General features: G+C 44.1%; 3 protein-coding genes and 2 long non-coding RNA genes across 14 annotated transcripts; 2 read left to right on the top strand and 3 right to left on the bottom strand.

Moving 5' to 3' along the window:
- Positions 1-45,357: 45,357 nt before the first annotated feature.
- On the top strand, positions 45,358-60,991 carry UBE2L3 (ubiquitin conjugating enzyme E2 L3). 3 transcript variants are annotated; one of them, XM_055704406.1, is made up of 5 exons: positions 51,367-51,414; positions 53,255-53,372; positions 53,942-54,037; positions 56,624-56,810; positions 60,181-60,991. In XM_055704406.1, exons 2-5 carry the CDS (start codon positions 53,256-53,258, stop codon positions 60,333-60,335), a joined length of 555 nt encoding a protein of 184 aa, XP_055560381.1. In that variant the 5' UTR covers positions 51,367-51,414; position 53,255; the 3' UTR covers positions 60,336-60,991. The 3 variants fall into 3 exon arrangements, with proteins under 3 accessions (XP_055560374.1, XP_055560368.1, XP_055560381.1); XM_055704399.1 differs by lacking the exons at positions 51,367-51,414; positions 53,255-53,372 and adding an exon at positions 45,358-45,510; XM_055704393.1 differs by lacking the exons at positions 51,367-51,414; positions 53,255-53,372 and adding an exon at positions 46,193-46,255.
- LOC114017565 (uncharacterized) lies at positions 51,361-56,617 on the bottom strand. The gene is made up of 3 exons (XR_003562699.2): positions 54,495-56,617; positions 51,682-51,768; positions 51,361-51,467 (listed from the first exon to the last, which is right to left on the bottom strand). It is a non-coding gene; the product is annotated as an uncharacterized LOC114017565 (long non-coding RNA).
- A 3,049-nt stretch (positions 60,992-64,040) lies between the features above and the next one.
- On the bottom strand, positions 64,041-90,189 carry YDJC (YdjC chitooligosaccharide deacetylase homolog). 8 transcript variants are annotated; one of them, XM_027814090.2, is made up of 8 exons: positions 89,850-90,185; positions 86,588-86,809; positions 82,977-83,810; positions 78,541-78,713; positions 69,697-69,856; positions 68,894-68,993; positions 67,751-67,928; positions 64,041-65,581 (listed from the first exon to the last, which is right to left on the bottom strand). In XM_027814090.2, exons 4-8 carry the CDS (start codon positions 78,696-78,698, stop codon positions 65,251-65,253), a joined length of 927 nt encoding a protein of 308 aa, XP_027669891.1. In that variant the 5' UTR covers positions 78,699-78,713; positions 82,977-83,810; positions 86,588-86,809; positions 89,850-90,185; the 3' UTR covers positions 64,041-65,250. The 8 variants fall into 8 exon arrangements, with proteins under 8 accessions (XP_027669891.1, XP_027669890.1, XP_055560327.1 ...); XM_027814089.2 differs by lacking the exon at positions 82,977-83,810; XM_055704352.1 differs by lacking the exons at positions 82,977-83,810; positions 89,850-90,185 and adding an exon at positions 88,862-88,882.
- A 184-nt stretch (positions 90,190-90,373) lies between these two features.
- On the top strand, positions 90,374-96,039 carry SDF2L1 (stromal cell derived factor 2 like 1). The gene is made up of 3 exons (XM_055704385.1): positions 90,374-90,601; positions 91,324-91,520; positions 93,513-96,039. Exons 1-3 carry the CDS (start codon positions 90,433-90,435, stop codon positions 93,789-93,791), a joined length of 645 nt encoding a protein of 214 aa, XP_055560360.1. The 5' UTR covers positions 90,374-90,432; the 3' UTR covers positions 93,792-96,039.
- A 13,448-nt stretch (positions 96,040-109,487) lies between these two features.
- On the bottom strand, positions 109,488-120,214 carry LOC129735226 (uncharacterized). Its single transcript, XR_008730631.1, has 2 exons — positions 120,171-120,214; positions 109,488-109,787 (listed from the first exon to the last, which is right to left on the bottom strand). It is a non-coding gene; the product is annotated as an uncharacterized LOC129735226 (long non-coding RNA).
- Between the last annotated feature and the right edge of the window lie 22,218 nt (positions 120,215-142,432).

Raw genomic sequence — 142,432 nt, 5'->3', positions numbered from 1 at the left:
AAATGTAGTAGATCTAATCTGTATGGATTTTAGTCAAGCATTTGATATGATGCCACATGGGAAGTTATTAATTAAGATGGAGGAGATGGGAATTAGTATAAGAGCAGTAAAATGCGTAAGGCATTGTCTGAAGGAGGGTGCCAATAGATTACTATTGGGATAGAGATTACTAGTGATTCAAAACTGAACTTGTTTAATATTCACTATAATAATCTATTGTCATTTAAGCTGGAATATGCTAAAGAAATTTTCTGATGAAACAGTCAAGAGGCACTGTCATTAACAGGATCAGAGTATAACGGCTGGTGAGCCAGAAGACAGTGAAAGGAATGAGCAATGGAAATGGGATGCAATTCTATCAAAACCAAACACATTTGGGGTGCACTTTCACTATTAGCCACTGACGATTAAGCGTCTTCTTCAAGCTGATCATCAGGGCTTGTTTTTCAGCCAATAAAAACAGGAAGGTATCTCGAGACAGGGGATCTATCCTGCCTCTTTTGGATTCTTAATTTTGGATAAGAGGAACTGTTCTGTAGATCTGTTTGTCTTTTTATTAACTATATAGAACTCTGTGCAGAAGAGTGAAGAAAAATAAATTCTCTTGAAGGAAGAAAACTGACTTACAACAACAAAAAACAAACAAAAAAATGCACACACTAGTTTGTCAGTGGATGACTGTGAACCATCAGCACATGAGGCAGTAATAGAAATTGCAAATGAGATCCTAGACAAGGTTCTTCCAGTAGCCATAGGAAGGCACTGCTGACATTACACAAGGCACTGCTGGACCGTCATGTCTGTTGTTGTGTAGGATCTCCTCACAGGTATTTGGACAGGTGTTGGTCTATGTCTGTGCCCAGTGTGATCATAAGAGATGCTAGCTTTCCAACGACAGCAGAGAGCTGAAAACTACAACTACTTTACAGACAAACACTGATCCATGGGCATAAGAGATGTACAATATGTTGCTGGTAGTGGCTGGGAATTTCTGAGGTGCCAGGATCTCTTCCAGTCTTATGTTTCTAATGTTACTGATAGGAAAGTGTTCGTCATCAAAAGCATGTGTATATTTTGACCACCTCTTTTTTGTCCTGTTTTTATTTTTTTTTGTTTACATGTAAGTACATATATGTGTGCATACACATACATACATCTATAAATACGTACTTAAGTGAGGTTTTGCTTCTGTTGCATATTGGGTAGCATGGAGATACTGGGTGATCTTTTGTATTGTCTGTAATAACCCACAGAGCCAGCCAGTATCTGTTAGTATGCTACATTCCTGAGTATTTCTGGTGTTGACTTCCAGGTTACAGTTAACCTAAACATCTTTTCTCATTCTCACACTATATAAAAATAATAGGAAAAACCCCACCAAATTCAGCTGTACGTAAAATCTTTCTGCTTTCTTTGTGTGTATGTACTTTGAGTGGCAGTGTGTGTAGTATGCATAAGTAATTAATGTTGCACACTGGAAGAATGAATTATTGTCAGATGGAGGTAAAGCATACAATATAGTCAAGTAAGCAGTTCCAATAATAGCTGTGCTTATAGAAGCAAAATGTAATAGAGGGCAAACTCTACAGGTTGCCAGATCGGTGTCGATGTGGAGCTTTGTTGCCAGTTGGTGACTAGGGGACAGCAGAAGGATTGGTTTTAGCTGAATGCTTTTAAGTTTACGTGTTTACCACACATAATGAGATTGCTTCTCAAGCAGTGCCACTTAAGCAAAGGGCATAGGTAATTTTAGCTTGATATGGTCGGTGGAGATCTAACGAGAAGACATCTTTACCCCCTCCCTAAATGAGAATTTTCTCCGTGAGTTACATCTAGGTGAACGCGCTCTGTCACTGCTGGGACAGCTAGCTTAGGGCAACACGTGCCTCTCCAGCTGGCAACTTAAATGAAAAAGATGGAACTGTTGTAGAGCAACTGGGCTATGCAAACTCCCCAAAGCTGTCACTGCCCAGGGTAAAGTACAAACCCAGGGAGTACTCCAGGTTTGGTCAGGTCACAGCAGTGTTTTTAATTAATGTCATAGAGAAGATAGACACAAAGATACAAGGACAAGAAAAAGGCTCATTTCAATACAAAGTGGACACCAGAATATTAGGTATGCTGTAGCCCAGCTGAAGACTGCTCTTTAAAGCCAATGGCCTTGCAAATGTCACCTTTTTATATTATATAAGAGAAAGAAACTACGGTGCCTTTGATTATGTGTACACATACATAGGTGTGTATGAACTGAGTATCAGTGCCCTCAGAATCAGTGTCACACAGACAGAACATACAGAACATAGACGCACATACTCACACGCCTGGGGCACAGTCCCTACAGGGTTTCCTACCTATCCTACCTACCTTTTCACAAACAAGCAGAGTTCATTTTCGAACTGCCCAGTATACAAAACAGATAAAGACTGGCATAGAAGAGCCCATGGGCAGCCTGGCAGCCCTCTGTACTTACTGGTATCAAAGGTCACTGAACGCTAAAAAATAAATATGTTCCAGTGCCAGCAGAGCACTGGTGATCCAAGATAAAAGTTTCTCTACCACCAGAGAGACATTTTTGTCAGGTACCAATATGGACTGCATTTACCATGATTTTTCAAGTGCTAGTGAAAATATTTGGGTGTGAAACATGTTTTGCTTTATGCTGGCAAGGGATCTGCTCAGAGGCCAGCCTCTCTTACTCTAGCATATGCCATGCTGTTTGCATGGAAAGTAGCTTTTGTGTGCACCTGAGCTGCAAAGCAAAGAAATGCACTAGGTTCTGATACTTTTCATTTTTTTTGTTTTTCAAAAGTGGTGTTGTTTTTTTCCATCCTAAAAGTGCCTTTCCATTTGAGTTTTACTTCACTGGTGCTGGTGTAAACCTGAAATAACTATACTGGAGCCACTGGAATGATATGGGTGAAAGGGAGAGGAGACTCCAGCCCAGTGCCTGGCATTGTTAAACAAGGTTATAAACACCATTGGTCAGTTCATATTCATCTTCTGTGATTTAACGCCAGCGACAATGGGAAGCCTGGCTAGTCATTTCATACCGTGTAATGCAAGGTGACTATAGTTCAGAGGACAAAGAACAAGAGATTGGTGTTTTTTTTTCAGGAGCTGACAGAAGCCTGGTTATGAATGTTTGGGGCGATTTAGTTCCATTGTTTCTCTATCAGCACCGAGGGCTGAGGGGGCTTTCTTGCAGGTTTCTAGATGTAGTACCAGTTTAGGGGTTATGCATGGGAATGTGGACACTCTGCTTCTCCCTCCTCTTTTTAATACTTGTGTTGTTTTTTTCCTTCTCTTTCTCTGGAAGCACAGAATCTCTGGCAATGTTCTCACACTGCCTTAGCTTAAGGACAGTGCATGTAAAAAATAACATACTATAAACCCAGATAAAGACATTGCCCCTGGGCCAGAGTGTCATTTGCAGCAGCAGCTTTTAGCCTGCTCTAACCAATGATGGGTAACAGGCTGGTGCAGCGACAGGAACAGCAGATAACATTGACTGGGAACACCAAAGACACACAGTGTCCGCCTAGTACCGCCCAAGTAGTAGTCACAGGCTAAGGAGGCCCCTAGCAGGACTCTGGGCTGAATCAGAGCAAAGTATTTTCAATTTTTGCTTAACTCCTGGTGACAAATTTGATGTTCCAAATTGTGATGCTGGCCCCACTCCTTGGTGTAACATTTGCAAACTGTGACATGTTGCCAGGTAGTAGTCTACTTGTCCAAAATGTGCACCAAAGATTGAACTTGATGCAGAGAGCAAAACAATATATATCATCAGTGATATTTACTGAAAGATTTCTTTAGCTTGTCAGTAAAAATGAAGCATACATTTTCCAGTGGCTTTAAAAACACTAGAGAAGGGTACAGAGCAATAAATTTTACACTCATAATTTTACAAGTAGGGAAATGAAGGGGCAAATCTTTCTTCCAAGTGCTCAGGCAGACAAGGGCCAAAGGAAAATTCTGGAGTAGTGAAGGACCAGAAGTATGTGGTTATGAAACAGATGAACAGCACTGCCCTTGCTATCCAGCACAACAGATGTGCTGCCTTTGCTCCCCTAGAGGCATCACTGCACCTTCTTGCATATCAAGCAACTCAGCAGTACTTGCTCTTGGGGACTGAATGAGAGGAGAGCTGGATACACAGAAGGAAGGGGGCTGGAGTGAAACAGACGGGCACTCCTGCAAGCTCTCCCCATTCTCCTGGAGCCTTTAACAGCACATCAAAAAAGGGTCAGGATTTACTTTAAGAATTGAGAACTTGCCCAGAGGCTGAGAAACAACATGACGTGCCTTGGGCCACTGGAGTCCGTGTCAGAAACTGGTTAGAGCACAAGCATTTCTGCATCCCACTCCTCTGCTTAGATGAGCAACCCACGCCTCTGTAAATCATACAAGAGGCATTCACGTTACTCAGGCTTTATGTGCATGCAGTAAATCACAGAGGCTGTAGTGACAGAAGACCCATCTGCCTGCTGGCTGCCAGGGCCATTGAGGCACTGCTGACTCTGGTGGTGGTGCTTGAGTTGCCACCATGCTCTTACTTTTCTTTAATAGGGCATGGAGTCTTCTGGTGCAATGAATAGTTGCTTCTTCCTTGTCTGTTTTTAAATGTGCATTCTAGCTATCATTCAATCTGTTATGAAACACTTGTCTTGGGATAAGATCACTGAGAAAGCTGTGGCAAGACAGCCCTGACAATTTCTGGGTGCTGCAGATCTTCTTGGCACTTATCTCTTTGATTACAGACCTGAATATGCAATAGAAACTACATTTTCTCACTCTTCTATAGTTACTGTAGGTTCCTTGGTGAGTGTTCCCGAAACTCCTGTCATCTTCATTATCAAACTTACCCCAAAGGTGCTGCTGACTGTTCTGTTCTTTATCCTCTCTGTACCGGTCTCTTTGCAGGGCCACAGTAGACTGTATCAAGAAGCAGCTTATTGTTGCTATGCAAAGGCAATGCAAAACTTTTTGATCCCCTTGGTTCTCTACAGGGCAGTCAGGTGAGACTTGTGGTGGCTTCTGTAAGGGGTAAAACCCTGTTTCTGACAGTAATGCTGGGTGTGCAAATCACGTCAATCTATTTTTTGAGTGAAGCCTCTCACAAGAATTTGATCCCCATGTCTTCCACTTGCATTGGAACCGAGAATATTGGTTTTGTTCTCTGTAACCACAAATGCTTTGAGACTTGCCTAATTGAGATGCTGTATCCTCTTTTTTCTGCAGGGATTTCAGCAACACAAATCAACAGAGGCAATCTTGACTTAAAGTGGGCATATTGTTTTCTCTCCACTTTGGAAACTACTTTGTCCAAAAGGCCGAGATTTGTTGGCTCTCAGAAGGTGAAACGGTGAGCAGTGAGAGGGGTCTTGGTGACAGAGCGAGGAATCTGCTTGTTTTGTTACTGTGATTGTGTGGCTGGATTTTTATTAGTTATAATGGCATTCCTGGCTCTGCATAGAACAAGGTATGAGTAGTATGGGACAAAAATGCTTCCAGGGGCACTGGAGAGCCACTTTTATGTCCATCTTAAAATTATAATAAACGTAAATAGTTAATGTATTACTTTTATTTTTCTGCTAAAAAAGCAAGAACAGGATAAAATATTAAAGCGGGAAAAGTATTTTTTTTAAGACGGGCCGATTACCTGTTAAAAATGCATGTATGTATTTGCCACTTTAAACAAGTGGCTATATTTTGTTCTTAATTAAGAATTAAAGGGTCTGTATGTACATGTCTACAGTGGAGACCCCCAAGCGGTTCTGAGATGAGAATAAACTGTGGGGTTTTTTCAGCTAGTTGGATTGAAATTACTTACCACTTGAATAGCATCTGCAACAGTGTAAGGTACGGAAGCAATTTTTCTTTTGTAAGAAGATGAAAAAGAAATAAAAAAGGAGTCAAAGAGTAAGCGGGCTGAATGGGCCATTAGCACCAAACTCTAAAGATGTAGAAGTCAAATAGGATAGAAAGGCCCCATAAATTTTTACAACTCCTCAGAGAAAAACACTGTGATTATTAAAACATGAAACCTTGCTTTTCTAAAATGCTTAAAAGATTAATATAGAAATGTCATACTGTGGCTGCTGGAGGGATTATCCTTAATGGGAATGTTAGAAGTTATTTTAATGTAAAGCAAACATAGCCACTGAAGAAAGATCAAAAGTGGACCAAATTCAAGGCTCTTAGTTTTAGGAAAATGAAGTTTGTCAAGAAACTGTTTCTACTCTGTTAATTAGAATGAGCAAATTCTCCATAAATACTGTATATATATGACATAGAAAGTGATGACCTCATCTAATTAGTCATTACCTAATCCAATCACTAGCACAAGGCTTAGGACTCTTTCATGAAAAATTTTGTTCCCATTCTGGCTTGAGAAAGAGTATATTTTTGCTGGTGCACATTTTTGTGAGGTCATGTGTGCGTGTCCAAATAGTTTTGATGATAATCCACCATCCACAGGCAAGGGAAGGTCAGTCACATGGCACGGTGGCAAATGCTCCCAGAGTTTGTGGTCTTTTCTGTGCAAGAGCAAATTCTGTGAGTTTTTGTTTTCTTTTCAATCTAGCATTGTTACTTTTTTTAATGTAAACTGACCACAGAGCAACGTACTGCTTTGGTCTTTATGTAAGCCATTGAAGTCTGAATCAAAACTTCAGTGTTGCTAATTTAGAGCAAGAAATGTAATATTTTCTTTGCTGTTTAGGACAGCACTTAATTTGCTGTCTGTCCTTGTTTAGCCAGTGCTGCAGTCAAGCACCTGATTCCGTTAGCCCCCCAGTTAGCAGCGCGAGACTATCAATTCCAGGAGCAGTAATTGGTTTACAAATTGTGCTGCTGTCGACTTGTTTTTTCCGGCACCATGAGACACAAAACCACACTACACCATGCAGCAGTCCTCACACATTGCTGGCCTTGTTTCCCTGTGAAAGGGTTGGACTTGCGGAACACAGGTTCTTTTAACATTTATTTCTAAAAAGATCCATCATGCCAGTACTCAGCCTGAGTCTGCTGGTTTTGCTAAAAAACTTTCTCAGAAAGTAAGAAAGTGCTAAATCATTTTACCCAGTGCAAAAATTCAATTATTCAAACATTTAGTGTCATATATTTGACAGCAAGATATTACTGGGTGATAAGAATACTTTTCTTGAAAATAATTGCAAATATTTATAGGGAAGTTGTGTTCAGCTGCCCAAATCTGCTGTCTCTTCCCCTTGTCTTATCCTGGACATAGAAATAAACTTAACTGACATTTATGTCATCTTTTACATGCTTGCATCCCTGCAAGTAGTCAGCCCTCAGTTTTCAGTTCAAACAAGATACCATCACCATGTAGTTACTAGTCACCAGAAATTTTGCTTCAAGCTGGAATCCATTTTTTAAGAGCACCGCAAGCGAAAGACAGTTCTGACAACAACGTGCTGCAGTGCCCAAGATGTGCAGTGCAGTGTGCTGAGGACTTGGCTCAGTGGAAGTTCTTAGTTGAAATACATTAATTTAGTTAATTGTCAGGATTATGAAGACCTAATCTTTGTTCCTTGACTCTGTAAAAACCTGTAAATTCACCAAACTCCAAGCAGGTCTTCTTGGAAGAAGCTAAAGTGTATCCCAGAATATAAACAGTACACCTGGTGAAACAGGGGTCAGTATTTACAGAATCAAATATTTCATTTATAACAGAAAATAAATTTGTATTAGATTATGCTCCAGAATTGTACCTAGCAGCTCTTCTTAGCATTATTTTTACTTTCTTACAATTCTCTTTTTAAAATTCAAGGGAGCGTCAGGTGGTATCTAGCAGCTTTTCTCTGTATAGTTCTGGGAAGTGCACCGGTAAGATAAAATTGAAGTGGCCTAATTTCCTAATGTACACTCACTTTAAAATGGCAAATACATTAGTATCTTCCTCACCAGTCTGGTGTCAGAATGATGAAACCAATGCTATCTGTTTTTTTGTCATGAGCCGTGGGCTACAAAGCAAATCATACAAATGAAGCGGCTATGACAAAACAGTCAAGCTGTGTATTAAGCAAGTGTGCACCATCCCTAAAACAGAGGGCTGTAATTCTTGCTTCCCTGGTGTTCCTTTAATTTGCAGCAGTATAGAATAGCACAAGAAAAAGAATCTGCAGCCTTGTCCTGCAGAACTTGTGTTCATCCTTACACATCAGTGCTCAACCCAGAACTCACAGTTACTGCAGCAAGATGAATGGCAAAGTTGATTTACAGGGTTGTAGGATCATACCTGTGAACATCTCCTTCCCCACTTGCATTCAGTGCTCATCACTCATTAATTTCCTGTCTTCTCTCATCCCCACACCGTGTTTCCAAAAGAACTCATTTTCATCACTGACTTGCTAGCTGGTCACTAGGTTGACAGAGCTGAAAAAAAGAAATTTTCTAGTTACAAGGTGCCAAATGCAGAGTGACAATACAAGTGCATCCTGTGCTGCTCCACTAATGAGCTTCAGGCCTGACAGAGAGGAGAGGGTGGGCATGTAGGGGACAGGACCGGGACTGTTTCTTGTTTGGAAAGAATCATAATTCTGTTGAAATCAATTCTATCAGGGGAGCTCTACATGGAGCCTGTGTTTCACCCTTCTTACCTGCTTAATCCTTGTTCAGCCTGCTGACACTGCCAGAAAGACAAGGTACCATCTGTGCTTGTATTTTTTTTTATGTGAACATGAACTTGGTGGTTTTCGTGTCATTTCACATAGCGACTCAGAATCTGTGGAACGAAAATTTCCCGTCACTTGAATGTTCAATGTGTAAAAATATCCTGTATGCCAGTACCTGTGCTTTGCATTTGAGGTATCTAACATCCCTTTCGGCATACCACCTTGACATCCATGGCAATGGCTCTTCTTGGAATGGGAGCAAGATGTGCTGGTGTGTGTTGCATTTCTTGATGTTGCCCTGGCAAATGAACTATCACCCTAACAATGTTGATACTCTTCATTTTTCTCTAGTGTCTTCTGATTTTCTTAGATTTTAGCATGACACCCAAGATCTGGGTGTGCAGATGCCACTTAACGTCAAAAGAGAGTCTTCATGGCATCCATTTAGTATCCAGAAGCTCACGAACTTGGATACAGGAGCAAGATAAGACTGTGAAGAGGATGGGTTACCTACTGGACTAGAGCTGATCATAGCAGCCAGGAGACTCCAAACTATTTTTCATGTTTTAATAACAGTAGCAGACAATTGCAGTGTTGTCTAAATGCTCTTTTCACAACACCTTGAAAAAGTAACCCAAGAAGAAGTAGTTGTATGGCAGAGGTGATGCAGTGCTGAAGAAGCAGTAAATCTCTTGCTGCACAGGCTCCTGAGCAGAGCACGGGGCTTTGGAGAAGATGGCAATGCACAGCCACGCTGGCTTCACAGCGCCATTTCCAGGCACTCAGTGGCCCTGATTCCTGCTTTGGTGGCCCCAGCAGTGCTGTCATGTGATGTAGGTTAGCAGGTCTCACCAAAGTCACTGGATATACACTGGTGTGAAGTGATGTAACCATTTGGGAAATCAGACGTAACATATACTAGAAAGTATCTTAAGATGGAATTGAGCTTTTGCAGCACTTTCCATGTAGGGAGATGCAGTTTTCAGTGGGGCAAAATAAAGGACTGACCCTTCCCTGCAGGGAAGCGCCTTGTATTTCTATTTATACCTGCGCACAGAGAGGGATCAGAGTTACCAGTTCAGATGAGCAATAGCTTACAGCCAAAGCAAGGGTATGAAAATAACAATAAAGAGCTGGGCCCTGAAACTCCTAGTTTAGTTTGCGCACTGTGCCCATCTTGGCCACACATATCCTCTGCTTACGCCAGCTTCGCACTTGGAAAAAATTGCTTCTCCACAAAAGAGTTTCATTCTGCAAGTATAGGCAAGCAAGTGGCAGTGTGTCGGTGTGAGAGGGAAAGGGATGCCGCAGGACACCATTTTGGGTTTGATCTGACGGCAGCAACAAAATGGGAGTCACTTGAATAGTGTGCCATCAATCCATCAGATAGATATTGGCTACGGACCAGACTGGATCTGAAAGAATATTTTAAAGAATTGCAATTAGGTGCAATTTCCCAGCGATTGTGCACGCCCCAAATACCACCTGCTGGAAGTGAACGACGTGTAATGGCCATTACTGCTTTAGAAACATGCACAGCTGTGCTCTGGCTGCTTGACATGCAAAAACTAGCACAGGGGTGTACTTTAAGTGTGGAAAGAGGATTTATTCCACCCGCAGGTTCCTGCAGGATTTGTGCATAGCACCTGGTTAGCATCTGGTGATTAGAGCATTCACTAGCAGAGTGCATGCAGCGAGAATGAAATGCATCTTGCAAACAACCGTTTATATTACAGATACAACACTGTGTTTGGATGCAAGCCTGGGCACCGTTCTGTGTAAGGTCTTGTTTACCCTTTCATCGTGAGCATTCTTGCAAACTGCTGTTTTCTCACATACGACTGGTTTTCAGTTTTACATGGGGGGACTGTAAGGCGGGTTTTTGAAAACATGGAGGTGAATCAGTGACCTCGTAGTATGCTGTAACTGCCAGGAACCCTGTGGAGAATACAAACACAATTAACTGTATAAAGTGAGATATAACAGAGGAAGCTGCATGTAGTTATATGGCAAGGGAGTTTGCAAGCTGTAAAACAGGGACTTGTGAAAAGCCATCGAAAGGGAGAGAATTCTTCATTTTCTTGCTTGCACCTTTCCATTAAGAAACGGAGTGGCACGGGAAGGAGGCAGGGTAGCACAGGGGAGAAGCAAGCTGGCCTGAAAAATGGTGGCTGGAGCTTCCAAGCTGCTTCCTGGCCACAGTGCCGGGTGCCCCACCAGCGCACCAGTGCAGCAGCCGCAGCAGCAGCAGCAGCCGCAGCAGCAGCAGCAGAGCAGCAGTCTCCTGACATCTTGTGGCTTCGCTGCAGAGTACAGCGATCCCTTCCCCCACAGCCTCAGGCGCGGGTGTCAGCTGGAGCTGACCTTGGCATTAACCGCAGGCACTGGAGATTCTTATATATAGCTACATTCCTCTCACAAATGCAGGGCCACTTCGTTTTCCCTCCTGTGCAAGAACGAACGTGCTCGGTGAGCCTGTGTTTCCCCAAGTGCTTGTGTATGAGGTTTCCCCTGATGTACACCAAAGAGGCACCTACATTTACATTGAATACAGGTGAAGTTTACCTAAACTGGATCCCAGATCTGCATCTGCCATCATTCTTTCAACTGGTGGAACAAAATCCAGATCCGAACATCGCAAGTTTGCGATGATCCCACCCAGCCCCACCAGCTCACTGATGCTCAGATTGGGTCTACTGATCAGAATCCGTCATTTCTTTTGGTTGCACCCAGCTTCAATGCTAGTCACGCATGATTTCTAGGGGAAAGGACAGCAATTTTAAGTATTTAATAAGGTGGTTTTATTTTTAAACACTGATTTAATTTTTAAAAAAACATGGCTATTAAGAATGTTAGATTTACACACATACAGAAATCTATGCAATGCAGTCCCAACCTCTATCATCTAAAAGTTTTGCCTGGTTCTTGAAATATTTGTGAAATAGTCTTTTGTCTCCTCTAAGTAGCTGTGACTGGTATCTGCCTCAGTTACTCAGTTTCAGAACTGGGAACATGATGAACTACGTGGAATTTTGTAAGTAGAGAAATCAAGTTGCTTTCCTGGCCTTGAGTCCCGTTGAATCTCCACTGGGTTACTCATTACACTGGGCTCTTGCTCTGGGCTGGATTTCCAGTGGGAGGGCAGAGGACAGTCAGAGCTGGAACTGGAGCTGGAGCTTTTGACCACTGTGGCCAGGACCAGTGAGAGCTCAGGCTGGAGTTTTAGAGGTGCTGAGTGATGAGGAAGGAAGAGGAAATGAGCTTCTTCTGGGATACTTTTTGTAAGTGTATTTCACACATTGTGTTCTGCAGATTGGCAAAATGTGGTGCCAAGGGAGAAAGATGGACAGCCAGTATTGACCATTCCTGCTCTGGCAGCCCTGTGTGGAGGAGTAATTTCCATACCCTGCTCCCTTCTTCAGGAAGCATGGTTCAAAGGGGGAAGAAAATGAGACTGAAAAGAGGGATAGAGGCTTCACTTACTGATGTGGAGCAGTTCCCCGAGGGGAAAGCTGTGGCCAGCATTAGGGCTAGAGAAAGATTATCACTGTTTACCAAGAAGCTTAGCAGGAAATACGTGGAGAAAGTTTGTAAGAATTCATCCACGTTCCCATTCTCCTCCCATGCTTTCATAGCCTGGAAGCTAACCTGTGAGGAGACTCTGCTGCAGGGACGGCAGTGGAAGGAGACACAGCAGAGTGGCTGGGAAGCCCTTTGGGAAGCTAAAATGTCATTATTTTTTGTGTGTCTATGGGAATCCCAGCAGATCTGCATCGTAGGGAGGTAGGCGTAGTGCTTGGGTTACGGCTGTGCCCTTCTGCTTTACCATTCGGGTACACACATCTCCAACAAGGACTGTTGTGGGAAATTCAAGGTATTAAAAAAATCCAGCTGGCCAGTTTCAGTTTGAAAAACCATGGAATGGATGAAGTGGCACTAACATGACAAGCTTCTCCCAAGCCTCACTGTTTTTCAGTGCACTTAAAGCTTGTAATTTAAGAAACATGCAAAGGAGCAAACTTTCATGCACTTCATACAATGTCTTTGAATTTGTCATGGTCTTGGCTGAAAATAGAAATGGAGCTAATGGACAGATGCTATATTCTGTGATGAAACTGGCGCTAAGGTTTTATAAAACAAATTGCCCCTGACTTTGTGTTACCAAAATTACAGTTGTGGTTACTGTAGCAGCGACTGCAGTATAGACATACCATTTCCAGTTCAGCTCTATCAGTCCCTTTGTTAAAGTCTGCTGCAAGTAGACAATTGACTATTTGTGGCTTGTGGCTACTCTCTCAAGAGAAGTTATAAACTGAAAGTGATACCAAGTGTTATACAAGAGGGAAACAAGGCACAAAATGGAAGGCATTAAAAACCTAAAAAATCCCCTTTTAAATATATGTAATTATATATAAATGTGTGTGTATACACACACTGACGTGCTGAACCACATATATATGCAAACATGTTTCATTTAACAAAAGAAATTACACTTTTGAATATATATATTAATATTTTGTTGCTGCAAACCAAAGTCATCTGTTTATCTTGAATGCTAAAGAGGGTGAAGGCAGCTGCAATTTGAGCTTCTCTGCACTGGCCAGCTGGTAGCTTAAAGCCAGCAAACAGGGAGGGGGAGGTGAATTATCCCCACTGGTTGATCTTAGAAGTGGTCACTGTACAGGATAGCTTTGAAATTACCAGGGTTATGGTTCACATAGGAACTTCTGGGCTAATATTGTTATGTATTTTCTTAAAACCGAATGATGGCTGGAATCGCGGCATCAGGCAACTTCCAGTGCCACACACTGATTCGGGGCCACCTGTGCAGGAACAAATGCATCACTTACTTTTTCCATACTTCCCATTTGTTTCTCTCACTTGTCTTTGAATCCCTGTAACTGTCAAGATGCTGTTAAGTGGTATTCAGTTACAGACACCAGGAGTATAGGATCACCATTAAAAATGGAAACGTCAACCAGGTCACGTCCAACTCCTTGTAGCTCCAGCATGTCTTTAGAGGATGCCCTACACTCGATGTGTGTACGGGAGGGAGAAATGTTACCTTGCTTCAGCAGCTGAAAATGTGGAGAACTGGCACAATGGCATGTATAGGGGGCTCATTTGAATGGGTAACAAGAAGAAAGAGAAGGGAGGGGGGAATGTGATTTATGTCCATTTCATTATTTTCGGTGAAAAAATGCTGCATATGAGCTGGCTACAGCTGGATTCCTTGAGTGAACCCCAAGCCCGGGGTGTGTGCAGCTCCCGGACCACCGTGGGCGAATACCTGGGGGTGCGAGCCCTGACATAGCAATAGCAGTGTACTTTAACAGCAACTGGCAACCTGTTTGTCACCGCTCGGAACTGGCCGTAGTGATTTCTATAGCCATCCTTTTTCTGCACCCAGATTTTATCATTTCCAAACCACAATGTAAAAGCTGTACAGCTCTTACCCAACCATGTGGAAAGGCAATGTTAAATATATACGCATGCAGCATGTCTGGAAGCATTGCCATATTTTTCTCTGAAGAATTTGTTTAGGTTACATAAAAGAAACAGGCAGGAACCCGTGGGTTTTCATTTGGTGGTTCTCCCTCTGTTCTGCTTGGCTTCTCAGCTTTCAATAGATCCCAAGGTCAGGCTGTTATTTGTTGCTAGGCCAAAGTGGCAACCTCCCACCCTAACAATGCTACTATCTTCATATCATCTAAGCTATAGGGGCCACATTGTGATGCTTTGGCAGTGTTGCTAGGGAGGTTGCTAGGTTAGATTGATGTCACTATGTGGGTTATAAATTGCCTTTACCCTGCTGGCCCTAACTTGGCCCCTAACACAATGATGTAGTAGATGGCATCGAAGTGTTCAAATGATACATTGGAGCAACATCTTCGGACCCTGAACTTGGCAGCAAACGCATGTTGTAGATATTCAGCAAAGGAACCCACTTGTAATCTGGAGAAGAGAAAAAACACAGTTGCATAAAATGCATTCGCCCATGTCCAGAAATCAACAAGACTGATGAAAAATGCCTAGTTTCTGACCCACATACATGCACTAAAAACAAGGCTCTCCCTTAACACAGACTGTGTGCTCTCTTACATGCCCCACTGTTGAGAAAAGGAAGTTTTATAATGACAAAAATGAGAGCTGAGGAAACGAGGCAGGTGAACTGAGAATTTCCCAGCTTTGAGCACTGCATGTCGCAATCTCCACTCTACTAAAATATACCACCAGTGCCTTTGTTATCGCACCTGTTTATTCTAGTACAAAAGTGCCATTCCACATAGTCAAATTATTTGCATGTTTCTGGTTTGCAACTCAAGGGGCATTTTAATCTTGCCTGTTGCAAAAAATAATAATAGCTGAAGGATCATTTTAATTGTTTTTTTCAATATACTAATATATCAACATTTAGAAATTCTATGTTCTACATAATGTAGATGCATGTGTGCATGTGTGCCTGTGTGCATTCCATTTCTTTTGAAAAGGAATAAATAAAAATAGTTAAACATGCATGCCCTTCAGAGCTGTTCCGGTTTAATAAGTAAATACATCATTAGACAGGCTTTTCTTTATGCATGATGTCTTGATACGCAGGGCTTTAGCTGCACACCTCTCATTAGCGCTAATGAAATTTATGTGGCTAAATCCACATGCATTGTGTTGAATATACACCTTAGTATATTTATAATTATTTTTTAAAGACTGCCTTCATTTCAAGGCAGACCAGGACACAACTCCTACAGTGCTGTGTGAATCTATAGGGTGTATACATATTTATAAATGTTTTAAAAATGCATATTATATTTCGCCCACAGAGCATAACATCTCTGCTGGCTGGAAACGTGTATTAAAGAAGGTAACAAAAATCCAGAGGAAATGTCTTTGAAAAACTAGTTAATACACATGGGCTACAGCTGCCTTTTAAAGATTAATTTCTTGGCCATTTACAATGTGGTTTTTATTATCAAAAGCCAATGGACCATATTACAGAAAATCTTGCTTTGTAAATTCCTTTTGCGCTTCTTGGGACTGATTCTGTTATACAGAATTCAGCGCTTTTGTTTGCGGACTTACACTATCATTTGCTCAAAACTGGACCTGGATTGTCACAGGGTTAGTACTTGTCCTCCTTGGCTGTCACTAGAGTAAGCAGCATTCCTTCTGCATGTACTAGTACAGTTAAAGGAAGGCAAAAGGTAGACATCTGAGTCTTTGTTTAAAATGTGGCTTGCAATGCTGCAAACATGAGCCTTTGCAAAGGCATACACATGGGTGTAGATATTTGCATGCATTAAATATGTGGAAGAGTTTAGAGAGCTGGAATCATACTTTTAAAAATGTGGTCTTATTGAAGCTGCACTAGTTCTGACTGGATTATTTATAATTTCTTTCAGTTGTTGATTTCCTGTAGCATTCAAAAATGAACTAAAGACTGTCTCGACAACACTTACGCCTGTTCTGTATCTTCTTTTTCCTTCTCCTGGCCTTCCCCCTTTTTTCCCTCAAGACATACAGGGTTTAGCTGTGTGCCATGTGCTCCTCAGTTTCAATATGGGACTGGACAAAATGCAAAACCACACATCACTGTATACACAACAAATCCTGTCCTGTCTCTGTTTCAGCCTGTAAGCAGCAACATTTCCGATGCACAGAGGATTTGGGGAGCCCATACACGGGCTCTCTAGACTTCCCCAGAGCCAAACCCAGACCTTTTCAGGCTCCGTCTTAAACCTGTAAAAAGCAAGGGTGGAAGTGGAAGGCAAGGATGAAGCTAGTAACTGTTAAATCCTGCCAGGTAGTAGCCCAGGGAACACAGAAGAAACTGTACGCTTAAAGCCGTATGAAGGACGATAAATCGCTGTTACTCCTTAGCAAGCCACGAGAGGATGGAGAATCGGCTGGGATGGGTCCCAGGCGTGGGCACGAATGCCCTTCCCAGAGCAGAGGCTTGTCCTCTGCGACCTTGGGCAAATCGTTTCACCTCTCTCCTACCACCGTTCTGTTTCTGAAATGAAAATAAACGGCAGTAATGCACCAGAAAAGCTAAATGTGCTGGTGATTATGAGGAGCTCAGAGGAGGATGAAGGTGAGATAAATATTTTAGACAGATAAAAATAATCTTTCCTCAACTCCTGTGAAACCTTCATACATTAAACTCAGCTTCTTGGTACGAGAGACAGGATGTATCCCTCAATAAACAGGACGGCTTGCGTTTTAATTATTGCAGTATAAGTAGATGAGTTTTTTTCAGGGGACTTTTGTTCTTAGTCTTGTGGTAGCACTTAGAGTGACGTTTCCGTATTTGCAGCGCTGGAGTGCAGGGCGCTCCAAGGTGACTTATTTCAGTAGAGGATTCACGCACGCAATGGAGCCATTGGTTTAGGCCTTTGTCTGGTGATACAGTGTCTGCATTAACATTGAAATTTTCATTTCTTGGAAAGTGTTAAAATCTAATATGTAAATGTTGATATTATTTTTTTTTAATGTGCTCCTGGGGCTTTTTCATCTATGCCAGAATTAAGTGCAAAGGGAATTTTTACAGCCAACTTGTAAATTCCTGACAAGGGGAGTTTATAATAGAAGTGTTGACATAACCTTAACTACAGTGACAACTGAAGCTGGTTTGTTAGAAAAGCAGCAAATAATTTTCTTGCAGGAAGGCAGCAGTTGGGCATAGAAGGTAAGGCAGCTATATTTTTTTTCCCTGAGAATCCCTGGAGGCTATTGTGTGAGACAGCACGTGAAATGAAGCTGAAGCAAATCGCATAGCAGGCAGAAGAAGAAACACTCTGGAATTTGCTCATTTTCATGAAGGAGAAGGTGCAGGTATCCCTTTATAATTTTTTTTACAAGCTGCATTTCTCCCCTCAGAGGTAATCACGAGGGTCTGACAGCAAGTCAGTGCTCGCTTTTGGGCTTACAGCTGGCTCTTACTTTGTTCTTTGTCCCTGAAAACCCAAAGTGGTCAGGAATGAACTCTGGTGCCTCAACTTCATGCCTTCAGCAGGAGCAGGAACCAGCCCTTTGTTTGCAATCTGTCTGTGTCTCTTCCAAGCAATAATTTTTAAAAAGTCCCTAAATCAGCCTTATTTCCTTTAGTCACCTGCAAGAATTCAAAGCCTGAGAACTTAAACACCCAGCAAAAGTTAATTAAGCCTTTGTGCAGCGAGGCTGAGCCACAGTCTGAGCTACCAGCCCAATCACCATTGCTGCCACTTAAATGAGTACTAAACCTATTGATAGAAAGAGGTGATTTTAACTGAAGTCTGAAGCCAAAGGAGAGTACGTACAGCTGATTTTAGTGCCTTTACTTTCCCAAAATCAGCTAGGGTTTGTTTCATACCTGTCACTTCTCTCCTGTGGGCAAGGGAAAGGGAAGGTTTTCAGCTCTTCTTGCAGGCGTAAAATCGTCAAGGCAGAATGGAGATTGTACACGCATCCCCATCCCACAGCAGCATCTGCGTATGGGGCCAGGCCCCCGTGTGACTCGGTCTATGTTCACAGGTACGTGTGTGTCTCCCACCCACTTTCCCACACCCTTCTGCCAGCTCTGACCCTGCCCAAATCTTTGGGATTGACTTCTAAATGGCATCAAATTTCCCAAATTGTTTAACAAAGTCTTTCTTACATCTTTGTTGTGACGTTTGCCTGTGAAGAGGCCGTTGGCTCATTGGCAAGCAGCAGGAAGATTTATTGTGAGCTGGCACAGTGCAGAGCCACGGGTGCTGGGAAGAAGGTGCAATGCCTCATCTCCTCCCTGCCCAGCCTCTGCCCTGCCCTGGGAAGTTTGGCAAAACCCTAAAGTAACTTTCCTGGAAAGGTGGAAGGTCCAGGGACAGAGCATTCAGCACAGAGTAAATGCAATGTTGAAAGTAGAGAAAAAGACAACTCTGAAACGGGAAAGCCAGAACTAAATCGCCTCAGTACTTGCTAATTGTTTAGGGCAGCTATGGTCCGTGGAGCTTGCAGAGTGCACCAGCTATTGATGAGGGGCAGCGCAGTCCAGGCAGAGGGTGCCAGCAGCACTGCTGAATGCTTTCTGTGAGTGCTGATGGATTTGTAAACCTCCTTTGTGCTGCAGTATGGTTGGAAGGGCAACATGAGCTGGTCTGGCAGGATGGCAGAGAGAGGGGAAGATCAACCAGCAAGCAACCAGTTTGCACTGAAATGTAGAGGGAAGCAAAGACTGCAGATTCCTCATTTGCCTTCTCCCTTCCCATTAAACCAAGATTTTTTTACACCTCCCTATATTCTTTCTTTTTAATAAATATTGAAATACAATCCCTAGCTTTTAGGCACTGCCAGCAAACCTGGCGGAAATACTGCAGCTGGAGCCGCAGCCATGAGCTGGAGGACATGGAAAACTATCACTTTTTCCCCTGGCAAACCAAGCACACATTGTGGGAGCAACATGCCAGTGAACGTCTGCTTTATCCCCAGAAAGCTCATTTTGCATCAGGATGTCCTCACTCACTGAATGCCCCTGCCTGAGTGGAGGGCGAGCAGGACAGGCTTTGAACCACAAACCAAGAGCAAGGTCCCGACACAGCTTAGCCCTGGCTGCCCAGGACATCATCTCCTGGCACTTGCTTGGGAGTGCCCTCTGCATGGCTCCCAAAGAGGCCCCGGGGCTGGACGGGGGCTGGGGGCCTGGGGCAGGGTCGCAGCACACTGAGCTGCTGCAGGGCTTCCCTCTTCTGCACTGCAAGTGCGCAGGGCTTGCTGCACTGCAGGCTCGAGTGCCTTTGTGCTCTGTGCACCATTAGGCTGTTTGCAGGGCTGCTAATGGAGGTGGCATTTGGCTGTGTGCTCTATCTCACTGCACTTCAAAATGGAGTAATACTTCCTCATGGATTCAAGGCTAAGGGATGCGTCTCACTGGTATTTATATACATTTAGCCCCAGGTCCCTGCCTCTCACAAAAGGATGTGGCATATAGAGTAGATTTATACCAAAAATGAAATGACACAAGGAGCAGAGGCTACTGGAGATAAGTAGGTATTAGGACTGTGTTTTCCATCTCGTGTTCCTAAATGAGGGTTAGTGACACAAAGCACCATCAGCCACAAATTGGCAACATCCAGCACTGCCGTGTTTTGATCTGTGCTTATGGGACTATTGGGACTGATTTCTACAAATAGTCTTTTAAATTTTGAAAGGGCCTGCCTCTGCAGACAGCTGTTGTGTTTTTAAGCAGTTCTCTCAGGATATGGAGCTGATCTCTGGCATTGTTACTCAAGGAGTATTTTCCTTTTTCTGTTTCCTTTTAAACTTATTAATTTACATTTCTCTAAAATTGTTTTCTGTAGCAGGGCGATGCAGCAGCAGGGTGTGGAGGAAGGCAAGGGCTTAGGTGGCAGCTCTGGAGTTGCCAGGGGGTGCTGAGGCATCCCCTTGCTAGAGGTTTTCAAGAACAGATTCAGACTCAAAAATCATTCACCAAGCAAAATGTAGATACAATTTGAGTCTATAACTCAGAGCAGGATGGGCAACCACACGTCCTCTTCCAGATCTTTGTTATGAGGCGTAGGAACTTTTTATGGCAAAAGCTTTCATGTTCTGTCCAGACACTAACTTTCATGAAACATGTGGGAACTTAATAGCTTTGGAACAGTTTTCCTTGAAACTGGCCATCCAGTTCAAACATTACTGTGACAAGGAACAGACAAATAACATGACTGCATAATCCTCATTTTCTTTGGAAGCCAAATACTGAGGGTTCATTGCCAGTTTGATTTAAATAAGGACGGGAACTCTGCAGTCTTGTGTCTGTGAGCGTGTCTTATGCACTGGCATGTTATACCTGCTGCTGGCAGGGAGGAGGGAGTCTGAAACGTTCTTGGCATTTCCTGGTAATTCTGTGTTAAATTCTGCCATGAGAGTTTTCCCAAACTTCAGTTTATGCTCTGGTTTATGGCAAGGCCAGCACAGCCTGGCTCCCCTTCCTCAGTCTGTTCTCCCTTCCCACACCTTCCCACAAGTCAAACCTGTCTCCAGTTCTTCTCCCCATCTCTGCACATGTGTTCGCACCTTCTGTGACCCCAAGAGCCGTTGGGAAGGAAGCGACGGGAATGCTCACCTAGAGAGACAAGCAGCAATGGGGGCCTGGGAAGGTGTGCGGGTGATGTGTGGGTATGTGGAAAGGTAGAAATAAGGAAGAGATGAGGAGAAAGGAGGGTGAAGGAATGTTAAAGAAACTCATTAAAACAATTGTTTCTGGATTTTATATTTGTCTGGAAGTATCAAGCACCAAGGTCTGTAGAGAATGTAGCTCTGTGGGGCAGCTCGGGCAGCTGAGCAGTTCTGCCAGAGGCTGTGCTTTTTGGTTGTACAGTGGAAAACAAGAAGTCTGATTTCTGCACAGGCTTGATCACTGATCCCTTTTTTGATTCTTGGCAAGCTACTCCAGCTTCTCTACAGCACCGTTCCTTTGTGTAAAATGAAGATGGTGCAACTACATGCATAGGAATGAGAGCAGAGACTTTTCCAGACCAGTGACAAACCGTAGAACCATAAGGCTGGCAGAGAGCTTGAGAGATTGTCTAGTCTGGCAGTCATCTTTTTTTCTTTAATCAAAGGACTGCCCTGGAATTTTTTTAAAAAAAGACTGTTACAGTGCCAGCACAATGGTTTGAATCTAAAAGTAACCAAAAATTGCATTTTATTCTTTAAATTGGAGAATGGCCCATGTTGAGCAAAAGTTTTCAAAAGAATTGAAGCCAGATCTACTTATATTTTAAAATAGGCATAAGTCCCTTTGTTCTGATTAATTTTATCTTGATATCGCTTATTTTCATAGATGCTTGTAAACATTTTCTTTGCTAGTTCATCCAGCTTTGTTGGAATGTAGTGGAATCAATGCATGAACTGGAAGTGTCACACGCAGTGTAGCTGTCAGGCTGCAGGAACCATACTTCAGCGGGTTTACTTAGAGATCTCCCAGCAACGCTACCAACACCATCCTGATTCCAAACATTGCTTCCCTTATTAATCACCCAAAATATCATGATGTTAGCATCATTTTTTTCTCCACTTACTTGGAAGGTCATACAAAGTTCCTCCATCTGACAAAACCTGCGGTGCAAATAACGTAGCCGTTACCGCTCCGTACTTAAAAGCATACTGTTATTGGGAGGGACAGTCAGAAAGAAGCCCTGTGAAGTGAGGGATGTAATTACAGAAGAAAATACCAATCAAAGATCACACCTTTTCGTAATTAACTCCTATGTGCCTGAGCAGAAGACTGCAATCACTTACCTCTCTTTGGCTCAGTCTGCTGAAATGTGCAGAGTAACACACCACCACAGCTGCTCCACAGGCAGCACAGCGCTAATACAGTTTTGTAATGATGATGCTATGTGGTCATCTTCTTCACATTAACTGATTCATATCCTGTACATCCAGGAAGCGCTGAGCATTTTATTAGAGCTGATGAATGTACGTTGACCACTCAAACACAGTATATTCACGAGTGCATGCGTTACTGTGGTTCCGCTCTGCTTAAGAGAGCTGAGGAAGGTAAAGTGGTAAATGGGCAGGATCAGTTGCGCATAGGCAGTTGGTGCCATCCTAGATTCTGGTAAAAGATCTGTCTCTAAAGCAAGAAGTAGCAGCAGCTTTCTTTTGAATAGAAAAAGACTGGATCCTCCTGGGGGAAAAAACAGTTCTATGCATATCAGTTTCTCAAGTAAGCAAGTAGTTGATAATGTTCAGGGTTCTAATCTACCTTTTAGTCCCACTGAAACTTTTAACTTTGTAGTCTGGGAATGACCCAAGAGAAGACTGGAAAAAGTGTTGGATAGTTTCTGAGTTATAGAGCATAAAAATAAACCTGAATTGTTACTTTGTTTTTATCCTGAGCTTCCCTGATGTACCTCTGCTTTTCATAGCCGAAAGAGCCATACTTCTTCCACAATGTGACTTCTGAGTATGTTTGATTTATTTTGCAGAGGGAAAGTATTCTGTATAGCTGTTTATAAGTTAAATGTTATAAGATATTCCATCTCAGGGAAAAAAATAGAAAGAAGTCCTTGTGCTTTCAGCTTTGCAGGACTGAATCTTATTGACAAGTAGATAACTGCAATACCTGGAATAACTCCAGGGATTTAAGTTTGCTATTGCAAAAGGGGACAACAAGTCTTAAGTGGCAGATGAAGTTCCTATAATTCAGAAAATGTTGTTTCATCATGGAGTAATAGAAGCTCTATTGGGTTGTGAATTGTCTCCCATTTTGATGCTGTACATGAACACTGGGGTGAGTTTTCTTCTCCACAAGCCAGCTGCCAGGAGGGAGAGCTGGCTGGATGGGGCAATCCTGAGTTGCTGGGAAGATGAGTGATCCTGATGTCCCACATGCCAAAATTCTGAACCTCATCAAGTTCCACCAAAGAATCAGTTTCTGACTATACTTTTGTGATTAGTATTTTGTTCTCCTTGAAATGTACACTTGATCCACCCCACTCTCCCTTCTAATTATATAACACGGAGAGGGGAAAGCAGTAATGTCTTGTCCGTACAGAGCAGCAACCAATTCCTTCTTGAAAGCTTCAATTAAGGATGAAGTAGCCTGAGTGCTTCTTAAATCCACTGCCCTGGATCAAAAAAGATTTACACTGAGATTCATGGATACAATTTATCTGGAAAAAAAGATTGAAAACCTAAACACATCAAACCTGCATGTAAGCAAAGCCTTCCTTTGTGTGCTGACGAAGGGTTTATCCCCACAACACGTGCACACATGCACACACACCACCACCACCACTCCCCCCCCCGCCGTAAGACATCCATTTTATAGATTCAAGGACAGCTCTCTCCAAGAGAAGAAGAGTCGTTGCCAAGATACGAGATGCGGTTCCATTCAAGACCACTCATAGGAGCAATTCAAGATGAAATCAAATTAGATGTGTTGGTTATACATAGCGCAGCCTGCTCGGGATACTAAATGACAGAGTTTGCCAATAATTAAGTGAAATCTCAGAGATGATGAGTCCCCAGAGCTCTCTAGGTTATGTCGGTCTAATTCTAAGTGTCATCATTATAGCAGCAGAGCAAAATACTCTGCATAGGCCACAGAGCTGGAATTTTTACTGTGGATGTTAGCTTTTCATAGCCAGTGCTACAGGGCAGTACTGAGCTTCATTACATGTCTTCTGCTATTACACTTGCTTAACCTTTCCGTTATAAAGCTCCTGAAACCTGACTCCCACTTAATAATTGATAGTTAGTACTTACTATCCATACCAGTATTCATATTCAAAGCACTTTACAAAAAGCTCATTAATCCCTCTGAACCCCCTCCCCCTTGAGGTGTCCAGCACAATCACCCTAATTTTGCAGAAAGGGAAACTGAGGCAGGAGGGTTGTGACTTAGCCTGGGGCTAGAGGACAGTGTTGCAGCTGGCACTAATGCTCAGGCGCTTCTTTGTGGGAGAGCTGGCTGAGCTTCTGGTGGTAGGAAGCAGATTGTCCTCAAATTCAGTGTGGGGACAGAGGTGCAAGGAGCCTTCCTCCAGCCCTGGAGAACCTCCTCGGGGAGCTGGGGAGCGTTCCTATTGCCTGCAGGCAGTAAGGAGCCAAAGCAGCCCGCTGCTGAGTGCTGCAACCTGCGTGACCCCTCTGCAGGACTGCCCGGGTGGACACTGCACTCGGAGGAGGCTGGAAGCACTCTGAACAGGTGACAAAATTGTCACCTCCTGGTATATTGTCCTGCAACTTTGAGCTTCCTTGGCAGCCTAACTGGAGAGCATCAGGATGGACCCACCTAACACTGCTTACATCTTTGCCTAACTCCAGCCTTACAATTCGAGGTGAGCTGATCTGCTTGGAGAGCACAGTGGACCCACTTTGCACAAGGATTCAGAGCACGAGACAGGCCAGGATCAGACCCAAATGTTTCCAAAACCCACTCCAAAGGAGGCCGTCCTCTACAGCCCGCTCACAGCAGGGCTGAGCCCTGACAGAACCAGGTTACCATGAGCTTTAGTGTTTTAATTGTGCCCATTTCATTATAACCCTTTGCTCTTCTCCCAGATAACTGAGCACCACAGCCATGTTCAGAGGGGTAACGACTGTTCCCAGCTTTGCAAGCATTTACCTCGGATCACACTGAATTTGACATCCTGGGAGATCAGAAACCCTCCTGAAAAACAGGCACTGATTTAAAAAGAAATAACCTAAATATAAAAAAAAAAAAAAAAATAACTTTAAAGGAGGGCAGATATAAAAAAAGTCAGTCTGAAGCTAAGACTTCCAGGAAGGGCTTGCTCAAAACTTAACACTCCTTACGTACAAAGAGAGGGCAGAGTCTTGGGGGCTGTGGTGCTGAGGTCGCTATAACTGCTAGCAGCACACAGGCAGGCAAAATCTGCGCTCAGTTAGCCCCAAGCTGTAATATTAAAGATGGCAGCAGAAGGACCAAATCCTGATTCAGGAGTGCTGCAGTCCCTCCGTTGGCCCCATTTGGCCCTGGTTGCAGACACTTCTTCGATCTCCCAGCTGAGTGACGCCTGCAGCCCTGGCCACCCTCCTGCTGGCACTGCGCTGGTGCTCGAGAAGGTCTGCAGAGCTCCGCTCGCCATCAGCTCCACGCCGGGCTCCTGACAGATTGACAGTGCAAAGGGAGCTGGCTTCATGCACAGTGGAAAATGGCATCTTCAAGATGACTAGGAGGAAGTTATAAAATTTATAGAAGATTTGATAAAGATCTTGGATAGATATGTTCATATTGCTAAAAGATTCAAACCTAAGAGGCTTTTAATTAAAGACTGGGGCATTGAGAGCTATCTTACCAAAGAGGTAATAAAATTATTGACTAAATCACTAACAAAGGCAACTGAAGCAAGGAGTTTAAATGATTTCCAGAGACTGTTCTCCAAGTGAAGGTTATAGTGAGAGAGCCAGCAGTGCAATTAAACCAAATGAGGTCAAGCATGTTGGGCCTTAAGGCCTCTGCCTGCTCCTCAGATTTCTTTTGTTCTTATAATTCAATTATAAAGACCGCCCCTCAAGAACCATTTAACTGTCTCGTAAACCAGTTTGTAAACTTTTTTATTTTTCTGTAAATTGTCTCCTAAAAGTGGCTTTCAGCATTTCGGGCAGCATGGACCATGTACAGGCTTCACAGTGCCTTTTGTTCTCATTTGTGCATCGCATGCTTGTTGGTACTCACAGAGGGCAGAGCCCTCCCAGAGCATCCTCAGCCTGTGCAAAACATCCGTGGCTGGAGGTGGCAGCTGGTAAAAACTGCGTGATGGAGAGCTGGAACAACTGTGACCGTTCTGTCTCCCATTCTCTCTTGCTCCATCCCCTTCCCCCCCAAGTTTTCTTTATCCTGTTTCTATGTGAGGCAGAAAGAGGGAAACTTTTGTGCATGTCCCTAATTTCCTGCCCACTAGGTCATGTATCCCAACCCTTAACATCATAAATGAGCGGGAAGGTCTGCTGGCCAGCAGATGCCTATGTAGATCCAGTCACATATAATTAAACATTTTTAAGGTATAGGGATTTTTTTTCTTTTTAGCCTTTTTTTCTCTTTTTTTTCCTTCTTTTGTTTTTGTAGATTTATTTTTTTTTTAGAAATGCAAAACTTTTGCAGACTGCGGTCCTGCTGTTCACAGTGTCCACTGACTGTAAGGGAAGCTCCCATAATTTGGAGAGCTTGTAGAACTGGGTCTCATAGTGCAATTTTTCCTGTGTGAAGAGGCAAAACCCAGTTATTTACTCCTTTCAAGAAAGAGAGCAGTCAAAGAATTAAGCCATTCCTGATTCTCAATGGCATTTAAGTACCTATGGGAAGAGGAGAGCAGTCCAGAAGTGATTAACAAAATTTTTAAGTGGTTTAAGCACAAAACTCCTGTTGAGATCATGGCTTTATGGGCTTACGTGACTCAGGGGTCTTGGATTCCTGTCTGCATCATGAGGGGCCTTGATACCCTTGTAAATCAGGCCCAGGGTGGCTTTCTTCAAATGAGCCAGAAGTGAGCGTCTCAACCTCATACCTAGAAGTGTTCCCTTTTAAAAATGCAGACCCACAAGTAACAGCATCCTCTCTGTCCCGTGAAGTTCCAAGTGACAGATCTCTGCTTGGAGATGAATTGAATGCTAGAAGCAACTGCTGTAGCAGGAAGAGAAATATGTATTCTTCCCTGCCTATTTCTATTCAATTACAGCTAAGACAATTTGGTTGAGGCATCGGAAGCAGGACTGACAGCTCTACTTTCTCAGGACAAAACGAGAAAGCAAATGTCTGCGAGGTCCTGCAGAGCTGGTGCGAGCTGTTCCCTCATTGCATCTCAACAGGAGCTGGGCAGCTCAGGAGTCTGAAATCCTTCAGCCGCTGCTCTGCAGGTCCCCACGGATTTGCCAGCCTGTTCCCCTCACTGTACAAGAGCGGGGTTTAATGGGGTGACTCCTTGTTTTCTGGAGGGAGGAATACTTACTCTGTTAGCAGCAATACTGAAATGACCACAGGTGTTAAGAGATCAGAACTCACGCTGCGACTGATCCCTCTTACAAGGTTAACATGTTCTTCCTGAGTTCATTAAAATCTTGTGCCTCCTTCCCCAAAGGAAAGAACTGTCAATACATGAAAGAGGAAGATAAGTTAATGCAACATTCAGGTTGCAGAGCTAGAGATTTTGGAAATGCTGAGGTAAGATGCCTGTATCGGTGCTAACTCAGCCACTTTGCACCCAGACAGTCCAGCAGCCTTGTTTCACTGGTCACATGCACTGATTAATGTAATTACCTTTATTAAAATATATCCCAAAGTATGGCTTCTTGCTAATTTGTCAGATTCTACCTGTGGCTGGTGATTGTACTGTGGTGGCATCTACAAGCGGTCATGTAGCACAATACCCAGGACTACTGTTCTCTCCAGTCACGGGACCTATAGATCTACTCGTATGCGTCTAAACTAGCTGCCAGCCCAGTGGCAATTGCTGGATGGCGAAGGAGATTTTAGCTGAGAAAGTGCTTTTATTACTGTAAAAAATTAATGCAAAATGTCAAATATTTCACACCCAAGCCGATACTGGCAAAAAGCCAGAAATATTCTGGTTTCGCTTGGGGTGTGAATATATTTGATCATCTGTAATTCAAAAGCTTTTATTTCAAAGGGAAGAGACAGTGTGTTGCAATAGACTTTGTAGTGATAAATATCAACTGTGCCACTTCTCTCCCAAAAGGGGTTTCCCACAGTTCTATAGTAATATACAGTTCAAAAGGCCATACTGAGATTTATAGAGCTATATATTCAAAAAACGGCATACAAGTCGCTTGGCTCAGCTAAAGTGGATTTGACTTGCAGCCTTCACAGTTCTGCACGGCTGAGAAAGCAACCACAGGTCCAGGGTGCCAGCAGCCCGAGTGATTAGTGAACATGTGGCAGTTGGGTCACTCAAATTTGTACAAGGCAGTTAATCCAGTGAGTCCTCTGTTGTGTGACTAGATGTTCTGGAAGCTTTCAAAAGTATTTGGCCAGGAGATCTGGTCAGCTTGGAGTAAAAGGACAGAAATTCATTTAAATCAAGAGAGTCAGAGCAGCTGATGACAGCAGTGAATTTGAACTTCTCCATGCATTTATTACTATAAACTGCTCTTACATTGTCCAAAGAGCATCCCTGTTTCTTTGATTCTATTCCATTTGTGTTGATTCTATTCCATTCTATTCTTAGTCCATTTAAAGCCTCACCCAACCTCTAACCCACTTATATAGCAATAGCTTTTGCTTGTGAGTGTCTGGTGAAATGCCCCAAAATGCTTTCTCTAAAGACAGTAGAAAAATTTCCACTGATTTTATTACAAACACTGTTGGGCTCTTAATTAAGGGAATTCATACCAAAAGACTCATTCTATAATAACCTTGACAAGAAGCCTCTGGATGAAGCACCATCTGTAAGCCATGTCCTGAACTCATTGCCCAGTTTACACTCACTCAGAGATCAATGGAAGCTTTGGCCGGGTAAGAACTGAGCAAGGACTGCTGGAGCTGGCCCTGTGTTGTGCTGTTGTAACCTAATGTACCTGCTCTGCATTTGAAAATGCAAACCTCTCATTTTCTTGGGAAAATGAAAAATAAAAAAAATAATTTAAAAATCACAACTCTAAAAGCATATGGATATTTAAAAAATATTTCATTGAAATCCATTACTGACCTGAAAGTTATTCTTGCTCCTGCACAGTTTAAATCTTTGGTAATGGGGTTTTCTCCTATCACCAACCACTATTTACGACATTGGTTTTTAGAGGGTTCTGCAAAAATGGAGAAAATTAGAAAGAAAAACAACTTTGTAGAACTGCCTGCATTCTCAGCTTCATATAAAGAATACACATTGATCCATTAGTGTCCTGCATATCTTCCATTGTTTAAAGATTCACCCTCCCAGATAAATGCTGTATCTGTCTGCATCCTTTACAGCATTCCCATCCAATTTTAACTGTGCTCCTGAAGGACCTAGAAGTGCAGGAATTTGGGAGCCATGTGGAAATGTTAGATTTGTTAAATGGATTGGAATTACTGGCAGTGAGTTTCCTAGCAAGTGTGTGAATTGAAGCATCTGTAAACAAAAGCACCTAGATTTTCAGTCTGTAGATTTTCAGACATTGGAACAACATGTAGAAGAGCAACAGAAGTTTTGCTATTGAAGAACTTCCCAAGAATTGCATACTTAAAAGACAAGTCATAAAACAGGACTGCATAACATCTGACCCATGAGCTTATGTAGCCTGCCAAGAACTTTCTTTGACCCATTATAATGCTTTAGTAAACAGACTTCTCTGGACTGCCTTCTTACACTTACCCCAGTACACAGCTGGAATGATGCTGAGCCTGCTCGGGGTTGGAACACATGGAGATTTGCTAACTCTTAGCCATTTAATTAGCTTTAAAAATCAAGGATGATTTTTCCTCTTGGTTACTTGTGGCTGTACTTCAGTTCTCCATGAGGTAAATGCACGGGAATGTAGTGTATAAGTAGCTGGATGGCAGGAAGAGTTGTCATTGATCACAGGCTGAATGTGTCTGCGGAAAGCACATATGGAAACAGAGGGCAATTGCTCTGCTCCGTTTAACATTTGTGAGACTTGAGCCAGATTGCTGTATCTAGTTCCAGACTAGATCTGCAGTTTGAAGAGAGCAAAACTGGGGAGAGAGGTAGTGCGGGAAGGAAAGAGCAGGGGAGCTGAAGCACCACGAGATTTAGGAAACGTGACCTGGGAGGAAAGGTTGAAAGAACTGTCTCTGTTACATTTAGCAAAGTAATAAGGGAAGCTACAAGTCTCACAAAATGTAAATGGTGGTGTTCTTTTATATTTTGAAATGTCAATCATCACCCGCTAGGTTCACTAACACAGAATAAGAGGCAGTTGGCTAATTTACACAAGGGGTGTTAAGTTAAATAGTAGGACTTCATTTCTGAGTGTGGATAGCACACTTGAGCAGCAGAACAGATTATCAGGGGAGGATATGGAATTCCAGAGAGGGAAAATTTTTAGACTAAACTGAATAGTCATCTTCCAGATGAAATATAAATATAAATAAATAAAAATATAAATAAATTTTATTTTAAAAACCTATTATTTTTGTTACCCTGTTTCTCCCACTGTCTGTTTGTACAGGTAGGTGGAATATGGAAAACGCCTTCTTGTGTCTGAAGAATCGCTACTGATCACAGCTCACAGAGAGCTTAGCTCATGTGTACATCCTGAGGATCCGTCCAGCCCGACATTTTTAGAAGTCTTTGAAAAATGTCTGGACAGAAGTGCTTGTGATTCATAAGATGGGGTATGTGGAAGAATCAACAGAGATCTGCAGAAGATTTGCTGACTGTTTAGTACTAAAATAGTTATTTAAATCATACTGTTGGGAAGAGTGAAGTTTCATGACCAAATCTAGCCTCCCTGAAATTAAAGGAAAAACTTGGTGAGAACAAGATTTGAATACATATAGCTGCCATTGCTTTTCTTCTCAAGAAAGAATAGAAAAAGCAAAAACAAATAAGCAAACCCAAACTGCCTCCTTGAGCCTGAATTAGACACAATCCTTTCTATGATTTGCAGAAGATGAGCACAATCTCCTATTTCTCTGTGTATCTTTGCCTCCTGAAACTGGTGAGGTCTTGGTGGCTTATTAATGGGCTTCCTGAAAGTGGCGTCGGCTGCATGGACTACCCCAAAATAACTAGAAATGAGTTAACCGAATATCCCCAACTGATACAGAATAAAAACAATTGGCATCAGACACAACAGATAAAATGTTAGTCATAGCTTTAATATCAAAAATACTTTGGAAATTCAGAGGTTCTGGAAGTAGGTATCATCCACCACAAATCTTTATTTAAGTATTTTATCTTGAGAAGTAACCAATTAATTCTGGATTTTTTGAAAGATTTTTCACATCCATTACCAAATTCCTGTAAAGACATCTGGGGGAGAACAGTGAGTCAGCACAGCAAGAAACTTACAAAGTGTCCAAATTCCAGTGAGAAATGTTTCATGTTTCTCTTTGTTAATACTCTGAATCTACCATGAGTAACATACTTAAAGTAATTTTCACTTTTTGACTCTCAGGTTTATTAATTTGGTTGTCTGGGTTATTTTCAGTTTGCATGTGTAGGGCTTGATATCCAGAAATCACCAGCAGAGAGCAAGGTGTGAAGCACTTCACACTTTTCATCTTTTTTTATTGTTGGATGTTGCCATCCTTCCATTTAGCTTAAGATGGCATCCAGCAGAATTCCTGTTCTTTTAGGGCTTTTGAAAAGCTTGCTGATGCTCCAGCATCCTGTTTTTTCTAACATTATAAATGAAGCCTGTCATGAAAACTCCAATGAAACAGTTGATGTTTGAAATTGTGCTTAGAAAAAGACATTTTAGAGACATGTGTCACTCTCAAAACCACAGTGAGCAATGCTTTGTCTGCAGCTGGCAGAAAATTGAGGTTATCTGATTATTTTCTGTGACTGTCAGTGTTACGCCATTTCCCCCCTAGGTGCAGTCACGTCTCTATTGGCTTGGCTGATCTATTCTGATTATGCCCTATCAGAATTACAAAGATACTGTATTTACAACACATGCATGCCACCACTTGAAAGCATGCACACTGATGTTGGAATAATGTATGAAATGGTTATTGCCGTAAAAATGAGCTTATTCCCACTCCTCAATAACAAGCATTGTAAAAAGTACTTTCTAACACGAGTCTATCAATCAGCTCTACTTTCACAGTGGCTCTGAACATTTGAAGTTGGTAATTGAAATAAGAAATGAAATTTCTTACAAAATTTACTTTACAAAAGAAGTTTGGCATTTTTATTCAGGGCATCTTTGATTTCCAGAACTATCTTTTTTAAAAGCCATTCAGACAAATACCGAAAGGCTAACATTGCAGGATAAATCATATTGGGCACAGATGAGTAATGCACAAGGACTAAAACAAATTTGCCACTGTTCCAGGCACTGAGGATGAATCCTGATCTGACTGAACTTGCAAGTAACAGGCCCCTGGATTTCAATGAGATAATAATTTGATCCATGCGATTGCTTCTGTCTCTTTCTTTGATATTGCTGTAATTGCCTCTTCTTCTTTAATCCAAAACAACTGAGATAGGAAGGAAAAGCCACATATGTTTTTATAAGAAAAGGGCAATACATAATGTTAAAAAAATTTTTCATCAAAGGTGCAACCATTTAAAATGCAGAACAGATACTAGAGAGGTGACAAATTCAAGTTCTTTGTGGTTTTATTTCAGATATTTCAAGTATTCATTTGCCAGGAATACTTGTTTAAATTTTTTAATGTATTCAGTTAGTCATATGCAGTTCCCTTTTATGTCCACTTCTCATGAATCACTTGACAGATGGACTTCTACAAGCACACCCCTTTGGGGAAAGTAAATTTTAAGTCATAATAAGAACATAAGACCTGCCATACTGGATCAGAGCAAAGGTCTATCTAGTCTATACCCTGATTCTGTCAGTAGCCAAGAGCAGTATATTAGATTTTAACAGTAATGGCTTTGATCTTTCAGTAAGTATTAAGTTGGTGACTAAGCAGAAAATGAAAAGAAATCCCAAGAGCAAAGCATTCGAAAACGGAGAAGAACCATCAAGTGAAACCATTTCTGCCTGCGCCTTCGAGCTCTTTGTCTCCCAAGGAACAGGTGTCAGGCTGCTCAGGCACAGCGGAGCTGTCACCCTCGCAGGGAGCGCTGGCGCTGCTGAGGCTTAAACACAGCGCTGTGTACAACGGCGTTTGTTGGGTTTGTCCTCTTGCGCAGCTAGATGCAACTGCGTCGGGGTACTGGAGCCAGATTCTCTGTTGCAAAATGAAAGCACGTAATTAAACTCTGGCCACATGAATGAAACACGGAGGGAAAAATAGCTGGAGAAGGGACGAATGCAGAGTGGACACCAGGAGGTCGGTGTGGGTGCAGTTTGAATGCTAGCACTGGTGGGTAGTTTTACCAAAAGGGTGGTTTGGGTTTAGGAATTTGGCTTTGCACATAGTACGTTGGCAACTTCTAAAACCTGTTCTGCTCTCATTTCCAGAGTAAGAACTCCATTTGTTCCAGTGAGATTGTAATTAAAAGTTCTCGGGATTTAGCTCGTCTTTGTAATTGCTGCTGTCTCAATTCAATTGCATCTGTGATAACAACAGCCCTCCTGGAGACCCAACAGGAACTGGAACACATTGTGAGTAAATTAACCTAAAATTGTTTAAATTGTAAAGTTTACATCTACTGGTTATTGCATAAAAAACTACATATAGAGCACATACTTTTTGTAACCTTCCTGCTTTAGGAAATCTTAGAAAGGTGTTTAGCCTGCCAAAAATCTACAAGGATCACTGGTAATTTGTTGATCAGCATTAGGTTCATTAAATCTATGCACTTCATTATCTGATTAATTCAGAGGTAGGTTTGTAATCAGTGATGAAATGTTTAAGATTCTTCTGCTTTGGCCTTCACAACCTCCTGCAGCTCATTAGAAAAGCTAATCAGATTGAATTTTCCACCATGCTGTTTATTGTAGCCCTAATGGAAGACAATCCCTTTAAAATTACACACTTGGCAGGTAATTTCTAAAAGCCATAAGCCCTGGAAGCTCGGTGTCCCTAGGCTCTTTGTCTTTTTTTTTTACTAGGGTAAGGTGAGTAATGATGCTTCCTGTTAGAATTTGGAGGGCTGTTTTTCAATACAGAATGTAATGTTTGTGCTACTGAAAAAATGTTTTTGTCTTTACCATGTTTCTTGTCACCTGGGAGCCCTTTCAGAGATCATCAGTAATGTGTGATGAGTTTGTTTTAAAACTCAGGTGGGTTTCCTACTTTGTGATTTGATTATTCAAAGCATTAAGAACTTTCTTCATGTGCTTTTAGCTTGGGATGAATATCATTATCAAAAATTCCAGGACAACTTTTTGGTCCTCATGTTTCACAGATCAGTGATAAACCCTGTTGTGCTGGAGCTTTCTGAACTCAGTTACTAGTATGATCTGAAGGAAAAGTACGGCAACATTTACTGACGAAGAACTAGAAACTAAGGTGACCTAATACATAGAATATTCTTCAATTTTTAAGAATTAAATTTATGTTAAATATAAGAAGTGACAGCAGAAGTTGATAGTTGTCTTTTGCACTAGTAATACTCGTGCCACTTCTCCTCTGTTTCTGAAGGGTAGCTGAATTGGGGAATGCAGCAGGGACAGTCAACAACTGAGTGAGAAACACTGTTATTCCACCTATTTTGGAAAAGATCCTTTCAGTAAAGCAAATGTGAAGAACCATGGACTGGGAGCCAGATCCAAGGTAGCAGAACAATCTTCTGGCCCACTATACTGGCTCAGTCTACTGCTTTCTCCATTATGTGGACAAAAGTCCACTGGTGGTTCAACTGTCATATCTGTTAATCTCTTCTCTTAATACATGGAAGGCTGGGCTCTCCTGTGACTGGGCAGGCACCCATGGAGACGCTGGCTGAAGGCATTTGTCCCCTAGCATGTAACCAGAAGTCAACCCATTATATAATGGAGGATGCCAGCGTTTTGGCTGGGAACATGCATTTGGTCATATGGTGGGGGAATAGGTGACATAAAGAGTGACTTTCTTTGGCAATTTATCATAAGAAGATCCCAATTGAAACCTTCCCTGCCAAACCATGTTCATCACATCTTTATCGATGGGCAATAAACGGTGAAGACGTATCCATAGAACACCATGAAGAAGGGCATACCTAACACAGATGAATCTTTGTGCCAGCCAGCATGCTCTGAACGTGCCAGCCTCAAGGGCTGGATGCTGCTTTGGGGATCTGTCTTATTGTCACTGGCCTGACTCTGTGAATAAGCAGCAGGTTGCTGATGCCAGCCCCGCTTTCTCCTTCTGTATGGATGTGACATATCCTTGTATATCCTTGAACAGCAAGCACCAGTTGCACTTGGGTCACAAGAATGAAATGTGCTGTGCAGAAAAGGTCAGGAGTAAAAGTCTTAGCAAAATACATCCCCTTTGAGTGGATGACACTCCTGCTTTTCATTGGTTAGAATAATATTAGGGGGCTTGAAATACTGAGATCTAATAGAAGTAGACTTGGCTTAATGCTATTCTACAGGCTGTGCTCCATCAAGCGTGTACAGAGGTAACTGAGCTAAGGATAGAGGAGCACTGCAAGCCTTGCTTGGGAAGGGCATCTACCCATGCATCTCTAGCCTGTGTCTGCTTTGCTCCAAGAGTATTTCCTGCAGTGAGGCAAGCAGGAGTGTTCTGGCTCCATGTTGTGGGGTTACCTTGTGGACCACACTGTGGGGGTGTGTGTCTGGCAGAGCCACACATCCAGCAGGCATTTTGCATACCTGCGTGCTCCAAGGGGTGAACTTCACCCATGCCTGAGCCCACACTCAGAAGCTCCCAGCCTGCACAGTATGGGAATCTAGTTTTGAGGGCACAGATACAGGCAAAACCTCAACTTAGGCGTCTGGACCATTTTCTCTTGATTTTGTGCAGGAAGTGTGGTTCCTGAGAGATGATGCCTTTCTTCGAAGTTGATTTATTAAAAACTGTGTTCAGCATTCTGGTTAGTTCTATTACCTCTCAATAGTTCTTCAGGTTAAAACCTGTGTGTGAATAAAGTATGCCTTTAATATAAAATTGGGGCTTTATGGGCCTATTTAAACATGGAAATTAAACATGAAAATAACAGTCATCTAATGCTGCCTCCCTATGAAAATGCAGTTGCTTTTGTAGTATTTTGAGCCCTTTTGACTAGTCTGGCTTTGCGCATCTTGAGGAAATTTCAGTTGTTTTAATTAAAAGCAACACCTCCTGGGGTGTAAGACCTGCCAGTTATCCTTTCAACACCCTTTAAATACATTGCCAAACATTAGACAAATGATATCATCTTTGTCCTTCATCTGCCTAATATTTCAGTGAATTTGCAGGTCACGTGTGGATGGTGATATCCAAGACAGCTGTACTTAGTGATATTTATGATGCCATGGAAAAGTCCAGTGTTACATCTATTACTATATTACTTTCTGTTTCAGCCTGGCTCAGCACCGCGCTGTGTGATCTCCAGCTAATGAGCCAGGATGTCCCCTCCACAATGGCAGGCAGCCCAGTTCATAGCTAATAAATACTCGGAAGAACAGAGCCCAGCTCACTGTCCTACTGGTTGCCGCAAGCTGGTATCTAACCTGATTAGTGGCTGATGATCCATAAGGTTATGGCTGCTCCAGGCTTTCAGCAGCTGTACAATGCCTTCCCTCCTTCCCAGCGGGTGTTGCTGAGCACGACTGCTCCTGCCATCCCCATGGCTTCCCCACAGATGATCTGGAAGCCCCTTCCAAGCTGTCCTTGACACTGCACCCCACCCCTGACTTCCCCAGGCCCATCTTCAGCATCCTTGCTAGCTCTAGACTGCTGGGTTATTCCTCTATCTGTTGTTTCCCAAACTTCTAGCTATGCAGCTAGAGAAATGGACTTTTCGTAGTTCCCCTGGCCCTTTCTATATCACTTGAGCTCATGCTATCTTTAGTAAAGCTGGTTGTGGTAAAACATGATGTTTCTACACTTTTTTGGGTTTTTTTTTTTAATTATTATTATTATTCCAATTAGGACAGTGAGATTTAAACCTTTTCCAGTCACAATGAAACATACTTTAGAGTAGTGTGGGGAAGTATCAAAGTATTGTAAGGATTGGAAACCACCTCTACAGTTTTATTTGCTGTAAGAAGTGCTTCACTTTTTAAGTGCCTGGAGTCTTGTATTTGCTCCCTTCTGCTATGTTTAGGTTTAGATATTTCTTTGTAGCATTGCAGGCATTGAAAAAACAAAAGCAACACCCAAACAAACAAAGCCCAAAAAACAAACAAAAAAAGAACACAAAAAACCTCCAACAACAAACAAAAAAAACCCTCAAACAAACAAAAACAAGCCATGAAACTTGCTAAGTACAGTAACATTTCTGTAAGGAAGTGTTCTCCCTACGCTTGGCTGAGGAATGCACGCTACAAAGTCAGGTTTGGCTCGGAACTGAGGCTTGTAAACGCGCTCTTCCAGACTGGAGGCGGACGGAGGGATGCGCGCAGGCGGGAAGCGCCGTCACTTCTCCGGAGGCAGCGGCCCGGCCGCCGTCGGGCACCGCCACGGTGACACCAGCACCGCCAGGCGCAGCGGCGCGGCCCTGCGGGGGCACCGGGCGTTCCCGGGGCTCTGCTGCCACCCAGCGGCCGCGGCCCCGCACTGCCGCCCGCCGCTCGCCGGGGGTTCCCTCATCAAGGACATCCAGAAGCCGACCCGACCGAGCGTTAGCAGTGCTGCCTCTGCTAACCCCCGAGCGGCAAGCTTGCCCCCGAGCGGGGGTTCTGCGCTGCTCCTAATACCACCAGCAGCCGGTAAGCAGGGGTTCTCCGTGCCCCCCCAGCTAGCTGCCGCTCCCAAACCGGGAAGGTTACTACAAGCATATTCCGAATTACGGGTGGGTCTGTAGGTCCTTGCGCAGACAGGCCGAGGGGCAGACCGGTGCCTGGGCCAGTGTCTATGGAGCCGGGGTAATGGGCCCCCAGCCCCCCCCAGCACCTGGCAGGCCGGGGCTGGCTCCCGCGGAGATGGGCAGCATCCGCAGAGCCCGGCACCTGCGAAGTCCCCTCCGCATCCCAGGGATTCATTCCTGAGTTACCTCTCGAAATAAACACAATGCAAGGGCTAAATAACTTTAATAAGGTTTTACAAGTTTATCCTTCACTAAGTGGTGGTTTTGAAAGCAAATGCTGAAAAAATACGAGAAATAGCTTGTTTTAAGTAAGCCTTTATTACAATAAAGATATCTCCCAACATCCCTGTTTTCAACAAATCTGTATCTTAAGACAAACAATGAGATAGGTACAGAAATCAGTAATGCTTTAAAAACAGTAAACCTTCCACCAATTTAAACAAATAGTCATCTTAAATGATGTTATTTAAATTTAAATATTTGAATATTCACTTATTTTAAAATATTCCACATTTAATTTAGCTGAGCCACCCTTTACAGCATTTATAGTTAGAGCCGATCACACTAGAAATAAGGCAAGTGTTTATATATAAAAAAAATTCAAGTTAAGTAAAACACTGTAACATTTCAAGCAAACAAATCTCTACAAGGAAAATTATTCAGTGAGCTACATAAGAAAATTATTTTTTTTATAAAGTGCACAACAGGTGACTGATTCTGGTTGTAAGTTGGTGCAGGGAGACTTCCCCGTATGGGTGGAATTGCTGCAAAATCAGATCCTTAGTGCTAGCTGAGCAGAATCCTTTCTTGTAAAATGTGTGCTAAAGAAAGCTTTTTCTTGTCTATATGTAGTTCTTATAGTATGCAAAGTTATTTAACTCATGTCTTAGCAGAAGAATGGTTTTGGCAGTCACTCCTCTCTGCAATATCAATTAAGACATACATATTTATGGTACAAATGTCTGTATTTAGATCTAGAGATAGAAAAGAATTGGTACGTTAATCCAACACTTGATAAAGCAATGAAAAAACTACTTAATTCAATTGGAACAGAAAATGGTGCATTTGTTTGGTTTTCTAAATACAGATCTACACCATACAGGCATCTATGGGGGAAGAGACGTTTGTGTGTCAACAACTAAAATCAAAGAAAGCTTGGTTTTTTTTTTAATTAAATAACACAAATTTAATTACAAAGTTTGGGCCAGATAAAATAAAATGTAGTGAGAACAACTATGTGAGGTTTTCTTCTATTGGCTGAAGAAAGGAGTGTCTTGCATAATATTAAACTCTCATGTAAGCCACCAGGGCACTTCCAGTGTTGGAGATGCAACTTCTCTTTGTCCACTGACATACACGGCAATTGTATTCCTTTGGAAGATCTTCCAGCATTAATTATACTTGATTGTCAGCTGATAAGTAAAACATCCACTGATGGGCCAGGCTCCACTTGAACATGAAGTGGAGCATGAGGTAGTTGTGTGGTTGGAGTAACAAATCTCATTGTTGCTGAACTTTGCTCCTGCTTCTCTTGGTTAATGTGCCATTTCATGTCTTCAGGCCATGCTTTCATTTTTGCTTCTTGATGGGTGTTGCGTTGCAAGGTTGGGGAAGCAGACCAGTAGACCTCTGCCTTTGCTGCAACTCAGTTTCTTTCATTAAGGTACACAGTATGCAAATAATTGCTGCCTGGCATCCAAGTGACCTCTGTTGAAATGGGAATGATGCTCCTAAGTTTCAAACATTTTGGAGTTATTTTGAAATCTTTCCTTACTAGGATAGCATGCTGCTTCTTATCTGAATTTCCTTTTTCTGTTACACTTCTAATTCTAAACTAGAATTTGGTAGGTCTTGATTTTGTAAAATCCAAGTCTTCAGTCTCTGAGCTGAATCTCACATTCTGGCTGTATTAAGCTACATTTGGTGTCTACATGGCTAGCACAAGCAGAGGCTCCCAGCCAATAATAATACTTCTTGCAAATTGTTTGATTAGAGTGAGCTTTCTTGGATAAGGTCCTGCTGCATGATTAAGAGGAATCTCTGTGTCTCCTGGTCTATCAGCCAACACAGTGACTCAGATCCCTTTGTCAAGACCATCCCTTTTTTCCTCCATTGCTCATGCTTCTGCTGCAAAAAAATCTCACTTTGTGACCTGCAAAAGCTCACTTGGTTCTAGATGCTCAGAGCATATCATCACATCATCCTTTGAAACTTCTGTCACATTAGAGGAGACCTGTCCTCCTCTGCCATCAGTCAGCTCACCCCCAAAGAAACCATTCTCATCCACATCTCAAAAGATAAAAACCATGTTCTCTAGTAGTTAGAGGAAGCCCTACTTCAGGGTGCTTGTTAGGACCATCAAAAGGGTCACAGCTGTGTCAAGCTAAGGGTGCTCTAAATTTTGCAGGTGGTTGTCTTGGAGACTCTAGGATTAAGGAATATTTGCTGGTTGCTGATCCCTGTGTCTCGTTTAGTGTCATCAGCTGAAAGAAATCAAGACCTGATTGCCATGAAAGCGGTCTTATGTAGTTGCCTGGATCTTTCTTCTGGTTGCTTGGTAGTGGTTTAGCATTCTTCTGCTTGAGCTGCTTTTCCTCCTGCCAGGCTGCCAGACAGCTTCCCTTCCTCAGAAGGCAGTTCCTATTCTGAAGGATGCTTCATATTCTGTGCAGGGACCCTGGGGGTGGCTGTCCCTGCTGCCTGCATGCTGTGCTCTGCCACAGACCTGCCGCTGCCTGCCCATGCTGCTAGCAGGGAGGCCGAGCCACGCAGCACCACGTCTTCACCCACAGCCTCTAGCAGAACCACCATGCTGTTCCCTTCCTGCTAGAGGTGAGCATCTTCTAAACCCTTGCAGGTTTCCCACTGCTCTGCGCTGTGGCTTTTGGGGAGAAAGGCAATATTTTCTGTAGCGCTGACTGGGAAGATTGAGCTTCCATTTAGCCACTTGCCAGATTTTTTAACTTCTTTTTCCTTTCCTCTGCTTATTAAACTGTCTTTATCTTGACCCAGGAGCTTTCTGACTTTTGCTCTGCCTCTTCTCTCTGCTGCCCTGCTGTGCTTAGCTGCTGGCCAGGGTCATCCCTTAGCAGTGATGTTTCCAGACCCATGCTTAGCAGGGACTGCACCAGCACAGAGGGGAGCGGGGAGGGGTACGATGGTTCGTTAACAGGTCCAGGTAGCGCTGGATAGCACGTGAGCGTGGGAGGCTGTGTGCCTGGATAGCAGCTTAGCCCAGTGTTGGTCAACTACTGGGTCTGCTGTTGTTTCAATCCAAGCAGCTGTACTACTGCTTAGTATTTGTTACTGTACTTAATTTAGAGAGAAACAATTTATCTGTAGAGCTGTTGGTCTGGTGTTTGTTACTGTATCCTGAACTGTCACTCAGGAGGGCCACCAAAACCTTCATATTGGGACAGCCCTCCCCCACCCCCAAACTAGGGCAGGGGGGGTAATTCTACAGACACAGGGACCTGCCTGGCCTCAGCATTCAGAGAAGCCCCCAAGATAATCTGCCGTAAAGTGCAATTAAATGGTCTTCCAAGATCAGCTGTCCTGTCTCCTGGGTTATTCAGATGGATGCACCACAGGCTGCTCAGGCTTTTACAGTGTGAGATGGTCTTTCTCCATGTGATATTCAGAGTTTCTAGCACTGTGGAACCCTATCTCTGGTTCAGGCTGACAGAAGCTAATGCAGCATGAATACAAAGCTCACATGCTTGCGACAAAGTTCATAATATAGCTGCTGTAATACTTTGTACATTGCTGCCGTCCGTTTTCAGCAGCACACTCAACAGTTGCTGTTGAAACACAGTGTAATTTGGCAATGATTTTATCAAAGCTATTTTAAAACATTTTCCTACCAAAACCTTGTCAGCACAGTTATGTAGTTATGAGAGAATGTTTTTCAAATTGCTTTGTAGCACTAAGGAGCTGTGGAGCTGCTGGCCCCAGGTGAGGTCTGAGCTGAGCAGTTCTCCCGTGTTTTCTCTGCTCCATGCCTGTTTACGCAGCGCTGACCAAGGCCGGGGTGCAAGCTCGCCCCTTCTTTCATGCTGCTGTGTTTCATTACAAGGCAGCTAAAAACAGTGACACACATGACTTCCTACACTACAAATTCCTGCATAGTGTGTTAGGTGTTACGGGATCACGGGTGGAAGGAGAAACAATTCACAAAGTTAAGAATGAAAGAAATCGGTCATGAGCTGGTATATTCGTAGTACTAAAAGAGTCGGAGAATCTACTAGGGCTTGTGCAGCGTTAACTTGAGCTGGAGTGTCTTACGTGTTTACTGTTAGTACAAAGGAAATAAAAGGAACTCCCTTTTTTTTTTTTTCTTGAAGGCAAAGGGGACTTCATGTATTTAGTTTTTCATAAACAGTTAAGAAATACTGAATTTATGAGGAAAGGGGTCTGTGTAGGACATAATCACTCTAATTACGTGACATACAAAATGCAGGAGGAAGAAAATTAGTTTATAACTCCATAGTAGATACTTACCTGATAGAAAAAATGTCAGATAACAATCATCATATATAATTAATTGCTTTAAAATGCTTCTAAGCATGCTATCTAAGAAACCGAAGGAACAAGAAAACCCATATAAAAACTTTAATTTGTTGGCAATTTTACAGGAACATAAGATGGAGGAGTGTCAACAAAAAATAAATTTACCATGGTTTTTTAAAGAAAAAATCCATCTTAGCTTTAACAATCCCAATGAAGAGTCATATAATTATTTCAGGCAATAATTATTCTTATAATTTTTTATTTTAGTTGCTCCTGGAGATGAACTTTGCCCTTGTGGATTACAGGTAGATCTCTTTAATGTGTTTTGCATTAATTAGAATCCCTTTGAAAACTGAATTCTGTCTATATTCTGCAAACCAGCATATCCAAGGAATTCTGAATGTAAGGAGTGTCTTGTTGGACCAGAACAGAGATCCATCTAGACCATTACCCTCTCCCTTGCCGTGGCAGCAGAGGATGCTCTATTAATCACAGTCTGTTCATCTACTCCCAAGCATCCATAATTATGACTAGGCATCAATTAGAGAGATCTAGATCAATTAGATGATGATTCCATGCTTATTCTCTCTTTCTTTATCTGTTTATAGACCTGTTACCCAGTTTGACTCGTTTCTTTTTGAAACTGCTGACTGTTGGCTTTACTGCAGCCTGTGGTAGGGACTTCCAGACATTAATTACCTGCTGTGAAAAAAGGCACTGTCTTTTGGCTGTTAGTAATGCCCGATTAGTCTCACCGTGCGCACCTTCATTCTAGAATTGTAACATCTGGTAAATAACAACTTTGTATTCACCTTAGCCACTGCCTTTATGATTTTGTAAGTCCTGATGATATCTTTCTTGGCCTTCTCCTCTGCAGGTGGAAGAGCCCCAGCCATTTTAGTCTCTCCCAGTATGGCACTATTCCACACTCTTGAACATTGCGTCTGCCCTTCTCTTTACCTCCCCTAATGCTGTTGTATTCTTCTTGAGGTGTGCAGACCTGTCCCACTGGTAAGCAAGATGTGGGGGTACCAAGGTTTCATACAGCAACCAAATTATTCTTATTCTTTCCTCCTCCCCTTCAGTTTTCATGAGTTGTTTTGTTTTCTTTAAGGTGGCCATTTTGTAGCAGTAAAAAAGCAAGGAGAATTTTTTTCTAAAGCTTTCAAGGGTTGGGCTGTGTTGTGGCTCACCTATTCGGAAAGTTTGATTATACAGTTTCTTTTTTTGAAGTTGAACGGTTATGTTCCTGCAAACGGTGAAAATGTGATAAAAAGTTACCTTTGGGAGTGGGCAGGCATAAATGTAGTGCCTGGTTCCTTGATGCAGGATAAGCACTAAAACCTGTGTTCTGGATGCTCTTAATTGTCAATTAAATTAATGGATACAACCTGGAAACTACACCAGAAAACAGCTTAAAAAGATGCAGAACCATCTGTACAACTGGGTGTAACTAATGCCTGGGTCTGGTTGCTAACGGAAAGGTAAAAGGTAGTGTTGATGGAATTTTGTCTGAAAGGAAATTCCTGATGCTTCTTCAAGGCTGTACAACAGCATGTCATGACTGCCAGAACCGGCATGCCTGCGAGATCCAGCAACGTGTGTACAGCTGCACAGACCCTGTTCATCCTGTTAGCGCCAGAGGATCTGCTCTGGATCCAGTCGGGAACTAGATACTGAAAGGATCCAGGATGCTGGTGGCAGGTATGTGAAATGTGCCTAGTTCTGTGTACACTTCTGAACCACCTGGCTGTAATAAAGGATTTCAAAATTAAGTGGCAGTGTGTGAGGACAGCTACACTTGACAGCAATTTCTTAAGAACTGGCTGGGCTATTGTTAGTTGTGTGGGTGGTATTTTTTTCTTGTCAAAGGAAGTGCGGATTATCTTATAATTATCTCAGATACTTTTGACACTGTCTTACAAGCTATACATTCGTGGAGTAAAATTACAGACAGTAAATTCAGAATTCCCTGCAGTGCTTCTAGTACTGTCTCTTGTGTGGCAGCTGTGTCTCAGTGCAGGCATAGGTGAGGGCCTATTTGGGGGGAAAAAAGTTCAGGGAATACTCGGAGACATACAGTGGTCTTGGAAAATTATGCAGTCAAAGATGAGATGAAGATATGAATAGTCTTGGCAAATAAATCAAGATAGTATCTGAAGCAGCTTGGTTTTTGTATTTGTAGACATTTGGAAAAGTAAGTTGTAAGAACTGTTCTTCCAAGTTACCATGGTATCAGGTTTAAGTATTTCTATGTTTCAATATCATATAATCTGAACTAGCCCTTTTATCAGATGTCAGCATTTTTAAATCCCCATCACCAGCATCCTGTTTCAGCAGCACATCAAGAATCCTCAGGGTCTCTGCAGCATGTTTTCACATGGTGTATACCTGCCCATGTTCTTTGAATATGTTTAATATTATTTTTAAATTATTTAATAATACCCATATGAAGTAGGTGAATATTAAGTTGGTTCCTGTAGGTGCTGTAGAGCTTCATTAAGAAATGTTAATTGAGTTTTGGAGCAATAAGCACTATATTAATGTAAAATATTATCAAATAGCTGTTCAGGGAGTAATTTTGAGGTAGCATACTAGAATCCTGTGCTTTATAATTAACAACTTTTGTTGCATTTTTACGTGTTTTTGAAAGTCCCTTGTAACAACAACATTTCCTCTGCCAGGTTGGCTGAGTCTGTCAAGGGGCTTTTTGAGCTTGGGACGAGTCACCTCACCTAGAGGTTCTGTAGGACAAGGGTCTCCTCAAGCGAGGACATTGATGGGGGGATGGGGAATAAGGCCCCGGCAGGGCAGATCCCGGAGTAATTCCCGAGTGCCCTGGGTCAGTGCCTGAGGGAGCAAGCCAGGTGTCTGGCGACAGAGCCTGGTGGCATTTGAGGTGGCATTATAGTACAGGCAGGTCCCGCGGCTGCCCAGGAGCCCTGCCGTCCCTCCTCCCCGCCGCCCGCGGTACATGCGAGCCCCGCACCGCCACCTGAAAAGCGCTGACCGGCCGGTAACAAACACACGCGGGCGAAACCCACCGCCGAGCGCTGGAGGGAGGGCAGGGCCCCGGGCAGCGGGCGCTACGGGAGGCCCCGGCCCGCCTCAGGGCTGCGCGGCGGGGCCGGCCCGCGTCCCCCGCGCCCGACGGAGGGAGACCTGCGGCCCGCCGGGACCGGCGGGCCGCAGGTCTCCCTCCGTCGGGCGCGGGGGACGCGGGCCGGCCGGGGAGCGGAGCTTGAGCCGCGCCACAGCCCCCGCCCGCCGCCTCAGGAAGCGCAGGGCTTTAGCGCCCTGCCCGCCGCCGCCATGCATTGTGGGCCGGCAGCAGCAGAGCCAAGATGGCGGCCAGCAGGAGGCTGATGAAGGTAACAGGCAGCGGCGCGCCGGGAAGGGCCGGCGGGCGGGCGGTGGCGGGCACCCTCCTCCGCCCCGGCGCCCCTCCGGGGGCAAGGGGCCGCCTCCCCTGCCGCGGCTCGGTGGGGCGGCTTCCTCCCGTCCCCTCGGCGGCGCTTCGGGTCGGGGCGGCCGGAACGGGAGCAGCCGGCACTTAGGCCGCGGCCGTGAGGGGCCTGGCTGCCTCCCCCGCCGCCGCCCCGCGGCCCGGCAGCCGCCCCGCGGCCCCTGGCCGCCGCCCGGGGCTGGGCGAGCGCGCTCGGCGGGCGCCGCGGGCCGCCCCGGGCCGCTCCTTCGGGGGGCTCCCGCGGTGACTAAGCAAAGAGGAAGGGCCGGGGGGAAGGAAGCGCCGCTGCCGGGACGCCTCGGCCCCCCGCCCGGCGCCGCGCCGGTCCCCGGGGCGCTCGGGGGGTCGTCCCGCAGCCGTGCGGCCCCGGCCCTGCCCGCGGGGAGGGCCCGGCCGGGCGGTGGGTGCGCCCTCCCTACCCCCCCCTCCTCCCCCCCCCCCCCCCCCCCCCCCCCGCTGGCTGCGGCGGGGCTGCCGCCTCCCCCCCGCGCCCTGCCCGCCGGGGAGCCTTCCCCACCCGCCTGGCAGAGAAATCCTCCGGTGTCGTTGTTTCGGGAGCAGCCTCGTCCCTGCGCCAGTTACGGGCTTTATCGCGCTGAAATATGGACCCGGGTTCAGAAGTTTCCCTGCTCGCTGCGGACGCGGTGGTGGTTTGTCCTGGCTGTGTTTGTTTTCCAGCGCGGATCGTGCTTGTAAACTCGGCCTCAGAGGGATTGTAACTAAGTGCAAGTGTAGTTTATTGTAAAATGTTGCTTGCGATTATGTTCCGCTTCGTTTTGCTTCAGGAGTAAGGTGGTACTTGGAAAGAAAATGGTATCCGTTGCCCCCGAAGCATGCAAGTTTATTGTATGTGTTGTATGTTGTTGCTAATTAACATCACAGAGCGTATGCAGTGGGGTTGCCGGGGACGTGCATACACAGTGGTGTAAGATTTAGCCATCTGCGGAATGCTATGGCGATGCCCTACGGTATCTGCGTGCAGAGTGACTGTGACATACAACAATGAACTTGACAGGCTGGTCCTGTGGAACACCGGGCAGAGACCCTGTAACTGTCAGGCGGTGCTTCAGCCTTATTAAAAAACCTGTTCCTGTGGGGTGCAACATAACTGTGCTCTAAGATCTGACAGATGCATGGCCGATTCTGTTAAACCTAATCTTTAATGCCATTTTACAGCTGGTTTCGAGGTTGTGTACCCCTAGTAGGGCTGGGATTTTGCTAGGACATGTAGATGGCAGGTTTTGAAGTTGCATTTCCTTAACTGTGTAGGTACATAATTAACCATTATAACTTGGTTACCTTTGAAGAAACCAATAGCTCAGCAGTGCTTTCATAAGGCTAGTTCTGTTATTTTAAATGTGCTGAGGAGTGATTAAAAATTTAATAGTAGATATATTGTGCGCAGTGTCACTCATATTTTAAATCAGTAGGCATAAACCTTTAATTGTCCTTAGGGATCCTGATGTGATGGCATTAACTTCTTTTGTTTAATTTTTCGATAGCTGTTAAGTTTTGTCACAGCGTTACTATCATGATCAGTATGTCTGTTGCTTTCTAAGGTTCCCCTTAGTTTCAGATAGTAAACAACCATCTTAATTTTGTATTTTGTAAGGCATCTTTTTTTCCCTGTTCTGAAAAAAAATGCATTGTTCAAAAGCACATCACTACTGCTATGGTGGAAAAAAATATATTTCCAATTATTTCTTCTTTTTTAAATGTAAAATAGAACATAAAAAATTGAAAGGCAAGAAAAATTATTAATATCTGCAGTGCCTCTTGCTTCTCAGCCTCCACCCCACCCCCACCCCCCCAGTTCCACTGCACTTCTAAGCATTAGTTAGTACTTTAATCTTTCACTAAAATGCCATAAAAATGGGCTTGACAATGTGACCTTCTTTTCTAGAAAAATGGTATGGCCGTTGCTTCTCGGAGGGAGTGGTATAGGAAGGAAGGAGACATTGATAACTTCCCTCTTATATTTTTGCTTTCAGTTTTTATTGCCAGACATTTGTGGATTGCGCATGTTGCGTGTGGTTTTTATGCCAGTCCAGGAGCTGTGAGGTGCTGTACCACACCACTTGTAAAGGCTGTTAAATAAGCAGCTGCCGTCATGCCTTTCGGAGAGTCAGGTCAGCCAAAACGGCTTTGAGTTTTGCCATTCATCTTGGTAGGAACGAGGTAGAGCTCTTGTACAGATGATGTAATCTGGATTGCTGCAGCATGATGTTTTGAAGGTCCAAACTTGCGTGTGTATCAGCCTAATATCATTGTTTAAGTTCCAGATTCACAGATCCACTTTAAAAAGTCTAATATGGAAGAGTCGGTGGTGTGTCTTTTCTCAGCATTGTAGAGTGATGATAACTAAAGGAAATAGACTTTTTCAGTGTGTCACTCAGTTATATTTAAAATAATTTAGGAAAAGCATTAACTGTGTTTTCTTTGAGCTACATAGAGAGTTTGTCTTCGGTAAGTGAGAATAAACTTTGAACCTTTTATAGGTCACATAAAATAAAGCAATTCCCATTTCCTTAAGGTCTTGCCAACATTTTGTAGTACTGCATTTTTTTTGGACTCCTGTCATGTGTCATAGTTATTCATATTAATCGCAATGGCTTAAAGAGACTGGATGTAGTAAGTTCATAATAACACACTGTCTGCTCGTAGAAAACTGAGGGCATAGTTCCACCTTCCAGGTGGAGATGGGGGTCCTTTCCAGATTGTGGAAGCCATTTGTATCTCCTGTTGGCAAAACTCCTTGTGAAAGAAATATTACAAATTTTGCCATTGTACTTGCACAGTTCAATTTTAAATATGAAGTCAAGTTATAACAAGCCTTATTATCTCAGGGTTTGTTTGAGCAAATCACGTTTCCTGGGCCAAAGACCTTATTTATGGCCTGTTTTTGCAGAGCTTTATACCATCAAATAGTCTTAACTGAAGTTTTCTCTGCTGAGTTACAAAAAAAAGTCAGTGGAGGTGTGCCCTTCCCAGGAGCACACCTAAGTTAGCAAAAATGTGAAATGAACATAGCTAATGAATCATTTTCCAGTGACATCTGAGATGGAGTTTTGATCTATGAGCCACCATTACACCTCTTCAAAGAGCCACAGTTGTCAGATCTTGACTCCTCCTGAAATGTGAGAGGTGGGAATAAAGAAGTCTTTGTCAAGGATATGTTGTTATGGATGATCTCTTACGGTTTAGGGTAAAAACAGACAAATAGGGAGTAATTATATTTAGGGAAGGATCTAGGGCTTCTCTTTTAAGGGAGCTACTTTGCTTCACGACCCTTTCTCGTAAAAAGCAAACTGTCTCCAAACATGTATGATTGGGAACATAGATCTCCAAGAGACATGCCAGGGATTTCAATGAAATGCTTTTCACAGTTGCCACCCACTAATGTAAAACAAGCCGCTCTCCATGCGAGATCCGTAGCTAAGTGCTGTGTGGAGAGGTGGTGGGTAGTCGCAAAGGGAAGGCTATTTCCATGCTGGATAGTCATAGTACTTGGTGGTGTAGTAACGTGTGGTACTGAGATGCACTTGGAGCTGCTCCCTTCCGTGCCGATCTTCGGTTATGGTTGAGCGAAGGTGTCTGTAACATCGGTGCTTTTGTTTCCTGGTTTTTAGGAGTTCAGAAGTATCTTTAGTATTAAATTGAAAATAGAGTTAAAAAGTAAACAACGCTTCACTTCTGAAGTGAGGTACCTAGACAATTATTTTATCTTACTGTTTTTACTCTGCTTCCATAATTGCATAGTCAAACATTTATGCAACTGTTGAACTCCAAGATAAAATACAAACACAAGGCCACACCCAGGTACCTGCTATTGATGGCCTGCAATCCACCGTGTGCCTGTAAACGCCATAGCCCTTCCAAATAGAGGGGTTTTAAACAACTTTGATACTTGAAAAACAATTCTAAATTGATCCAAACACTGGTTCTTAGTAACAGGGGAAATAGGGTTTTGAGCGATGTGTGGTCGTCCTTACGCAGAAGCAAGTTTTCCCTTTTTCAAACTGAGAATTGACAAAATAATTTTTAATCAAATGAAAACACTTTGCCAAAAAGTACAGTTATTCAGTGTATAAAAGACATGTGAGTATACAGGATTAGAACGTTGCAGAGGAAACTTTATTATTAGTTCTTATAGAGCTAGAATCTGCGCTTTTAGTTGGTTTTCTGGGTTTTTTTGGTAAAATTATTTTGTAAGGTGTTTTAATGATTCTCTGTACTGTATGAAATTCAGAAAGTAAAACTGGCCAGTTTCTTATCAGTGTCTTGGAGTCTGTTTAACTGTGTCATGCTTCTTTTAGAGACCGTACATATTAACAAGCAAACATAAATTGTAAACAGTGGGGAATCATGGTTTAGAGTTATTTCAGTAGGCTTTTGTTTTTCTTTGTGCATTTAATAGCATTTCGGGCTCAGCGCAGAACTTACTGTAGTTAGTGTGAATGCTTACCTTTACTCTCCTATTCTTGGATTGTACTCCTACAAGCATTTGTCTTCACTGGCCTGGATTTTTAGAGAAGTCACAAAACTTGAAAGATCCAAGGGCAAAACAGTTGCAGGGTTTTTAAAAGACATAACTACACTTTAAGCTGATAACACTTTTCTCTTTAACTTCAGACATTTAATCTTTGCTTTGGACAGCACAATAGTGAAAAAAATGAAATCCTTATTGATTATATATGAGAGGTAGCATGTACTTTTATGACAACTTCAGCATTATACCTCAAGATCAGGTATCACCTCTGAAACAATGTTTTCTCCATTTCATGTGCCGTGTGTAACACTTTCTCCGAACATACCCAAACTACAAACCACCCATCTCAAGAAAGCCCCCTGAAAATAAGACATTTCTGTTTTACAAATGAGGAAAACAATGCAGCAAGCTCACATGCAAGGGTGATAACAGAGCAGGGAATGAAGGCTGATGGAAGTTCTTGCTGCCATCCTCTAACCTTTAGTTACACTCCTGCTGTGCTCCTTATAATTATGTTACTTGGCAAGATTAAGGGGTGGAGGACAAGAGAAGGAATTAATCTATTTACTGTCTGCCTAGACTCAGGTATTATTTTAAAATACCTGGACTATATCCTTTTACCTCATAAAGTAATTTTTGTCCCTCTGGAGTTGCTCAGGCCCATGTCAAATGCAGTATAAACTTCTAATCTGTGCTATTTAAAAGTATAGCTTATTCACTTTGTTAGCAGTACATTTGTGCGGTAGTTGTGTCTGCCTCTAGCTCTGAGGCAGTCAGAGCTGTATTGTGAGATCTGGCAGTTGTCAGGGAAAAAGCCAAAACAGCCCCCCCCTCGCAGCCTTAAATTGTGAGTGGTGAATCTCTCACCACTCCTGGTGCAGTAGACTCAAAAAATGACTTGTGCGTGTAGTATCACATTGCATTTGTGGGGATACATGGGAAAAAAAGCTATTTAGAAATAAGTTTTCCAAATAAGGGATTGATTAATTTGGAGTGACGTAGGAAACCTTAAATACTTCAAGCATAAGAAAATAATTTCTCTTACGCACGTAGTTCAGGCTAGTCCTCTGCTAAGGTGGGCTCGATTCTCCATGACTTTGGCAGCCCTGCCTGCGTGTGAGGGAAAGGATTGCCTGGTTTATCCCCATCTATCCCCTTCTCGGGCTGTCAGTGACTGGCGCAGGAGCGGGGGCAGCAGCAGGAGCACAGGATATAGCCCTGATACACTGTAGTAACTTACCACTTCTTTGCTTTTGAAAGTGAATCCTGCAAAGGCTTCGGGAGTCAGGTTAAAGAGGAAGATGTCCCGAATCATTTTCGGTGAGCTGTTCAGTGGCTTCTAGGCTGTTTGATTCCCTCTCTCATGCACTGGACTTGAGGGAAAATAGGGAGTGGTTTGCGTATTTGTTTTAAAATTTGCTTTCATACAAAGTTTTACAAATTTGTACCGATTTGTGTACTGGATTCTTACATTTCTTTCAGCATCCAATTTCTTAACCTAAATCTAATTATAAAATATGTGTGTTTAACTTTCCAATAATGTGAAGCCATGCTTTTCTAATTTGTTTTATTAGCTTAATAACATACCTGAATTACAGAGTCCTGGTCCTCCCTCTTTCTGCGTCTGGACAGTTGCTCTCTGGGCCAGCAGCAGTGTAACTCCATCAGCTGAACCTGTAATAAAAGCTTCTGCATGGAAGCTGTGCTCCCGCTGGGACATTACGGGGGAGTTTTCTGTCCTATGTGTAATGTTTTTAATATAGTAACTAGAAAATTGTCTAAACCCAGTTTCCTTTCCCTGTTTTAGAGTGAAGGCACTTGTGATGCACGTTTATTCATGTTTAAATACCTGCTGGTTAATTGGCTTATTTTGTTCTCGATGTTTGATGTGTTACGCCTATTGTGGAATGGGATTTACCCCTTTTACATGGTGTGGAGCAGTGGTTTGCCGGGACTTCAAAGCTCTGTAGGTGTAGAGAGTGAGCTACTCAAAACGATGCTTGAGCGAGTTACTCTCCTGACCCCCCTGTGTCAGGGGAGAGTCAGTCTGGTGTCACTCAGACTCACACTGAGCACCCAGAGCCAGCGGTAAGGTGGCTGCGTGCATTTGCCGTTTCAGTGATCGTAAAGGATCTCTTATAGCTGCAATAATAAATGTTATTTTCTTTTGAATATTTTGGTTTGCTCTGCATCCCTATAAATGTGCTTCATGGGATTATTTTTTGTGGGGGTTTTATGTGTTTTCCTACTTTAAGGAAATATGATAATCCTCTTAGCCTTTTTAAAAAAAAAATGCCCAAACTGCCTGTGATATTGTGTGAATCTAGCAGCAGTGGAATCTGGGAATTAATCCACAGGTCTAGACTAAATAGTCAGGCTTAGTGTCATGAACGTTGTGTTGGGCATCATTTCAATATCCAAAACTTCAAGGTTAAACTTCCGCATTCTGAGGATGCTTTTGCTTTCGTAGGTACAGCGGGTGGGAATGTAAATGTTCATCTTCTGATGTGTGGCTGTCATGGGATTTTTGTTTGATGTGCATTTGGAAATGTCCTTTTTTCTTTCGTTTTGCATTTTATCATGATACTAAGTTTATGCAAGAGATTACTGCTAGTATTAAATCTGCCAGTCAGATGCAGAAAGGTTTGATGTAAGATGAACACAGAGAGAGGTAGTTTAGAAAAAAAACAACAAACCTTGGGCAGTACAGGACTTGTACCAGGAAAATTGATCTTTTTTGGGTCTCAGGGTATACTGCCTTTGCTTGTAGCTGGCATTTTTATCATAATAATATACAGTCTAGTTTTGCAAATGCGCTAGGACCCAGGGAAGGACTGTGTGCTGGTGGAGCGCACCAGTGTTGCTGTATAAGCAACATTTTTCCTAACCTATGTAGGCACACAGGCATGTGCTTCAGTTTTGAAAGCACTGGGAAAGTGTTATATTTCACTGTGGATGGCTTGATTTTGAATTAAATTCACTTTAAGATAAAGTGCTGAATTCAACAACAAAGGGCTATAACTATTAAGGGGGAAATGAAAGTGGAACTTTGAGGTGTTTTTTAGGTCTTATGAAATATTCCAGGGAACAGTTGCTACACTAGGGCTTATACATAATTTTAAATATTAAAATGCCCTAATACTTGTTTTGGTGTTACCAGGATGATTGCTAACCGATCAAAAATGGCTCGACTGGTGACTGACTGGTACAGGAAGATACCTCTCTATAGCTGTATCGCTCTTGAACAAGATATCTTAATACATACTGTTAACTTTGAGGTACAAAGCAGATAAAGCTTCTTTAGTTATTAGTCTATATAAGGCTAGTTTGGCTTAGGTATTTTTCTGTGTTTGTATTAAAGATGAACATGCAGCAGTTTGTTAGTTTTCAGTTGAAATAATCGGCCTGTTCAGTGATTTTGTGTTCAAAACTGTTAGAAATAATTCTTCCAAATCACCATTTTTCCTTCAGAAAGGCCCTAAGTTGCGTTTTATTTCTGTGCTTCACAGTTACAATGGTCTGTTACCGAAGGCACTGATTTGCATTTGACATATAAAACATTCTAAAATGCACTTTTTTTAATACTTCTATTTCGTTGTGTCTGTAACAATGTTAATAACAAGGCATCTTTGTATTTTCCTGATGCATTAAAAAGTAAGTTGAGGGGTTTTTTTTATCTCAGATAATTTTACTTTTCACAGGTACAAAATCTTATTTGTGGGGGTGGCCACTGCTAAAGCTTCAAGCCTCTTTAGTATTAAAGAAACCCACGTTGATCTCTAAGCATTTTGAAAAATAAATACGAGTATCTTGCCTGTTATTAATGTACACTTTGCTTTCTTTTCAGGAGCTTGAAGAAATCCGCAAATGTGGAATGAAAAACTTCCGTAATATCCAGGTTGATGAAGCTAATTTATTGACCTGGCAAGGGCTTATTGTTCCTGTGAGTATAGACTGCTCCGTATTCTAATGAGCTTTAAAATAAAATGAGGATCATTTGTTTCTCATAAATCCACAATTCAGTAGTGCCGCTGGTGACCGTTAGATAATTTTTGCACCCTGACAAGAAACTCTTTCCCTATTATAAAACCTGGATTTCAGAGTTGGGGGTTAGTGCAAAAGCTAGTTGTGCACAAACACAGTCTAGGTGTGTACTACAGTATCTTAACCATGCTCTGGGCAGTGAAGTGTGGCTTGGATTTAATTCTTGTCTCTTCTCTTCAGACATCTTGTGTAATCTTGGGCAAATAGTGTAACCTTCCTGTCTTGTTTTATATAGTGTCTTCTGTGTTTTGTTTTAGCAAAGTCTAATAATGTTTGTAGCTGTTTCTCATAACTACTCTGAAGAAAAATCCGTATGTGATTGCAAGGTGGTGTAGAGTTCTCTGGCTGATGCCCACCTGGATGCTCCATAACCGTAGGCCTGGTCCAACATACGGCTGCAGCTGGCGATGGCTTTGGGCTTGGTGGTGGCCCTGGGTTACTTGGGAGAGGTGCTGGGAGGGGGAAGCGAATGAAGTTTGTAATATATGACATGAAGCTTAAAGTACAAAACCTACATCATCATAGGAAAAAACCCTGAGGTATTAAATATTTTGTTTATTCCTTACTAGATTTTTTTTTTAAATCAACAAGATTTTTAGCAATGTTCATACAGAATTACTGGGAAAGATAACTGCTTAGAAGTTTTTTTTGTATGTAATGTATTTTGGTTTTGGGAACAACTGTTAGTTCTTAAGGGTGTTCGCTCAATTGAGAAGGAAATTGAAGATAGCTTGCCAACTTCTCTTCCTGTTCTAAATTGTAAAATAAGGTAGTTTATGTACTGTGTGTTGAACAGGTACACTATCTGTTCGATTTAAACATCGAAACGAGAATATCTGCCCCAGGCTCTTTGTTCTTGACAGATGCTGTTGCTGTACCATGAATTTCATTTCACTTAATCAAAATTCCTTGTTACAGACAAACTTTTGCAAAGCAAAAATATTCCAGGTGAATGTGAGTTGTGTTTGTCACTTGTGTGTCAGTTTCTATAATTCTGCTTCTCTCCCTTGTCAGTGTCAAAATAAATCTTAACAAATTATTGGAAATCAATTGCTTGAATATTCTGTGGCTTTGGCTATTTAAAACAGTTCTTAAAACTTTGCATACATTTTTCATTCAATTTATTGGTGATTTGTAGTGAAGAACTGTTCTGACTGAGAGTCAAGCAGAAAACTGACATTTTTAAGGCAGGTCAGTTCCTATATCAGTTCACTGAACATCCTCAGAAATTACAGCATGTGATGGAGGCAAGAACAAGTGAGCCGTGGGAGGAGAGGGCGCTAACTGCTTAAGTTGTCACCACCACCAAAAGTTACTTGTTAAACTTCCAAAGCTTTTAGGGTTGCTCGGGTAAAAAGTGATTGGTTTTTTTTTTTTTAAAGCCACTCCAGTTACACTTCCCCTTGGCTGCAGAAATTGTGCTGTATTTCTTAGAAATGCGCAGCACAACCAGACTTCTCCATATGGATGAAACTAAAATTAAGTGTTTTCTGCTGAATAATTATTTCATAGAACCCTCCCCACCCCCAAATATTGGTAAACTTTTTTTAATTTCTGGAGTGGGTTTGATTGCAGGGAATAGTCTGTTTGCTAATGAAGAATGTGTGTGATGATAGTTTACAACTGGAAACTCGCATCATTTGATTCTTGTTCCCAGAGTGTTTGGAAAGGCTTCCTGCCATTGTTACTGTTTTCAGTGCAGAATGGCATTTTCATAAGCTTTAAATGTAGCAAAGGTTTGTTTTTCTTCTGCAGTTAGCATCTGAAGCAGTATCAATAGTCTAACAGGTTTTCTAAATGAGGCTCTGGGCACCTTTTTCTGTTTCAGCATGAAGAACTACTTTGCTTACTTCACGGTTCTTTCATCGTGCTCCTTCAAAAATGATCTGGTACGAGTGGGTGCTAAAACTGCATACAAATTCAGAATGTTCACTGCGTCTGCTGATGAGAACATCTATCTTTAGTACCAATGAATGCTCAGCAGATTTTTGTGTAGTCAGCACAAAAACATTCTCGGAACATGTAGGGAAATCTGACAAATCAAATTGCTTTGCTGTTCATCCCACTATGTTGTGAGACATGTAAAATAACTAGGTTTAGAGAAACCAATTTCCCTTGTCAGGTGTCCTGTTGGTATCTTGGAAAGGGCTTACAACATCTTTTGAAATACAAAGTTGGGAATAAAACTACTTATTAGCGAGTCTGGAGTAAATGCGATCGGATGCTTTCTAACCAGTAGCAACGTCAGCCACGCTGAGGACAATGGTAATCTGCTTTTTCCAGGGTGAATACAAATGTCAAGGTGGTATTGCCTCTCTCTTACCAGATAGGTTGAGATAGTTCCTGGCACAGCCATGGCAGTGTGTGTTGGAAGCAAGTGCCTTTAAAAGAGGTTGTTTGATAGGTCAAAGTCAGGAGCATGCTTTTTCTTAACTGTATCCATTAGAGTACGCCAGATTCTTGACATTCTGCCTTCTCGTTGCAGGACAATCCTCCATATGATAAAGGAGCCTTCAGAATCGAAATCAACTTCCCGGCAGAATATCCATTCAAACCTCCTAAGATTACATTTAAAACAAAGATCTATCACCCTAACATCGATGAAAAGGGGCAGGTTTGTCTGCCAGTAATTAGTGCTGAAAACTGGAAGCCAGCAACCAAAACTGACCAAGGTAGGACACCATGTGGAGAAAAAACTGGATACCAAGAAACTTTGTATTGTGTTTAAATTTACAGCTAATAGTGTTTCAGCTTGTCAGCTGGTCACTGCTCTTATATTTGTTGTCATAAGGTTTGTGTCATGAATTGCGCATTGTAAGCACAATGTGCAACTCTTTTGGAATCTCATTTTGTTGTTGGAATGTAAAGTAATGATGCTGACGTGTGGCATTTCCACCTCCAGGAAACCACAAAACTCTTCATGCCTGCAGAGTTTATTCAGGTAGTTGTCCTCGACATACCTAACAATTCTGGTGGTAGTTTGCGTTGCTTTTTAAACAGTGACTTTATAATCCAGAGGTGTTCAGTACTTCCTGGATGTTGGAAAGAAAGGGTCTAAGTCCTCAGGGCTTTGCGTATTGTATAGTCTCTGCCATGTGTTTGGTGGTTTGAACATATGGTTTGAAATATCTAGGGAGTCATAAACAAAACCTGAAATTGTAACAAATTAACTCTTAGTTCCAAAAAGATTACTGCTGTGAGGCTTACTGCATAGGTGTCTTTGGATAAGAATTTAAACATTTTAAGGAAAAAAGTTTCATCAGGCTCTGTGGCAGAGTGTGATCTGAGCTGGCTTTTATTGTTGTTGTTGCTTCTATTAGCTGTTGGGGTGAGAATTTCGTGTTTTCTGACAGGTAATGATTAATAATGATTAGTTTGATATTAAGCATATATTATTGCACATACAGAAAGAGCAAAATTTTGTTTCCTTGCAAAAACTGTGTATTTTTTCATAATTCTGATTCAGATTTTGAGGAGCAGTTCAGTTCAGTGCAAGAGCTTCAGTGGCACTGAAGTGTCTTGCTCTGTAGGAGGAAGTATTTCTTCTTCCGAACTCCTAAGTTTTTTTCACTTGAGCTGTGTTCCTGATAGTAAACAGCGCTGCACTCAAGGTCTGTGTACTTCTGTATGCTACCAAAACTACTTACAGTTTGCATGATCTTGCCCCAGAGATAAAACAGGAAAATTCCTGTAGTAGATTCAGAAAAATCAAGCAGTTGAATGTTGGGGAAAGTAGAGGTGGCAGCAAAAAGAACCTGTTCAATAGCTCAACAAAGATCTTATGATTTGTTGTTGATCTATCCCAGATTATCAGGGACAAAGATGCTTGGGAAAGGTGAAATGGAAACAATGTGTAGAGGGTTTCTGTTAACACCTTAGCAGCTGGCTTAATCTTACGAGCCTTTTCTAGTTACGTAAAGGAACGACATGTCTCTACCTAGCTTGAAATGCAAGTTGGCGTTAGTTGGAGCTATTGAAGCAATTGTTTTCATGCAGGAAGTAGCGTCTCCCTGAGAAGTAGCAATCCCCTCTTTATCTGAGACAGTGAGTAACAACTATGCTAAAATCAGATTTTGGAACAAACCCTGGGTACCAAAATACTGCAAATCTCTCAGTTTCTGCTGTTCTGTGGTCTTGTCTTTTAAGCCTTTCTTCAAGAAGTTTTTTTAGCGCTGGTGTCTGTTGTTACTACATCATTGCATGAACCTGCAACAGTGTAATTATGGCCCTGCTTAAGTGTAGATTTCTTTTTCTCCAGAGCTCTTCTGCGCTGAAAGATAAACCACTCTGTTTGCTGCTTGGGCCTTTTGCAAGGGAATAATGCAACATTATTAGTACAGCATCAAAGTGATTGGCTTTGATCAGTCAGGTGTCAGGAAAGTGGGGAGATTACGTTTAGCAAAAATTAACTCACCTTTCACTTACTAAATGTGGATCGTACTGCTGTACTTTTTCCTAATTTATGCTTAATGTTAAAACAGACTGTTGCAACAGTATCATTTTAAAATGCTAGGATATTGAGGCAACTCCTGTTATGATGATCCTAATTTTTTCCAGCTTGTGTTAAATAACCTTAATAAGACAGTGATGCTTTCTGTGTAGTGTTTTTAGCGTGTTTTACTGGGTGAAAAGGGACTGTCACAGGCAGCACTGATGCTGCCTTCATAAGCAGTCTTTAATATGATGACAGTTGTCATAAGTCCAGGATTGTTGAGTTACTGTGAAGTAAGCAAATAACAATTCTACATTCCTTGGATAATCTGTTGCAGTTTAAACTCTGATTTGCAGTAGGAAATGTTCTTTAGCAAAATAGTGAGAGCAGTAATCCTCTGAATTTTGAGTATTTGTTCTGTGTTCCCCATTCCTATCAGGTAAGGGTGGAGAAGTGTGAGCAGGAAAAGACTGGTATTCTAGCATCTAATGGAGTGATAAGTATTGTAAGGACTAACATTGCAAAACTAGGGAGAATCCCATTGAACTGCTGAGTGGCAGTTTGAGAACAAACAAGTGACTTTGTCCAACATGCAGCCAAGTTGTGGAACTCCTGCTGCTGGGCGGTTTAGTGTTGGTGTTCCAGGGAGTTCAGGAGGTGGCAGCTGAATCGTGTGCAATGCATGAAGGTAGCAGAGATTTGTTACACTTGCTTTAAATACTCCTGAGGTGTGTTACTCGGACAGAACATTACTGATACTGTCATACAGAGAAATGCTCTTTCTGTGTCCCTGCGTTCCGCAGCCTTGCCCAGTTACACGTACACCTTTTGGTGGATGGGTATGAGACCTCCTGACTGGTGTGACCTGTCTCGCTCTAAATGGACGTGAGAATGCATATGAGGAAAATGTAACAATAAATGGCACTGTGGTATGGGAGGCTCGCTGCACAAATGTCAAGTACAGTTCAGTTATTTTAAGAATGACATTTCCTTTGAAGCAATAGGGGAATGTTGATGAGATGGCTGTAAACGGTGTGGTGAAAAGCATCTTGCAGTCCTTTTCTGTTTGTTTTCCCAGTGTATTTCTACTAGTAGATGTATTTGGCAGTTTAGTCTAAAGGGAAAATTTGTCTGCTGTTCATAGGGGAGGTGAGAGTCAGAAAAATAAAGCTGGTTCCCACAAGCAGGCCCAGGTACAACTGCATTATTGTGACAGGTGTCAGGGGAAAAAATTATGATGGAAATTCCATCTTTACCCAGCCCCTTTTAGACCAACTTGTCTGTGAAACATAGTTTCTTCCTTAGCCATAGGAGAGCTTTTCAGCTAGGATGCCAGTTACACGGGAAATAATTTGTAGTGTGTTTTGGTCTATTCAAGTTGATTTTGTTTACAAATACCGATTTTCTGGTGTTCATTCAGAGTCATTGAACTAAATCTTGGCATATTGCTATAGCTTATTCATGCTCTGCTTTTTGAAAAGACCCTAGATTTATGGGGGTGTATTTAAATGCAGTTAAAGCTCTTTTCTTACTGGGGAATTTTGCTTACATTTTGACTTTTAGAAATTAACCATCTTAGTCTCTGACAGTATTTATACTTCTTTTGACAGTAATCCAGTCCCTCATAGCACTGGTGAATGATCCACAGCCCGAGCATCCCCTTCGGGCTGACCTAGCTGAAGAATACTCTAAGGACCGTAAAAAATTCTGTAAGAACGCTGAAGAGTTTACAAAGAAATATGGTGAAAAGCGACCAGTGGACTAAAATCTGACACAGTTGATGTCAGCAACGTATGATAGAAGATCGGAGTAGTGCATTTGAGACACCCCGTAAAGCAGGACTCTATGGAAAATTGACAAGTGCCACCTTTCGGTGTTAACTTGTGGCTGTTACTAACTTTCTACAGTTTTCTTAATCAAAAGTGGGCTAGGTAACCTGTAAAGAAAGGATTAAAATTTAAGATGTTCTAGTTCTGCTTTCTTTGTTTAAAAATCACTGCTTCAATATACTTTAAAGTATGCTGTTTTCTTTTTCTTGTCAGAATTTATCAAAAATATCTTAGACTTATATTCTGCCCTTAAATTGAAAAGGTTGTGGCTGTCATTTCTTATTTTTCCTTGCAGTTCCCACTATCTTGAGTTCATTTAATTCTTCGCTGAACTTTATCCCCCTCCCCAAACTGATGTCTTAGAAAAAATATCCCAGTTCTGGCAGAAAATGATTGAGTGTTTGGCAGTTTTGTTTACTTTTCTTAAATGTTGCACTGTGCTTTGTGGGACTTGTTGCAAGTTCCCCTTCAGTTTGTAACATAATAAACAAAAATCAAACAAACCTCACAAAAACAATCACAAATAATGTCCAGGTCTTATGTAAATCTGGCTGATGTTACCACAAAATGTTTATTAAACGGGCAAACTCAAGTTTTTGTGTGCGTCATTGAATTAAAATGTGGCTTATGTCCTGCTTTTGGAAAACTGGAAAAAAAATTCTGCAGCAGATGAGTAGTGGAATGTGATTACAAACTACTTTCACTTCTATTTCTAGTAGCTGTGCAGAGTAACTAGGGAAACGTGCACAGAACAACATTGCAGCCATTCAGTGTTTCAGAAACTGGGGACCAAGAGGTACCAAAGTGATAAACTGCTTTTTGAGTTAAAAATTGGTATATTGGAAATGTTAATTTTTAATTCAGATGCTAAATCTGACAGCACTGCTAGTAGTCTTAGAACATTTTTTCCATCAGAATGCATAACAAACATCTGTGTTTTATGGGATGGCACTTGTGCCTCTTCCCAGCCCGATTGCTGTACAGTTCTTACTGAAAATGTTGTGAGAATAGGATTAAGCAATAAGCTGTAATGGAGTGCCCTTCGCTGCTACTGTTCCTGTGTTAAAAACACATGGGTTAGATGATTTAATGAGTACTTCAAGTATCATTCTAACTTAATCAGGCAGAGCTCTTTTCCCGTTGCTCCAGGGCACACCTACGCATGCTGAAGGAAGCCCTTTCTGTTCAGAATTGAGCATCCTTTACTGTGTCTGTTGCTTTTCTCCTGACTGCCTGTCTTTTTTTTCCCCAGTGTAAAGTGCAATCATAAGCTCCAGTCAAACTGCCATACAGTCAAACTGCCGCCTCTTCCCTGCCTGTTGAACTTGGGTATGTTACTGAGCAAACATTTATCTCCAGAAATCCATAGGTATCTGGGAGCACATATCACTTTGATGTCCAGGAAGCCAAGTTAGAAAATCCCTCGCACCCAGATGGTTGTCTGTACTCCTGAATTCAGTTTTAATACAGCCTCTGCCTTTGCAACCTTTCAGAACTAGTGTGTCAAGCAGTAGGTTTCTCTTCGTTTTAATGTCTTGTGTATTTGCTATTTCTTCATTCATCCGTCACATCTGGCTTTCATTTCTGATTTAGTGTAAACAATGACAGCCCAGTACCTCACCTCTGTTGAAACGAATTTTTTTTATAAGTTAGGGAGCTAAGAAATTTTATGTTTAAGTGTTCTTAGACAGATTCTTTGGCAGGTATATAAAGCTAAACCACATTCACCTTATTTACGGAAACTTGCATTTCCTAAGTGTTTTCAGGCTTGTGAGAGCACTGCCTATTACCAAATTTTCACATCTTTGTGTCTTCATTTGCAGAAAGTTGGTACTGATTTTGTTTCATTCACGCTCACTCGGATTCATAATAAAATAATGCCAAATTATCTGTCAAACTGAAGTGTGTAACTTCTGCATCACATGAGTCACTGTCTTTTGATCATGTCTTTTGGCATGGGAACTTGCCATTCTCTAAATTTTATTTAAAACAAAACCGTAGCACTAGTTTACTGCCCTCATTACTACTAAATAGTATACCTTCTGGTTGTAAGCCTCTCAGGACAAAGACTGCATTTGTCTGAATTGGTGTGACTTGGATGCTGTTGAAAGGGAACTGGAAGGGCTGTGTCATTCAAGGAACTCCAGTCCGTTCATACAGGCCCATGGCAGTGCTATTCCCGCTGTTCCAATTTCATCTGCAAAGGTCACGTAGAAGACAGATGTTGCTATCAGTTCTCTTGGTGTGTTCTTCATAGTTCAATTTCTAAACTACAAGATGTGTAACCTAAGTGATGGCTTTTGTTTGTAGGCAGCCTTCTGAGAAAAGACAGAGATAAATACTGTACTGTACAGGTGAAGTCTGAGGAGAAAAAAAAAAAAAAATCAAGTACCAAGTCCTATGTTAACTCAGGAAATCAAGCTCTTGTTCTCTCCGGTTCCCTAAGCCATGCTGAACTCTAAACGTGCAGTTTAATACCCAAAATAAAAACAACGTACTGGTGAAACTACACCCAGGAGTACTGGTATAGGCTTTCTGCAATTCCATTCTGCTACCCTAATAAAAATTGCTCTCAAAGGCTTTGTGGCATGGTTTTATTTTCAGAGAGATTTGGGGGTTAGAATTTTCTTAAGTATCCTGGTGCAGTGGCATTTGCAGGTAGCAGTATGAGTGTGCTTCTAATTTGAACTCTGTGTTGTCTTTAAAGCTCTTGCAGAACCACTGAGAAACTTCCTTATCTCCTTCTGTTCTATACAATTGGAAGGTTCCCCGTTTAGAAGTCTTTTAGTAGTTCTTTATATGTTTCTCCATTTAAAATTCCCTTGTGTTTAAAAGAAAATTCGGGGGTTAATGCTGTTCATTTAAAAATACGGAATTGGCAAAATATTTCTCTTTGTTGTTCACAATATACAACTCGGTGTTTTCAGTGTGCCACTGGCAGACCACGCATACAACAGTCGACAGGCGTGTGATGAGGATCCTGATGGCTGTGATCAGAGCAAATGGATCGGTTAAGAATACGGAGCAATTTAAATGTTAAAAATAAGTATAAAACAAAATCCATCAACATATGGTCGCATTACATAAAAAGCTGAGATCTGTATTGAACCACTGGAGCTGCCGTCCGGCTCCTCGCAGCGCCGTCGGCACTAGGTGGCGCTCACGGCTCGAGTGCGCTCGGGAGCTGCAGCTCTTCCCCGCCGCTCTGCTATCTCGGGGGGGGTGTGCTCGGGCACCGGGTGGCCGGAGCAGGGCCGTCACACACCGGTGGGACAAGCGTCAGAACTGCAGCCCCTCCAGCAGGTAACTCCCTCTGCCTGGCCGTGCGGTGTAGGACTTGCACAGGAGAAGGGTTTTTTTTAGAAACAAACTTGTCACATATTAGATTAATTCTGTGACAATCATTTAGGAAAGAACCTGGGAAAATACTTTCTAAAGCATCCTGGTTGTTGTTTTTCATGTTTGTACAGAACAAAAACTTGCTCGGATGTCTAACAGGGAAGGTCAGATAGTTCCCACTAGTGACAGGAAGGCAGCAGCCTCCCAGCGTGCCGCAGGTGGCCGCGGCGGGGCAGGTAGGGGAGTGGGTTTCATTTGCTCTCCAGCTCAAACTAAAACCAAAAGCATCTTGAACCATTACAGTAGAAAAAGGCCTGAGTTTATTTTTCACTTAAAAGAATGTTGATCATACTGAAACTGTTAATATTAAAAAAAATGGTTAACCAAAAATGATTATGATAAATAGATCACTTTTGTGCAGAAAATGAGCATAAACAATCTCAAATATTTTGCTCCCATTTGAAAGTTGTGAGTGACAGAGCTGCAGTGAAATTTATCAGTATTATTACGGCTTGTTGAAGTTCGAATGCTTTAATGACAGGAGTAAAAATGGCCAAACACAAGGATCTTCTCCACTTGAAAACTCGCTTGCAGTTGGTACGCAGCCATCCCACGCATTCCTGCTGAGAGGCGGTGGGCAGAGCAGGAACAGTTGCTGGTGAGCTCTCACATGCAGCAGTTACTGAAATAGCAGCTGGGTCAACAGTTGCTGTTCTTGCAAAGTCATCCAAAAAAAAAAAAAAATAGAAAAGCCTCTCTGAAGGGGCTGTAGCTGATGTTACTTTCCTATGGTGGCTTAAATGCCAATGGGCAACATAAATAGGAAAAGCCGTAATTACTGCTGGCTGAGGCTGCGCGTGGATTATGGCTGCAGACACCACTGTGCTAAACCTGTGATCCAGCTGCTCTGAGCAGAGCCCCGCTCCGAAGGTGGCATTCCCCTGCGCTCCCCTCACGGCACTGCGCAGGTATGTGTGGAGGGGAAGGGACCATGACTGCTTTAAAGAAAACCATACGCTGGAGGTTGCCAGGCCTCCCGTGGGCAACCTACACCCAGCAGCTGCTCCGAAGCAGCACTTGCTCCCCAGCATGTTTCTTTTTTTGCAGGTAAGTCCAAAAAGCCAAACGATTGGAACCACCAGGGTGCTAGTGTGCTGCTGGGTCTCATAGCAAAGCACATCTGTGTGCTGCTCGCCGTTGCGTTGGCAGGAGCTGAGCCCTGGGAGGCGGGCTCTGCCTTGGCCGCTGTGCTGCACTGGAACAGTGTGCGAGTGGGTGACGCAGGAAGAGGTTTGTCATGGTCAGAGGAGATGGTGAGGCCTAAAAGCTGCCAGTTGTGGCTCTGGGGTACAGCCTGTAGCTGCTCGCAGGGTGTTCCTCTTCCCAGCTCCCATCAGTTGTACCAGGAGGTGTTCCAGGTATTACACTGATAACGGTGGTCTGGCTGCTCAGGACGTTAGCAACTGCCTGTCTTCAGAGCGTAAATAAATGTATGTATGTGTATTTGTCTACTTAAAGATCTTTGAATGAACAGAGCTGAATGTTCCTGGTTTTGTAATGGCTCTGCAGCTCTGGCTTAATTAACGTCTGGAGTTCATGGAGGCGCTCCCAGGACTGTGAGAAATCATCGGGTCCTTCCCCGCAGCCGCCGACAGGTGGGACACTGGGGTACCCGGGATGCACCATCAGTTCAATCGTTACAGTCCTGCTCTGTGGTGTCGGGTGTGCGGGCCAGGGAGCCTTGGATGTGAACTCCACGATGGCTGTGTCGATGGCGCTCCAGATGTTACTGACAGACATGTTCTTGCCCATGGTGCTTAAACCAATGTAAATGTCTGGCCACCTGTAGCCAGAGGAGGGAACGCTGGTATTAATGCTAACGAGGTGGTTAGGAAAGAGTGTGTTACGGCCAGTGGATCAAGAATCAAAATTTACCTAAAACTTAAGATAGAAAGAGGGGAGGTGGGGAGAGACTTTAAAACTTTTAATAATAAACAAAAGTAAAACCAGAACTATAAGCCAGTAATGCTTTTTTTTTCCTTACTGAAACCAGGATACTATTTAAAGGAGCAGTTCTTCAGTCTGACAGAAAGTCCTAGCAAAGCCCCAGTACCAGTACTGCTATTATTACTGTATTTACATGTACTGTGTCACTGCACAAGGGTTCTTTGGTGTCCGTGAGCTCACAGGTGCATTTTGATGGCACAAAATGGGAGAGCTGAGCTAAACTGAGAAAGGCCACACTGTCAAAATAACTTACTAGGTCAATCAAAAGCTGAACAACAACCACCTCTAGGTAGTAACCTTTGGCTAAGTGAAAACAGGAAAAGTGACTGAAATAAAATGGAAACCATACTAACAAAGCATTCTGCTAGAATGTATCAAAGAGCCATAACAAAAGACAAAACACTGGATGAAATCTTACTACTAAAGACCATACAGCTAAGAGGACACCAGCTAGAGGCTGTTTCTTAATGTAACTTTAACACATTTCTTTGTTCAAGTCCAGCTACAAAGTTCTGTTCTTCTACCATGGCACTCAGGAGCCCAGGAGGGCGGTGCAAGAGTATATGTGAGGGCAGAATGAAAACATTTTTGGACGAAACCAAGGCTGGAGCCTTTACCTGCATCAAGGAAGAGCTCAGCTGAACACTCAGCTCTTCTTGAGAAGTTTGCCTGACTTAGGAGAAGAAAAAGTAACTTTTTTTAACTGTAAACTGGCTAAACTTGCTAATGCCTCATCACTATGTAGTCAGCACAGTTGTGTGCTTTCCAGCATCACAAACTGAACTCCAGGGACTCCAGGTGGTACCTCTTTGCACGGATGGTGAAACTGAGTTGCAGAGTTGGGTTCCTGATGATTTCAGCTGACCACACTCTTCATTTTCCTGGGTTTCCTCATGTTACATGTTCCTTTTGTAAGTTTGTCCCTCCTTGCCTTCCCTGAGGCCAGGAGATGAGCTGGAGCACAGAGTGTGTCCAAGCCGGGTGGCCATGGCTGTGGGCCAGGTGGGTATAAATGCACAGGTCCTGGAGGCAGCCCCACGAGTTCCTCCCTGCGCCCCTGGAGAGGTGGATCGCCAAAGCAGCAGCTTCTCAGAGGTAGACTGACACCAGCCCTGCCCCTTCAGTAGCACGGGGAGCCCTGGAGCATGCAGGGTTTCCACTAAACTCCCCTGCACTGTCCCTGTTGTAAAACTGCCTTAGAAGGAGGGTTACACTCTCCTGATGAACTGCTGTGTGAGTTGCTGTGCCCTTCTCTCCCTCAGAAACGGGCTGTTTCAGTGCAGTCCATGTGCTCTGGCTGGAAAGAGCAGGGTGGAATGCCAGCATGCTGCTAGAGTTCAGAATAATGGATATACAAAAAACAAACTTCCAGTAGACTGAGAAAGTAATGAAATCTGCCTCAAAGGACAAGTAACTGCAGGGGTCTCAAATGAAATGTCTTTCATCCATAAAACACTGTCCGGGCTTTTAAGAAAAGGGTACAGGGCTGAGGTTTTTGGGTTTGGCCTCTGAGATGCAGGACACTGACACGACTGCATGCTTAGAGCTGTGGCACTGCAAGCTTTTGAGCATCTTGCCTCCCCTTAACAACACACACTTGTTTCTAATGGAGTCTCTTCCCTGCTACTTAAAACCCTTTCTCCACTGTTGCAGGGAGATGAAAAGTTATTTCTTGAAAACTTTCCCTCGATCATACTTTTTAAATTCCAGTGTTGATACAGCACTTCAGCCTCCTACCGTTCCCGATGCCAGGCTAATGCAGCATCACTAGAAAGGCTGAGAAACACACCCTGAGAAGAACATTTCTGTTCAGGTGAGAAGTGAGTCATCTCTGTTCAAACAAAACTTCTTATTAAACCCTAGTGCCCCCAGCACTTTTGTAGTCCTGAGCCTTTTTGTAAGCCCGGAAAGAGAAAGGTGGGTGTTCCATTCTGAAAAGATGCTATTGGGAACTGATAAGATCTTAAAGCTTTACTACAGAAAGGATGAGTAATGCCTGTCTTACCTTATTCCATGCCTTGTAAACACATCCACTGTGTTAAAAGAATCTTCTTCTACTCCCAGATAAAAGTCCATCAGGGATGGTGGAATCCAGTCACAGTTTTGAAGGCCTGGCTCTATCGGGACACGTGTGTACTTAATCCCATATTCCTCTAACACCTCTGCAAATACATGCCTGACCTCTGTAAGTAAAAACAGACGCTATAGTCAGGAATCAAAACAGCTCATTGTGTCCCCTGCAAGCTGTTAGCACAGAGATGTCTCCTTTCTATGTTTAAGAAAATATAATCCCATTTGCCTTATCTTCTGCTGAAATGGTTTTCCATCATCTGGATGGGAGTCCCCTTCTATACTGGAAACATGACTCCCTCAACAGCTGCTATGGGTGCCTTATCTTTACTTCAGCACTGAGCATTTAGCCCAGCAACCCCTTCTACGTTAGCGACTCTGGTCCTAGAGTGCACCAGAGGTGACTGCGCTGTCAGGAGCAAGTTCTTCATCAAGCCCCTGCACAGCCAGATTTGTGGTGAGGGTAAATTGCCAAGAGTGATGTCATTCAGAGGCAGCTGAGTGCAGGAGTGGGGAAGTGTGGGGTGTTCTGCTCACTCCGTCTTCCACCTCTGTACCACAAGCACCTTATTTGCAAAATGGAGACAGAAAAGACTTGGTCATCTCTGTAAACCATGCTGAGACCTGCAGGCAGGTTGATGTGGAAACACAACTGACAGGATGGAGTTCTTGTAGCACCTGGAAGAGCTACCAACTTCAAAAACTCAAGCATTCCAGTTTAAACTGGCCAGTCTGCTGCTAGCTCTGGTCTGCCTCCTTCCCTGTGGCCAGGAGCATGGAATTAGGTTACCGAGGTGAATGATCACCTCATTTCCTTGGAGGAAAAGGTATAACCTGGGCCATTTGTGCCATTAATCCCCTTGCACTGCTACAGGAAGACCCAGGTCACCAAGCAGCCCATTCAGGCCTGGGGGATACAGTCCTAACTGGGCCAGGTGAAAATGGTAATTGTAGAGCAAGTGTCTCATGGTGAGGTTTATTGCCCAAACAGGGAGCCATGCCATGGGGAGTCCCCTCTGAGTTGAGACTCTGACTCTCTCATCTGCTGTCACCGGGAAGAAGAGGACTCCTTTCTTACCTGGGAGGACATGGATATGCTGGTGCCCATCCATGTGAGGAGGTAGGTGACCTGTCAGTTCATGGAACAGCTCCACCTGGGCCTTTAGCTCCTGCTTCACCTGCACAGCAGAGAAGGGTCAGAGCAAGATCTGTCAGCAGGCTGAGATCAGGAGAGCACAAGGAGCTGCTGGAGACTGTGCTGACTGGTACTCAGTACATGGCCCTGGGAGCCACAGAGTGCTATGATGTATGAATGGACATGCAATGCTGCTGGGTTGCCCAGAACCTCCCCTAGGTGCGGGTCTCTCTATGGTACTGGTTATGTAGATGGTGCTGATACTGGGATTTTCTAAAACACATAGAGTATTTAGCCCATTTCCCTTTAAAATGAATGGGGAAATGGGTGCTTATATCCCATAGGCAGTTTTGATCACCTGAACACATTCATTCTTGCTCATGGGGCAAAACCAGCCATCTCCCTGACAAAAGAACAAAAGCCTCTCACCAGGTGATGAAAAGCCTGTAAGTATCTGTTCCAATGCCTCTTCTGCCCCCTCAGATAAATAGTCAACAGGACATTAGTGTATGCTGGCACTGAAGCAGGGAAGAATGAGTTCTCAAAGGCTGCAGAGTCTTGGCAGAATTAGGCTCAGGACCCCAAAAGCCAGCTCCAGCTGCCCAGGCAACACAGTCAAAATTCATCTGTAAGCTTACTCACAGGTGGGACCTGGGAAAGCTCTTCAGCTGTTACGTACTGGGATAAGTGCAGGCTGATCTGTATCAGGAAAGCAAGTTGCGTGGTGGTATGTGGCTTTCTCCTACCTCTGACATGTTCAGGAGACCTTTTGATAGAGCTGTTCTGAATCCCATTTTCCCATGGAAGAATCCGTCTTGGTTGAGCAGAGAAGAGTTTTTCTTGAGTACCTCACAGACAGGAGAGCCCTCAGAGAGATTGGCATGTAGGCCTATTGGGATGTTGTGTCTGTAACAGGAATGAAATATCTGTTAAGCTTTGCACCTCTACCTTCCTTCCTGTGGCCAAAGCAGGAGCTTCAGTCAAAGATCTAGACTGATCTGAAAAGTGGTGCTGTACTCAATGGAGTACATCTTTGTATATCTGCCCTTCTAGAAAGGAAAGCAGAATGACATTAACCAGAGTAGGACACTTCCAGGTAACAACCCTGTGCAGTCTTCTAAGGGCCAGTGTGAGATTCCCCCAACTCTGTTCCTACCCTGACCTGTGGAGAGAGCAGCCACAAGGTATTTCAAGCTAAATGCTCTTAACTGCATTAAAATGCTGTAACTGCATGGTACCGGTAACTGCCCTGCGGTCACTAGAGACTAAAAGAAAAATCTAGACCTTGCAACCCTTTTCTAAAGCACTTCATTAGCCCTTGCTAGGTATTCCTTTGAGTTGTTAACCCTGTTAAAGATGTTGCATTTGAGTTTTATTTGACGACTTCTAAAGTTGCCCTTAAATAGAATCCAGTCATATATAAACAGTGCCCAAGACAACTGTTATGGCAACAGCATAGGCTACAAGTGTAAATACTGTCTGAGTTTAAGAGTTTCCTGGTCCAAGAGGCTGCCGCTGAAATTGCTTACAGCAGCCAGATTTCTGTCTACTGGTGCGGATGATCACTCAATGAGTGACAAGGCTAAGCTGTACAAAGTAGCATCTCTCTGGCACAGAGGAAGGATTACTGCAGGGGGGTCTGCAGTGTAAGTGTGAAGCCTTGCTAAGGAATCACAAGGGTACAATTTATTAACTAGTTATGCTCTGCAATATTACAAAAAAACAAACAAACAAAAAAAAAACAAAAAAAACCAAACCTATGGAACTAGTGTGTGTGCAGAGCTCCTCTCAGCCACAGGGCCAGGGCTTTGCAGAGTGCTGGTGTTTCTTTCTTGGTCTGTGCTGTGGATTCCCCCTACAATAAAACTGCTCAGATTTGTGCCAAGTTTCATTAGCACTTCTAGAAATCCTCAGAATCAGTAGCCAAAATGATGCTTTTAAACTTTTTCCAAGACAACCCGTAGCCTCTGGCTGACCCACTAAGAAAATGACAGAACTGTAGTGTTCCTTCTGTGCTGCCCGGTCTGAGTCATGGTGCAGAGCTGATTTTAAGGCAACAAGTCTGTGATGCTTTAAATCCTTCCTGGAACTTCTGCATGAAGCTGCTAAAACTGGGCATGGTCTGTCCCTGTTACAGTCCTTGTGCCACAAGGAGGAAAACAAAAGCAATCTCCATGTAGGCAAAGTGTGCAAAAAACAGATCTTTCCCTTCTGTCTGCTGCCCTGAAGCTGACGAGTGAAGCACCAAGTTACTGGAGACAGAAGGATTGTGAATGAATTGGACCGAGTCAGAGTCATTTAGCTCCTTCAGGCCCTAAGGCTTTGGGCCTTGCAGGGCTGAAAGTCTTTTTTCCTGGCTCCTCCATGTCTTGTGCTCCAGGTGGATAGCGTAGTCATTGCTAGATACTGCTGCTTCTCAGAGACATAAATGTTATAAGTCAAGTTGTACGGACAGCTCTATGAAACAAAATGAGTCCGTGTCCTTCCAGTCCATTGTGCGATTAGGGAGCTTGAATGTTCGCTTAATGGAGCAAAACAGCCTGTGGAGACAAAGGTCCTCTCTGGCTTTTCTGATTTGTGACTTGTCTGCAGTAGGGCCTGATTATATAATTGATGATAAATGTTCTTCTGGTTTTCCTACATGTGGCCTGAGCACATGACATGTGCACACTAACTCCTTGCTCGTACGAGAGCTGGAAGATGCTGTCATTGGGAGTGGGGGCCCTTAAGCAGGCAGCTAATGGCAGGGCAGGAGGCAGCTACAGTGCAGATGGGGTGCTGTGGTAGGAAAGCTTTCCCCCCCTGCCCTGTGACCTGTGCATACCCTGCATGAGCCTGTAGGTAGAGGGAGAGCCTGTGGTTCTGCTTTGGTTTTTTAGAAGTCCTCCCCAGTTTTTTTATCATGTCTCTGGGGAGCTCTGACTGCGTCAGCTGATAGTATTATTTGTACCACAGCCACTGCTGTCTGCAAGAAAAAGCATTCATGTGTTACCATGAATCAGCAGATGGAAGACTTTTTTTGTTGAGCACTCTCCTTCTCATGTGTTGTGGGAGGGCAAGAAATGAACAGCTGAGCCTCTCAGCGTTGTCTCCCAGGAGCATCGAATGAACTACCTCCAATTGTGCAATGCCTCAAGTGCTGCAAGGGAAGCTATTTCCAGGAAAAGGCAAGCCCCTCCAACAGGTGTGGGACACCAAGGAGCCAAGCACTGTGCTGTGTAACATTAGAGCTGCTCCTCAGCCTGAGCTGAAACCAGCCCCAGAGCTGGGGAATGTGCAGAATGTGGAAGTGCAGAGAGAGCTGGCCTTGTTCTCACTGTAAGGGGAGACTCTCACTGTAACGTTAGAGCATGTTTTGGAGCTTTGGCTAACACCAGCTGAATATCTTAATAGTTTTCTCTTAGCTGGTTTGACAGACTGTCCATGCTGAAGCATCTAAAGAGGAACTGTTAGTGTTTAATGGCTCTGGGATACAGGGACTGAAACCAAAATCAAAACACAGCATGTGAGAAACTTGTTTGGGAACACTTAACTGTGGGAGATGCACAGAAGAAGGCATGCTGGGAAAGCTGTAAGGATTTGGGAATGAGGACAATGCAGGGGGCACAGCAGGGTTCTGCTGCTAGCTAGCATTTGCCTGTACCTAAATACCGTGTGTTTCCTCTGGATGTGATGAGCCAGATGATGCTCCTATTTGGCACCAAATGTCTTGCTGCCCCATGTTTATTCCTAACAGTCCTGATACTGCATGAGTACTGAAGTCCTAAGTGCATCCTGAGATGAAAACAAGACCAAAACTTAAAGCCTTATAGCAATTACCTGGGCTGTACATTAGGAGACCTGTGCATTAGGAGACAGGGTTCCAATCATGCTCTGTCCTAACCAGAGGCCTAGGCTTTAAGACTGAACCAACAGGCTTTTTTCCCCACTGATTACTATACACACTGGACTAACTCTTGCTCCCAAATGCCTCTCACCACTGAAATGTAGCTACTGCAACTGAAGAGCAATGCCAAGGCATGCTGTATTGTAAAACAGGAAGGGAGGAAAGTCAAATGGTTTAACCTGGCTGGCAACCAAGCACCATGCAGCCACTCACTCTCCTTACAGTGAGATGGGGGAATCATAAATGTGCAAAAACTCATGGGTCAATGGGAATATCCTGGAATGGCCCATTTTTCAGAGAACAGTTGATTGTTTCTGCTACACAAACACACTTTTCAAGGACTGTAAAGTATCTGCTGTTTTATTGGCTGCAATACTGAAGCAGAGACCAGCAGCTCAAGCCGCTTATAGCATGTGATGCCACACTGGGCACAGAGCTCAGCTGTTGTGGGTTTGGCCTCATACCCACTCTGCTTAAGTCCTTTATAGATGGGACAGGGTGAGCCCTGCTGGTCATTGCTAGTCAAGTCTAACCACTAATTGCTCCACCCAAGATTCAAAATAAAAGGATTGGCATTGAACTTCACCAACAGTTTAGTTTCTGCAATAAAAGCACTACAGTAATAGCTACTATTGCCAAAACAAAACTATGCTGAGGAATCCGCTTGCTGTCTCTAAGCCCTTTTTGGTGTTGTTTTGAGGAGCAATGACCCTTCTACAATCTGTTTTCTGAGGCCCATGTCTTAGGTATTGGCAAGTCTGTCCCACTGCCCTGGGGAATGCACAGGTGTGAGGCAGGATTTAATCCCAGGGTTCAGTTCACTCCTGATAAAGCCAAAGGACAGTGTCTACAAGTGTGTGCTCCTGCAGCATAAGCAGCATTAGACTGGGCTGTCTGTGAGCTTGTTGAGAAGAGGTTCAGGCCAGTAGCTTCTGTAGCCGCTAAGATTAGTCCGTTAGTGAGCTGTTCCCACTGAGACAAAGTTGGTTGTTAAAGCCAGCCCTGCTCTATGGTTCTCTGCTCAGCATCCCCTGGGGGAGGGGGGATATGGAGACACTCTTACAACAAATGCTACAAGGGGCAACAAGGAATTCAGTCTGGAAAGATTTCTGAGTCAGCAAGCCCTCAGTTATCAAATAGAGGGGAAATACAATCAGCTAAACTGCTTCCTTTTCAAGTAGTTGCTTGTTTTGCCACACGAGTGCTCTGAACAAATGTCTCTACTGAGGCAATGGGCTTTTGTGCAGTCCCTATTCATTCATATCCTTAGCAGTAAAGGGTCCCTGGAGACTGTTACTATACTGAATCACTCTGTAAAGCGCCCACCAACTTTGCACATTTCTGAGTTTAGTGGATGAGTAACAGTGCCCTGGGTCCTTGCCCGGCCACGGCACAGACTCTTGTGCAGTCCCTGTGTTCCTGGGAGCAGTTGCAGTGGCTGTGGGAATTACGTGATTTGCCAAGCACAGTCCCAGCTGTCTTGCTGTGCCATAAACATGGCACTTAGCCGTTTCCTTAGTGGCATCACTATTTAGATCCCACCTTCAACACCCTGTTTGTATCCTTCGCTGGGAAATTACTGGTTCATCAGGTTTCATCCCAAGTGTGACATGATTAAGAGCCTCATATAAATATCTGTATCTAGCCATCCTGCTTCAGTAAACATCCAAGCACCTGAAGCAAGACAAAGCAAAGTTGTGTTTTATGCACCTTTTAGTTTCTCCATTTGGCATTTGCATACTTTGAGGCCCCCCGCCCCAAATTTCACCCTTCAGCAAATTGTAAGATCTAACCATCTTGCATCAAATAGCACCTTGTCTTGCTCCATTACTGCTAAGGACTTATTTCTGCTGGAAGAAACACTCCAAAGCCTCTGCAGTTTTAAGAACTGGTACTGTAACATAGCTTAGGGACTTGACTTTCTTTTTGATTACATCTTTGTATCAACTGAAGCTCCTGTGCCCTTACATCAGCAGAAAGTGCTGTTGCCAGTAAAGTTAATATGATCTGGGATTCTAGTTTAAGGCTTCAGATTGGACTCCACCCCTAATCCAAACACAGTTAAACAGTGGAACTGTCTGCTATGTGATTAACAGTCAGATAAAAGGGTGATGAGAAAGCCTGAGAATCTTCTAGATTACTCAGATGTTGACTGGGAGGGTCAGAATTAAGTCACAATTTGCACACACATTTTGCAATTAGTGTTGATGGGAAAGGAAGTGAAAACATAGACAGCAATTAAATGTGGTTTTGTTAGATTCTTCTGCTAAATGTACCCAGCTGTTGTGGGGGCTTCAGCTTTTGTGTAGCTGATGTTCAGTATTTAAACTGCAAAAAAATAGGAAGACTGAGGTTGTGTTCTAAAATATGTCACTCTTCATCAAGTATTTGGATATAATCATCTGGAAAAGGGTCCTAATACTCAGTCGCAACTGAGCTGGTTGCTAAAAAGGAGGGAAAATATGGCAGCAAACAATCTTAGGTGTCTCTACTATTTCCACATTTCTAAGGGAAAATTAAGGAACCTATTCATTTCAGGTAACAAAATAACCCTTCCAATCTCTGGGAAGGGCTCTGGAGTAACCAGGAAGAGTGGCTGACTTCAAGGTGGGGCTTGATAAATAGAAAATCAAGATCGTATTATATGGATAACCAGGAAGTCGCAGTCTGACTATGCCCCATAAAGAGAAAAGTTTTGAGTTACAAAAAAAAAAAATAAAAAATATCCTTACAATGGAAGTCTGTTCTCCCGCCTGCTGTTCTGGTTATGGACTGCTCTGGCAGTTGCTATCAATAAGTTTGTCATTTGGTGATGAATCAGGCCTCTGCTGAAACTATTTAAATTTTTTTTGCCTGAAGGGTCCTAATACTCAATTGCAACTGCGTGGGTCCCTTCTTTTAGCCCAGTTGTGACAGTGAATGAGTAAAGTCCAAGATCCAGAACCTAGATGTTGGGGAAGGTTTATTATTCACTGCTTGGGGTTCTGCTGGTTTGCAATTAGGTTGTGTTAGAGCTGGTACAAAGATCTGCTGACTGCCATCACATTTCTGCCAAAGATTCTAATCAAAACACAGGGCAGCAGATGGTGTACTCGTAAGCCTACAGAATTGTGAAAATGAAGGGAAGAATAACATTCTAGAGGAACTGTGTTCCTTTCTGAAGGATGCTGAGTCGTAATATCGCAGGGCAGCATGCGGTGCTTAAGAAGGACTATCCTGCAAGAAAAGTTGTCTTGTTACTAATTAGCTTTGCCTGTGTCCAATTAACTGAAAACCAGGTGAGGAGAGAGAGCTCAAGTGACCAGCAACCAGGTCACAGACAGTTAATCAAGAACCACCCAGATAATCTCCACAAGCCACAGAAACTGTGCAGTACTCTGACAATCCTGGCACCACGTGTGCAAAAGGCCAATCCCAAACACTGGAATGCACCACAGGAAAGAACAAGCTACTTGCTTCAAGCCTCTTCTCTCAGCTGTTGTTAGATCCAGTCTTCCTGCTTACACCACTGGTCAAGGCTGAAATGTCTGCTGTGGAGTTAAGCATATACACGTGTGTATACCTATATCGTACTTGCTTAGTTGGGTGTCTGGGGGGGGGGTGGGGGTGGGGAGAGACAACCATGGGGAGAAAAAAACAGGGAAGACTTTCATTCCATGAAAAGCAAAATGTTGCAAAGCCTCAATATTCAGTGGGATGGGAGACAACACTGAGCAGGGGGAACAGGGAATAACAGTGGGCAAGGTAGTCAAGCAACAGTGATACTTTCCCATTTTTGCATCACAAGATGAGGAGGTTTCAATGACATTTCTAGTAAGTCTGACCTATTTAGACCCCTGTGTCTAAAAAGAGTTTTCATGAACCTTTGCAATAAAGGTACAAATATCTTAGGGGTGGCAGAAGTTTGTTTACAGCTACAGGTGCCAATTAAGTGCATGTGCACTAGCAACAGCTAAAGTGGGGCTTGCATTAGAATATGACCAACCCTTTTCCCCAAACCTGCAAATGCCTGCCACGTGTGTGGGTAGGGCTGAACACAGCTGCAGAGAGTTACACAAATGAGGAACTGCACAACCTGGGCTGTTCATCTTCAGTGCTAACAGATGTTCCCAAAGTCACCCTGCTTATATTCTTAGAAATAGATTTTAATTCATTTCATTCACATTTACAATTCCAAACTGACCCCCAAAAGAATGAAATCATAGCAGCAGGTTGCAGCTTCTGCTGTTGCCTGCCCTCCAAGCTGGCTTTTCACACCTATATCAGTTGTCACTACAAATGTCACGACCTGGATTTAAAGATGCTTTTTAAACCTCTGATTACATGGCCTACTTTCTGGCTATGGAAATGAGGCCAGGTGGATTCTATATTTAAAAGCCTGCTAAAGACCACAGCTAAAATAGCTGACAACATCACCAGAGTATTGGAGCTTAAAGGGTTTCATGGTGCCTTTGTGTCCGAGAGAAGTGCTGGCTTTATCTCTGTGTTTTACATTTCATTTGTTTCATTTATTAACAGGATTTTAGGTATCTCAACAATGTTGTGTCTTTCTGTCTCTCCCCTGACAAGCCCAGAGGCAGTTCCTCTCTCAGTGTTTGTGTGTGATGTCTAACCTTTCTAACAGAAGACAAATTTGCCACTAATGCTGCACCCTGGCTTTCCTGTGCCACCCAACACCAAAGAAGCTACAAGCAACTTCCAAGTACCCCTAAAATCATGGCCAAATTGGGGAGAGATGCTCAAGGAGAACAAGGACAGCATGAATTTTGAAAGTGACCCCTGCAACAACTGTATTTGAAGTATAAGGTCTCCGTTCTCATGGTACCAGTACAGCTCCTTTCCTTTTCTGTTTTCCTAAATTGTTTTTCAACCCTGCTCTCTCTTTCAGGACATACTCCAGCCCACACTGGAGCTGAAGCATTAGCTGGGTTTTACCTTCTAAACACAAGTAATGCTTCCTATTACAGGATTTGCTGGGCTAGTCCATGAGATGGATTTGATTTGCTACAGAGCCAACTGCACCAGCAACATCTGAAAAGTTTGTCAAGGAGTAAAGGTGGTACATACAAGATATTGTGCCTCTCTTTATGTATGCATTTTTTACAAATGGATTCATCAAGCCTATAATTAACAGAAATACTGAGATGTTTTTTTAAAAGGTTTCTGGGGTGGAAAAATAAAGTCTTCCACTGCCCAAATTTATAACTAAGCTCCTGCAGAATCACACCTTTCCCTGATTCTGCGGTGAACCCTGCTGACCCTGCAGTCAGCCTGCCTGAAATTCATCAGATTAAATGAGATTTAAAGATTTGTGCCTTCAGTAGTTTTAGGGGGTAGCAGCTTGGACTGGGTATATAGTGTGAACTCTCATGCTGCTGCTGCATCTTCTGGGTGGGAAAAGAAAAGCCAACAAACCCAAACTCTACTAGTCAAATTGTGTAAGTGGCTTTCTGTCCTGAAGAAAAAGAGGTGCAGTGCAGTGGCTAATACCAGAGAAAGAGTCATTATGTTGGCAGGTTGGCAGGTCACTGGTTTTCCTATGAAGAGTCTTAGCAAATATGCCTGGAATCCAGTTTTCTTATACCAGCCTGAACTATGATACAGTGTTTATACTGGGGCTACAAAATACTAGATTTTGCAGGCTTGGTTTTCCGTGGCTAGCCTGTGGAGGCTGACCATGAAGGAGCTAAATAAAGTAGCTTACCTCCTTGCCAGCTTGGCTGCATCTGCTGCAGCACTTCCGTTGACTAGAAGGGACACATTAGATACTGCACCAGCCAGGAAACAGTCCACGATGCCTTGGTTTCTCCGAGGACAATAGCCAAAGTCATCTCCAGTTACTATTAACTTCACCTGAAGCATCCTTAGAGGTCATCCCTAGTAAAAAGTAAAAGAGGGAAAATCGGGACAATCAGCAGCCTGCCGATCTCAAGCAAACAGGAAAAGACAGGCCCAACGGGGGCGAACCCAAGCGTGACTCAGCCCCTGACTAACTCCTCCTGCTCCACCTCAGCCCGCCGCTCTCTCACAGCTTGCGGAGCAGCCGGATTTGCGTGCGGCCGCCTGGCACACGCCGTACCTGCCCGCTCCTGCCGGGCGAGCGCCAGATCCTTCCCCCTCTGCGGGAGCCGGGGCCTGCCGGCACCCTGCGCGCTGCTGGTGCGTGAGGGGGCGCGGCAGGTCAGGGGCCGCTGGCTGCGTTCACCCACCGAGGGTGCGCCCGGGGTTCAAATTCCTCCCCGCCGAGCTGGCGCTGGCGCCAAGCACCTGGAGCAGCCGCGCTGCCCCCAGCCCCGGTCTGCTGCCGGCGGCTGGAGGGGGCGCGGGCCGTGCCCCAGCCGTGCCCTCGGGGAGAACCGGGAAGGAGCGGCCGCCGGCGGCGCGGCTCGGGCCCGGCCCTCCCGCCGCGCCGGGGGCAGAGGGGGCCCCGCCCGGGCCGGTGCGTACCTCCGCTCCTGCCCGCTCCCGTGCCCCGGGCGGCCGCCGCCAGGTGTGGGCGGCTGCGGCCGCCGCCGTTCGCGCCGCGGTGCCTGTCGCCGTTGCCCCGGGGGGGATGCTGGCCCCGGCGGCGGAGCTCTGCCCGCGCCGCCCCGCCGCGCATCCCCCCCCCCAGCGGCACTGCCGAGCGGCCCCAGCCGGGAGCTCACCCGCGGCGAGCGGCGGCCCCGCCGCAGCGCCCAGCGCCTCCGCAGTGCTGCGAGCACCGGGGTGGCCGCTCCGCCCCGCCGGCGGCCCCTGGCGGCCGCGGCCCGCAGCGCCGCACGGCACGGCACGGCACGGCTCGCGGCGGGGCTGCTGGGGCGCAGGCCGGGGCAGGGTGCGGGGCAGGTGCGGCCCTTTGCCCCGGACGCCCGAGATGAGGCTTGCACCTGTAGCTGCAGGTGGGACATGAGCTCGGTCATGCGCTCCGGTTGCCTCAGTGCACAGTCAGTCATCCCAACAAGGCCGTGGGTATACAACCCCTCAACTAGTGATCTCCGTAGCAGCCACTTGTTTGTTTTTCCCCCACCTCGGTTTGCCAGCAGCGTGAATTTAGAGTTCAGTAAACCCTGGTCAGAAAGCCCCCACAGCTCTTGACACTGGGTTGGGGAAGGGCAGGGAGAACAGACAGATCTCCAGGTAGGGCAGCTTCCAGCATGCTGTCAGTCAGTGCTGGATGTAAGCCAGTTCCCCATCAGGCTGCATATAAAACCCCGTTTGACCTGGCAGTGAACTGCTGCTTTTTCTTACTGCAGAAAAGCTATTCTTGATCTACCAGAATTAAAGTGAAAGCACAGAGTAGCTGAGAAATGTTGAGCAGGTGATTTTTTTTTTAAATTATATTATATATATATTATTATTGGCCTGTGTTTTTCACCTGTGGAAGGAGAAGATGAAGTTCTCTCAAAGTAGAACATGCTCCTTCTTGGTCTGCAATGCTGTTCCAAAATATACACCCTCTCCTGCTACTGCAGGAGAAACAAGCAGCCAATATTCAGGGCAGGGAGAAAGTGATAGTTCAGAAAGTGCAAGGGTAACATGTCCATGGATTCAGCGTAGCTGTCTTGGTGGCTGCTGTTGACCTGTCCCAGGAAGCAGGGATCACACTGGGACTGGGACCCTTGCATGGACGATGGTAATTTCCATCTCTGAACCTGTGCCAACATGGAGGTAAGAGGGCTGAGGAAGAGAAGAAACAGCTGCCAGGCCAAGCATGGACTTCTTGGAAGAGCAGCTGGCGTGGAACAGGTTGAAAAAGGCTTCAGTGGTTGTTTCTGTGGAAACAGACTGACCATCCTGCTGCTTAATTCATGGCTAAGGCAAAGTAACTTGAAAAGGCATTTGGGCTAAAAGCTCTCTTTCATGTCAGCTGCAACCCTGTTCTCAGTTCTGGGTGGTCATTGCATAAAGAAACCTCCAGGTGTTCCCTCTTTCTGCAGAATTCAATTCCTGAAAGACAGCCAGCATAGCCAAGCCCCAAAGTTAAAGTGATGATGTGCAGGCACACCCAGAGACTGACCGTCCTTCTCAGCAAAGGAAGAACCATCAGTTTGTGGAGATAAAGAAGCACAGTTCAGCGGAGGGAATTCCCCTGCTTTCACACCCAGAGCTGAGGTATGAAACATCTGTATGTGGGGCATACAGTGTAGCCAGTGGTTCTGATATGGAGAAATAATGTGAAATGGGGATAATGGACATGGATTGTGATTGTATGTGTCTGCTTAAGGAATGTGGGTATGGTGACTAGTCATGGGTGCAGTGACAACTACAGTTTTGAGGAGATGCCTGCCCCTCTTCCTCTAACAAAGGGGAGACGGGGAGACGCCTGCCCCTCTTCCTCTAACAAAGGGGCTATTTAAAAGAGAATGAGAAAAGATGAGAGACATTCAAATGCTATCTAGAGGGAGGGAGTGCTAAGTCTCCTTGCTGGAAAAGATTGCGTGGTCACAAGGACATGAATCACCTGAAGAAGATCGGATGGTCACAAGAACATGAATCACCTACAAACCTGCAAGACCACCACATTCCAGGAAACGGACTGATAAGCTAATTAACATACGTAGCAGGGTTTAGGTAACGAATATGTATAGGCGTTAATTGAATATTCATTTGTTCATTGTATAAATGTGAGATGGTTCGTCACTTCGGGTATGCACGCTTGTGGAGGAGCGATCCCCCGTGCATCTGCGCGCAATAAACATACCTACTTTATAACTTTCGAGTTATAGAGTCTAATTCCGCACGTCAGTTCTCCATGCCTGTTTCTCCATGAGGAACTTGGATTCAGTGAATCGGGGCAGGTTGCAGCACTGTTGATCTTTAGGCTCTCATTGATTGCAGTCCACACAGCGAAGTGCCACAGAACTTTGGGAGGAGAATGACTGCCTCCACCTCCAATTGTTCTGCCGCAGAAAAAAATGTTTCCATTAGCCTGAGGGCACTTTTGGAGGCAGCTAAGATTTGGATGGTTGTTTCTAAGAGTATTTTGATACTTTGAAGGAGGAAGATAGAAGTAGAATGGGTGGTAGCAATGCTATTCATGGAAGAATTCGGAAGAATAGGGCTGTGCTCTCCCTATAGGCCTTGAAATGGGTAGCGTGAAAACTTCTGCTGGATCTAAAGTGGACATCAGCTGTCCCTCACTTTCTAGAGCTTACTCTTCCCACACATGTAAATGAACACTGACTACAGAAAATCATGATGAGAGCTGGAGACAGCCTTCTGCCCCCTTAGTGACTCCTTTCTCATGAAAAAATCATATGGAATGAAGTTCCAAACAAATCACATTAAAATGTTGTAAGGAACTAGCTCTATCTTCATTCTAGCAATTCCTGTGAGCACTTCCATAATTTAATCGTTGTATGCCTGTGTTACAGAAAAGGTTTTGATGCCCTGTAAGGGTTTCCAGTGCCCTTGGCATCTCCAAGCAGGTATTGGTGCAACTGCTAGTTGCTTTCCCTTTGGGAGATGAACCTTACAGCCTGCCCACATATGCCCAAGGCTTCACTTACTGCTGAGGGCTGTTACTTTAACAGATGGAGTCAGCAAACCCTGAAGTAATGTCATGAATCAAAAACAAGTACTTCCTGCCTTTACCAATAAAAACTCTGGGGTTTTCTGCCTCTTCTAGTACTGTCAATGCTGTTTGCCTCCGCACAGGTGAGCGGCACTACATAAGAATCTTAGACTAAGCTTAGCTTCTCAGCCTTCTTAACCTTAGTATGCATTTAATACTATTAGCAGTAACATCCTTCTTAAATATTGAATGCAGTTCCTGGAGGCTTTTCTTTCCCAATTTCATTCCTGTTTATCCAGCCTTCCTTCCCATGACTGGAAGCAAAAACTCCCCAGCAAGCAATCTTGCCACTGTGCCACATCACCCTTGGATCCCAGCACAACGTTTACTCCGCAGCCTGCATACCCCAGCTGGCTGCCAAAACAGCGCTTGCAGCCAACCCCCACATAATCCGGAGGAAAGTCTCTTACAGATTCAGCCTGGAGCTGAAAGGCAAGGCAGGCTTCCTCTGGCTAGTCTCTCCTCTTCAGTGAAGACAAGAATGAGAATATTGGCCAGTGTTTCTGGTGGAGTGGCATAAGCCAGGACATGTACTAAGCACAGGCTGCATCTCCCAGCTTAACTGAAACAAAACACAGCCCTACCTTATCTTAGTTGCAGAAGCCAGCAGCAGCTCTCTCCATCCTCAAGTGCTTCACTGGTGTGGGGCTTGAATTGCTTTCCCTGAACTTTGAGTTATTCAGTAGCTGATTTAGAGGTTTCCTGTATTTCACAAAAGCATTTCCTAACAATTAATGCTTCCAACAAGCCATCTGTTGACATGTTGACATAAAAAATGTTTTTTCTTGTTCCCTTGGCTGCAGTGAGTTAGTTCATTTGGGATTACAATGGTAGCACAGTAGGACTTGGTTTGTCTTTTCCTTGCCTGAAATTTTGTTGAAAGTATGAATTGTAAAAGGCGTTTGAATGAGACAAAGGAAAATCCATTTTTTAAATGGCAGGATGTTAGCATTTTCTCCTCTTCCCCAGTCTCAAAGATTTACAAAATCTTAGAATTTCAGTGGCTTCTGTAGAAATGCTTAAATTAAAGCCTTTCCATCCCTCTACTGAGGTCGGTTTTCAGAGGAAACAAGACATTTGTGTCCACACTGTCAGCACCCGTCCCAGTTCCCTCTTAGTAGCAGTGGGATGCCTTGGCCAATTCCAGCCTCCTTTGCAGCAGAGATGGAGGTCCTGCAACAAGCCGATGCAGCATGCGGCTCTGAGGCTGCAGTCCACAAAATGATCTATAGCCCAGGTACAAAACTGGCTGGTCAGTCAGCTGGGGCAGGAGACGGAGGGCACTGAAGCCGGGTGTAGTGCAGAAAGGATAAGCAAATAAGCAGCCTTTTGCAGAGGCTGAGGTAGGTGCCATGCAAGAGCGCCGTAGGGGGCACCTGTTCCTGAGCTGCGATATTCGGCGGCAGAGCTGAGCCGACCTAAACAGCAGGGAAGAAATATAACGGCGAGGAGAGCTGGGCTGCCAGCGGCCGGCTTCCTGGGATTCTGAGGCACGATCAGCCCCGGGGAACACAAGGGGCCGCTTCCCTCGGCCTTCAGAACGGCTGCGGGGAGCTCGGCGGGCTGCGGGCCGCTGCCCGTAGGTGCGGGGCCCCCGGCGCCCCCCGCCCGCACTACAGCTCCCGGCGTGCCGCGCGCGGCCGCGGGGCTCTGTGGGTAGGGGCCGCCGGGCACCGGGCGCCATTTTGTGGCGAGGGGAGGTGTGCGGGGCTGGAATAGCTGGCAGCGAGGGCGCAGGGGAGTAGCGTGTGCCCGTTCCCCTGCCCGCCCAGCTGCTGGGCAGCCCTGAGGGGGTCCTCCCTGGAGGGCTGGGCCTGAGCTGGCCGTGGGGTTTGCAGCTGCCTCTGGCCTTCCCCATGGCACCCGGCTTAGAAGGCGGGTGGAGGGAGCAGTTCCTGGGCAGCTCTGGGGTGTGCACAAGTACAGGGCGTGCCAGATGGCTTGGCTGCCCTCGCCCCCCCTGGGGGGGGGGGTGTAGCAGGTGGGTGCTGCCCAGGGGTGACCCTCGGCACAAGCGCTGTCACCTCATAAAAGCAGCAAAGAGCGTGGCTCCAAACTGATGCAAAACCAATCACATAATACCGGATAAACACACCAAAATCCTGTGGTTAGTCCTCCTACTTGTGGCTTGCAATACACAGCATAAAACGGCTTCCTCCATCTTGCACAAAAAGAGTTGAAATCCCCCAAACTCAGGTACAGCTAACTAAGAGTCAAAAGGCTCCTCTGCACACCACGTGAGGCCATCTAGGTGGTATACTTGTCACCTTCCCTTTCCCTTTTTTTCTGAAATAATGAATTCACACCTGTGCAAAGTAATGTCAATACCTGACAAGGTGTTTGGTGCTAGCAAGGTGGCTGAAAGTGAAAGGCAAACTTTGCCATTATGACCTTGTTATTAACTTGACATTTGTATTAAATTTTGGCATACTGTGAAGTAGCAAACTCAAATGCTCCCCGACACAGCTAGCAGGCTTCCGGTCTTCAGTGAGCCTATGCATTGCTCGTTGATCATGAATTTTAATCGTTCACCTTCCCCTTCTTCACAAGATTATTTTCTCTGTGCTGTGTTTCCTTCAGAGTGTCTCATGGATAAAAATAAATATTTGAATATGAACTAAGCTACAGCATCTGTGATTTCTGACTGGGTTTCAGATGATGTAAAGCCTGCCCATTCCTATTCAAGGTGCCTCTTTGCCTGATACTGAGGTCTATTAAATATACAAAGATGCCTGGTCATGAAAGAGTTGGGGCAGGGAATCCTTTTACTAGACAATTAAATGATGGGTCCAAAATAGGTGCTGTTTAACTGTGAGCATTAATCGCTTAACCTAGACTGACTCCTTTAACTGCCTGATTGCAGCCTCAGGACTTCGGTTTGCCCTTTCTAGATGTTACTATACTATCCAGAGCTCATTTTTTGGTATTTATGATAAAGGTACCTAGAGGAAGTTATCTCTAGGCAAAATAACACATTTATTGAAGTCAGAAAGGGGCAGATTTTATAAAAGATGCATAGACGTTCAATGGAATTTTCTGAATTACATGAATATTTACCTACTATTGAAACAAATAGGTGTTTTGAAGTTTTTCAAATCCCGTTAAGCACAAAATTATTTTAAAGGTTGCCTGAGATGATGTGACATACATTGCATTTTTACATTCTTAAACTGAAATAGAAAGTTAGTCATCAAAACTGCAATTCCAATCTATGTCTACAAATTCAAAGTAACTTCCTCAGTTTCAATTTACACTGCCTAAGCGAGAGCAGAGTTAAGCCTGAATCTGATGTTGACAAATGTTGATCAGGAGCCATTAAAATGAATTAAAGATACCAGGGGCAGGTACTCATGTTAAGAAAAAGAAAAAAGCTATATTTTACATATGAAGTATTAATGCATAACATTTTAAATCATTGTGTTTGTTGGGTTTTGGGTTTGGTTTTTTTTGACATCTGGAAATAGTTTGCACTTTCTCTACTTCTAAGCACTCTGCTGGGATGGAGTGGGGAAGCAAAAAAAGTGAACTTGGGAGGATACAGGCTTTTCAGAAGTCACAAGGAGATTGTTGAGTCTCCTGCTGAAAATGCAGTCTGACACACTTTTATCTAACTGTGAAAAAATACTTGCAGATTAGCTTGGATTTATGTTTGTTCCTGTTAAAAAAGTACACCTTGAGATTATGTTTGGCTTTAAAAAACTGAAGGGCAATGGCATAAGGCTATCAGCACAGATTAATAAGGCTGAAGCAAGGTAATCTGAAGAGTTCTTATAAATCTCAAAAGCTTACATCAAAAATGGGGGACAAAATTATTTTTCCTAAACAAAAAATGAGTATCAGCAAAGTAGAATTAACCAAGAAACCCATTAGCCAAAGTATCACTCCTTTGCCAGAGATGACAAACTGCCTCCAAAATGTCTTGAAAGTCTACCACGAGCAGTAGAAGACTCACTAAAGCAGGCTACTGCTTTAACAAGAAACAGCAACCTCTAAAAAAATCTAGTAGTACAAATGATAGCAAGGGAGAACTACCTATTTTATCAGACGTGGAAGAAGAGATGGCTGTAGAACCATGAGTATTACTTGTCACCTCAAAAGAGTTCCTTCTACAAAAGAGCTAGCATTACAAATGAGAACATCAGAAACTCCTCAGCAATGTTACTATGCATGTAAATTAATCTGGCAGATCACTTACAGCAATTGTTGTCATCTCCCAGCATCACTGAAAGCACCTGGAAAATCTCAGCTGATTTAATGGAAATGTATGATAATTCCTTTGGAGCTCTGAGGGGAGATCCCATCTTCTTGAAGGACTAGCATCAGTCAGTAGAGTAGTTGAGAGGTGCTGACATTGTTACCAGACACAGATTGCCAGGACTCTGCTGAACTCTCAAAGAAGTCCTCTCTTCCTCAAAGACTAGAAACAGAAGACAGCAATAAAAAAATCAATTCTTCTCCCCCAGATGAAAAAAATTTCAATTTAAATACGTGTATGTTAATAGGGTTTTTTTTGTCAAATCTCTGCTGCTTATTTACTTCCTCTGCTTATTTCTACATTGTATCTACCAAATGCAAAAATCTGACTAGCTGATTTTGTGTCTCTCTAGTCCTCAAGGAACTTGAGATGAATGATAAGAAACCATGTCATTCTATAAATTTTTGGGAAGCAATCTTTTTTTGTCATTTCAATTTCTCCCTGGGTGACAGCATTTTATTGTTATTACTACTGGTTTCTATTTGTATTATGCCTAGGTGTCACAGAAGAGCTCTGTTGTAAGGCATGCCAATGGATACAAATGTTTGATCTGAAGTGAGGTTTATAACCATCTGTTCATCAGCATAGGGTGAAAGGAGGAGACAGAAAAAAACACAGAACGTTTACAGGCCTGATTCTCTACTGTTACCCCCTTGATTTTAGTATGGTTCATTGTTATTGATATAAGAGAAAGGACCAGGTGCAGACAAAAGTCAGTGGAAGTCATGTGGACTTATTTTTGTATCAGGTACTACAATCTTCACAACTGTGCCCTGTCTATTTTGCCTAAGATTAGTGACAGTCTGAGGAAGAACCATGGGGATGTTAGCAGTGTTCTCTGTAAATCAAGGGCTATCCGTACCCAAAGATGCACCAGTGCTTTTTTGGGGTTTAGATCAAGCCCAGGAGTTGCTTGCTATGCCACCTTAGTTGTCAGTCACTGCTTTTGTCATGCAAAGCAAAACAGAAAGCTTAAAGCATGTATAAAAAGAAGGAAAATCCTGTTCTGTAATATGTTGCCTTGGGCCAGCATACATCCTCTGAAACTTTCTTGTGCCACAGATTTCTCATTCGTGTACGCTAAAAGCATTTGGCACTGCCAAATTTGCTAAAACCTGTTTTTCAGGGAGGGCCAAGTTATACCTACAGGTGCACCTGCATGGAAATGGTAGGCGTTTCCAGAATCCTTGAAAATCAAGTGTGCAGAAGGACTGCAGGGTTAAATGATTGAAGGCAGAAGGCATTCTAATTATGTTTTACATTCTCCCCTTTTACAGCACTGTTGAATTATAATTATTGTTCATGTGCATAAACAGGAATTATAATGAGATTCCTATCACAAAAGCTGATGTTTCCATCACCGATGTCCACCGCCACATAATTTCTGAGGCAATTTTACCTGTAGCTTATAGCAGTCTACTAGAAACAATAGTGGGCCCTGTAGCAATGAGGTGGCTGTTAATTGCCATGGGTGTTTGGCATTGATGGGGTTCTTTGTTGGCAACCGTTCTAACCCAATTATGTTTCTAAAGTAGCACTGAAAAGCATTGTAGGGAGCACCATGTAAATAGCACTAAATGCACTGAGACCGTGCGACCTCCCAGAAAGACAGACAGGTGCCAGCTAAAGCCCCATATGATTGATTTTCCACGGCTAAAATGGCAACCACAGACATCTGGGTTTGCACCATTTATAGCAACAGCAGCAAATGAGAGCTGTTGTTTTATAACAGCAAGGCTTCTTAGAACACCATAGGAATATGGCATTTGACTATCAATGGATCATCTTTTGTTTTTCTGTGAACAAACATTTATATTTCTGGCACTAGGAAATGAGTTTTTAGTCCTTAGAAAACACACTGAGTCTGTGTGTGCATGTGTGCGCATATGTGCCTGAGTTTAGTACTTAAGCTTGTTTTAATACAGGCCTGACATTTAAGTCTGAGATTTTTCTTACATGTAGGTGTAGCTACGTAAAATGGGCCAAAGCCAGCATAAAGAAAACTAACCATTCAAACAAGTGGTATCACATAGGTAGGAAAAAGTTTCACAACTCCCAGACTGGTGGTAGAGATAGTCAGCTGAGCATCTTACAATGTTTCTGATATACAGGGACACTGAAGTGCTTTCTAAATCATCCTATAACAGAAAGTGCAGTGCTGCAGTTCTTTGCTATTGCACACGCAAAATACTATTGTTACAAAGTAAGACTTACACACCAAAGCAGGGGCCCTTCTACTTGTTTCCTTGCTGCTAAGATGGTCAAAAGCTTTTGCTCTATTAAATTACTTTGTATTCCTTGGAGTGTTACCCCAGACATGCACCAGACTGTCTGCGATGTGACATACAGGTCAATCCAATGAGAAGTTTCAGAGTCAAAAGCTAACGGACTGTGTAGGAGGAGTTTCTGTGTCCTTTGTCCATGGCTGCTTCCTATTGATAAATGACAAGTTTGGTGGTTTGGGTGTTGTTGGGTTTTTTGGGGGGCCTTCAGTCTGAAAAAACGTCCAGTGAAGGACAGTATACATGTTAATTTTTGCAACTATCTTTAACACAGCATAGAGCTTAATAACCTCTTTTTGTTAAAACTTCACAAAAGAGACTGAATCACAGAAGGTGAATTTCCAGATCCAAAAGCAAAGGTGTAATCACTACAGCTTAATGAAACAGCAATTATTGTTAGTTGTTCTTTGTATAGTATTTATGCCCTATCATCAGGAGCTCTATTATGAAATGACTGGAGCAGTAGTATATTATGCAAGAGAGTTCAGTACCATGAGTTTCCTTTGTTTTTCAACATTGTTACATTTGTCTGTAAATCCCCCAAAATGGGTACATATTTACCCAACTGTAAGAGCCAGAACTGCAGGGAGGAGCAGACCTAAACGTGCCACCTGCCTACTCTGAGCTCAAAGTGGCCTGAACACAACAGCACAGGTTGATTGACCTATTTGTGCCAATTCTGACTGCTCGAGGCTGTACCTAGACCATTGCTCATACCCGGACTAGTGATCTTAAAGCTGATTTATGTCTGGCAATGCTCTCACTGTGAAGAGATTTGTTCTTCCCTGACTCTGATGGTAACTGATTGACTAGTCCTACTTGCAGCATGTTTTCTCCCAAGGCCCCTAACAGCCAGTCAGGGACCCAGCTTGCTTATAGCCCAGACTACCTTAGATGATGAGAGGGCTGCTGTAACAAACCTGGCCTGCTCTTATCTCCTCCGACATAAACCAGTTCTCGGGAAAAGCCAGCTCCCAGCGACAGTAGCCCATGGAGTCCTGTCAGCACTGTCCCGCGGCGCTGAGGGCTGCGGCCTGCTGGAGTTGCCCGGCACCCGGGGTGACAATGCTCTGAACTCGGGAGCGAAGGCACCTGGAGGTGGGGGCGCTGCGAACCCCGACGGGCGCTGGCCCGGCCCACGGGACCGTCCCTGGGGCCGCGAATCCCTCGCAGCCCGGAGAGCCGCCTGAGGCGGCGCTAAGGTAAAAGCGCTGAGGTAAAAGCTCCGCGATCCTCCTTCGCGTGCTCCCTGGGAGGTGCCACGCCGCTCGCTCTGATTGGCCATCGTCTTCCCTTGGCCCAATGAGCTCCTCCTGCTGCAGGGCTCCAGGTGGGGAGGTTACTCAGCCGTGGCCCAATACGGAGGCGAGGCCCGGCAGAGGCCGGGCGGCGATTGGCCGGCCGCGGCGCTGGCGCGGGCCGATTGGCTGAGCTGGCGGGGGCTGCGGAAGCGCTCCGCTGAGGGAGGCGGAGGGGCGGCGGTGCCGGGAGGGTTGTGGCGCGATGCGTGGCGGCTGCCGCCTCCTCCCGCTCCTGCTCCTGGCGCTGCTGCGCGGGCTGTGCCATGGCCGGGACCCGGCGCCGGGCGCTGTTACCTGCGGCTCGGTGCTGAAGCTGCTCAACACCCGCCACAGCGTGCGGCTCCACTCGCACGAGGTCAAGTACGGCTCCGGTGAGCAGGGCTGGGCCGGGGGGCGCCGTGCTGAGGGGCCTGCGGGCTGAGGGAAGTGGCGGGAACGGGGAGCCGTGAGGGAGGCTGGGAAATGGCGGGAACGTGGAGGCGCTGGGGGACAGGCAGTGAGAGGGGCAGGAAAATGGCGGGAGGGCGGGGGCCAGAGGTTGCTGAGGTTCGCTTCTCTGGTGCGGAGGGAGCAGCAGGCCAGGGGTGGGGTTGTGGGGTGCGCTGGAGACCAGGCCGGCAGCGGAGGAGGCTGAGACCTGGGTTGCGGGAAGGCACTGCAGCCGTGCTGCGCGGGAGCGGGGCTGTGACAGGGATGCTTCGCCCTCGTCCCTGAGGTAAGCCCTGTTTTGTGTCCAGGGTCTCAGCGGTGTCGTCGCAGCCTCTGTGCTGGCAACAGGGGTGCTGGTTTGTTTGGGGATGCAAAGAACTTGGTAGTATTTTTGAGAAAGGCAGGATGGTGTCGACAGCGTCCATCATGGGTCAGATTTTTCTTTTGACAGTTTGCATCTACTAATACATGCTCTGTTTAACTTCTTTGATCTGAAAGACTATTTGGTACCAGCATTCCAATTGCAGTCAGTAAACGTACTGTGAGAATTAAACATCTCTTAAACATGAAGTCATGAGAACATTAAAGCAAATTTCTTTAGTTCTTTCAGGACTTTTTGAACTGGGGAAGTGGGTTAAGTCCTCCTGCCATTCTATTCAAACAGGAAGTGGGCAGCAGTCAGTGACAGGAGTTGAAGCTTCAGATGATGCTAACAGCTACTGGCGTATTCGTGGGAAGAATGACGGCAGTTGCCAGCGTGGGACGCCAGTGAAATGTGGGCAAGCTATACGACTTACCCATGTTAACACAGGAAAAAATTTACACACTCATCACTTCCCATCACCACTCTCCAATAACCAAGTGAGTTGTTTTAAATCTTAAGCTTTTGTATAAGTAGTGCATGCTGTTGACAATAGTCTCTCCAGTTTCTCATGTTTTTGAAGAATCAAGCTTGGGTACCAGCTGCTAGAAACAGTGTGTCTATGCATATCCAGAGTACAAGTATTTGCTTTTCTGCATATTGGAATAATGTGTTTAAGTCCCTGACAGATATAACATGTACTATATACCACTGTCGGTATTTCGTACTAGTTCTAACAAATCTGCATATTTTTTTTATTCTGCACTTGCTACTGGGAAGACTGTTCTGAAATGTTAAGCAATTCCAAGGTGTGGGAGACTGGGCGCCTTCCTCAACATTGTGAAAATTTCTCCAGAGCGAGGCAACTAATGTGTTATAACAGTAGGCATTCCTATAACCAAGCTCCTTGGTGATCCAATCTACTAGTCATCTTCTTGCTATCCTTATTTTAGTTTGCTGTTTGTATTTATCTGCTCTCCTTCAACAGGAAAAATGAATCTGCTCTCACAATCAGATATTTAATTATCATTTCGTACATATCTAGAAGAGTATAATTTCTGTTATTACATCCCAGTCTTGTCCTTGAACAAATGCTTCTCCAAGACTGAAAATCTCTCTTAAAGTAACTAATGCAAATTTGTTGAAAGTTTGTCACTAGTAGTCATTTTAGCGTTCCTTCAGGCTATGTAGATAGATCATTACATCCAAGATTGGAAGAACTGACTCTTAATGAAGAAGTTTTGTCTTTTACCATGAGTAAAGTGGCTGAAACAATAAGGTCCAGTTTTGTGTAGGGTTATCTAGATGATCTTATTAAAACAAAAGAAGTGATGGAAAAATAGCATTTCAGAAGAATTATTTAAAGAACAGATTGACTCTTAACCCTTCCCCCAGTTTTCATTTGTCAGTTTAGATAATTTGTGTAATGTCGTTGATGTAAAACTATTCAGCAACTGTCATTGTGTTTCTTTGGTTTTGCTACGTGTTTGCATGGTATGTAGGCAAAAGGAAAGTTTGCATGACTTCCCAGAGATTGACAGGACTGTGACTTATTGAAATATGATGTAGTTATGAACACAAACTTTTTTTATTTCATATTCTTAACAGAAGTTGGATTTTCAGTTAGTATGTTGTCTTTCGCAGTTTTTGGACTACATAAACTTGAATTAACATGACCCTAAAATTTTAGGTTGCTAGGCACACAGTATTGCACTTCTATTTTCAAGTTGTTCATCACTTCTAGTTACCAGATTTTTAGGAATTAAAGGCTGTCTGGAGTCCTAAACAGTTGAAGCTTAGCCTGTCTGTTTTCTGGAAATGCTTGGCTTTTTTTTGTGCATAATGAAACCTAATCTCTTAACTTTTGTTTTAACAGGAATTCATTTGCTTTAGTGGTCGTCCTTGTTTTTTTAAAGAGTTATTCATCTGTCTATCTGAAGAAAGAGTGTAAACCAGAATAGTTGTTCACCCAGTTGTAAGCTTGGTATAATTAAGTAAAAAAGGAACGTGATTACTTAATAAGCTAAATTGTTGGGACATTGTAATTAAAAACACATGCTGAAAAAAACTGTTGTAGTGGTAACTATGAAGGTGGTCATACTACAAAACTAACTGTCTACAGTTACAAAATCTTGAATGAGGAAAATTTGCATCAGGCATTAGTGTTTTCTTTTGAATTTTTTCTCAGAAGGATTGCTCCGATCTCTGTGCTCAAGTCCTCTTTCATTTAATTTGTAATGTATGTTGGGGCTTGTTGGCACTTTTTGCTCAGATTACATGTTGGAGTTTGTTGGCACTTTGTCTTCAGATTGTAGTGGTAGAAAGTTACTGCTTCTGGATTTGATAACTTGACAAAGCAATGCAACCACACTTTTTCTTTCTTCTTCATCCTTGCCTTTAAACTCTGTTGACTTTGCGGTTGATATTTTTGTGTGTGTGTATTGGAGGTGTTTGCTTACATTTTCACTTCAGGAAGTTTATGTCTCTAACAGGAAGTAAGTGCCTTTGGTGATGATGGCGAAGGAGATGACCTCGATATATGGATTGTGCAATGCAGTGGGACTTACTGGGAGCGGGAGGATGCAGTGCGCTTCAAGCATGTGGGAACTGAGGTGTTCCTTTCAATAACAGGGGAGCAGTATGGCCATCCCATTAGAGGCCAACGGGAAGTTCATGGCATGCCTACTGCTAATCATCACAACTATTGGAAAGCAATGGAAGGAGTCTTCATCAAACCCAGTATGGACCCTGCAAAACATGATGAGCTCTGAATTGATAGAGGATCCAAAATGCTTCAGCTTACTCCAGTGTCCGGAGATTCTAATCCTTGGTCTCTTATAAGTCCCGCCTTGCCTAAGTGACTGACGGTTGGTATTACTGAAGGGCATTAGTTCATTCTAGGAATGCAGCACTTCCATGGGGAGTGGCGTCTGCCACATTCAGCCATTGAAATTTATTTGGCAAAATCTTTTCTGAATTTTCAAGCTTAATGGGTGGAACCAGTTCATACGTCTTAGTTTTTGTTGTCATTTGTTTTGCTCGTTCCTTTTTCTCAAATTTGAAGGAAATGGAAAAACTGAAGTAATACATTTCTGTAGTCCCAAGTACAATAAAACTTCGTCTTTTATAATCTTTTTCCAATTATAATTAAATATTTGGAAACTGATTTCTACTTCTTAGTGAGAAAATGTTATTAATGAGGAGATGGAGTGAGTCTAGGAAGGGAAAAATAGTTCTCAAATGTGGTGTCTTTTGAGTGGTTTGAAGTCAGCTATTCAACCTTCCAGAAGGAAAATGTCATCCATTTGAAAATTGCTTCCAATGTCTTTCTTGAGTTTCATTGCATACTGTACTGGAAGAGTTGAAAATACTGTGTATGTTGGAGTAAGAAGACCAAGTTTTTATTTATTCACTCTCTCTAAAAAGTTCAGATTTTCTGGTAATAGTGATACTGCTACTTGTCAAATGGTAAGACTGCTCTGTTCAATGAACTCATGCAGAAAGCTATGATTTCTTTAATTAATATTAGAATTTTATAAAATTCCATGTGGTGCAAAGGAACAGTTGAATTTGACTTACATTGGACTTGCATGTCACTCTGCAAGATCAGTATGAGAATCCAGATGAATAAGTAGTGGGGCATATACCCATGTGGGGTATTTTTGTGTAAATCCAGAAGAGAAAAAAGAATCTTGGACAATAGCTTGGTCCTTGCTTTTCGACAGAATGCTATGCTCTGGAGTGCTAGCAAGGAATCTTCATTTAACGAGTCATGAATTTCTGTGTTCCTCTTCCTCTGTGAAAAAAACCTAATTCTTGAGTGTGTTTTGTTACATGGTGTTACTGGAAGTACTGATTAAAATTCAAAGTACTGTACATTTTCTAGTTGCTTTAAACAGGAAAGCTCACAAAATGAGTGTGAAAAGTCAAATAATTAAGATGTTCTTGTCTCCATGTGTAAATAGTTTACCAATTATGGTCTTAATTAGTCAATCAGTTAAAGAAGCAGGAAACTGATTTACTGCTTTTACAGCTCCAGTCACGTGCTGCAGTGTTAGTGTTGTGTTGAGAAGGTGCAACAGGCAATTGCAGTTGAGCTTTATAAATATACCTGCTGATACGTGCTTCCTACTCTGTTACGCCTCATGCAGTTGTGCTATACAGGCTAGCTTTAGGTTTTATTTAAGGGTTTACTACTAGTGAAGATCCTTCATACCCTATGGAACAAGAAACCTCTGTAACAGTTATTTTGTGTACCTGATTATTTTTCTTCAAAGGAAGACTGTTTTTCAATGAATCTTAGTTGCATGTAGGTACTTAAGGATTATGGGCATTTTTGGAGTGTAAGTAAACTAGCTTTTGCTGTTTTGTAGTAGAAGTAAACTTTTATGTGATGAATGTTTCAGGTTCACTGATATTCCTGACTAATTGGTATTGAAGTTGTAGCTATAAAGGGTAACTAAAAACAAACCGAACCTTCTGCGTAAACAAGCCGACTCTTCCTTTCCTTTATTAAAAAGGAGGGCTTTTCTTTTGAAGTTGGTATATTAGTAAACACAAAAAGAGTGGTAGCATTTTGTCAGGAGGAAGAAATTTGGCAATGAGTTCTCTGTCGCTAAGAGCTAAACACTTTATGCCTAAACCATATGGGCTTAGTGTTCGTGCACCTGTGGAATACTGACTTGGCTGAGAAGGGGTAGAGCTGTGTTGCTCATCTCAGTCTGTGCCGGGTACTGTCCCTACCCACTGTTTATCTCTGCCTGGATGTTTCTGTCCCTAGCAAAGGTATTTATCAGTCTTATGCTTGAGTGGGATCTCACTGGACCTTTCTTCTTCTGTTCTGGATTTGAGACATATTGGTTTATTGAGGTTGGGAAAGAACTGACTTTTCATTCTTGCTGCTTACTTTCTAATATGATACCAGTTTTGAACACATTTGTACCTTTTGTTCCTAAGGAGCCAAGCCTCCTCGCACATGTGTATCCATGAATGCCTTATTTAAAGACATGTTCAGCAGTATTCCTGTGACCTGAATTTCCTTCACCTTTGATTCTGACCAAAGTGCAAATCTCTTGGCCTTAATATTTCACTTGCACGTGTCACAATATTTTTTTTTCAGTTTGTATTACTATAAAAGTTGTGCTGACAGACTCTTATTTAAGGCTAGCTAAAGTGAATCTTACTTCGGGAAGGTCTAACAGCATTAAAATAAATTTTGGTACTCATAACATGCTAAATGCAAACTACAAAAGTCATATAAATTAATGTAGGAAGTGCTAAAGCTTACAGCTGTGAAAAATTATGGCTTGTGCTAATGTGCCTTCCTTTCTATATAACTTCTAGATTTAAAAGGCTTGTGTTAATATCTGTTTAATGTCATATTTTATGTTTCAAATTGAAGTATTGAGATTTCAGAATCTAACTCAGGTGGGTTTATTTTCTTTGGCTGCTTACCATTCAATTTTTTAGTCCTTCCTCCACAGCTGAGGACTAAAGACTTGAAGAATCCCGTGTTTTATGTTGTTGGGTTTTGTTATTTGTTTTCCGTATGACTTTTATAATCTGCCTAAAGGTGTTGGGACTCTTGGGTAAAACATACGAAATACTGAAATGTAGATACGAAAGTTGGAATGCTGTTTTGCTTCTTTCTTTCCCTTTATTTTAAGGTGATAAACTGAATTTTGTAATACCTTTTGTCAAAATTCTCTATACGCTTCAAGGTTAAGTGAAAACTATTTTGGCTTCTGATGCTAGCAGAAAAACTTTCAAAAATCTTGATGGGTGCTTTCTAATTTCTTGCTTGCTACTACTACAAGAACTCTGGAAAGGTGCACCAGTGTTGTTGTTTGTCCTTTAAACTAGAAAGCCTTTTGGAAAAAGAATTAGAGGGATCCTTATTTATGGTTGTTCTCAATGGGAATATTTACTAAAGGCAATCTACCTACTTTGAAAACGATGTCAGATGTGGCATTTTACATATATGTATCTATCTGGTTCAATGTAGGATGACAAAAGAGAACCTTAGACATGTTAATTTTGGAGGCTAAGCATAAACCAATGTTTTGTTTTAATTTTATCATGTTTGGGAATAGTAATTGGGTCTGTCTGTTCTTATTAAGTTAAATTAGCATATATTTAAAAAAATCAAAACAAAAAAATTACAATCAAAACAACCCTGTAACAGTGATGCTCACAGCATTATTTTTAAGCCAGTTGGTTTTGCTGAATCTTCTTTCTCTTCTGCATCTCTTCTCTAGCACTAGCTGTCGCTGTAGATGCACCATGTTTCACACCTGTACTAGGCAGGGGCTGAACCTTAGAAATAGCTTCTCCTAGCAGCAGCATCTCACCAGGTGTTGGACGCCCTGGCTGGCATGCTTACTGGCTTTTTGGTTGGGTTCCCTGCTGAGAGCTGTGAGGGATTTGCATGTGTAGGGTGCCATGGTGCTGCTGGCTTTCTTTTCCCAGTTTTGAGTTCTTATCTGTGCCTTTTTGATTTCTGCAGTTCTCTCTTCAAACACATCTTCCCATAATCCAGGTCTGGGCCACCATTCAAGTGTTGTTGATAATTAATTGCTTCATAATGTGGCTGTTACATCATTTGCCTTTCAGGAGCCAATGTGTTTGGCCTTACTAGATACCACCCATTGTGTCATTAAGCTTTTTAGGGAAAGAGTTTAGGAAAAAAGAGTTACTCTTAAAAAGGAATTCTCAGAGCTAAGGAAGTGCTTTCTTCTTCTAGTCTCCTTGATTCTGTCTTGTGGGGTAGGAAGCACGGGGGATGGTTTGCTTCCTGGAGAAAGAATAAAATGTTCAGCCTTATCAACCTGGAGTTGCATTGGAAACACAAGGCAATTAAAACTTACCTTAGGGTATGTAGTGTTTATTATGTATGCAAGTCACAAACAGTAATAAACTTTAGGGTCCTAAGGTTGTTTTAAATACTTAGAGGAATAAATATATTACACTTTCTCCCCTCCTCCTGCTGACATTCTAAGTACCTCAGTGCTCCCCTGCTTTTAAGTACTTCAGCAGGACCTTGAGTATTGATACCTCACAACCTATTTTTACTCTGTGCAAAAAGACAGAATACCAGGAATAGCTCCTTCTAATCTGATTCCTGAATCAAACTTGCAATACTTTCAGCGATGTGTGAGAATTGATTGAGGCATGGTCAGACGGTTCCTCTGAGTACTGAATTACTTTGGGTGTGTATGAGACAAGGAGGGAATATAGTGGGCACCTTGAAAGGCTTCAGCATCCACACAGGTCAACACATCTTTCTCTTTAAAATGCAGCAAATTAAAGCAGTTATAAAAGCCTTTTACTATATTTGGTGTTGCACTAATTCTAAATTAGCATGAAGTTTGCAGTGGAATTCTCCTGTGACAGCTCTAGCTGTCAAGCCACTGTTTTCTGTGGGATTCAGCTGTCTTCAATCCTTTGGGAAAATGGTGTCCAGCTTCATTAGGGTTAGAAGCTGTATGACATCTCAAGGGCACCAAACCCTCATGAAACACATTACAAATTAATCGGAATGTGTTCAAGCTATAAAGCTGCCTAATCAGTTCCTATATGCTTTTTTAAACTATGAAAATAATGCACCTGTGCTGGCTCTGCGTGTCTGGAGGTCTGTTGAGCTTGGACTTGCATCTAAGACTCTTTGCTTGATCTTTGTGATAGTCATGTATTCATTCACCTAACCTTTGTTTTGTGAGAGTACTGGTTGTAGTAGAGCTGTGTGCTGTACTGAAAATAGAAGTCCCTGAGGTGAATCTAGTGTAACTCAAACTACAGCTAAACATAAGACACGGTGGGTACCCACCCAATGTGACTTTTCTTCTACTGATGCTTTCTCGGCCCCATCTCTACCTGCCCGGCCGCTGGGCTGGAAGGGTCAGGCAGCTGCAAACCCCTTCGCGCTGCTCCGGGGGCTTGCCGGTGCCCCCAGCCAGCACCGCCACTAGAGTTTTTCTACTCGCTTAAAATCCAGATGATTGCTCTGTCCTGCCTAGGGAACGGCTCTTCTGATGATCTGCATCCACCCTCGAGTGGCGAAGATGCGAGCAGGGCTGTTCTGAGGAAAAAGGGGCGGGCGCGTCTCCCTCCTCCTCCTCCTCCCCCGCTCCGCCTGGGAACCCGGGCCGGGCCGGGGGGCGGCCGCTAGTGAGCGCTGCGCCGCCGCCCCGGGAGCAGCCCCGCCGGGTCTCTGCAGCGTAGCTTTGATCGCCGGCAAATTTATGCTCTTCGAGGGGAAACAAATAACATCCGCTCCCCCCGCTATACGTTGCTAAGGCCATCAGCTGCTGTAAGACCTGTGCGGCCGCGTCTCGCGTTCAGTGTGCTCTGCCAAGCCGTTACCGCTCGGTTATTTGAAAGGCAAGTTTTAAATATTGGCGTGGGCTATGAAGCGATGCTTCAGGTGTTTCTGTTTACTATCTTTCTAGAGGATCGATAAAATGCGGCAAAGGCTGAAGTCTTTTTGCTTACAATAGACACTTAAGGCAATTACCTGTATCATAAAATTAAAAACCGGTTTGCGCTCTGTGGGGGGAGGAAAGACACAAAAGGAGTTAAACAGGGAGCTCTCCTTTTTCTGTCATCTGTAACAACCCAGTTGCATTTTGTGAAATGTCGAAAGCAAAAGCTAAAATCAAATGATCAGTTTCTAGCCAGTATAAGACATGTTGCACGTCAGTGGTAATACTCACATGAATGCATCTTGTTCCCAGTGTAACTCACCCGGCTCTTGCCTGGACCGCTTTCCCTAGAGCGGGTTCTGTGCCACCGGCCGTGGATTCCCTTTGGCGTTAGGATGAACGCCGAACTACCATCCCCGACCGAGACGGTGTCGGTTTGCGAACCGGTGGGAGGCTGCAACCGTCGGCTTCTCCCCGCTACCCTGCGGAGCTGCAGCTCTCACGGGCTGCGTGGGTCACCCGCGCCACGCCACGCTAGCCGTTCTCGGTGGGGACTGCGGGCTGGCGGGTCCAGCTCCCCTCCCTGCCGGCGCGGTTACTGCCGAGGGCTTTGTTCATTTGCTAGGTAGACTTAGACTTGTCTGCAAATCAGCCCGGCAGTGCAAGTTCGGTTTCTCAGCATCACCTGCCTGCCGATCCTCCTAGCAGAGCGGAAAGATAATCTTGAACAGGAGCCTTCTGCGATCCCGGGTACCAGTACTTGACAGCCAGCCTCTGCTAACGGCGATCCTCGGGTGATGGGAGGAGGTTTTCTCCAAGACCTGCTTTCCGTAGCCGAAACCGTCCTCCCGCTACATTCTGCCCCCTCCCCTCGTCCCTCCCCACCTCCTCTCCGCCTTCTCCGCCGGGCACGGTCGTGGTCTCTGTTCAGCCTCGCCCGCTGCAACGAGGCGTGGAGGGGAGCGGGGAGGTCCCACCTCATGCGCGCAGCCCCGAGCCACGTGTGCCGGCGCTGCCGTGGGCACAGTCCGGCTCCCACGCGTGGGAGAGCTCCTCGCCGGCCGCACCCCGGGGGGGCTGCACACGGCAGCGCCGCCGCCCTGTGCCCGGTGGAGAGCATGAGTCCCTTCCTGCTGCCTCCATCCGACTTCTAGCCAGGTGGCAAGTTGAAAGCGCGGTAGCTCAAGAGCCCGAAAGGCTACAGACGGAAGCGTTGGGCTGGGGAATTACAGGGGAGCGGTGCCTCCTTGTGCCAAGAAAAGAGAGCAGCGCGTCCGTACCTGCCCAGGAGCGGGAGCCAAGGGAAACACGGGTGCTCCCGGGTGCCCGGACCGCTTGTACAGCATCTGGGGTGTCCGGAGGACTCCGTGCTTATGGAACCTCGAACCGTGTTGCTGTAGGGCTTGCTGGAGGGTTTCCAGCCCTGTTCGGCTGCTGATGCTGTAAAGGAAACTGATGCGTCTCCAGCAGTTCCCATTATACTACAAACTGATCTAGCTTGGCAACTGGCTTCGATGGGCACACGGAGTGTGATGTGATAAAATAATTGTATAGGCACTTGTTTAATCACCTGTCTACTCTGCTTTTGTCCTCCCTGCTTCTTCAAAACGAGAAGGCTCATGAGTCGTGCCATCAACATCTGATACTGGGCTTGAGTCCTGTGTGCTTGTGACTCCATCACCAAAAAAAGGCAGTTGTAGCATTAAGCCCGGGCAGCTAAAACAGACATCGGGAGGTGTGCAGAATGTGAGGCTTCTCCTGAAACTGCACCCAAGGGAGCACCATCTGCTGTCTCTCTGGCAAATATTATACTTTTGAGCGCATTACCTCTGCCTTTGCTGGGTGCGGGTGTGGAGATGATTACTGTGGAGCTGGAGGCAATTTTCTATACAGCTGCACAGCAAAACACGTTTATGTTGTGCTGCATTTCCTCAGTAATACAAACCCACAGGGGTGAGGGTGGCTCTCAGTCGAGCTTAGAGACTTCGGGCTCCGGGGCAGAAGACCTTAAAATGTTAAAATCTGTCTGTCTCCCTACATGGCCGCTGTTTTCCCTCATGAGATGGGAGGCTGTTCACTATGAGTGATGAACTGAATCCTTGCTAAAAAGTCCTAGCAACCTCGAATCCCCCCCCGGTCTCGGCTCTGGGGATAAAAGTGCTCCGTGTTGCCCCTTGGGCAAGCTGCCTTTCCCGGGGCTACAGCCAGGCGCTGGAGGGCAGGAAGGATGCTGCTCAGCAAGGCGGGGTAGGGGGTATGGGGGTGGCCGGCCGGCCGGCCAGAATAGATGCATTTGCTCCTTGGGGCATAAATTCTCAGCAGGGAGAGCACAGCATCCTTCCTCCCTACCCAAAAAGGTAGAGGTAACTGTGATTTTTGGAAGTGGCAGCTGGAGTGGAAGGGACGCCCTCCTCCGGGAGAGCTGTGATGAGTAGCGAAGAAAAGCCTGAAAACGCCCCCGAGACCTGAAGTTTCACAACGCAACTTTTACAGCCTCCTCCCCAGCGCCCAAAGCCCTGCCAGGGAGCGAGCCCCGCCTGGGCACTGTGTCCCCGCAGCGCTGGGGGGCGGCGGCTCCTGTCTGCGGGCAAGTGGGGTCCCAAATGCGGAGAATATCAGAACAAAGTGAATATGCGTGTCGGTGATGGAGAACGAGGGTTTCTGAGCCCGGCGGTCCCCGGCAGGGCAGGGGCGCGGACCTGGGGGCGAGCGGCGGTGGGAGGGGGCCGGGCAGGCGGGCGGGGGCTGCGTGGGACAGGGCGCACGCGTGGAGAGGACGTACAATGAGAGCTGGCTAGAGGAGGGTGCTTCAGCATCCTCAGCCCTTCCCTGCCCCGTAGCACGCCCCTGGCTGGGACCCGGCGGCGGAGCACCGGCGGCAGAGCTCCCGCCGGCTGCGTGCCGCGGGAAGGGATGCTGCAGGAGGCGGCGCTAGGAGGGCTGGGCTGAGCGCGACGCTACATGAAGAGGTGATTTTTGAAGGGGGAAATAGTAATGGAGAACGGCTCCTCTTTCCAGGTTGCTTTCTGTGCTCTTCTCCATAGGAAAGTTGTCCAGTCTAGATCGTCCTTCCAGAAAAACATCTTGACACTAGGATCATATTTTCTTATTCGTGGTGCCTTAAGAAACCTTAGAACAATGATTATCTGTTTTTCACTATGAGACACTGGTTCATACTGAAAGAAAGGATGGATCTTGTTTTAGGCTAAGTATTGAGCCAAATAAAGTGTGAGCTAAAGTCGAGGGGTCTTTTGGAAGGAATAGGTGGAGCCATGCTTAAGGTACTGGACTGGGACTGATGGCCAGTACTTGGTTTGTAGCTGCAGAACTGAGTAATCCCAAACAACATGTTGGTACCTCTTGGTCCCACCTGGAAGAGGAAATAGGTTTTCTTTGCCTGGTCTGAGCGGTGCACTGGGACTGGGGCCGGTGTCTGGGAAGCCAGCAGGAAGGCTGGGTGACATGCCCTTGGCTGGCCAGACAACCCCTGCCCTCCCCAGTGTCCTTCCCCTGCAGCTCCGCAGAGTGGCGGAAGGTCACCCGCTACCTCTCTCCCCTGGGCCTGCTTGGAGCAGGTTAAAATGGCGATGGCCACCCTGTCCCTCGAAGGCAGCAGCTTGTGTGGCCCTGCCGGGCTGCCCGGGGGCTCCGGGTGCAGGTGGGAGCCGAGGCATGGCCGGAGGGAGGCTAGGTGTCCTGCCGGGAGCCAGCGCCCCTTCGGGGGCTCCTGTGGCTCTGCTCGGCTCTGCGGGGTGACAGGGGTTCCCCATGCCTCGCAGCCCCTCTCTGCCCGGTGCCTGCCGCCTTTCTGTCACCGGGACCGACCGGCTGTGGGTGGAAGTGCGGCAGCGGGGTCGCCCCACAGTCCCCCGGGGTGCCCAAGCGGGCTCTCCCGGCAGTGCACCCGGAGCAGCAGCGGGCTTCCTCCAGGCTGCTCTCGGGGCATTTGTGTGCATCAGTGGGTTTACGATTGAATAGAGAAGAGCCAAGGAAGGATGTGCTTGGATTTCAACGCTATTTTAGGTAGAAATAATCGGAAATGTGTGAGTGAATAGCCTGAGAAATACTTACTGAAAAGTCTTTCCTGCTGCATATCTGTCTCCACGCCCCCGCCACACCTCCCCCACCCCCCATTTTATTGTGTGCCTCCAAGTTTATAAAAATATTTCAAGACGTCTGTGTCCAGCAGTGGCTTTAGTCGATGTCCCCTCTGCACGGCCCTGAGCCTGCTCCCCCCCCACTAGGGCCGGTGGATGTGATTTTTTGTGTCAGCCTCCCACGGAGGGGCAGGCAGCCGTTCCGAGCACACCTTCCCTGACAGAAGGGGGGCCGCACTCTGCACTCCTCTGGCCCGGTGAGGGAGGCTCCTCGGGCTTGGACACCTTCCCTTCGGGCAGAGCCCTGCAAACAAAGCGGCGGCGCTGACTGTCCGCGGGTCCTTTCAAGAGCTACGAGCCACAGACCCTCCGAAATCCCCATGCAATCCCTTTGCAGAGGCCGGTTTCACTCGGCACCAGCTGTCGGGCTCGGCCGGCTGCTGAGCACCGAAGATGAGACCCCGGCACGGAAACCCGTTCTTTCTGCCGGCGGCAGCGCGGCTCGGCGCTGCCCGTCCCGCCCGTCGGGGCAGCGGACGCGGAGCGGAGGCCGGGAGCAGAGGCAGGCTGTTGGCTTTAACCCACCCGCGAATGGTTTCCCTGCTGTAGTGCCGACAGCCATTCAGCTGGTCGAGGCTTTCAAAGACCCGTTACCCCAGCTCCCTTATACAAAGTACGAATGGACAACATTATGAATGGCTTCGTTTTCCCGATTTAAATACTATCCTGGTTCCCCCTGCTTCTCTTTAAATTTTCTCCTATGCTTTTTCTGTGTGTGTGAGAGGTGTTTTTAGGGGATTGGTGGGGTTTTTTTCGTGTGTTTTTTGGTTTGTGTGGGTTTTTTTTCTTGTAATCATTTACCTTTCCATAGGGATGTGTGTGTGTGAAGAGGGGAAGAAGGGATCAATTCTAATCAGTAAATTTGGCCAAAGATTCAACAGGGGAACACCAGAACTATCCTTTTACTTGCTCCAAATGCTGCTGTAAACTCCTTAAATGAATCACTTGGTGTTTGGGGTTGGGCAGAGAGGAATCCTTAGCTTTGCTGGTACTTAAGTTGTCTGTAACAGCTTGCATGTGAAGGTGGCCTCCATACTTCTCTAAAGATGTTGAGAGATCCCCTTTTCCTTCAGAATGGGAAGTCTTTCTTTTTCTGCTTCTCCTGGAGCAGAGCCTCCTTTTTGTTTGATTTTTCAAAATAATTTAGATATGTGTTAAAGGTGTAACCACTGTAAAAAGAAAACAGGCAACAGAATTTTCTGCTGGTGAGCTGTGTAAAACCAGATTGCTGTCACCCTAAACTTGTTCTGAAACATTATGGGAATTCACAGTGGAGGAACAAACCAGTTTGTCTTCTAGCACTTTGTGATGGTGGCTTTCATACTTTGTATAACTCCCTATTGATTTTAATTGGGCTAACTGCTGGCAAAGATGTAGTGACTCTTGGTAAAGGTGTTGCTTCTCAGGAGGTCATTGTGTGAGGGAGGAGACCCCTGCCCTTTGTTGAAGTAGTAGTAGCAGGGTGACTCTTTAAAATATTTGACTTATTACACCCATGCAGAATGGCACATGTGAGTTTGCACTGTGCACAGCAGCTTATTGTTGTCACCTGATTATTCTGTGTGTCTAAGGAGGTTTACAAGACAAGGGCTTGCCTACCTCCCAGGTGAGTGAGTAAGCAGGATTTTTACTGAGTCTGTGTTTGATGCTGAGCCCAGGCAGCATACCTAGTTCCGTGTAGTACCACAAAGACTATTTTAGTTTGCCCCAAGGAACTTCCATTCTCAATTAGCCGCCCACCCACTGTTCTGCTAGTTCCTTATGGCAGAGATCTCTGCCCGTGGAGCTTCTGGTGACAACACACTAAAGAGAGGAACATGGTTTTAAAGCTCTGATGCTTTGAGACTCTTCTTCCCATCTGTTCACTTCTGAGCAGAGGGATGGGTCCTTTGCATGGGCACAGATCTGTTAGATCCAGGCTTTGCCTGGGGAAGCTTGCTGTTCCCAGGAAGGGTTTAGCTGGAGTCTCAGAAGTTGTGTACAGATTGAGCCAGGCTTCAGCTGAAAAGCTTGGTGGATAATGCCATTGTCAACCCTCCAGTGGAGCAGTTTGGCCACCTGCTACTTCCTTTGGATGGGAACAGGATGCTTACTGCAGGGCTTATCAGGAGGGAATATACATACTTTCAAGGTACCCCATGTAAATGGGGTTCTCTGGAGGAGTTAACAGGGAATACCTTTTTCCTAATCAATGGCAGCTAGGATTTTTTTATTTTTTTTTAATATATACCTCACCCTCTTTCTTAGCACTTAGTTTGTCATAATTGCCAGAAAGTATCTTGTCTTCAGTGTGTGCTGGGATGAATCCTGAGGACTGGATATGGAGCAGTGGCAGGATATGGCCCTAAAAACCAGCAGCTTGTGCTTCCTGCAGGGAAGTGGCTGGCTGTGGCAGCCCTTCTAGAGGCAGTGTACACCCTCCACTGCAGTGGAGTGAGTGCAGTGCTGACCAGCAGGTCCAGAGGAAAAAAAAAATCTATTGTGCCTTGGTTTTCAGTAAATATGCTATGAGCTACCTGCTGGTATTGGGTCTAATCATAGGAGTTTTCCCCTCAAAGCTGTGGCTGGATTTATGTTGATCACTTTAAAACAAATCTCACAGATATACTTAGTAGAAGAATGTGTAAAACCCAACCCCCAAATGGTATTATGTAACCAATACAGTATTTAAGTGCCCCCTGTGTAAACTAACTGAAAAGCCTGCTGTTTGCTTTCTTTGCCTCTGTTGTGTATTGGTCAACCAAAGCTGCGTGCTCTGTTTGCTGTTCTGATTACTATTTTAAAAGGAAAGATCCACAGGATCATGTTATCCAGAAAGTGAAAAAGACTTAAACCCCACTCACTGGGCTTAGAAAGGGCTCTGGGACTGAGTGAGAGCCCTCTCTTGGGTTGCCCAGGGGTGTGGATTGCCAAGGGAGCTGGTGCCATTTGAAAGCACAGGCACATCAAGGATACAGCCCCACACAATGTACTTTGTCCCTTTATTTTGGCATGTGTGGTGCAGCTGTTCACAGTGGCCTCTGCAACCCCAGCCACAGGGTTCAGCTGAGCTCAGCAAAGATGAAGATGTGTTAGCGTAGGGTCAAGGAGATGGTGGGAGCTAGTGGGCCAACTGGGAACATGTTCCTGCTGCCATATCTAGAGCTGGTATCAGGTGGAAATAAGAGGTGGATTTCCTCTTGCTTTGAACCAAGAGAAGTTTGTAGGCTTTCCCCCTAATTTACTGTTATTGATCTGCCATCAGCTCCTTGCCCAGTTAAATCCTTTATTCAAGGTGCTGGATCTTAGGAGCGCAGTGGTTTCCCATTATTGTTATAATCTTTTGCCAAAGAGAGATTCCCCCTTCTCAGTAATGCACCAAAGTGGAAGTAATCGCTCTTTTTTTCTTCTTGCATTTGTCCTTTCCTGTTTCATTCACCAATTGAAAAATGGCTAAAGAGCAGCCCCCATTTCACCTCCCCTTTTCCCTGATTGACTCAGCAGCTCCTGGGACAGAGGGAGGAAAGGGGCCTCGAGGTCACAACCTTCACAATCTTCAAAGCCCCAGCCGCTTCCAGCAGCTGTCACAGCTCTCACTGACCATATCCCCAGAAGGTCAGCAAAAAAATAAACACTGGGGCCCGACAGGTCCCCTTCTCATGCAAACTGGCCATTTCCCTCCCCAGCTCCCATTCCATGCATAGATTACACATAGGAGACCCCCTTGGATTTGCACAGAGCTATGCAAGAGCAAAATGCCACAGAAAATAAAAGCAGAAGGGCTTCCTGGGCAGGCAGGGTGGGAAAAAGAAAAGCAGCTTCCTGAGCTTTCCATGCCCACCCACAGGCTGCTGCAGCCATTTTGTGTGCGCAAAGCCTGAAGGTGAAGCTGGGGAGGGGGCCGACTTTTCCCTGGGAGAGACTGCAGGGAAGGATTTAGCTTTTCTATCTGCTTGTGCATGTGAGGGACAGAAGAAAGACAGAATCCAAAAGAAATAGGAAATTAAGCATAGATTGTAAAAGCCTTTTCATCAGGATTAGATTGCATCCCTCTCCTACAGCCAGCCTGCTTTCTGCACTCACCTTCCTCTGCAAAAAGTCATGATGAAGCAGAAACAGTCCCAGGGAGAAGTACAGGTTCAAAAGGCCAGAGTGGAAAGGTCCTTTGCTAAAGGAAATACCCCTCCCCAACCCTCTTTATAGAAGTATCCATTTCACCATGGCCACTAATAATCAAAGGGCTATTTCCTGGTCTTCCCAGCACAGCTCCCAGATGCAGAGCACCATTCTCGTCTCCATTATGGCAAACCCTTCCCTTTCCACCCCACACACTCCCTTCCCTACCTGTGCTCCCCCATTGCTGAACCCAGCACTGGGGCACGACTTGACCCCATTTTTCAGGCTGCACAGCAAAGGAAGATGCTCCTTTTCCTATGAGCATTTCCACCCTCTCCCCACAAAGACCAAATGGGTGAATATAATGCTGCATTGCTGGACAAAATCCCGTCGAGGGGGTTCTTTATCAGCGTGTGGCTGCTGGGGAGGCGGGAAGGGCTGGTGACCTGCAAGAAAACCCACCAGCAAGAAAAGGCAGCGAGAGGGGACGTGGGAGTCACTTTATTTATTGGGTGTCGGCCGGGTACAGCGGGGGGCGGCCGGACCGACGGGCCCGGTCACTTTGCCCTGCCCCTGCGCGCACTCTCCGCCGCTGCGTGTTTAAACAAAGAAAGTTGCCCAAGCGAAGCCCCCCTACCCGCCCCTTACCCCCCCGTTAAGGTGGCTCTCGGGGGGTGGTGGGACGTCCCGTTCCCGCACGCGGTCACCGGCTCGTCCCCGGCTCTCGCCGCTCCCCGGCGCACTGACGCCCTTTCATTATTGCACTGCTCGCTGCGACCGTAACAGTAGTGCAACAGGGAAAGAGGGGCAGCCCGCCCGGTGGTCCCAGCGCTGGCCCAGCAGCCGTGGCCGCCCCTCGGCCTGCAGCCCGGCCGCCGGGCCGGGGGCACGGAGGGAGAGCCCGGAGCGGCCGGGGGGGGTGATGTCCTGGCTTTGTCCCCGAGCTCGGAATGATGCTTGGGGGTGGGGGGGTTTAAACCAAGGGCAGCGTCAGGGTCAGGCGTACGAGGAGGCGGCGGGCGCGGCTCCGTCGCAGCGCTCCGGTCCCTCCCCCGCACGCCCCCGGGCCGGCGAGGCGAGCCCGGCCGCTGTGAGTGAAGGAGCCGCTGCAGCTCCGCGCCGCCCGGGGACCGGCTCGGAAAGCCCCGCGGCAGCGGCTCCTCCGCCGCGCCCTGCTCCGGCCCCCAATCCCCTCCCACCATCCCTTTCCCTGGGCCCCGGAGGTCCCGAAAGGGACCGCGGGGACCACCTGAAATGGAAGGCAGGGCCACCCACCCGACTGCTGTCAGCCCCCAGCTGATCCCTCGCAAAGCGGAGACGAGACTGACCGCTCCCGTCCCGGCTCCGTTCCCACGTACCTCGGTGAGCAGATCTCGGGAAGGGCCGGAGGCAGCGCCCAGCCCCGCTGCGCCGCCCGACCTCGCAACAGCCCCGGCCGCCGGGCTGGCTGCCCGCGCTCGCCGGGCAGAGGCATGAGCTTTGTTTCGAGGAGGTTACTGGGATTAGAGCCTCGGCCTCTTTGTGCTGTGCTCTGCTTCGCATCGCACTGGTTTTCGGGCTGGGATCAGGCACAGAAACAGCAAGTGCGGCTATGTATCTCCTCCCATCCCTTGGTGGGTGTTTACATCATTATGTAAAATAGGCACCCTTCAAACGTCTTGGGACTCATACTATTTTAAAATGGAGCCATGATGGGTTTCTCCGGTTTCAATCACTGCTTGTGTGTTTTAAACATGAGGCCGTTTTGAATCCTGTGCGATAGCATCAAAAATACACTCCTTACTTACAACCTGAGTCACCGCAATAGCACGATTATTCGTCAGATATCTCCGCACAATTACTTGCCTATCTAACAACGCTCAGCATTTCACAACTTTTCCCTTAACTCGATGGGCACATAGGATTATTTTTTTCCTGCTGTGGCTTTCTTCTCTCCATGAAGAATAACCCTCCAAAGAAAAGACCCTATAAGCAATATTGCACTACTACCCTGATCACAAAAGCAGAGGCAATATTGATAGGGTCTCATCCTTAAGGTTAGGAAGCTGGATAATGTGTCTTGCAGCAGGTGACTGGAGGGAGCTTCATTCCATGCCTGCAAATGGGGAAGGGGTAAAAAGTTAGAAAGCAGTGCACTGCCGTATGGATCACAGCACCATGTGCTCCCGGGAGGGTGAGGATGCAGGAATGGAGTAAACCTCTGACCCCACAGAATCTGTGCATGGGCGCTACCCCTCTCTCCCAGGACATAATTAACTCCAGTGTGGATTTTACCCAGGTTTTTACACCTCCATCCCGAGTTCTCACGTTCTTCTGTGTAAATTTTTCTCCCTTATTAATAACCTCAGTCAATTAGCTGCCTAGCTGTTAGAGGCTGAGAAGTGCTATTTATTTGATTAACTGATAGTTGTATTTTGAACCTCTTAGTCACAGGCATCAAGCCCTCAGAGAACTTCCTTTCTAGGGCTGTCCTACTTGGAGAGCCCAATGTTTTAAAATATCCCTCCCTTCATTGGAAATCACAGGATTAAGTACACACCAAAAATTAGAAAGCGAAACAGGATCTCCGGGGCTGGCTATCCAGCACTGACTTTACATTAATGCACACAGATTAAACGGTGTTTGGAGACGCACGCGTGTTTTGCCCTAGCTTGTTTTGTTTGGCTTTTTCTTCTCTTTCCCCTCCCCAGCACCTTTTCTGTCCTAGGCTGGAAGGCACAATCTTCTGCTGAGGCTGGTTTAGCACTGAACGTGCTAACAGCCACAGAAATGATTCCCAGGGAGGGGCTGAGACACCTCCAGCTTCAGGGCTGCTTTGCCAACTAGACTCTTCCTCTGCAATCTGGCTCGCAGTTAACCTGCCCCAGTGCATTTGTCACGTAGGAACGCTTGAGAGTCCAGAGGAAGGAAACTTCATTCCCAGGCCATCCCAAACCAGGTCATGATTTTGACACTTTAAGCTTCTCTTTCCTCAGCCTGCTTTCCAGTGGCTTAAATAGGAGCGTAATGGAGAGACAATCCCCTAATTCATGGATTCCTGGCTAATTTATGCATGCCACATTGATCTGGTCTTTGCCATTAGAGATCCCTGGCGTTTGGCATGCTGGTGTGAGGCAGCCCTGCGTCCCCTTTGATGTTGCCTGACTTGCCCAAAGCATCTGAAAACCAAGGACAGCCAAAGAAAAGCGAAGGGGGGAAGCTCCGTTAATTGTTTGTTTTTTCTAATGGACTGATAAACAAAATCTCGGATCTGCCCCAACCCCTCCTTCTCCCCATCCTTTGTGATGCTTGTTGGAAGCAAACAGGGATCTTTTTTTCCACATTATTTATTTGTATTAACCTCTGCTCACACTAATTAAAAGGCCATGTTCACAGAGATTGCTGTAAGCAGCTCAGAATGAGTTTTATCAAACTTCTGTATTCTCATTTCCTTGGCAAAACCTCCTGTTAAATCCTGCCACTTCTTCTCAACAATCCCTGGCACCTAGACATCCAGCAAGACTGAGAACATAAAAAAAAAAAAGACGCTGCTAGGCTCAGCCTTACCTTTCCATCTATTCCCGTCCAGTCTCTATTTTGTTTATTGTTTACCATGTCTTTTCCACTCTTCAGCCTCGATGTTATCTCAAACAAGACTTATACTTAATACACACAATTTAACTTCTCCAGTGGCCTGAGAGACAAACCCACTGGCAAGTTTACAGTGGAAGCATACAATCTGCACATGAAGTAATGTTAATAATGGATCGGTAGTGGAGGGGCAGAAGCACAACTTGACAATTTCTCCACAACTTAATAATTTCAGTAGTTGCAGAAGCTACAACTGGCAGGAGAGTGTAAGGGATGTAATTAGAAATGTCAGCCACAAGTTATGTTCCAAGCAAAGGCAATTAAGATACTTTGTCTTCTTGTTTCTGGATCTGTGCTGAGAGCCTAGATGTGTCTAAAAATTTTCCTTATTTCCAAGTGGTGTATTGGCACAGGACTCCCCACACCTAGCCCTTTTTTTTAACAAGACCAGGAAAATAAAGACTGACTCAATCTCCAGTAATATTCCCCCAGTTTGCAAACAATGTGCAAAGCTCTAGGTCGTGCTATGTCCTATAGCAGGGAGACTCTCTGGAATGTATATGGGGGTTATTTTAAAATAAACATTTAAACACGAGATTATGAAATGCATGCTATTTATACACCAGAAGGCTCAGCATCTCTAGATATGTTTAGAAACCTCTCTTGCCTGTAATCACAGTTATAGAAACTAAATGGAAATGTCACCCAGACTAGTATGGAAATAAGACTTTGTGTTGCTCAATAATGGAAACCTTTGGGGTTTTGGGAGTGTGTGGGGGGGTTATCTTTTACTGTAGTGGAGTCATTGCTGTACATTTAAGCCCCCCCTTTTCTGGCATTAGCAGACAAATAGACTGAAGTGTCCTTATGATGAAGCTTTGGGATAAATAAAGTAGTGAGCTGACTCTCTGGTGCTGAGAGGCCTCTGCTCCTAGTGAGATCAGACCTTGTCTTCACTGGTCTAGTTTAGCAAGCCATTTCCCCTTCCCTTTGTTGTTGTTTGTTTGTTTCTCTTGTGGTTAAAGATGCCACTTGGGGCAAGCGGGTTTTTTAAATTTTCATCTCGGTTGCAACCACACAAAACATAGCAGGGCAACAAAGCTTCAGTCCAGTCTTGTTTCCCTGGTCACAGCGTTTCACTAGCCTGAGGAACGGAGACAGTTTAAAAGCCATCTTGCAATTAAAAACATTATATAGTCTTCAATATATTTTCTGCAGTGGAATTGACACTATTACCAAAGGTCAGAGCAAACACTTTGGAAACAGCTGTAGGCTGAGAGGTGGTTTAGAGGTTTCCATCCTATTTAATAATTTTATCATTGTTTTAAAACTGGGAAGTGTTGCCTTTTTAATTCTCTCTCTCTTTTTTTTTTTTTTTTTTTAAGAGAGAGAAAATTCTTAGCATTCCAGTCCTGGCTCCTTAAGTCTATCTAGCAAGTTTGTACAAATCCATCCAGAGAAAAAGGGGATTCTTGCTTCCATGCAAGAGTCAACTTGTCTAGGTGTGAGACTCTGGAGAGTAAGGGTTTTGATAATCCTCTCTGAAAACACCACCTTCCCAAGCGCGTTTCACCCACCGAGCTTGGGGATTCTGTCACCCATGGCCACTGATCAATACATTCCCCTTCTCCTGAAATCAGGAGGGATTACACTCCAGAATGTCCTGCCATTTGATTCTTACTTATAATATTTAGTTTGTGGGTTTCAATAACCCTTTTCTCAGCAGCAACATTTCCTCGGCTGGCAGAAGCCAGATCTGCGTCAGTGAGCTCCATTAAAAGGAATGACAGAGCTCCTTAAACAGCCTAGACTTTGTAACCCCACAATACGGCTTTTCTGCATCGTGTTTACCAGCACTCTGCTGTCTGATGGAAAAAAAAAAAAAAAAGACTTCTGGTACTGAATGCAGGAGCAAAATAGGGCTAAATCCTATCACCTTGGAAGTGCCAATCCCACTCCTGGCCCTGCATGTGCAGCACGGCAGCTGAAAGCTCTTGTAGTTGCCTTGGCTGGGGCCAGAGCACATGCACCGCTGACCTTAGGGTCCCCCAAATAAATCTTCCCCCATGGCTGGGGCCGGACTCCCCTGTTACATACCCCAGCTGCCCAGAAACTGCCCACCCACGTGCCTGCAGGGGTAGGGGGTGCGCTTGCTCCCCGGGGCTCCAAGGCCGAGCCTGCCCGGCCGGACCAGAGAAACCCGAAGAGGGGAAGCGGCACCTCTTGTCCCGCCCAGCCGCCTCCCTTCCCCAAACCACCCATGAGCGCTGAGAGCAGGAGCGACCTTAACACAGATCTAGCACTCAATGCAATGACTCAAAAAGTCCCCCTGAAAAAAAAAAAAAAAAATCCCTCTGAAAACTTAAACCATCTGATTTCACTTTCCGCTCCAATTGGTTGTGTAGCCAGGGCGCAGGTCTGGCCTCCTCCACCACACTAATACCCTATGTGTGCTGCCTCCACAGAGGAGGGGTTCTTTTAACAAGTTTATGCAACAACAGGATGGAGGCTCTGCCGGAGCCCTTCCCCCCGCAGCCCGACCTGATTCCCCGCATTCCTCCCGCGCCCTCCCCCTCCGACCCAACTGGAGACAAACTCTGGCATCTCCACACACATGCAAATGGTTTCCCTTGCACAAATACAGACTCCTGAAGGGGCCTTTGCTTCCGAATCCCCCCCCCCCCTTTTTTTTTTTGCTTTCCTCCAGTGCTTTTTTCTTTTTCTTTCTTTTTTTTTTTTTTCGCTGTTACATTCCTCAGTCAGGCAGGGTTAAAAAAAAAAAAAAAAAGAGAGAGAAAGAGTGGGGAAGGGAGGATTTGGAATGTGTAACCTCCACCCCAGGCCCAGATCTGCAGAGAACCCCATCCTCGCCCCCAGCATCCCTGGGGCCTGCCTTCAGGAGAGCTGGCACTCCGGGCTGGGCCCTCCGTGGGCTCCATCACTCCAGCCAGAGCCAAGCAGCCTTGGGAGGTGTCCCCTTGCCCTCTGTGCATGGGACATGGTCCTTGTCACCGCACAGGCCTTTCCCTGTATCACATGCCTCAAATCCTCCCCACGCCCAGGGAGGTTTCAAGTGCAGCAACTGTATTATTTTTAAAGACATACATTTATACAGGAAAACAAGTATGCATCTATTCCCCCTGTGATTTCTCCACCTCCAAACAAGGCAGGCTCACACATCTTGAGAGGCCATTTTACAGCTCGGCATCAGCCCCACCAAGGCTTTCACTAGCGTTTATTTCCACTCGCTGATGGGCTCCATGAGCGCGCGCACACACACACACACACACAGAACAAAGCCTGCCCTGCTCCAGGGTGGCTTCCAGCTCCTTACTGGTCCACCCTCCTCCCTTAATCCTTGGCCAGGGGCAGGGAAGGGCCCCTCACGCTTCCACTCCGGTCACTCTTATGCTCCTATTGATGGCGGAGGGGGGGGAAGACACCCCCCCAGCAGAGCCCATACAGATTTCACCCTCTCCTACTTTTTAATTAATCAAAAAATTAGGAGGAGAAAGTGCCAAAGCTAAACAGGCCTCCCCATTCCTTAATGCACACAAAAATGGCAACCGTGCTACAATGCAGAGAGATGGATGAAAAGAAAAGCTCTAGAGAAAGGGAGCCATGGCGGCTCAGGTTACCTCCACTGAGGCCTGGGAGCTGTACTGCATCCACCACCCTGCCTCCAGTTCAGGTGCGGAGGCTTAGCCTTCTTCTCTGGGTGTGCAAGGGAGATGGGCTTCAGCTCCTCACCAGAAACAGAGGGGCTGAAAAGGTGTCTTTTGTTTGCTCCCTTGTTCATTGAAGAACTAGAGTGTGTTATTGAGGATTCTGCTTCCCCTCATCCCTCTAAAATGGGACACACGCTCCCCCTCAGCATTTGGTCCTCCATTTTCTGCTTCCCCATGGCTCACTCACTAGCACACTCCAGCCTGGCTTGGGATGTGCAGTGCAATCCGAAAATGCTCCTTTACCTAGATTTGATTTCCAATATGACGGCTCTCCCCACCCCCACCCTTTGCTCCCAAGGTAACAGCTCAAGGCTTCAGGAAAAAAAAAAGGAGAGGAAGGTCCCATCCCCCAGCCCTCCAAACCCCCTTCTTAGCAGCTGCAAGAGAAAATACCACATCTGCCTCCAACTACACCGCGAGTGACAGTCACCAACATATTGTTATTTAAAGATCAATTCTGAACGCAATATTCCTGTTCCTAGGCCTACATCATCCCTGCGTATCAGACTCGCTCCACATTGCTATTGGGAAGTGCAGGGAGAGATTGTCTTTCAAAACCTATTGATTATTATTTAGGTGCCTTCTATTACTTTTTTTTTTTAAATTAAAATGAAGGTATCAATATTGCTTTAATCTTAACAGTAATTCCTCTGAAAGTGAAATACGATGGAACTTGAAAAATACATCAATAGGAAGCAAAAATTAAATTGCCTGTGAATACATGTGTATATATTAAAGTCAACTGAATTCTATACACAACAATAACATCCTCAGGTTCATAAAACTCTAATTTTTAAAGCCGTAGCAAGAAAATACTCAAACCTGGTCAGGACATTTTTAAAGGTAGTGATTGCTCTAAAGGAGGACAAGAGGGCTTTAAAATGTGAATAGGCCAGCTTTTTATTTTACAACTTCGACACACAAACCCACGCTAGTGGCAGAAAGGGCAATCCATTTTGTACACTGAAGCAGTCAAAATAGGGAACAAAACCCAAGGAATTTCCATACAGACCACTCAACCTAAACACAAAACAAACAAACAAACACAAGGGTAGGGATTTGTTTAGGCAATTTCTACATTTTAACGTTTGCTCGAGCCTTTGCGGTGGAGGGAAGAAATCAGAGTAGGGGGCTGGTTCTCTACTAAAATGCATTAAATAACTACACAATCCCATAATGTCAGGGGCTGGGTGTGCAACAGTAACTGATCATAAAGGATGTATTAGGACTGGAACCAAATGCTTTGACAATATTATTGCACTGCTTTATTTGTGCAGACAGTAGTGCAACATTGTCAGAGCCAGCGATACCAGCAGTCACTGTCACGTTCTGCACAGCTGTCCCTGCATCCTTTTGTAAGGGACTGTTACATTACAGTGTTAACCACAATAACGTTTTTATGTTTAGCCTCAATAAAACTCTGCATGACAAAGTTTATTTGCAATCGTAATTAGACAAGGTAAAAAAACAACAACAAAAAGTTAGTTTAAAAAAATTACAGAAAGAGAGAAAGGAAAAAGAGAGAGAGAGAGACCACTGTTAGTATGGCTTGTTAAACAAACCATTCAAGTCTTTTGCTACATGCCCAGTATATCTAGACACGGTATGTTATAAAGGTTTTATACAAGAAAATATTTTGCTACAGTAATGGAGAATAAAAGAACAAGGGACATAATTCAGCATCCTCAAATGTATGTGTTTCCATAAAATCCAAATTGGTCAGTCAATGAATCTAAACTATGTAATTTAAATAAATCACAGAAAGTGCCAGCCCTTTCCTCTGCCTTCAGAAGTTGTCTTAATTGTGCTGTGTAGTTTATGGTGGTTGACCAGTACAGATGAAAAAGGCTGATGTATGTGTATATAGAATGGTATAAATATACAGTGCTTTGATTTGCTATGGAAAATATTACAGAAATGATGAGACTTGTGTACAAAAATGCCTGTACTTCAATCTCACACGTATCTGTGTGTCACCACTCAAAAATCACAGTATAAACACCACAGATTCTTAAAACCAAATCAACAGCATTAAATCCTATAGATGTTGATAGGGACCATGTTAAACATCTAGGGGAAAGTTTCTAAAAGGGGAAAACTATAAAGAAATCACTATAAAATTTCAATGTAGATATTGTATGGAAGTGTGTAGAAATTAATAATTACTTACAAGTTATTGGTAAACAAAGCAGGTAATGTGATGCCTTGAAAGCCCCCAGAAACATTTGGGGCTTACGTTTTAAATAGGATGTGTTTAAATTATTCCAGCTCATTTCCATAGAAAGACATATAAAAATGTATAACCCAGAATCTCACTCCTTATTTAAAACCACTCCCACATGTATAAAACCTTATTTCACACACGTGCATAAATACACTGGAGGAGGCATCTATTTTAGGGTTGTTTGCCCACTCTGAAGAGGGTGGGCTGCTAAAGGGGGTCATGTTTCTGCCAGCCAATGCCCTTTTAATATTGCACTGCTCATCATAATTGCCAGTAGTACAACAGAAAAAGGGCTCTGGACAACAGCATGCTTCAGAGACTTTCCAAAATAAATGATAAATCAGTTAGAAACTTCTCCAAGTGATGGCCTTCTGTGCGTAATTTACTCTAAAACAGATTTGTTACATTCAAAAAAAAGGAGTTTCTTCAACAACCACATTGAATCAATGTCATTCTTTAAAATTAGATTTTAATATTTCACAACTCCACCTTGAATTAACTTCAGCAAGAATTTAGATAAGCTCTTTTTAGAGACTTTTTTCTTCTTCTCAATGGTAAATGTATCACACCAGAGCATGTGAAAGCAAAGACCAGAACTGGGATTGTCCTCCTTGCATTTCAGCACCCCAGTATTTTACAGAAGTAGGTGTAATGAATTAGATTAAGCATTATCTTAAAGACACAATGGAGGAGAAGTTCATATCCTTTCTATTGCTTTCCATCTGAATAGTCTGCTAAAATATTTGATATTTATTACATACATGCTTGCCAGTAGCTTAAATTATTTCTTTTTAATTGCTAAGCAAGTCTTGCTATTTTATACAAGCATCTAAACAAGCTTTCAAAACAACTGCCACCCAGGAGTGAGATACCTTTAAAAATCATCTACTTCCAGCATGAAAACATCACTATTGTAATTTTCCTTTTCCAAAAAGAATATATGGGTAGTAAGGAGAAAACATCAGTTAATCATTACAAATCAGACGTTTCAAATAATTTTAGCAGTAAATAACATTTAAGAGTCAACTTGTTAGTCTTTAGGCTTCAAACTGTTTAGCATTTGTTTCTCTAAATTTCAAACGCAAAGCTGGAAAATGTAACTATTTGTTAAATAAAAATCACTTGAGAAATTATAAAATACTTTTATTTCGAACTTCAAACAATGCAAAGAAATCCAAACTTGGAAACAACTTTCCATAAACTGTATAGACAAGGAAGAATCGTACCAAATGCTAAAATGAATTAAACTGATTCAAGTCTGGGGGAGTTTGGGCTGAGTGAGAAAATGCACTGAATGAATTCTAGTTGTCAAAATTTTCAGAGCAGTATTAACAAAAAGCCAATTGATTTGGTCATGTCCCAACCTAATTAGAATCTTAAACTGTATCGTTCTTATTTTCTGATTTTAATTTTTCCTCCTTTTTTTTGTACAATAATTCATTCCTAATCCGGAAACCTAGGCTAGTTTGGAAATGTTAAAAAAAAAAGGGGGGGGGGGGGGAAGAGAGAGAGAAAAAGAGCAAGAAGGAAGGAAAAAGAAAAAAAATAGAAGAAAGAATGTGCTTTAAACTTTAGGAAGTTTTTTTTTTAATTCCAGAGCCCCAGGTTTGTGTTCGAGGGTACGAGCCTTCCTTACACAACTTGAAGACCACACACTGGAGGGAAACGAAGCGGAATTGGGGCAAAGTGCAAGAATGCCAAAGAAACACTCTGGGCTGTGCACCCTGGTTTATTGCAAAAACTCTGGACTATTTAAGCAAAGCATTAGTTTTACGAGATTTAAATATTAAGCCAATATAAATACTGGCTGGAGATAGCATGTGACTTATTGCCTCGCTCTTTGGGGGGGTTGAGCAAAAAAAGAGGAAGGGGGGTCGAAATCAGGATCTTTCAGCAAAACCATTTCCGTGCTTTCTAGGGAGACAGGAGTTCTGCTACGTTGGAAAACGGGAATAGTATTTTCCAAGAGGAGCCCGGTGGTACAAACGCGAGCGGGCAGCACCCGCAAACACTCCCGAGAAACACAACCCGCGGGCTGGGGGCGGGGAGGGAGCGGGCTCAGCTCCGGCGACAAGAATTCGATTCGTGGGATCACACTCGGTGGCTCCGAAGTGTTTGCGTAGGTGAAATGTTTGGGGGGTGGGGGGGTTGGTCGGCTCACCACTATCTAGAGATTTTCAGCCAAGCCTGCCAGCCATCGGCTCCCCCCGTACTCCGCCAGCACTTCGCGCTGCACACCCGCCCCCGTACCCTCCTCTCTCCCCGCTTTCGGCCGCCACGGCCGGCTGCTGCCCGCCGCCGCTCCCGAGTTTTATTCCCGGCCCCACGGCTCCGGCCGCCGGCTCGTTCCGACGCCTCGTACAGACCGCGCGGCGGAAAAAAAACGACCAGCGAGAGCTGCGCCCGGGAGACCGCCGCGGTCCCGAGGGGCAGGAGCAGCCGCCCGCGCCCGCCCGCTCCCCCGGCAAAGCCCTCCGGCGAGCGGCCGGGGAGCCTCCGCACCGGGGCAGGGCGAGGGGCGCCACCACCCCGCGAGGCCGCCCCGCTCCCTCCGCCAGGCTCCCGCCCCCGCCGCCCGGCCCGAGGGGCAGCCCCTCGGCCGCCCGCCCCGCGGGACCATTGTCAGAGCGGCGGCGGCGCGCCCCGCCGTCACCCCGCGCCCCCCCCGCCCGGGGCCCGCGGCTCCCGCCATTTCCGCCCGGGCCGGCGGATGCGGCGGCAGGGCCGGCGGGCCCGCGCGGCGCGGTGCCTGGCGGCGGGGGGACGGATCCCCGCGCCGCGGGGGGGAAAGTTGCCAAAAGAGGCGCAAAAGAGGCGGCGAGAGCGGCGCGGCTCCGCAAACCCCCACCCCACCCCCGCCTCCCGCCGCCCCGCGCCGCCGGCCGCCGCCGCCCCGGGCGCGCCTCGGCGTCGCTCCCTGATCGATCAAAACGTGGGCAAATCCTCCAGTACCAACCTCATGGCCTCCCTGCTCCAGCCTCCATCTTTGACTAGTTGACATTCAGCTCCTGCCTGACCAACTCCTCATTAGCATACCTCCCCCGCCATTGGCTCGCCCCTGCGCTAGTCTTTGCCACCGCCTCCGCCATTGGCTCCCGGGGAGGATATTTAAAAATATTATCCCCTCGCCCATTGGTGCTCGGGCGCTCACGTCACTGCACGCTCTTTATTTTAACAATGAATGCACAAACACATTCTTCCATTCACAAATTTTTTTTTTTTTCAGTAGTTTGCCCGCCTTTTCTCCAACTACATTTTCATTGATTTTTTGTTTCAACTGAGGGGGTCCCGGTTGTAAACAGATAAATCAAAGGCGAACAGAGGGGGGACCTGAGCAAATATTATTTTCTCCCTCTTTCTCTCTTTTGTTCGGCAGCGCTGGTGTTGGGGGAACACAACTGATCCCCAGCGGTCCCGGATCGGAGAGGTGTGGTCGGTGGGGGGGGCCGCTCTGCCCGAGAGCTTGCAGTTTTTCTGTGTGTATTTCGGTTTCAAAGCTCAACCTCTTTCCCGCAAGCAGAAAAGCAAGCCCAGCCCGGGCACAACAAACCGCTACATCTGTCACATTCCGAATAGCAATTATTGCTGTAGGTGGGGAGTGTTTGGCCGGGGGGGGGGCGGGGGGTGCTTGCCCACGGCTGCTCTCCCTCCCGGGCCGGCGGGCAGCGGCGGGGCCGCCACGCTCCCCGCCCGTTCCTCTCGCAGCCGCGCTCTCCGCGGGCTGAGCCAAGCAGGGGATTTAATTGTGACCGACTAAAACACACCAGGTCACTTCAGTGCACTTTCATGACAACAAGAGCTTTTCCTTTTGTGCACGCGGGTGAGCTGAAATCAGGCGATATCAAAGTTTAAGGGCTAGGGAGGGAAGCTCTCTAGTATTTCTCTTATCCTGCAAATTGTAAAACGTAGGAATCGTTGAAAAATTAATAAACAAAGACTGAGAGAGTCATTGAGAGACAGTCTCTCTTACAGGGAGATAGATGTCTTCCTGATTTTCTTTTTTGGAAATATTTCTGCCATGTTGTTAACTAACAAGCTCACAACTGTGAAGTTGCTTCCCCTTTAAAATATATAGTTCCTCCTGTGGACTCAGTTCTTCAACAATTGATTTCAACAGATGTTTGTAAAATGAAAATGGTTTTATAGTCCAATATAAATGGAGTATAAATTGAGTTTATACTCAAACTTAACAGCAAAGAAACTCGGTAAACTGTGAGAAAGCAATACACTTTTGTGGGCAAAAAGGCTTTTTATTTTATTTTTTTAAAAAAACCCTATATTTAGTGGCATTTTATTAAGTAACCTGCCTTTGAAAAAAGTATATTTCCCTCTAAACTCATGAATTATTTGAATTTTAAAGTTTCTTTTCCTTTCATTTGTTAACTACCTTCATACCAAATCCAACCCCAAAATACAACTCATGTGTGTGTGAACTGGAATTTTACATTATACAAGAAAAAGGATATTAGTTACTTTTAAAAATAAACTAAACTTCCTTTATTTCTATTCTTGGGCTTGGGAGAGGGTTCTGATTTGGTTATTTTCTCCATATATGTATGCATATATTTGCGTGGGTCGTCCCCCACCCTTCCCGCCCCCCCCCCCCCCCGTACAAATATTGAACCCAAGTTGTAAATACTGGATGTGGGTACTAATGGGTGGGGACTTGGAGCAGTGGATCTCTGGCAGTGTTTTTGGAGATGGGAGAGAAGGGCAGTGGGCTGTGAAATCACACATTCCTGTCCAATGGAGCTGAAATAATGGTATTGTTCTCTGGAAAAGAGGTTGCTTTTCTCTTCTCCATTCTTCCCCTGATCTGCAGGGACCTGATTGTGCAGTTAATCAGCAAAAAAGCGTTTGATGTAAGGCAGGGCGTGAATTCAAAAGGGCCAGGGGGGATTCAAGAGGGATTCTTCTGTCTGTTAGAAAATGTTTTTCTGATTTCAAAATGGTAGACATTTGAAAAGCTGCACTGGTCTCTCTTCAGAGATCCGAGTTTGCAGTAGGTACCAGCACTAATTATATCGCTTCCTTTGTGGTTTTGACACTTTACTGCTGGAAAAAAAGTAGATATCTTACAGCAAAAAGAAAGATGTCCTTCCTGGAGCAAAGGTGAGCCCCTGTATCCCTGCAGTTCATTCCTTCAGCTTGCTATCAGTCGCCAGAGCGTCTCCTTATGACTGCCTTGCTAAATGTTTTAGCATTGCACGATTCAGAGTAAAATAAAGCCCGTGGGGAGCAGGTAAGAACTAAGTTGGTTTTGTAGCTCTTTTTGGTGACCTGTGTCCTGAGCATGACATCCGCCTCCCCGAATCTTTAAACATAGAAGCTTTCCTGTTCCACACTGACTTGTCAGTAAATCTTTCCTTGCCAGCCTTGTCTTGAATGCCAAGAATATTTGAAGTGTGTTTCTTGTTTCAGTGTGGTCATTTCCCAAACTTTTTAACAAAACCCTTTCTGCCGATTTCTGCTATCTTTCTTATGCACAGTGCCTATACATATGTAAATATGTAAATCCATTGCTATCCCTTTACTTAATATATTATTATAGCTACACAGGAAATGACACATCCTAGAGAAAGGCAACTGCCTTGGATGTTTACGTGAAAAATATGTAACTTTACAGCAAGCTCCAAACGGGTTTGTCAGTTTAATTTTGGCCAAACTGCAAATAAAGTTAATGAAAGGTGCCCATCACCAGTCTCTGGTCCCTAGCCCCAGATCTGTCGCTGTGTACCACAGTCCTTTCTGCGGGTCTCCTTCCTGCTCTGTGAAAGGACAATCGCTCTGCTGTAATGCTGGATTGGTTGGTTTAATTTGTGTGTTTCAGGGCTGGGGGACATTGGGGAATTCTTTGGATATATATTTTGTGTGTGTGTGTGTATGTGTTGTTTTGCTGCAAATGTGCAGTTGTGCTGTCCCCTCCCTTTGGAAAGGAAGGCTGAGAAAACACATTTGTTCTGCTGGTGGTTTGCTTTAAAGAAGGGCTCATTGCAAATGTCCAGTGCTGGAGAAGAATGGTGTTTTTATCATTTTTAAACATCAAGGAGGGGAGGGAGAAAAGCTGATATTATTTTTTTTCCCTCCAGATCTTGGGGTGTTTTTGCAGTGTAACTCAATCTGATGTCACTGGGGGTGGAGTCTCTGCTGCGTTTGCTTAAACTGGAGCTGCCTCAGTTCAAGGCCTTGTGGCTGAAAGTTCTTAAATCTGTGGCAGACAGGCATGACTATTCCTTAATGAGACCCCTGCTGCAATAACGCGTTTTTTATTTTAATCAGCTTCTTAATGCTATTAATTATAATTTCTTTCATAACACTCTCCCCATCTGCAAGGTTAATGTCCCGCACAAACAGCACAGTAACATGCTTCACCGTTATCGTCTGTGTGAAAACACATGTACAAACTCATATAAAACCTTCTTAATTAGGTCTTGAACATACATATGCTTTGTGAATGTGGGTGACAGGCAGAAACAAAGAGAAGAGAGGAGGGCAAGAAAAATTCCACAGAAGTTTCCAAAGATATTTACAGAGGCTGTTACAAATTAACCTTAAAATCCATCCTTGTGGACAACTGCTACATTTAGGAAGGATAGATTTGATTTTTGTGTTTTGTCTTTTATTCCCAGCTCTCTAGCTGCAAACATTTGCTCCTGTGGACAAAACTTAAAGGCTGGGTTCAAAACGAATTGATAAAACACGGGAAACAGGAACAAATAGATTCATAAAATGTTCACAGGGCAGCATTGACTAGTAACGTTTAAACTTATACAGACTGGACTTTTGGTTTGCCTCAACTTCAGAAAAATCACTATCACTTCTTCAGAGAGGCTGGAAATCAAAGTTGCCTCTGAGCTCATCTAAAATCACAGTTCTTTTCTTCATTCAGCACAGCTACCCTGACTTTTCTTTTTTTTACCACACAGACTTGTAAAACCAAGTGGACCCTTTATTTAAACACTGATTTGAATGATCCTAAAACTTGCCTTAAATTATGTGAGATTTCACCATACCCATATTTTTAGCCAAGTAGCTTACAAAAAAGTTTTCTTAGAATGGGCTTTGATTCATACACGTGAGAATACAACAGCTTAAAATTACTTGATGTATGTGTATGTCTATCCACATATATGTGCCTACATATCACTGAAATCCAAATTGTTCTTTATTTCCTCCCCAGATTTGTTTTTCAACAAATGCAGCTTGTTAAAGGATTTTTAAAATGAAAACATAGAAACAAAAGCACTATTCACAACAAAAAGGCATCCTCTGAAACATTTCAGTAATTTAAAAGTCGTCAGAAACGATTTCTAAAAGTTTAAAATGCACCCAAGCTCACCCCCCACCACCACATCTTTATTTAGATGGAACAATCGTTTTAATGTGATAAAAATGCAATAGTTTCTTAAGGACATTTTCCTGTCTGTAGGATTGAAAATAAGAAAGGCAGAGAAATCTCATTCCTTTCGCTAAAAAGAAATAACCTTAATCATTTCCTAGCTAGCAGATGGCCAAAAATACCTTGCATGTTTCCATAAACGTATCCAATCGATAGCTTCAAAAGTGATTGAATGTAACCAAAATGCAGTCAGCCCAAAGAGCTCAAATCTCTGCTGATCAAACCTCTACAAAGCAGGCTCTTGTGCTCGGTTTGACAGTGTCCGAGAGGGAGGGGAGCATGAATGAGAAAAACAGTCACTAAATGCAAGTTATGAATGAGGGATTGGAAGGGAGGGGAAAAAAAAAAAAAAAGAAAGAAAAAAAGAGGAGAGACACAGCTAATGCAAAAATCAGTTTAATTCCATGGGTTTTACATTGATGTGATTTTTCCCTCCGATCCCACCGCGTCTGCGGGCTCGTAGTTATAAACATCTCTAGCCCAAACCCCAATAACCATCCTCGCTCCAGGAAAGAGGGGCATTGTGCTTAGCGGCTCACGTTTTCTCGTCTCCCGTCTCTCTCCCCCATCCCCCTTACTCGTCCCCCGTCTCTCCCCCCTCCCTCTTTTGTAAATCAGAATGAGGAGGTTTTATAGTGAGTCTAATTCTCACTCCCTCCATTTCCTTCCTTTCTGCATTTTTTATCCCCCTTCCACCCCGCCCCTCCCCTGCCTGCAGCCCTGGTATTGATTAACCACTTCGGTGCTACCCCTCCGCGCTGCCTCGCTGCAGCCGCCGCCTGCCCCCGCAGCGCCCCGCATCGCACCGCGGCCGGCGGGCAGGAGGCGGCCGGGGCTGCCCCGGGGAGGCTCCCAGCGCCCGCTCCCGGCCCCGCCGCTCCCGGCTGGCCCTTTGAAGTCACTTGTACTTAATGGTATTTAATGAGGCCGGTTGCAGCGCCGGGAGTGCCCGGCCGGCTCCGGGAGCGGGGAAAAAGTGGGAAAATCAAACGCTACGGACCCAAACGTGGGGGGATTTCATCAGCGGGAGGGATGCGGCTGCGGGGCGGTGGAAGGAAGAGTGGGAAGGAGTAGGGGTGTGGGGGGGAACCCAAACCCAAGCAGCGAAATAGTTAACGGCCTCTGGATGCATTGATTAGTATTGATGGCTTTGGTAGTTTTAATGGATTTGTTGTTTGTGGGAGGTGGGGAGCTTTTGCCTTGCTTTGAATTCTAACCCCCTGGCTGGGAGCTTGCTCCTAATTGCATGCACAGCATTCCTTCGGAGTGGGTGGTATCACCTTTTACTGCTGCTCCCTTCCACAGGGAAGGCCTGTAAAAAATCCCTTTCATGTGCCCGAAAATCAATACCCAGGGCTCTGGATGGCTGCTGTAAAAACAAAACAAAATCCTGTCCCTCCCCCTCCAGAAAATAATAATATATATGTATAGGGAGCGAGAGGGGAAGAAAGAGCCCCGCTGGAGCAGCCTCCTCCCTGCAGACAAACCCAAGGGGCAGTGGGCTCCTTTTGCCAACCCGGGGCTAAGGTGTTTTCGGGCTGGTGTGGAAGGAGCCCCTATTTTCACAGCTGCTGGGGGCACTTTGGGAGGGGGCTGCAGTTGGGAGCTGGACGTTTCAGTCTGGCTCTGGTCAATAAAAATGGATGTGGCTTGAAAATGCCTGCTCCAGTGGCAGGGAGGATGGAGGATCAGGAGCAGTGCTTAAGAGGTTAAAAAGGACTGGGTGAGTGGGAAGTTGCGGAGTTATGGGTGGAGTTACCCACATTTTTTAAAAAAAAGCACAACAGAGTAAACAAATTCATCTTTCAGTTAGTGTCAGGAGGAAGGTAAGAGAGCAAGGGTGCTGTGCCTTGCTGTGTCCAGCACTGGGCTTTTGGAAATAAAAAATGAGACATTTTACTAGGAAACTATTAAACCAAGTTTATTTTTCATTCTGCCCCCAAACCATGCAAAAATGATACCATTCTAACTTACAAGTGAATTCCACGTTCACTTCTCTCTCTGCTGGATCTTAATTTCTTTAGCGCTGAGGGGAGAGAGAGCGATTGTTAAGCGTTTAAAAATCCGTGCAAAATAAATCAAGGTGTTTCTGCCATCTACATTTCAATTCAATAACATCGTTTTCATAGAGCTATTTCATTAGGATGGAATAACTCACCTGTAAGTAATTACAGCTGACTTGCTTTCTAGCAGAGACCAATACAAGTCCAGAAAGGGGATAAAGGTTAGCTCAAAGAAATACTGCAGAGGTTTGGCATGGGCATAAAAGCGAATAGCTGTGTTCTCTCCTTAGAAAGCAAGTAACTCTTAGTCATCATTTAAAAGAGAATTCATAGCTGTGCCTTGGAGCTTTATTTCAATCTAAAATTTAAAAACAAAACCCAAACTGAAAGTGTTCAGTCAGTAAAATCTAACGTCACTGCATCGAACAGAAAAAAGCTCCCAACCAACAAACAACCCAAAGTTCCTACAATAATTGTTTGAGAAATCCACCGTTCTCAGATTTCACACAGGCTCAAACAGTCAAATAGTTCGTTTGATATTTGTGGTTGTAATTCTGCTTCTTGTTGAAATTGTGTGTTGGCACTGAGTTACATTTGTTTGAAATTAGTTTATCAGTGTAACACTAACTTAAGAATGAGTTTACTCGTTCAAAAGTGCACTACTTTCAGTGAGATAATTTAAGTGGAGCTGTACATGGAAAAAAAACCACAAGGAGTATTTTAAATTATTTTCTCTATCTAATACTGTTAAAATTTAAGAGTATGTCTTTACAGATAGTTTAATGTAAAATTTTATTTAAGTCATAGTTCAAATGCTTCCTAATTTTATTTAATGATTTTTATTTAGCACAAACTGCCCACACATTTTGTATTAATTCATATTCATATGGAACACTTATTTTTATCTAGTCCAGAATATGCAGTAGGAAGGTTTCCAGGACATTTTCATTTTAGAGAACCCTGGGTTTCTTAGTAACAAACAAAATTTTAAATAGAAAGAATCATTTTCAGGATTCACTTAACTAATTTCAGGAAGTTCATCCTTTCACCATTGTACTAGCTTTTGTATGTACATTTTAAAACAAAATATTTACAAAATAAAATGCCTTCCTAAAATACCTAGGATATGCTCTTCTCCAAAATTCTGTGGATTTGTACTTCAGGCTTTTTTTGGAACAAAGGTATAAGGATCTTTTTGCTGTACCAAACAATTGAAGTGTGCTTTCAGATAGGCAGGGAGAGGAGAGAGTTGTGCTGTGAAACATTTGAAGCGGTTTTTTTAGGAGTGCACTAAAGTGACAAAACCTACACTTGAAAGTATTTCAGGATCTCACTCTTTGTTTTAATGGCAAGGAGAACATTCAGGCTATATATATATATTTTTAATAAAAACAATCCACAAAACTTAATCAGAAGTGAAACCTGGGATTCAGTTCTTTCCTTCTTTCCAAATCTGTTTCTTAGGGTTTTTTTTTTCTCCAAATAATTAAAAAAAACCTAACCTAAACCAAAATAAAGTGTACGACCTGCAGTTTAGAGAGCATGAAAAAAAGATAGTTCTTTCCTTCATTTACTGAATTCACCTTAACAAACAATTTTGGAATTTCATTTGTTTGAAATCTGCAGCATATTTTTCTCTCAAGACATTTTAGTGCACAAATCTGTTTGACACTCAAGAAAAGCAGCTGGAGAAAAAACCCACCTCTTTATCCCCCAGCAGAATTGCCAATTAATATGATTCTGTTAGCTCTGACCAAACGGGAGGAATCAGCAGGGTATTATGGGAGATTTATCCAAAAGTCACATCTCACTTCTGAGTTAAGAATTTAATATGAAAATAAATCATTATAAAGGTTTTCTCTCTCTTATGGTATCTGTAAAATATGTGCTAAATGTGAAGATAGTTGTGTGTGTGTGTGTTGAGGTGTGAGTGCAGTCTCTGGGCAGTGTTAGCAGATTGATTTGTTTCTCTGCTAAATGTTGAAAACAGCCTTTCCTTTTTTAACCCTAAAATCCCACCAGTAAACACTTGTGCAGATGTAGTTGGTATATTTAAAAGCAACCAATCTGTACAAATAAAATTATGAAATTATGGTTTCATTATCAAACAAACAGTTTAGTTCAAAAGGCTTGTGAAGCTTCAGCTTAAATTTGGGGGTTTTAGAGGGGTGAACATGTGGCTGTGATCTTAGTCTGAGCATCCTGAGCATCTCATAAACTGTCTTTTCAAAATGAAATAGAAAACTGCAGAAAGAAGCATTCACAGTTTTGCTTGGCATGGCTACTGAATTGCATAGTAGAAATGAATTGAAAACTCATTTCCATTGCTTTTAGCTGTTAACCAATATAACTTTGTTTTAAGCTTGCAGCCTTAGTGAATTCTTCCAAAGTTAAATTTAATCTTTGTATTGCTCACTAGCACTAGTAAGGCTTAATTTTAAACAACATTTATTAAAAACTTTGTTTCAAGATTAATTTCCCCTTCCTTTAAAACTTGTGTGATTTGCTCTTCTCACAAATCCAAAACAATTAATATTGGCATTTTATTAAATTATTTTCTCTCAAGCTGTATGCCAGTTATTCAAGTTCATCAAGGATTAGTTCTTCAATTATATTTAAAATATCACTTGTTAGATCACACCCCATTTCCAGGCATCTCTGGTTAACCAAGTAGAGCACCTACCTTTAATTATAATCTAACATTCCTCATCACTTCTAATGAAAGACACTGAACTAGTTAAGCAAGACTTTGTTGGGACAAGAGGAAAATGAAAAATAAATGAATTAACAAACCCTGGAAAATCATCTTTGCAACTACAGAATTTCTTTGGTAAACATCTCCCACACATTGTGCATTTAACCACAGGAAAGTAGCGGGTTCTTAAGGTGTAAAAGACCCTTTAGAAATATTTCAGTCAACACTGTTAGCTCTTGAGCATGTTTATGTATGCCTTTCATGTCAATGGGGGAAAAATAGCAATGAAATTTTGGTGTTTATACACCTAGAAGCTGGAAGTCCTGGTTAAATATACCAGTCTGTAGCTAGGAATATTTATGTGGGAATGAGAGCTTCTTCATGCTAATTGAAATCTGTACCTGGAAAATAACAACCCACAAGAAGAACTAATTTTTCAATGAGAGCTCAAACCTGTTAGGAGCCTGTGACCAAACCCAGGACAAATGCAGATATGGTTCACTGTAAACACTCCTACAGAATAGGAGTTTTTTCTATCAGTGAAGATGGAATTTAGATTGTACAAGTTATCTGTTAAGATCAAACAGATAACAGTGTCTTTTCAAAACATTTTAAAATATTCCTTATCCACAATGTTATCTTTGTGACTAAATGATTTTAGTAAATGCTGCAGGGAATATGACATTAGCTAACAGAGTGCAAAGGGTCCCTGTTTGTCTCAATCCTCTGAGTATTCCTTGTAGTGGACTAAGTCCACATTTAAAACATTCAAATGTGTTTCCCCAAGAGACATCAAAGACTGTTTAAATCAATATTTGGATGATCAGGGAGCAAATGTTTGAATTTGGAAAGGAAGGGGCAAATGTAACCTGCACATGGTTGCTGTAGCACATCCCACATGTTTTTGAGGTGGGCAAATGTTGCCACATGGCAAAGCTGCTGTAGGAAGGCAAGAAAAGGACTGCTATTCAGATGGTTAGAGGATGTTTGAAGGATTTCATGACTGGGCAGTTCCACTAGGCAGGGAAAAATTCAGAGGAATTAACAATGCCATCAAAGAAGGGTTGGTTTTTGTGTGGACAATATTAACAGGGAACTAGAGCAAAGCGCAAGTGACTGCAGAGCAGAATCACTTCCCCAATTCTTCCAAATACTTGATGTAATATTACCAGTGAAGAGGAAGACTTGCACTTTCTGGCAGAAACCAGAGATAGCACGTTGTTTTGACCTGAGCTTAGAATGAAGCTGAAAAATTGCTGTTAAGATGTGGCAATGGAAACTTCAGGCATCATTATGTTTCAGCTCAGACATTTTTTCTCTTTCTTGTGTAAAAATTTAAGAGAAGAAAGGTGTAGATCAACTGTGATTTACAAGAAAAATAATAATAACCACAAAACCACACAATAAGAACACCTTGATAAGATTTAAAACAAGCTATTAAGGTTTCTTCCAAGAATGAGTATAAGCTTTGTCTAACAGGGGTGGACTCAAATACAGTATAAAGTTAGTCTACTGCTCTTCCCTGGCTCTTGGCAGACCTATGTTGGTTTCAGTACAACTTTAAGAAGTCACTGACATGCTAAAATTGCTATTTGTTAGTCTGCTGGAAAAAAGTAACTAGCTTTTCTCTGCTGCTCATGTAGAGGATGTGTACTCTCCACTATTTCTCATTTGAATTAAACAGTTTGTTAAAAGATATCATCAAAAGAAATCCCTAAAAAATTAAGTCTCGTTATGTGACAGGGTATTTGTTTTTATTAAGGGTACGTTAAACTATCCTGATCCAAATAACAATCAAGATAACATCTCTTTAAGCTACATTAATTCAGACTCTTAAAGGCCAACATGTATATGCCAAAGTGTGCAAATTAATATGCCAAAGGATGTTGCACACTTAAACTACACTTTGCAACAACAGATCGTTCCAAAGAGATTATAAGCTCTCATCTTATTTAACTGAAATTAATCAAAATTAAACAAATTCTCAAAATGTCAAAAGTGATTGTAAAAAACTAATGTGCATTGCAAACCCCACCACCTAAACAGCCATTATGTTTAAAGGAAATCTGTGATCTGCAACCAATTAGGAGCAAAATGGTTGTAAAATATTTAATTTGTGAGTAGCATTTTAAATTCAGTAACAGCTATAACAAAATGGGTAAGTAAATGACATTAATCACTCTTGATACTAAATTATACCTATTTTGCTTCTAAGACAGGAATCAGACTGTGCGATGTTTTCTATTAGTTAAATACATCCACAACCCAATGAAAGCCTAGGAGGCCATTTAACTAAAGGGGATTCCAGCATCCTTGTTGTTCCTTTATTTTGTGTACTTTTTAAAGGTCATATAACTGTTTTAAAGAGTCAGCTCTTGATTTTTCAGCATAGGTAGTCAGCATTATTTTCCTGATAAGAGCTATTTCAGACAGGTAGAACAATGTTTCCTGCAGTGAAGACAAAACACCAAGCTCATTTGAAATTACTTTAACAACTTCAGTGCCTAAAGGAAAATACTGCTCTCCAGCCTACAAGATCTTTTTCTTTTTCTCTTTGGTTTCGTTTCAAAGACAAAGAGTTTTTGGAGGGTTATACTAAATAAAGCAATAAAATGCAAATGGTTATTTTCCTAGATGAGCTACTGTTTCATTCAAAATCTGGTATTTTGTTTGTTTTTAATAAATTAATGGGAAGTGCAGCAAGTGGGTGCAAGTGCTCAACACCTCCATCCCAAAACACTCCTGCATGGTCTAACAGCTGGAGATATACGGTCTCATTCTCACTTATTTTCTAGCTTTTTACACCCTCTGGCTGTGCATTTCTATTTCTCATTTAATGAAAAGTTGTATTTCTATACCTTTTTTTTAAAGAAAATAGACCCATTTTAAAAGCCCATTTTAATTCATGAACATCTCAGATTAGATTCAGCTTCTCAAGATGAATTATTTCCTGCTTTTCTTTCTTGTAAATATCTTCCACCACCAACCACCTTCTGCAGATAAAACTTTACCAATTAGTCATTTACAGACATAAACTCACAAGGCAAAAAACAGCCTTTGCAGCTCTAGGCCTCTTTGATGATGATGATGTTTACAAATGCTTTCACTGCTGGGCTAGTAATGTGCACTTTGCCATCAGCTCTCTGAAACTGTTCAGCACACAAAATGTGCCTTTCAGTAAGGCAGATGGTAAGAAAGATTGTTCCTTTCATTATATGCAGGACACTTATAAAATAAATAGTGGCTGGGGTGAACAGACTGATTTCTTCAGACTGAAAAAAGCTGTCTTGTTTTTCAAAATGATTTCACTGGCTGAACAGGTCACTCACATAAATATCTGTCCTGTGAGAGTTCCACTATTCCTGCATTGCCACCGTGCCTCCCAGCAGCAGATGAGGCAGAGGCTTCTGGTGCCAGGTGCCTTAGGTGCTTTACATGCTCATTGTAAGGCAGCCCTTGTCTATGAGATGTGACTGAAATCCTTCCCTTCCCTATTGCAGTTTCTTCAGTTCCTATGAAAATTTGCAGTTCCTTCCTTCTTTAGATGTCAAGTGCATCAGGACACATTGCTTCCTGACAGCACTGTTGTACACAACAGAAGTTCTACATTTGGTGGGGATACAGGACCTAAAAAGGGTTAAGTCAGGCAACAGAGACATGAATAATCTGTGCTGCCTGAACAGAAGCAGGAGTGGGTTCCTGAACTGTGTGGTTTGCACGAAGAATAAGTGAGAGAAATGTCAGAGCCCCAAGTAGCTTGCACTGATTCAGGAGAAGAATAGCTGTTTCAATAAAGGGGAGAGTGGGCAAATGCTGTACAAGCACCACAGGGGTTAGAGCCCTTCCGCTGTTGCAAGCAGCCTCAGCTAAACAGCCAAGTGTCCATTTGGAGTCAGACAGAAGAGAACATGAGGTATATCGGCTCTGCACCCTGGTTTTCCTTTGATTGTTGGCTGGGACTGACCATTCCCAATCCTGGGACTGCTTTAAAGCTCAGGCAAAGAGTTTATCCCAACACAACCAATTTTTGCTTTACAGGCAACCAGGACAGCACACTGATAGCAGGCAGCATGTTTTGCTTCTCATCTGAGTACCAGACGCTTGTACAAATGTGGAGGTTAGAAAGATGAATCAGCTACCCTCTCCATTTGCTTCCCCACAATGCTTTCCTGTGATCCATAGGATTACCTAAGCACCAGCTGAGTTTTGGGTTTGCTTGAATACCAACCAAAATCTACCAAAACATTTTAATAGCTAACTTCACTATTTCAAGAAAGAGTAAGTAGCTAGAATAAATCAGAATAAGTCTTTAACCCTGTGGTGCAGAAACCTCCCTGTTAGCCTTCTTATCACTAAATCAAAATGGAAGTCGGAGATATAGTAATCAACTGTAAGAAAATAATCAAAACTAGGATGGGTAAGAGAAGAAAATGAATGCTCAGGAAGGAGGGATGGAAACATTTCTTCCAGACCAGCCGAAAAACTTTCACACAATTACAGGGAAAATAAGAACTTCAAATGTCTCCACAGAAGGAAGGAGCAGTTTTCTCAAACTGTTCTCCTAAGGAAGGACAAGAACTTGGGTGCTTCTTGGAAAGAAGCTCAGTTTGCCTTTTTCTGTGCTGGACAGCCATCATTGGCACCTTGGACCAGGTTGGAGAGGAGGGTGGAGAGGTTCTGCAGGGGAAAGTTTCCCCATTGCTCCTCCTGTCCCTCCATCCATCTCCCTGTGGTAGAACATCCCTCTTGCAGGGTGACTACAACTTGGTCATGCATGATCATCCATGTTTGGATGCAAGAAGAGAAAATGCTCTGAGTAATACTGGATTCCCATGAGTTTGTCACTAGGACATTTGCTTGCTTCTCAAAGGGTAAAATCATGAAGTCTTACCCTGATCCATCCTGTACTTACGTATTGCTGGGCAAAGCAAACATCTTGACCTCTACTCCTCATATCCATGCCATCTGGTTAGCTGTGTGTGGGACATAGAGCTCTCCATTCTGGAGAGAAAATGGGAGAGGGAGCAGAAATTTTGAGCATGAATCTTATTAACTGTCTCTTGGTCAACAGGAAAATAAAGAAGAGGATCCTCAGAACATGGATCTGCTTAAATACGTATTCTTAGCAGATGACACTGAGATTGCTAATGATCACAGTACCTTGATGCTTTCATACTCTGGCATGTCCTTAGTCCAGGCTTCTTGGATTTCAGTTATATCCTTTTGTCTCATGTTTGCAGCTAATGCAGGACAGGAGTCCCATGGCTGAATTCCCAGAGAAACTTGTCTCTAGGATTTGACTGAGAATTGGCTCCTCTGGAGAAAGTAACTGAAGGATTCTGGGTTCAGCCGAGGGCTGGACAAAAACGTGGTCCACCCTATTTAATGACAGGTTTTCACTTGCCTTCCCTTGCTTTACGTTGTTTCCTAAAACTTCATAGAAGTTGAACAGTAAAACGTTTAATTGCATTGTACTGTCTGACACTTTCCACTGATGCACATCTGTGCACTGGGACTCGGGATTAGCACTGCTGCCAAGTCTCTGAGTACTACTGATAGGAATGACAAGTATTTGCTACTCCTTGGGAGGATCCATGGAAACTCCTACATGATTTTTGTGATATCCTGTCATCGGAGGAACATAGGCATGGCCACAGTACATCAAAAGAATAATCTGCCTAGGTTTGTCCTGAAACAAGATGCTGATCTAATTTAATGTATTTATAGAAACTAGGGATGGGGAAACCTCTCTTAGTCCCTGTAGTCAAACTCCAGCTATTGATGGGAGGTCTTCTGCACTGGGAGGTGGAGATTGCTTTTAAGAAATCTCTCAGCAGCAGATGGGCATTATGAATGAAAAGCAAGGACTGCAGAAGCCAAGTTTCATTTCCCATACTCCATACTGACTGTCATTAAGGTCAGATCTGGGAACTGAGCAGATTTACCAGTAACATCCAATGTAAAGGAGTTTCTATTTTACTGTCTAAGTACCAGCTCAATGCTTTTGTGTAGTCTTGTTTTTTACACTGGGTTTAGAAATGGTTAATTTGTCATGATTTAGGAACACATAGAGTATCACTGTTTTCAACTCTTTGAACGTGGAAGGCTGATTCATTTCTAATTTGGACACTTAATTGAGATTAAGGGCCTGGAACAGTTTCTATCTGAAAGCAGTGGGACTTCTGTTGCTGACTTTGAATGCAGGTAGAATTACACTGTCAAGCTGTGTTGGTGCAGTACAAGTGCACCAGAGTGCTAAAGAAATAGACTTTGCACTAAAGCCCAGAACTGAGGTCTGGAGAGCTTCCAGTTCCTATCCAGCCAAAAGCATCTTCTGTTGAAATCATTGATGTGGATCAGTGTGAGGATTGAAACTCCGCTTCTGGACACAAGGGTACACCTTTCATTGGCTTGGCTGGAGGCTGCGTGTGTGTCTCTAGGGAGACTATCTAGTCAAAGGCACAGGATGCTGTCCTCAGTGCTTGCTACAAGAGGATTCTTTTCTGTGCCAAGACAGGAGACCAAGATATTGGTACCCTATTCCAGCTGGCCAGGGAAGGGCTCCCCAGGAAGGAAAAAAAAAGGATGAGAGGCTTAGATCATGCCCTGGCAACAGGAAGACTGCACACGCCAGCTACAGACTCTTGCCACATTTTAGAGCAGTGTCTTGCTGTTCCCTGTGCTCTCAAGCAGAGAAGAGACACTGTCCTCCCATTCTCCCGCAGAAGAAGAGGTCCACTCTTCCTCCCTGCCACTGTTACCCCTTCAGACCAGAACAGGATTAATTCAGTTGAGGACCACAAGGCAGCTGCCTGTGCATCCATCAAATGCATAACTCACAGCACTAAGTGTGGGGTGGGGTCAGCAGTGGCGTGGGCAGAGCTGTAGTGCTGCCCCAAACAGGGCTGTGCTCTGGGAAGGGAGGAACTGCAGTTGCCCCTTGGCTCTGCCCCTGCAGAGCGCTGCATCGACAGGTGGGTGGGAGCCTCCTGGGATGGAGACCATTCATACAAGTCAGCCCAGGAGCAAGAACATGAACACAAACATAAAAAAAAATGATTGATCAGTGACTCCTTGTGTTCCCTTTTCTCTTCCCAGTAAGCTGTGTTGTGCCTTATCTTGCCCATGCTTTAGGATCACCTGGTGTTAGCGAGCTATTCATTACAGCAGGCAAACCTCCTTAGCACTTACCCAGCTGCACTGAGCCTCCCGTTATAGGAACACTGTCCCCAGAAAGCCCTGCTGTTCTGAGAGTTTAGGTTTTAAGTTTGGTAGGTTTAGGGTATGCCACTTTATTCTGACTGTTCCTTGCTGCAGGTTCCTCTCTGTTTGCTGGTGAGTGAGTACCTTTAGCTTGTGTTATTTCTCTGTATTTCCTTTTTTTCTTTTTTGAAAGCAATGTTTATCTCTTCATAAGCTGTTATTATCCAAGGCTCTCACAACATGCGGCACTGTAATAATACCTAACACAAACAAGATATTGCTAAGAGTAGCAGCTTGCAATTGTAAATCTCAAGGCATTTTATGAAGGTGATTGTTATATCTGCTTTGCAAGTGTCATTGCTAAAGCAGACAGAAGTTAAGTTGCCTGCCCTAGGACACACATCTCATCTCTTGCAGAACAAAGATTAGATAGAGTGCAGTGATCTCAGCTGTGCTAGCTCTGTTTGCTCCCTTGGCTTTACTGTGTTGTGCTTATGCTACATAGCACACAAGTAGGGTCCTTGAAGTGAGGTAGGACTGCAAAAACCCTGACGCCTGCAGGTGGGAGTTCTAGTTCATTCTCATTCAGGGTGGTGATGGGCACAAAGTTCAGGTATCCTTGCAAGGAAAGCCCCATGCTTCAGTCCTAAGAATTCATGTTTTGTGCCAAGTAGTTGTGTTGTTTTCTCTGCTTTCCTCAAGTGTTTGTTCTTGCACCTCTTACTGTCACCGTAGACCTTACTACTATAACAGCTCTGCTTCTTCCATGTGTTGCTCCAAATTCAGTTTTCAGATGACGGTGTGTATCAGGATAATGAGGAAAGGTTGTACATGTGCAGGGTCTTGTTTTAAAGTATCGGATGGAGTAATGGTACCCCGCTGAAAACTAACAGGACTTTATTGTGATTATTTGAGCATTTTCCTTTGAACGAACAATTTTCCAAGCCCATTGGCACTTGTGAGCAGCAAGAGAAAATGATCAAATGACAGTGTATGCTCAGTAAAACAGCTGCTCTTTCTACAGCCATGAGTCAAAGTCTGTTTTACTGCAAAATTCCATTGGAGTCAACTGGAATTTTGCCCGAGTAAGGTGCTCAAGATTTTTCTTCAAGTAACTTTACAGTTACTCAACATGGAGAATTGGGAATCACGTGACATTCCTAACACAATATTATGTTTCCATTCTTGCTGCATGAACATACTTATCTGAAGATTAAGTAGATCTTGCACTTACAAAAGTGCATGCTCATGCTGAAAGCAGACAAAAGACCTTGGAGCTGTTGTGTTATTGGAACTCCAGTTATTTATTCAACTGTCCACCACGGCAGGAGTTTTTCTGTTAAATATATAATTCCCCACTTTTTTTATTCTTAAACAAGAGAACCAGAGGGTGAAAGGGTTGAAGATTAAAATGTAAACAGCAAAATTTATTATAATTACAAGAGTGTTTCAAATTATTTCCTTAAACTGCAACATAATTTACCTCTAGTCAAGGTCTCTATTGGTGGTGAAAGAGGAAACTGCTTGACCTTGGGGTGACCTCTGGCCCCCGGGGGTCAGCGCCCGAGGAATGTGCAGATGTCACGGTTCATAAGCAAGGACAGAAACTCTCAGGTTTCCCAGGCAGAGAGGCGCCAGTTCGGGGATGGGGCCAACATGTGCACCTCCCTTTGAACCAGCCACTCGTACCTGAAGTCACACTGAAAGCAACCATGCACTGGGCTGGAGGCAGGAAAAGTCCAGAGCAGCCCAGGATGGAGGCTTGTCCCAGGAACGGGCAGAAGCAGCAGAATGTGATGGTGGGAAACAGAATCTCACTGAAGAGGGTCAGTGTCTGCGCCACCTTGTTAGTTGTGCTCAAGGAATGCTGCTAACCTGATCTGAAATCTATCCATGTACGGTGCTTGGCAAGAAACATTTAGAGGAGCTTTGGCTGCAACCAACTGATGCAGCTAGTTGCTGTTCCAAAAGCAAATGTCCTATACTCTTAATGCAAAGAAAGGAGAGAGAAATGGAGGGATTTATTGTCTATACTATGATAACAAAAACTGCATGGGCTGAATTAATGCAGTGCAAATTGCTACTAGGACTTTTGTAATACCAGCAGAGATCCTCACAGTAACCCAGGTCTGGAGTCAGTTGATGCCTTCTCTCTCTGCCCTGCAAGAAAGCGATTTGCCTTGTTGCATTGCCAACCCATGTGCTCTGAACAAAAAGAAACAAACAAAAAAAGCCAAACAAAAACTTGCATGTCTGAGACCAAAATAAAAACCCCAATACTTTAGGAAATTCTTCTTAATAAAAGCAAATAAGTAAGGAAAGTTATGTTTAAGCTAAAACAAATTGTGTGGTAAATATTAAGCTTAGGGAGAGAAAATTGTACAAGCAATAATATTCAAAGAAGAAGTGGGATGAGGGGGAAAACAAACACAAGGTTAGTTTTAATATTAAAATCATACCTTATGTATCAAAATAAAATTTATATTCAAGGAAATTGTGAACCCAAGGGTTCCTTTCAACTGTTTGCAGCCTACAAACCACAAGTTGTGCTAAGCATGATCAAAGTACTTCAGAATTAGTTTGGTTTTAAATCACTATAATTGTCAGTCTAGGTTGTAATCAGAGAAACATTGTTTTGAAGCAGCAGCAAACTTGCCCTGGTTGCAATCTGGAGAAAATTCGAGAAAAACACTGGGATCTGGTTGGTTAACAGCAGCACAGTGCTTGGAGACAGAGTTGTGTTAAGCGTGTTAGAACATCAGAGAGTGTCCCGGGTTCACAAGACAGCCAGCTTGCCCTTGTCTGCTGGTGCAAAGACCTCTCGGACCACGTCTTCTCTCATCAGCTCCCTGCCTCGGTTTCTCTCTTGGGAAAAGCAGACATGACACCAGGGAGTCTTTATAAAGTGCAATTCATGAAGTGCTATAAAGTACATGTGTTTCAGGTGATCCTGGAAGGTGCTTGTGTACGTTGGTTGTGGGAATGGTAGGAAGAGGCAGCTAGTGGAATGAGCGGCACAGAATACTTGGATGGAGGAAATGGCAGGAGTGCCAAGAATGACTGCAATGCGAGTATGAGCCTGCTCGAGCATTGCTCTTTTAATAAAGCTGGCAGCATGTTATCTGGAAGCTGTGATGGGTTTCCTAATAGATTCCTTGGAAGTCTCAGGTTGGAGAAGTCTTCTAGGGGGCTTTGCCAACAATGCAACAGAACAGAGGATGAGCTCAAATGCTTTTGTAATTAGGAACAGAGTATTTCTTGCAATTAAAAAGATCTTCCAGGAATACAGGAAATAAAGCCAGTCTTTGAAGGAATCATGCTTTCTAGACATTAAAAGGGTAAAGGCAGCTTTAATCTGGACTCTGCTATGGAGAGACTGAAGGAAATTTCCCCACTGGAAGCCTTGAAAAGAGAACTTGCTCAGCAGTACAAATGAAGAAAACAACAAGGCTTTGTGCTTGAGGATCTCAAAGTGTTTTCTGCTCTGCACCAGGAAATGTAATATCTCCTGGGAGCTGTGCTAAATTGGAAACAGGGACCTTCTAAAAGCTAGCTCAACTCTGCTCCGGCTGAGCACAGCCATGCTTCCACCAGCACTGGTGGAAAAGACAAGTGATGTTTTGACAACTTGAGTCTTCAGTCATGACTTTTCTACAGGGATGCAGGAGATTAACAGGCAGTGCAGATTTAGTGAAGAAGCAGTTAAGAGAATTAAAATTGCCACCTTGCATCCAGCAAAGCCAGAGGCTTTCCTTGGCCTGAGAACAACAGAAAAATCATCACCTCAGGTGTTTCTTAACAGTGAATCTCTTTGCTTCCAAAAAAATGGGGACGATGTTGGGGTAGCAGTGGGGAAATACACTGGCTGAGGAGGCTCTGCTTTGGACTGGCAGTTTCCTCAGCTCTGTTTCAGAAAAAATGCAGGACTGAAGGAAGTTCAAATCCCATTTTAGTTTGTGTGAATCAGCTCTTTGCTTTTGTTTTCTTTTAGTCACCAAAGAGGCATTAGGGAAGACATGACTGAACAGTACCAAAGGGCAGGCAATGCGACTGTGAAAGAGGAGGGGAATAATTAGTGGAAGAGATGAGTACTTTAAGAAGCAACCAGTACCTCAGCTTTCTATTTGGGGAAGGTAAACCATTTCCCAAGAACCCGTCTGGGTTCAAGTGGCACTGAACAGAAAGCCCCGTCAGTGGCTGCTGGGAAGGAAGTGTTTGTAACAAAGAATCGCTCATGGAGGAAGGCGTAGTTGTCTTGTGATCTCCTAGTTGAAAGTAAATGGATTGTAGTGGTCTTTCTGGTCTGCTTCTGCAAAATAACTTACTGCAACTATTTATTTAAAGGAGCCATAATTAGAGCAAGTGAAGGAAAGTAAGTCAGGTGTCATTGTGCAGTGCCAGACCTCCTGGCAGCCCAGGTTTTATCCAAATTGGGCATGGCCACATGATTGTGGTCCTGCTCAATTACCCACAGCACATGACAGAGTTTTTGCTGGCTTTGCTGTACAGCACCTGGCACAGCACCAAGAAAATGGCACAGACAGATGATACCTGATCTGGTGTAAAACTTCTTAATATGAGGACTGCCATATCAAACTGTTAGGAATTCAGAATTTGTAGAATAAGTTTACGCCAAAGTAATGATTTTAACCTGGCTGTGGCTTTTCTGAACCAGTGCTAAGCTAAATACCTCCTAACTAGTTTCCACTATGTTACTGACTTATCTCAGGACTGAGTAGACCTTTTGGCTCTGCTATCAATTTACATGTCCAGAGGTGTATCACATTGTCTCAGTTCTCTGTCATGGAGATGGTACAAGGGTGTGCCAGCTAAACAGTGGTGTTGTGACTCATTACCACAATGTTTTTATTTGTTTGTTTCGGTGCGGGGGGGGGGGGGGGGGGAAGCCTGTTATACTCTTGCACGATTTTGAGTGTCCACACTAACCACTGCAATTGTGAGCAAGTCCCAGTAATGTATCAGTGATGCATGTGTTTGTCTCCAGCCTCTGACTGCACACCATTTGTGTCACATGCAGGCTAATGCACCCCTGTAAATTTGTCCTCGTGTGACACTGCCTACACCAGTCAATAAAAGATAGTCCATAAATCTGATGGGTGGGACTAAAGAGTAATAAAGGAAGGGAGAAGATGTGAACCAAGACTGATTCTGGGATTATTTTATTTCCCTTTTTCATGAATGGGTGAGCATCAGAGGGAAAGAGGGGCAGTCTTTGGGACATGGTGATGCAAAGATTCTCTCATTGACTAGCTTGACTCTGCAAACAAAATCTTTCCTCATGTGGAGTCATGGAAAGCAGAGGACACAGAGGGAGAGAAGTGATAGTAAAGCTGCACCACCCAGCCGTCTAATAGCAGTGAAGGATATGGAAGTTGTCACCTGAGCAGACAGGACCCAGAGTTGTTTCTTTAGCTTTCTTTTGGCTCTGCTAAGTTTTTCTTGCTGTTGGGAAGAGCTAGGTGGAGAGGGGGGGATTTGTGCAATTCTTCCACCTGTGTGTAGAGAACAGAGCAGAAGGTGTGGTGAGAAGCCTTTTAAAGTGGTCGTAGATGTGTGAGGTCTGACTCTGTTTTCAAAAATGTATCTGTTAGATGTAAGTGCATGGGAGGTCATTAGAGCTCTGCTGCCTTTCAGGGAGTGAGGCGGGAGGGAGCTGGGTTGCAGAATGTGCAGGCAGCAGCATCGTGCTGCCGGGAGCGAGAGCCACCATGCGATCAGCAGGTTCTGGCAACAGGAGCGAGAGCGGAAAGAGGCTGGTTTTTACTCTCCTCAGCTAATGTCATTGCTAGCCATGGCCAGACACTTATGTTTAAAAATCACACCAGTTGTTTGTGATTATGCCAAGGGTTACTCTGGAGATGAGTACAACTAGCTGGCAGGGTTTTAAACATAGCAGT

Source organism: Falco cherrug, chromosome 1, assembly GCF_023634085.1.
Source record: "Falco cherrug isolate bFalChe1 chromosome 1, bFalChe1.pri, whole genome shotgun sequence".
Classification (NCBI taxonomy): Eukaryota; Metazoa; Chordata; class Aves; order Falconiformes; family Falconidae; genus Falco; species Falco cherrug.
This window is presented reverse-complemented; position numbering and strand designations above follow the sequence as displayed.

Coding starts and splice junctions, on each gene's coding strand:
- UBE2L3 (XM_055704406.1), top strand. CDS start 53,256: ATGATTGCTAACCGATCAAAAATGGCTCGACTGGTGACTGACTGGTAC. Junction 53,373..53,941: donor TACATACTGTTAACTTTGAG/GTACAAAGCAGA, acceptor CTTTCTTTTCAG/GAGCTTGAAGAAATCCGCAA. Junction 54,038..56,623: donor GGCAAGGGCTTATTGTTCCT/GTGAGTATAGAC, acceptor TTCTCGTTGCAG/GACAATCCTCCATATGATAA.
- YDJC (XM_027814090.2), bottom strand. CDS start 78,698: ATGCTTCAGGTGAAGTTAATAGTAACTGGAGATGACTTTGGCTATTGT. Junction 69,857..78,540: donor GCAGCCAAGCTGGCAAGGAG/GTAAGCTACTTT, acceptor TTCCTGTTACAG/ACACAACATCCCAATAGGCC. Junction 67,929..68,893: donor GCATATCCATGTCCTCCCAG/GTAAGAAAGGAG, acceptor TTTTACTTACAG/AGGTCAGGCATGTATTTGCA.
- SDF2L1 (XM_055704385.1), top strand. CDS start 90,433: ATGCGTGGCGGCTGCCGCCTCCTCCCGCTCCTGCTCCTGGCGCTGCTG. Junction 90,602..91,323: donor CGAGGTCAAGTACGGCTCCG/GTGAGCAGGGCT, acceptor CTATTCAAACAG/GAAGTGGGCAGCAGTCAGTG. Junction 91,521..93,512: donor CACCACTCTCCAATAACCAA/GTGAGTTGTTTT, acceptor TGTCTCTAACAG/GAAGTAAGTGCCTTTGGTGA.